The 144,179-nt window shown below is 46.5% G+C and overlaps 1 protein-coding gene across 1 annotated transcript; it reads right to left on the bottom strand.

Annotated features, from left to right (window-relative positions):
• Nucleotides 1-74,043: 74,043 nt before the first annotated feature.
• INA (internexin neuronal intermediate filament protein alpha) lies at nt 74,044-132,498 on the bottom strand. Its single transcript, XM_085606655.1, has 3 exons — nt 130,276-132,498; nt 78,653-78,777; nt 74,044-76,233 (listed from the first exon to the last, which is right to left on the bottom strand). Exons 1-3 carry the CDS (start codon nt 131,326-131,328, stop codon nt 75,960-75,962), a joined length of 1,452 nt encoding a protein of 483 aa, XP_085462781.1. The 5' UTR covers nt 131,329-132,498; the 3' UTR covers nt 74,044-75,959.
• Between the last annotated feature and the right edge of the window lie 11,681 nt (nt 132,499-144,179).

Raw genomic sequence — 144,179 nt, 5'->3', positions numbered from 1 at the left:
ACATGTTGTTAAATTGCTTACTGAAAGTTTGGGCATACGTCAGAAATTTCATGCTGCTAATCATCCACAATCTGTCATGATTCGGGCATCGCGCCTACCCAGCCTACAACCCCCAGACTCCCCGGGACTGGTGTGGGCGGAGCCTCGAACAGAAAAAGGACGAGACGCACGCAGGACGCTGTGCGTAATTCCAAGATGGCGGGTTCGTCATTTGTTTGTTTCCGATTCCCGATTTGAGGTCGTATCCTGGACCTGAGACCCGAGGCAGTGACACGTTCCTGGGTCTCCGGTCGTTTTGCCTAAGCACCAACGGCTGTGCTTCTCTACGTTCCCGACGCCGGCCTGGCTGACACGAGCCGAGGTCGAAGAGCCTTTTTCCACGCTCCGGAGCAGGAGCAAAGACACACAGGTATTGTTGGCCCAAGTCCGGCTCTAGGACAGAAGGGGCCTTCCGATCCCGCACCCAGCCGCTGTCATAGGGTGTGTCGGGTCGCGGTGGTCCGGGCGCTTGGCAGGAGACCCGCGAGGGCATTCGGCTCTCCCGCTTCAGCCTCCGGTGGAGGTGACTGTTTACACACCCCATATCCTTACCACGGGGGTGAGTAAAGCCCGCTGAGCAGGCGGCTTAGGATTACTATCTAGTATTTGGTATGGACGCATGGTAGCTGAGTGCAGCTCCCCCTTCTAGTATACATCGCACCAGAGGGTCACGACTCTCTTATATGAACGGTCTTCATTGCCGCTATAGTATCCAGAGAAAACTTCTACGTGGCCCAAGCGGAACTCTTAGAGTCGAAAGGACAAGGCTCTGAAGGGTTCATTGACTTGCACGTGGTGGTAATACAAAGAGTGGCAAGAAGAAATACAGCTGAGAGTGTTACAGGCCAGAGTCTATAGGCTGCTGTTGTGGGGGTTTGACTGAGGTTATGTTGTTGGTATGTGTATGAGGAAATAGTGCTACCAGCACAGTATATCTTCCTATTTCAGACAACAGCCTGATAAATTGTGGTTGCACTAGCGAGAATTGATGAGTGTAGCTACAGGGTTTAACCTGGCATATTGTTTGTATGTTTCTTTCTTTACAGGTTCTACTCCCCGCTGTTCCCATCCTTCCCTTCCCTCGCTTGATTGCTCCAACCTTCCGTGCCTTTAGTGCAGGAGTTGGGGACGTCGAGAGGTGGACCCCCTATAGCATCGCCTGAATCCTGAGGAGAGTCAAGTCTGAGACGGATTGTCACAGAATTACGCACCCACGTATTGAGACTCCTCCCGGTTCGAGAGGTGCTGTAGGGACGCAGTATGGAAGAGGTCATGCAAGCCCTCGCCGCCGTTCAGCAAGAATTAGCAGCCTCTAGGGCTGACACAGCGGCATTACGAGAAAGGGTAGAACGCATGTCGAGAAATCCTTTTGACGCTAGTACAGGGGCGCTTCCCATCCAGGTCACCGTGCCTCCACCTATTCCGCTAGCCAACCCTGAACGCTATACCAGGGATCCCCAGAAAATACAGGTCTTCCTTACACAAATATTGATGCATTTTTCCTGCAGGCCTTCCTCATTTCCGAATAACCATTCTAGGGTGGCTTTTTAGCGGGAGATGCTGCCAATTGGGCGGTACCGCTGGTAAGAAACAACGACCCGGTGTTATCCGATTGGGATGAGTTTAGGGCCGCTTTGGAAGGGGTATTCGACAGATGAAGCACCACGTTTAGCGCAGACCGAGAGCTTCTAGAGCTCAAACAAGGAAAACACGAGCTGGTGACGTATTTGACCTCTTTTAATCGCTTGGTAGCGGAGGCGGCCTGGCCAGAAGAGAAGAGGATGTCTCTGTTTTACCAGGGCCTCTGCGATGAGTTAAAATATGTCATCGCCCGCATAGACCCACAACCCCGCACTTGCACCGCTCTGGTTAGCCTAGCCTTGCGGTTGGATGGGCGCATCGCCGACAGAGGGGGTGACAGGTTTCGAGGGGAGAGGATCAGGAAAGAAACGACCAGTGGAGAAACAGCACCCGAGCCCATGGAGGTGGGAGCTGTTAGGGCTCCTTTGTCGAGAGCGGAAAGGGAGAGCAGGAGAATACAGGGGATGTGTATGTATTGTGGGAAGAAGTGACACTATGTCCGTGAGTGTCCCGCTCGACCTAAAAGAACTGGGGTGTATAACAGGAATAGAAAGACCATAGCCACAGTGGCCAGCACCGATTCGGACCAGGTGTTGTTGAGTAGTTCCGTAGAGGAGAAGGCTCAACCTTGGAGAATCCCCTCTTTGGCTACGGCTCAACAGCAATACACAGAAAGGCATATCGAGTTGGTTATGTGGATAGAGAATGGGTCGCAATCTTATCAGATTAGAGCCATGTTGGAATCGGGGGCCACAGGTAATTTTATACACCGCGGATTGGTGGAAAGGCTAGCCCTACGGAAGGTGTCGCGGGAAATCCCCGAATAGGTGTTGGCGGTCGATGGCAAACCGCTGACATCAGGGCTCCTCATTGAACAAACAGAGAACCTAAGGTTACAGACCAGAACAGGGGACATGCGAAACATTGACAATCTGGCCTTGAACATCATAGAAGCCCCCCAGTACGAGGCTATCTTGGGCATGCCGTGGTTTAGCCTCCACAATCCCACCATAGATTGGAGGGAAAAATCCGTTCGGTTCTTGTCGGAGGCATGTTAGGAGCACCTTGTTCTAGGGGGGGGGTTCCCGTGTAGAGGCATTGGCATGCTCCTTCGTAGCCGCAACTGCAGCAGAAAAGGAAGTCAGCTTACCCAACCAATACTCCTCTTTTTCTGACGTATTCAGTAAATCCCGGGCAGAGTCGCTTCCTCCTCACAGGTCCTACGACTGCCAGATAGATTTGGTGGAAGGGGCAACCATCCCTATGTGTAGGGTTTACGCGCTCTCCGAGCCTGAGACTAAACACCTCCGGGAATATCTGGACCATTTCTTAGAACTCTGATTTATCCGTCCTTCAAGATCCCCCGCAGCGTCCCCTTTGTTTTTTATAGCAAAGGCCAATGGGGAGCTAAGAGCCTGCTGTGATTACCGTATGCTGAACAAAAACACCGTTCACAACCGGTATCCTTTGCCCCTTATACCAGTCTTGTTGGACCAGGTTAGGGAGGCCAAAGTCTATACGAAGCTAGACCTTAGGGGAGCGTACCACTTGGTACGCATACGCAAAGGGGACGAGTGGAAAACCGCTTTTAAGACCCGCTATGGTCTTTTCGAATATCTGGTAATGCTGTTCGGGTTGTGTAACGCCCCAGCGGCATTCCAGTATTTCTTGAATGACGTACTAAAAGATTATATCGATAGAACAGTGGTCGTGTATATTGACGACATTTTGGTCTATTCGGATTCAGCGAGCAGTCACACAGAACATGTGTTGCAGGTATTGAGAGCATTGCAAAAGCATAGCTTGTATTGTAAATTGAGCAAATGCGAGTTCGGGGTGTCTGAGGTGGAATTCTTGGGTGTGATCCTCCGTCCTGAGGCGTTATGTATGGCAGAGCGTAAGATACAGGCTGTGCTGGAGTGGCCGATCCCCCATAATGTCAGGGAAGTACAATGCTTCCTGGGTTTTGCCAATTATTACAGGCGATTCATGCAAGGGTTCTCACAAAAAGCCATACCAATCACTCGGCTCCTCAGGAAGGGCGTGTCTTTTGAATGGACCCCAGAAGCTGACAGGGCTTTCGGATATTTAAAGAGGGCTTTTACCACGGCACCGGTGTTGCGACACCCACAGCTTGATACACCGTTTATTGTGGAGGCAGACGCCTCTAACGAGGCCATAAGAGCTATATTGTCACAGAGGGATAAAGACACCGGGCAGCTCCGCCCCGTGGCATATTTTTCTAGGAAGCTTCTTCCGGCGGAACGGAACTATAACATTGCGGAGAAAGGACTGCTGTCCATCAAAAAGGCCTTTCAGGAGTGGCGTCCCTACTTGTGGGGCTCTAGATTTCCAGTCACGGTTTACTCTGACCATCGGAACCTGCAGTATCTAAGAACGGCCCGCCGTCTTTCCCCCAGACAAATGAGATGGATGCTCTTCTTCGAGGAGTACAACTTCGTGATTACCTTTAGGCCAGGCGCAGACAACCGCAACGCGGATTCACTGTCCCGGGTGCTGACCACTGAGACGGACGCCGAAGTGGTGGAAGAGGCGATCATACCTTCCTCCAAAGTCATATGTGCGTTACAGGCCGAGGACTATCTGAATAGTATCCGGAAAAACAAGAGCATACAAGCCTGGAGCCGGTGGGCAGAGAAAGAGCCGGAGAGACTAATAAGGCATGGGTTGCCTTTTCGGAATCAGAGATTATATCTGCCTACTCGAACCCTTAGAAAAAAGGCGTTTACTTGGTGTCATGAATCAACGTTAGCAGGACATCCTGGCATACAGAAAACAACACTTTTGGTGTAAAGATATTTTTGGTGGGCCTCCTTAGTCCCGGACTTAAGGAATTGGGTATCCAAATGCGAGGACTGTGCAAGGGGGAAGTCCGACAACTCACTAAAGAGGGGCTTGCTCCTTCCTTTGCCCACACCTGTGGCACGTAACATCAGCTTGGATTTCATAACGGGCCTTCCGATGGATCAGGGGTGTTCAGCCATTCTGGTGGTGATAGACTGCTTAACAAAGATGGGACACTTCATCCCGTGTAAAACACTACCCACTGCTGGCCAGACAGCGCAGCTATTGCTACAACACGTGGTGAGGATACACGGCATCCCGCAAGTCATAGTGTCGGACAGGGGCCCCCAATTCATAGCTCGCTTCTGGAAAGGTTGGTGTAGGTCCCTGCATATCGAGTCGGCGGTGTCGTCAAGTTTTCACCCACAGACCGACAGCCAAACCGAACGGTTAAATCAAACCGTAAAGAAATACCCGAGATGCTATGCGGAAGAGGCTCAAGACTCCTGGGTGGCCATGCTCTGGATGGCTGAATTGGCATACAACAACGCAACTCACAGCTCCATAGGCATCTCTCCATTTTCAGCCAACAATGGGTACGATGTCCGAATTTTGCCTATCCTCCTACCCAGACGAGCCACCGCTCAGCCATCGGTTCAAGCTCACATGCGAGCGTTACACCAAGGCACGCAAAGGTGAGGAGACTGCTGGTCAAGGCGAAACTGACCTACAAACGCTGGGCTGATAGACACCGCATAGAGAGTCCCCAGTACAAGGAAGGGGATAGAGTTTGGCTGTCCACAAAGAACATTCGCTTCAAACTACGCAGCGTGTTCCACCCTCGGTATATAGGCCCCTATCGAGTGGTGAAAAGGATAAATCCAGTGGCCTATAAATTAAAGCTTCCAGGCTCTCTGCGGATCCACCCTGTCTTCCACTGTAGCCTGTTGAAACCTGCAAAAGGAGGGGTGAGGAAGCCTACTCCCGCCTTGGTCACAGAAGAGGGACCGGAGTACGAGGTACGACGAGTGGTAGATGCCAAATATCGAGGGAGGAGATTATGGTATCTGATATCCTGGACGGGGTACACCTCGGAAGAGGATTCCTGGCTGCCATGTGGCAACGGGCACGCCCCGGCTAAGATTAGGGCATTCTATCGCCGACACCCTAACAAACCAGGGTCTTGGAGGTGCCCGGACGGGGACCTACTGTCATGATTCGGGCATCGCGCCTACCCAGCCTACAATCCCCAGACTCCCCGGGACTGGTGTGGGCGGAGCCTTGAACAGAAAAAGGACGAGACGCACGCAGGACGCTGTGCTTAATTCCAAGATGGCGGGTTCGTCATTTGTTTGTTTCCGATTCCCGATTTGAGGCCGTATCCTGAACCTGAGACCCGAGGCAGTGACACGTTCCTGGGTCTCCGGTCATTTTGCCTAAGCACCAACGGCTGTGCTTCTCTACATTCCCGACGCCGGCCTGGCTGACACGAGCCGAGGTCGAAGAGCCTTTTTCCACGCTCCGGAGCAGGAGCAAAGACACACAGGTATTGTTGGCCCAAGTCCCGCTCTAGGACAGGAGGGGCCTTCCGATCCCGCACCCAGCCGCTGTCATAGGGTGTGTCGGGTCGCGGTGGTATGGGCGTTTGGCAGGAGACCCGCGAGGGCATTCGGCTCTCCCGCTTCAGCCTCCGGTGGAGGTGACTGTTTACACACCCCATATCCTTACCACGGGGGTGAGTAAAGCCCGCTGAGCAGGCGGCTTAGGATTACTATCTGGTATTTGGTATGGACGCATGGTAGCTGAGTGCAGCTCCCCCTTCTAGTCTACATCGCACCAGAGGGTCACGACTCTCTTATATGAACGGTCTTCATTGCCGCTATAGTATCCAGAGAAAACTTCTACGTGGCCCAAGCGGAACTCTTAGAGTTGAAAGGACAAGGCTCTGAGGGGTTCATTGACTTGCACGTGGTGGTAATACAAAGAGAGGCAAGAAGTAATACCGCTGGGAGTGTTACAGGCCAGAGTCCATAGGCTGCTGTTGTGGGGGTTTGACTGAGGTTATATTGTTGGTATGTGTATGAGGAAATAGTGCTACCAGCACAGTATACCTTCCTATTTCAGACAACAGCCTGATAAATTGTGGTTGCACTAGCGAGAATTGATGAGTGTAGCTACAGTGTTTAACCTGGCATATTGTTTGTATGTTTCTTTCTTTACAGGTTGATTGCTCCAACCTTCCATGCCTTTAGTGCAGGAGTTGGGGACGTCGAGAGGTGGACCCCCTATAGCATCGCCTGAATCCTGAGGAGAGTCAAGTCTGAGACGGATCGTCACACAATCTGCCGGTTTGGTGGAATGTTATAATGATACTTTGAAACTTAAATTAGCTAAGGTGCAGGTCTCGACGGGGCTTAAGTGGCCTGATGCTTTGCTATTAGCCCCCATGTCCAAACGAGCAGTGGCACATAGCAAGTCCGGCCTTACACCCTATGAGGTGGTATTCTGAAGGACAATGAATGTATGGGGTCCCCCACGTCCTAAGAAAATAAGAGAACTTGAGTATCCTATTTTGTTAGATTACATGAAGGAACTTACAGACAATCTCTCTTTGATTCACCGACAGGTACGAGACTCACTTCCTGACAATTCTGAAGGTCCTGGGCACTCGTTACAACCCAGTGATTGGGTTGTAACAAAGAACTTTCAGCGTTCAAAGAACTTGGAACCTCACTGGGAGGGGCCTGAACAGGTCCTCTTGGCAACACGAACATCAGTCCGAGTTACGAACAGAAGGAGTTGGATCCATGGCTCGCACTGCAAGAAAGTGCCAACCGATCTGACTCAGATTACAGAAACTGAGAACACAGGAATTGCACACAATATTCTCATCAACGAAGAAAAGACGGATCATTATTTTACCACACCTGAAGAATTGCTTTTTACTGATTCAACAATAGCTGGAAGAGAGAGGTACAATCTGAGACCTTGTGTTACCCACTGAAAGAAGAATTTGAGAAGAGGGTGCGGCGAGTCTGGCCCGGTTAGGGGGCCTACTTGGCAGGAGACTCTGTGCTGCAGAAGCGGCGAACTAGGTTTGGTGCGGTTTGTGGCGTGGATATCCTGAATCCGTGAAAGAAACCAAACTTCTGAACTACAAATTGATTTGTGGCAAAATCATCCGCCCCACAGTATTTGAATGGAGAGAATTAGAGGGTTTTTGGTGCAGAAAACCCCTAACACTATTCGAGTGTTTATCAATCTACTTTGCCCAGGACTGAAAGTAGAGTCAGAACTTATCACTTCTTGGCCAAGGAATCCGGTCAGAAGTAAGATAGCTGTGGTTTCCCTTGGTCCAGAGCTTCAGTTCCTTGACTTTTCCCCGACAGGATTTTTTAGGGGACCCGAATTGCATCCTTTGAAAGAGGCAGTATATCTAACGATCCTTGAGGCTATAGGGGATGAACTTGTGGACGATTTTTCTTGAGTACTTGTTATATTGATTTTCTTTTTCATTGCTATTATTGATCTGCAAGCCTTCAATGATTCTTTCTTTATTTTTAGTTTGGAGTTTGTTGAGGTGAACAAGTGTTGTTTGATTCAAATGTTTGCTTTTTCTCTAAAATTCCCCATTGACTGATATATGCATTGGACATAAACTATAGACCCTTTTTGAAAAAGAACATTTTTGTGCAGCATTTTTAAGAGACAATACAGTTAAGAACATTGTTGACTTTTGATTGCTAAATATGGAGGAAGACCACCAGGATATTCAACACCTCACTTCGAGAGAGAAAAAATGAAAACGGATACATTACATTACACTCATAGCATTACTAATATTTCTAATTGTTGGGTTTGCGGATTGTTACCAGGATGCAGGGGGAACTCCTCTCATCCCGCTCCCATTCTCCCACAATGGTTCTTGTCGTGCTTGGTTTGCACTTTTGTTGGCTGCAGAAATTAGGGGCGCTTCTAGTGCTGATGTAGGGGGTCTTAATAAGAAATTGAATACAGTATATTATCCAGACGATGATGGTAATCCGCAAGCAAAGGGATCAGAATGGGAAACTGAGGAATATGCTAGAGGTACCTCTGCCATGAGGTATGTCTTTGCAAGGACACAGACCAAACTAGAGAAAGGATTCCCTATTATAACAGTAACAGACACACAAGCTCCCCTATGTGTCTAATGTTTTGGTCCCATTTTTGTAGGTAATAGTGATTGTAACACTGTATTGACTATAACAGGTCCGACTCTTAGTAATTTTCTAGCATTCCATTATACATATTTTATTTGTGGGAATAAGGGTTATTTCTATCTACCTCCAGGATGGTCAGGGATATGTTACGTATCTTTCCTCCTCCCCTCCGTTTATTTAGCTCCAGCTTCTTATCATAAGACTGAACTATCGCCTCTCAATCTTTTATTAGCTCGGACCAAGAGAAAGATAGATATTAAGGCAGTGGATCAGACTGACACCTCATTGCAAGAAGATGTTGATGTGAACTTGGGTATGTTTTTCTTTGTTGGTCCACCTCTTAACAGTAGGAACATATGAAGACTCACTAGAGTAGTTGAGGCAGTAGTTAATCAGACTACGACAGCTTCAGGTAACATCACTGAGGAACTCCAGGCGGCAAGACTTGTAGTTTTCCAGAACCGTATGGTTCTAGATGTTATTCTTGCAGATCGTGGATGTGCATGCCGAATTATCGGTGCCAGTTGCTGTGTTTATATACCAGACAACACACCTTCCATTAGCAGCCGAGATACACCAAGACACTGGATTATGGACCTGGTCTAGTTGGTTTTGGGGCATTGTTATGTCGTGGGGATGGAAATTACTTGTTATTGCAGCCTGTATAGTAGGCGCTATTCTAGGATTTTGCCTTTGTATTCAATATATGCCTATAATATGCCCCCTCTGTACTTCTTTATGCATGTCCTGTATCCCTAAGAAAGTGGATATTCGTGATGCTAATAAGCAGCTTCTGCTTCAGCAACAAATAGATGAATTTATGAAAATAGATACAGAAAGCTTGAACGATGCAGACAGAGCACCTTCAACTGTTGCAGAATAACGTTGTTGTTTTTTTATTTTTCATGTATTCTGTATTCGCAAAGGTTTTTATATATATATATATGTATTTAAAATATACTCTCGGTTGGACAAAATGTATTTAGCAGAGGCTAAAAGGAGGTACTGTTAAACGGTAAAAAATTGTATTTTGTTAAATTAGCTTCTGATCTCACACATTTTGTCTACCAGCCCCATTTTGTGTTTCTGTGGGGACTCTGGTGAAGTCAAAAGTTACGTGTTCACTGAAAGCTGGTTGTATTGATAAGGCTCGCTTGTCACAGTAAGCAGCCCTGCCCTGCCGAAGGGCCTACGTGCACAGATGTCTAATCTGTTTGCCCGTCAACGCCTGTAACCTCCTTTGCCTATCTACAAAGATGACATGGGTAGGGGTTTATCAGGATTCCACAGTACAGCATGTAGGCGTTGTGTAAGGGGTTGTGTAAGCGTTATGTAAAAATGCCATAAGAGGGTTATGTAAAGTGTGATGTAACCATGACAAAGGGGTTTCTGGTGAATTCCTGTGGTACCCAAAATGTATAAAAGGCAAGTTTGAAACTGTTCTAGTTCGTTCCCTCTCAGGCACTTGTAGTGTCTGTATGACGGAGCCATCTCATGAGATATAATAAACCTGTGTTTTGTTCCACTCCAGTGTCGATCCTCATTTACTGAACCTGTAGACAAAGGGTGTCCCTGCACCAGTGAGATTGGTAGGAATCTCACTTCTACAGGATGTCTTGCTCTACATTTTACCACACCCGGGTGGGATGAGCGTCCACGCAAAGCAATATAACAAAAATATGGTGAAGGAACATAGAAATTATCTGTGCCGGTTTTGGTGTGGGTTCATTGCTAAGAAAAGGGTGGTTAGGAAGTGATAGAGATTCTGTTTCTCCTTATAAAGTGCTTAGAGTGTGAGGTGGAGTATAGATAGTGCCCAGGAATAACAAGGAGTAAACGGGGGGTAGCCGCGTGATAAGAGACTACCTATCCCGCTATCCCCAACCTTCGTCCCTTTGAGCGTCCACGTACCGTGTTTAGCTGCAACTCTCCTGAGTTGCGGCGGCTTTTTGGGCATCCTCCGGTGACCACCACTCCTCACTCCACACGTCGGGGGCTTCCTCCGTTTCAGTTCCCTCTGGGTTGGCATTCTTGGTCACGTCTTCTCCGGTGGGGCTGCCTTTCGTCGCTTCTCCCTCGGTGCTCGCTCTCCTCGCGTCTTCCTCCTTCTTGCAGATGACTTCCTTATTTAAATCCTCTTGTCCTTTATGGCTGCTGATTGGTCCGTTGGTCGTACTGTCGCGATCACGGATTTGTCCGACCAGCGTGAGGTGGGGCTTCGGCCCTGCAGGGACGAAACATAGTCCTTTCTTAGTGTTCCTTCTTCCCTAGCAAGTTCATGTGGACCCGGGAAGAAAAGGGATCGTGGTGTTAAAACAGGGGGTAAGTTGGGTCCTACAAACGGGTCCTGGGGCACTTCCTCACATCCCCCTCCCCTAACTTTCTTGTCTACAAGAAACGGGTCTGAAGGGTATCTAGATAGGAAGTCTACATTAGCCTGATCTTTTCCTTTTCTATGGTGGACTGAAAAACGAAAGGGTTGGAGGGTTAGGAACCACCGCAATATTCTTTGATTGTGTCCTTTGTTTCGAGATAGCCACTCTAGAGGGGCGTGATCCGTGTACAACATGAACTCTCTTCCTTCTAGGTAGTATCGAGGAGCCTTAATGGCCCACTTAATGGCCAGTGCTTCTTTTTCAATTACAGTGTATTTGGTTTCTTGGGGTATAGCTTGCGACTGATGTATATGATTGGTCTTTCTTGGTTTGGTTCATCTAATTGGGATAGCACAGCGCCAAAACCCCTGTCTGACGCATCTGTCTGATGAAAGAAAGGCTTATTGTAGTCGGGACTTAGTAAGAATGGTTTTGAGGTGATTATCTGTTTTAGTTGTTGGAAGGCTCGCACTTCCAACGGGGAGGGTTGTTGAAGTCGTCTCTCTGTCTGTACATGTTTCTGGAGTAAATCCGTCAAGGGGGTGGCTATCTGCAAAAACTGGGGAATGAACCTCCTATAATATCCTAGCAGTTCTAGGAAGGCTCTTAGATCTTTCTTGGTTCTGGGGAAGGGTATTTGTGAGATAGCGTCTACCTTAACCCTTTGGGGTTGTATATAACCGTCTCCCAAAAGGTAACCCAAATACCTTACAGATTTGGCAGCCAAGTGGCTTTTGGCTGGGTTGATAGTTAGCCCACTCTGGCCTAGGGCTTGTATAACCTCGTGTAGATGGTATAGGTGTTTTTCCCAGGAGGAACTATAGAGGATAATATCAACTATATAGGCGGCTGCAAAATCCTGATAGGGCTGTAGTATTATGTTCATAACCCTCTGAAACGTAGCAGGGGCGCCATGTAGTAAGACCTTAAATTGGTACAGACACCCAGGTGTGGAGAAGGTAGTTTTTTCTCGGTCCTGCTCTCTTAATGGCACTTGCCAGTACCCTTTGCATAGGTCCAAGGTGCTTCTATATTGTGCCTTCCCTAGTCGTTCAATCATTTCATCAGCCTGTGTAAGAGATAGGTATCAAAACGAGATATCTTGTTGACTTCGCGGAAGTCAATGCAAAACCGGATCGAACCATCCGGTTTCGGTACCAGCACTATTGGGGAGTTCCATTCACTTGTGGAAGGTTCGATGACCCCAAGTTCTAACATCTGCTGGACTTCTTTCTCTATTGCTCCCCTCCGAGCTTCAGGGATACGGTAAGGGCGTAAGCAAACTATCTTGCCTGGTGTAGTGTGAATCTGGTGTTCTATTATCTTGGTCCTTCCGGGGAATAGAGAAAAGACTCCATGGACCGGCTGTAAGCGTTCTCTTAGGGATTGTCTTTGAGGGTCAGACAACTCGGCATCAACACTCTGCTCTGCTAGGGATAAGGGAGTCCCCATTAGGACATGGGGTGGACCGTCCCATTTTTTAAATAAATTGATATGGTAGATTTGTGTTTCTTTTTTGTTGGAGCCCATCTCCAGCTTGTACGTTACCCTCTCTATAACATTATATGGGCCTTGCCACTGACCCAACAGCTTGTGCTCGGTGGTCGGCATCATAAGAAGAACCAGGTCTCCGATGTTTAGGGACCGCTCTTTGTTTTTTTTGTCATGTTGAGTTTTCTGGTTTGCTTGGGCTTTTTCCATATTGGATTTTACGATTTCCCTCATCTGATGTGAGTTTTTAAGCTGGCAACGTAGTCTAAAAGCAGTTTAGACTCATCCCTTTCTTCCTCCCACTCCTCTCTGGCCATATCTAACAAGGTACGAGGTTTAACAACTTTTTCAAGGTGGTCTTTAGAGTGGCATTGTACCGCTCCACCAAACCATCTGTTTGAGGATGGTAGGCAACGGTGCGGAGTTGCTTGATGTTAAGTTGTTGGCAGACTTATTGCATTAATTTGGAGGTAAAAGAAGTTCTTTGGTCGGTGATGATCTCTTTTGGAAATCCAACTCGGGAAAAGATATTGACCATGGCTTTGGCCACCTGTGTGGTGTTGGGGTGTCTGAGAGCTACTGCTTCAGGAAAACGGGTAGCTTAGTCCAATAGGACTAATACGTAACAACACCCGCTACGGAAGGGAAGAAGAGGACCGAGTATATCCATTCCCACCCTAGTGAAAGGTTCATCAATAATGGTAAGGGGCCTCAAAGGTTCTCGCGCTGTATGTATCGGCTGTTCTTTTTACAGACTGGACATTCCTTTCTATATTTCCTGACTTGCTGGTATATCCCTGGCCAATAGAACCGGTCTAGGATGTCTTTTTCAGTTTTTTTGGCCCCAAAATGTCCCCCTAGAAGGTGGCTATGAGCTAAGAACAGTACCTTACCCGTAAATGGGAAAGGGTATTAACAACTGGGAAGGAGCGCCTTTTGCCCTTTTCGATATAATAAGCCCTGTTGTAAAAAGAAGTGAGGACCTACTTGTTGTGGGTCTTCTTGTTCTGTGGCTGGGTTCCAGGCTTCCTGAAGAGTAGGGTCTTCCCTCTGAGCTGCGTGGAAGTTCCTATCATGACTCCACGGGTTGCTTCCTTCACTAGTGAGAACTTGTTGGACCCAATTCTTTTTCTCTTTTCTTCTCTGTGCTTTGCTTTTTCTGTCCTTCCCTACACTCCACTCAGAATCTGAGACATGGGAGAAAGGGGCTGTTTCTTTCCATTCGGCTCCTTCCTTCCATCTCTCACTTAACAATCCTTCTATGTGAGGGAAATCATTGCCCAGGACTAATGATTCAGGTAGCTTTGGGATTGAGCCTACCCTTAAAGGTGTGTGGGGGAGGTGGAGGGTTGATGTTGAACTGTTATATCTGCCATGGGGTAGGTCTTGTTATGCCCATAGACGCACTGTATTGTAACCATTCCCGTCAGAGGAGGAGACCCTCCGGCGATGACCTGGGGTCTCATGACGCTTTATAAATACCCTGTGTCGATTAGGGCCTCCCTTGGCTCTCTGTTTACCATGACACTTCGATGATAGGGAAGGGTGTTCTTATTGCCGGTACAGTAGAGAGAACGGGTATATCCTACCTCCATAGGTTCATCTCTCTGTGGACATACACGGGCAATATGGCAAAAGTTGCCACAATGAAAGCATTGGGTTCCCGGAGCAAGTACGGGTCGAGGGGGTGCAGGTAAGGGTTTCCGGCAGGTCGGGGCTTGTTTGGGGAATCTGACAGATGTTCCTCCGGGGTGTTTTCGGGATCCTTCTTCCTTTCCTTTCTGCTGTTCGTGGGCTCTGCTAAAGGCTGTGGCTAGTTCCACAGCTTTATCTAAAGTGAGGTGAGCATGTTGACGGACCCATCATTGTATGGGGGATGTAAACAGGTAAGGAATTGTTCTAAATATATTTTTGCTAGTATTTCCTATTTGGAAGAAGACAAGGGTTTGAGCCATCTCTCAGCCATATCCCTTATCCTATAATAAAGTGCTTGGGGAGTCTCCTGTGGACCTTCCTTAACCTAATCCAGTAGGTCTCCTCATCAATCCCCATACGTTCTAATATGCATTTTTCTACATCGTCATATGGGGTTATTCCGAGGGGATTTGCCGCCTGGTAAGCTGACTGAAGGTCTTCTGATTGGTCCGACTAGTGTGAGGCGGTGCTTCGACGCTGCGGGGACATAACATAGTCCTTTCTTAGTGTTCCTTCCTCCCTGGCAAGTTCATGTGAACACACATTTTATCAGCCGTGATAGAAACAAACCAAGACTGCACTTCTGTGTTCATGAACCAAATACATGTCCAGGTGTGAGGTGCAAAGTCACATTTTTGTGAGTGTGAACATGTGCTAGCCACTGCGGACTCATTTGTATTCTGTTGTTTTTGATGTTGGGTGTCCACTAAGGTAAGGTATGCTCTATACTGTAACGGGTACCAAATATTATTGCCTAGACACGCAATAGTTAAGGGCTTGACAACAATTAGGAAACCTATGTGAGGTATGGGACGTGGTTGTGCTGTAGCGCTGTGATGCTGGCTGTGTGCGTTGAGCTGGTCCATCAAGAAAACAATACATGCTCAATGTGCAAGATAATGTGTGGTCGATACATCGTTTGTGTGAGAAGACTTCCAATACCTTATCCAGTCACTTTATAGGTATCGGGGTTCCCCTCTTATTAGTCTGTGCTGGTGTCTAAATTACAGCTGTAATTGGAAAAAATATTGTTGTATGTAAGAAGATAAGAAAGACGGTCCTTATTTCATAACTTGGTAATGAGAGGTCAAAACTGGAAGGTTTGGGCAGCCAATTCAGATCCTACAGGTCACCGCTGAGTGTGGTCCAAGTGTTCTTGTGACCTGTGTGCTAAGCAAATACAACATTCAAGGAGCCATCTAAGAAAGTATGGCCACCATCTTGAGTGACAACTTCGCTGTCCGCTTTTAGCCTTGTATAAATATTATATGCGCCCAGTGCAGCCGGCAAGATGGGGGATAATAAAGAGGTGTATGGTCAAATTCTACATGGTATCAAGTTATCACATTACTTAGTGATATTGGAAGGAGGAAATGGTGATTATCATGAATCACACATATGTGTGAACATGGTTGTCTCATGTGTAGTAGTAGGAAGTTTGTCATTTCCTGGATGGGCATGTAATCAACATTATGGTGTATGAGTACTGTCAGGGATTTGTGTGACCCACTAAAAGCTAATCAGTCTGAATAAGAGAGAGCGTGGACAATCTGAAAGAAAGGGAGATGAATGGTCTCAAGTGTGTACTTAAGTACACTAATACACAATTGTATGTGTCGTGACCGGACCATCAGGAAAATGTAGGTCTCCAAACAGCCATGTGTGGATGTGATGACTTAAAGGGAATCCTGTCAGGCAGAACAGGAAGAAAAACAACTGTAGTACTGGGTGTCTGTGCATCCACAGTTAAAAGCAAATACAGAACATTTCATACAATGTCAGGGTATTAATTGTACCCTGTTTCAAGCCTGGATGATACACAATGTATGCTGAGGTCAAATGGCTGATCTCTGAATAGTTGCGGTCCGCTGAAGCCACTGTAGGCACAGAGGTCAGTTGCTCTAGCCTTTGGCCACACCCTGTATTCAGCAGACACTGACGGATGGGGCATAGGTACGTTTCAGGAAATTGCTAAAGTATACCATTATAAATTCCAAACCATTTACCGAAAGCACTTTTATTTAAATATGCTATGGCTGTCTACTAAGATCACTGAATAATCAATATTGTATAGACATAAAAATGCTCTTAAAAATTGAGATGAAAAAAAGTTATGTGCATTTGTAAAGCACACTATCACCTGCAAGGCTATCCTGACACTGAACAGGTATATGTGCCCAGCCCAGCATATGGTAGGTTGGTTATTTGAAAAGACAGGTCTTCAGCTTCTTGCGGAATTCAAGAAGAAAGGAGGAGGCTTTGATGAGGAGTGGGAGGTTGTTCCATGCTTTAGGAGCGATGTAAAAGAACACTAGTCCTCCTGATCTGGTTCTATGTAAGCGTGGAATGTGTGCGGGTAAGAATTTTGTGGAGTGGAAAAGCCTGGGTGGTTGGTGGAAGGAGATGCAGCTGTCCAGGTAGGCGGGTCTGAGTTGTTTAGTGCCTGGAATGTGTATGTGAGAAGTTTGAATTGAGCACGTTTGAGTATCAGGATCTGGTGTGATGTGGCGTGAGTTCTGTCTAGAGGATTGAGGATGAGTCCGGCTGCAGAGTTCTGGATGGCTTGTAATCTTTTAGTAAGTTACTTAGTGATCCCGGCGTAGAGGGTGTTCTCATAGTCCGATTTGCTGGTGACTAGGGCATGAGTAATAGTTTTCTAGTTTTGCTGCGGATCCATTTGAAGATCTTCCTTAGCATCTTCAGGGTGTGGAAGCAGGATGCAATGACAACATTGACTTATGCGGTCCTGTCCAGTTTGCTGTTGATGATCATGATCTAAAATCTATAAACTATTGTAGTTGCTAGTTATTGTTAACTCTCATCGACAAGGGTATGAAGGTGACCGGCAACTTCTCTGTGTATGAGGCATGAAAGTAATATTTTTAAATGTGAATGACATTCAAATACGATTATTTGTGAGGCTTTGTGCCTTTCATTATATATACATTTTAAAAATACCATTTATATTTTCACATTTCTAATATTTGTAAGCTTTTTTGGAATCCAAAATGGATGTTAAGAAGTCAGTGTCTTTTTAACTCCAAAGATTGAAAATAATAACAGTATCTTTCTAAGATTAGGTCTTCCATAAAATATACCTGACATTTTCGGAATTAAAATTGAGTGTCTTTGGTGATTACATTAGAGAGGGTTGGTCCTGAAGAACGCCCATAGCACCAAGTTGAAGGTTACCAATAGGGCTGAAATATGTCGACCTTCTTAACAAGTGTTGAATTATTCTCCTGACTTTTTTTAATCGTATCCATCGATGGACCATAATAAAACTTTCTGGTCCACCAGGTTTTAACAGCTCTAGTCTCTGCATTCTTCACACATTATCCTCACACCAGATCATCTAGTAGGCTACGTCCACAGGAGCTGACCTTTTCTCCATTTTCAAGAGCCTCCTTTCTCGTTCAGGGTAGTAGCCCACATTGGTGGTTTCATCCACCAATGTAAGGAGTGGCCATATGATAAAGTATGTCACGTCTAGGTGGGTGAGGACTTCAGTCCTAAAACAATTAAATTATTCTCAGAAAACTCCATATGAAGTCAAATGAGAAATGATAAACATTGACAGATACTGAAGAGAAGGGCAATTTTTAAATTGGGAAGCCATGATTCACAGATAGGATCACAAGCCAGGCAGTGATAGTGTGACTGGTTAGCAGGTAAGGGCTCAATAAGGGTGTTGATGGCTGGCCTAGGGTGAAATCACTGCAGACCGCAAAGTGACCAACAGTTCATCAAGGATTTTGATTAAATGTGATTACTAATGGTTCAGCGACTGGTTCATGCAATATTAACTAGGTACATGACCATTCTCACATGGATAACTTTGTTGGAACAGTATTGCAGCAGCTAGACATACCAATAATGTCCTTGATACCACAGAGGACGTAAAGATGCCAGTAAAAAGAAGAAATTTGGAAAGCACCTGGCCATTTAATTGTATAACCACAAATTTAATATCTCTGGTCAAGGCTTGCTAAACATTAATGAAGCAGAGCCAAAGAGAGCAGTGCTCTGCGCCTTTAATGATGGAAGTAGCAATCTTATTTGAGAGTGCAGAAAACACACCACTAGTTGAGTCCTCTCACTTAGCAATCGTATTAAATTGCAGCATTCATATAGCACTTACTACCCATCTGTGAAAGTGCTTGCCTACACGAGTAGGATGCACAGCTTAAAGGTTATGTGGTTTAGAAGTATGTTGTCTTTGTTTTGTTACTAAGTGAGAAGTGTTTCCATGTTGTGCACGATGACTGTGGAGATGTGGTTATCGTGTGATGGGATGCAGCACTTATCAGTGTGATGGATGAAAAGGTTTGAGAGAGAGGCGTTCAGTTTATGGTTTTTAGTAAGCTAGCAGCTTTGAACAGCCCTCATGTTATCTGCTATGGCGGCTGCGGGGAGATTGCCAGATTCTGGTGTTATCTGTTCCTTGGGCAGCTGGGGCACTTCGATGGGCAATTATGTCTGACTGGCCCCGTAAGGGGGGGAGGGCTAGCTGGCGGGAACACTGCTGCTGTGCTGTTACAAGGGGACGATTGTGCAGCCTTGTTGCATAACTGGCCCGAGTAGAAAAAAAAACCAACCCCCACCGATATAAAAACGACCCCACCCTTCCGGCCCACCGGAGAAAAGCCCAGTGCCCGCTACGGCCAGTCTGGCCCTGGTGCTGAGGTGTTCTGAGGGCAGCAGGGCCATTCGCAAATTCAAGATTTTAATCATGTGTTATTTGTTTGTACGAAGTTACAAAGGGCCAGGTATATGTTTTTAAGACCTGTAGTCATCAAATATAACATTAATTCCGCCCAGGAGGCCCGCTCACTTGTCTTGTCCCCTCCAAATGAAATGGTGTGTTTTAGGATATATACATTTAAAAAAACTTTTCTGTTTATTTATTAGATAATTTTTAATGTCATTTTTGTATATTGTAATATTTGATGGTTGAATATGGAAGAACTTTGTACTGTACATAATGTATCTATTAAAAAAATCTATTTGTGTACTTTTGTGGACCTCCGTTGGCGTTCCATATCAAAATAAATAAAAATTGATTGATTGAATTGGGTCTCGTGAGCCAGTATTCTTCTTCCACCAAAAACGTTTTTTAAACCATTGAGCTGTTTCCTCCTTTGACAATAGCAACAATTGCCATAGTCAATCTGTACCGCTCACATGTCTCATTGAAGGAGCAAGGTGCCCACTGGGGGTTGTTGCCTATACCTGGGAGTCTCCAAATCCAAGCTAATCAAGAAGAGTCAGTGTCCAGCCTTTGACACTAGCCCATTACAGTTTAAGGGCACATTAGGATTGTGATTGACACTCTTGAAGTGTTTTATACTCCTAGTAATGTGGATACTTTACTATTCAGTATCATGCAAAATGGCCTCATGGTCCACAATGGCATGTGTTAAAATATTTAAAGCAAGTGGGGAGATTCATCTTCAGTGGTAGAAAGTGGTGGTTGCCCCATGGGGAAGACGGGTGATATGATCCAAAACCCTACTGAGTTTTTAATTCACCTTATAAAGTCTGTGAAGTGTTAATCAGAAGTAAAACATATAAAGAAGGCTTTGACATATCTTCAATAGGAAAGGGATTAGAGTACAGGGTAAAAGGGAAACCTATATCTCTTAATGCTATTTTCTGAAAGCAGTCTTCATCCTTAGATCTACAAAGAGACATAATAGTGACCAATGAGTGTTTAAAAGCTGTCTGTGGTCCCACTGGATAAGGCGTTATAGCTTGCAGCACAACATTCAGAAAACAAAGCAAACTGGATATTAAAGTTCAATTGAATTAAGTATAACAAAGTATATAGCAAATGTTTTGTATATTGATTTCATTCAGGGAATTCCAGAACTCCAAAAGACTGTACTCAGCAGATTTAAAACCCCTCTCTAAAATAAAATTCACCTAAAGAAATGTTTTTTTGTTCACATCTAAAATATTCACTACTTAATAACTCGATTATTTTGCCATTCACCATCATGGGCTTCAGTCTGCAAAAAAAAACACCATCAACTACAACGTCTGGCTGGAGATCAATAAACCTCTCTCGGTGACCGGAAAATATCTTAAATATTTTATTGACCTGTTTGGACAAGCTCAACAATGGTCTGCAACACCTACTCTCGAGTCGTTTCGAAGGGTAACTAGGAAAATGTCAAAACCAATTTCATCCCAAGAGGACAAGGCATCTCTCGAGACGTGTGCCAATGCTTGGATGGTTAAAAATAGCTATCCACATCTAAAACTGCAGCTATATCAGAGCGAAGTGTACAACAGCGGATCAAGGAAACCTTTCTTAAACATCGCCTTGCCGTCCTCCCCAGTAATGCACATGCAGCACCTTGGCTAAGGGCAGTAGGAGAAGCTACCTGCTGGCTGTGCGGCCAACCAAAGGAAGATTCAATCCACACCTTCTGCCGTTGCGGGTTCACCTTAAATCTGTGCCGCCGCTGGCTTAAGCCCATTTGGAATCAGGTCGGAGTGCACTCTTGCAGGAAAGCCATAACAGCATGTTTAAACTCTAGGGATCCTCGAGCAATCTCCAGAACTGTAAAATATCTCAAGGGAGTCGACAAGGCCTTAAAGAAGGCACAACACCAGCATGTATAGCTCACCCAGCCGTGACCTGCGGTCTCACCGGGGAAAAGGGTGACAGGAGCGGCCAATGTAAGGAAAGAGGGGTGGGGTGGGGTGGAGGGGGTAGTCGACAGACGGCGACGAGGGAAAATTAAATGTTAATTTAATTTTCCCTAAATTAAATGTTAATTTAATTTTCCCTTGAAGTCGTCAGTCGACTAACCCCCATCCCGCCGACCGCTTTTACCTGCACAGGCCGCTCCTGAAAGGTGAAGTATCTCCTCTGTCAATCGTAGCACTGGACTAGCATCCCCAGCTCACACATTGTGTTTTAGCTACCATTTGCACAGGGTTTTCCATTTGCACAAAGCACTTTTTTCCACCCGGGCCACATGAACAATACTTTCCTCAGGCGGAATTACCTGCCAAACCATTCACTCATGTTAAGCCACCTCTTGCTCACTTGCACAAAGAGGGTCTTCAACTTATAGCTATGACATTGAACCTTGATTATTGAGATCCCTCCTTTCCTTTTGCGTCAATTAAGTTTTATCATTTTAATGTATTTTATTCATTTACTGCGCGTAATTTATATTGTAATGATTTTAGTCCATCTAACAATAAAACAAAATTGATTTTGACTATTTCTATAGCTTTCTCTTTGATCTCAATCAATTGCCACACTCCTGCATAGGTAAAGGTATGTATGATTGAACAAATATTCATGTTGAGATGATTAAAATACTAGTATCATTGTAACAAGTTCATGCATGTATATATCTGTATTTATCAATGATCTTAAACAGCCTTACTAAACTTTCAGATTTCATTGGTAATAATGAAAAATGGTTATACATGTTAATATGTGCTCAATAATTGAACTTTGTATGCGTGCGATACTTATTTCAAGTTTAGACTATTCATATATGTGAAAGTTTTATCTGATTATTAAGGAGCACTTGGAATGGATTAGAAAATTAATTAGATTAACACATGTTCTTAACCAAATATGTGGGATTTCCTGATTTAATTATTTCATCTGACGGAAGTTTCCTTTTTATTGTATTTTTTAGAATCAATTTTCATTAATGTACATTTATGAAAAGAGAGTTGCCCTGATGAAGTCGGAATTTGATGTGGGGGTTACAAGCTGATGAATTGGGAAAGCTAACATATTTATTACAAAAGATATAACAAAATGGCGGATTACTAAATCTTAAGAAACTGAGTATATGGTTATTGATGGATGCAAGTATATTGAGAAAAAAATATAATTTAGGCATTAAGGTAAAGGAATACTCACAAATGTGTGCCCAAACTCAGTTTTGGAATTTGTCTGAAACTATGTTGACTTTGGCAACACTCTACACCAATTAAGGGCATTATCTAAACCAGGATTGTGCATGGTGCCAATGGTTATGAATGTCAATATTAAAGTTGTTTAGATCTGTAACGGATTTACGCCTATGCCAACGTCACATGTCGTAAGGTCTGCAGCAGGAAACCAACAAGCGCTCATTACCGACCCCCATGCATTCAGAAGTCCATGCCTTCAGCCTTATAATGCAACTCTATGCCTGTTCATTGCTGCATGCTACACTTTTATGAACTCTGTGCTCTTTTGCACATATATGTTTTCCCTGTGATGCTGATGTATACTTGGCACTGTAACTGGTCCTGAAATGTCGACCCCTTAACCATGTTTATGCCTTTAAAAAAATAATAAAACAGATTTGTTTTAAACGTAAGTTGTTTAGATCTGGTAGCACCCATGTGTGCATCAGTGGCAAAGGACAAGGAGAGCTAGTTGTGTGCTGACTTCTGGAAGAGAGTTGAAGGTGTGCATCAAGATCTCTGCAGGGGAACCTAGCATTGGCTTTCAGTTATGGTGATATAAAATCAGGAGAGTCTTTGACGTTTAATACATAGACTACCTCTGATTAACCAATCTTTAACCTGCCAGAGAGACACCTCATTTCTTTTCTATGAACAGGAGGGTCCCCATACTGCCTATTTCTCATTCAGATGGTGCCTCAGCCTATGTATGTGAACAATAGGAAGATGTAGAGTTGGGCTGTGTAGCTTCAAGCATTATGGCATTAAAAAATACAGCCAGGGATTCTGGGAATGGATACAACCACAACTCTTTTATACAACATGCTCAATGACGCCTTGAGTAGAGGTTAGGGTGCATTGTACTTTCAATGTTGCCCCAGTTTTGAACCGCCAGACCCTTTTGTCCTAAGCCATTATCAGCCACAGATCCATACAGAAGCCCCGCGAGGAGCCATGAAAGTCTGTGATTTGAACTAGAAAGAAAGGGTGAGTGCTCATCAGAAGATAATATCCATTTGTAGAATGCAAACAACTCCAAAGATTTTGTTTTTATTGGAATATTTTGAGAAGAAGGTGCAATTACTAAAAGAACCAGAGACACTGGACAAGAGCAATGTGATCAGACTGAGGGCATCTATCCCTGGCTTCCCATGTATATCTTCCATCCAAAAGGGATCTTTCTAATTCTAAGTTCTTCAGTGCAGGGCGGTCCGAGCTTGGTAAACTTATTATTTATTTTATAATGCACACTTGATAAGAGCTAGTTTCTAGTGATGTGGAGGGAGAGCACAGAATCTGGAAAGGTATTTTACTTTGGGCCAAACACTGTGAAAAATAACAGTTATACTCTCAATACTTTAGCCTCCTCGTGCCAATATTGTTTTGTATAATTAAAGTGGCAGTTTACTATCCTGCGGTTGCTTACTGGAGCAGGTCAAATATTTCTTCAGAAAACTGCACTACCCCATAATACTGTTGCCCACTTTCCCAAGGAATTTAGAAGTTTTGGGTAGCATTAAGAGATGTAGTATACTGGTCCCTACCATCCTGTGCCTCTTGTTTTATAGCCACTCGTGCCATCTGACTGCTTCTGCTATGTGTCCCGTGTAGTTGCTGGTGTGATCCAGAACCATTTTCTGGAATGTTGGAGTGGGCTTCAGCTTCCTGAGATGGTCATTTTTTCGCTTTACTGTAGCAGGGAGTGCAGCCGGCACCCATATATCTCCTATCCCAAATAAAATGGTGTTTTGGATTGGATCCTGTAGCTTTGGTCCCGGATGAAGAGGGAATTGTTGTTACCCAGCTCATAGACTGGTAAAATTCTTTGACTTTTGCTGTAGACTATAGTACAGTACATTGGCAACTCTCTGTTCACAAAGCCACACTTTGTATTGTAATCTACTCATGTTTTAATATAAGAGATTGTGGCACTCTAGGTACTATGATAGTGGGGACAGGGAACTATGCCTCTCTGTGGCCTTCCTTCCACAAAGGAGACAAGGAGGTACCATGAAGTGCACCTTTAATAATTGACGGGACCTATTTTACATGAACAGATGTCTATTGTATTATTCAAGTAATTAATTAGCCACTGTACTCATATCCTACCTACTTTCTTATGTATAAATATATTTAAACAATAGAATGATAATAGATTGCGGTAAAAAGCTCATCTTGTATTTCATGATTTTGCATTTTTAATATAATTTGTAAACCTTCATTGTCTAGTATGCACGGCTGTTGTAGGGTCATGTCCCGGACTTAAAAATATTAAAGAAGACAAGCAAATGCTATATGAATGACTTGTTTGATGTTAGCAGTTCGGAGGAGTTCCAAATTCCACTACCAGAATCTTTTGTTGCCTGTGGGGCCGATATGGGTTTGCATTTGAGAAAGCGAACCACATATATGTTTGTGGATGACAACCTTCAGGGTGGCTTCATATTCAATTAAAGTAAAAGAGTAGCGATAAGTCACAATATTACCACCAGCTGTCTACTGCAGAGGTGTATTTATTTGAAAATGACAAATTCTTTGTGCACAAATTGACTGCTTGGACACTATTCATAAAAGGTTCGTCTGGAGACGCATGGGAGACATCTAGATTTACATCAGCCATTCTTATGCCATATTTTCTCCGGTTTAGAGGTGAGAAGCCCCATGTAGGCTCAATAGACAAGATCCCTGCTAGAGTTAGGATATTCTCTATCTATTCAATGAGGTCTACTCAGTCTTGTTGAATGTAGATTATTGCAAAAAGAACAATTGATGGACAGAATGCAGATCAATGTCATACATTCACCCCAGTACAAAGATCTGGGCCTAAATCCATCGTTTTTTTGCTCACCATGCCATTCCAGTTTGGGTCCAGCCATATGCAAATCAGTCTTGACCCTGTGCCTCATGGGAACAGTCCAGCCCGAACTGCCAGGCCAGGTCCTCCCTGGAGTGGAAACAAGCATCCTAGGACCTGTTTCGGGGTTTCACCGCTCATCAGCCAGGATAGCTTGACCCCAGTGGCATGGAGAGCACAAACCCACTTCTGGGCATAGCCTTCCCACTCGGGGCCCAGCATTCTGTCCATCAATTGTTTTTTTTTGCATAAGTCGCCCTAAGTGGGAAGGGTATGCCCAGATGTGGCTCCCGTGCTCACTACACCACTGGATTCAAGCTAGCCTGGCTGATGAAGGGTGATGCCCTGAAACCGGTCCCAGGATGCTTGTTTCTGGTCCAGGAAGGACCTGGCTTGGCAGTTCGGGCTGGACTGTTCCCACAAGGAACAGGGTTAAGACTATTTTGCATATGGCTGGGTCCAAACTGGGGTGGTGGGGTGAGCAAAAGAATGATGGATTTAACCCAGATCCTTGTGACTGGGAGTGAATGTTTGCATTGCCCAGCATTCCGCCCATCAATTGTTACTTTTGCAAATGTAGATTAATGTTATGTTGATATTCTTAAAATCAACCTACATTACTTATATGTAAATCCGGAGATACCTGGAGCACCTTGAAGATGCACTTGAGCAAACCTTTGTAAGTATCCTTGGCATATGATCATCTGAAATGTGCTTCAAGCATCTCTGGACTTCTTCTGGTGCAGGCCTTTGAACACGGTGGCAGGCCGCTGGTGAGATGGAAGGGATCGAGGATGCTCCCAAGCATTGCCTACATTGCTTCAGGGGAACCCTTCATGATACTGACTCACTGCCTTTGAACAGCAGTAGACCAGCTAGCGCCGTCATTTCACAGCCTATAATGTGATGCAAACTGCTTCTTTGTCCCTGTAGCTGCGTGCAATCTTCGGACTGGATTGAAAATAAGGAACTCAGGCGGAAGATCTCATCCATATTTAAACCCCCGGATCCACCAGAGAACCAGAATGAGAGATAAGATAAAAGAGCTGTGGGTGGAGGGAGGGTTTGGGCTCTGCGGAGACAATGAAATAGCATCATCATGTGGGTCCATCAATGTGAAGCGCAGAATGATGAGCTGACACACGAGGGGGATTGGGAGAAATCAATCTTCCGATCAATAGTGTGCTGCACCTCCATGGATTCCAATCAGGAATATTGATGGCCGCCCCAGACACATCTTGGGTACTTTAATGAGAAAGAAGGGGCCCCCAGGGAATGTTCTTATGTGAAACATAAACCAGCTATCTTTAACTTCCTTAAGTGTGTCTTTTATGTTTTTTTAAAGTCCCAAATTAGCAGACATGCACCTCCAGTATGTTCTCATTAACGCTGCCTTGCACCGATTCCTGTGTGAGGGCAGGGACTCTAGAAACGCCTTTAAATGGCGTCTTTCGAGCAGCAGATGACAAGGGGGGGGGGGGGAGGGGGTGTTTCTCACATGTTAACATTTGACGGAGCCTCCTGAGGGTTGGGATGCTTTTCATGAACAAAATGCGATCCTTGCTTTAGTCATATTGGTGCTTAAATGCGGATTTAAATGTTGCGGAGCTGTCAGCGTGGCCCCTTCCTTCCCTCTCTCACCTGTGACAGATGACAAGTGATCAACGCCGACATTAAATCAAGATTCGATGGAGCGAAGTGCAGGGCTGAGCAAAAATCATTCTCGGCAGGCGGTAAAGTGGTTTATCTGGCTGTGTCTACGCTGACTGCTTAGAGGAAACCAAAAACTCACTGAAGGGCCGCAATACCGTATTCAAAGACAGAGAGAGGTGCGATACATCAGGCACACCAGAGCTGCTACAGGCTGCGGGGTTATCTCATCCTAACGCTCTCTCATGCTTCGGCAATGCTTTTAGATGATGTGGCATCAACATAAAAAATAAATAAAAGAAAATGCACAATTACGTGCATATCATCATGCACAAGCGAGTATCGCGATGCAACAGCAGCCCACCATTTTATTTTTAATTGTTGTATTAAACTGGCGGATGCCAATCTTGGAGCGGTAAATGGGAAACGTAATTTAAAGGTGCACAAAAGATAATTTTTAAAAGGTTCAGCCCTGCAGGAAACTGCATCTGCTAGACCCTCCAAAACATTAAGGGGCAGATTTACAAGCCCCTTGCGACACTTTTGCGCCGCTGTTATGTCACTTTTGTGACGCAGCAGCGGCGTAAACAATGCCCCACATTGTGACACATTTACAACGTGACGCATCTAGGGAGATGCATCACGTTGTAATGCAGGGTGGGCGTTCCGACGCAAGAAAGCCTCGTAAAAGTAATGCAGTGAAATCTACAAGATTTCACTGCGCCAATTCTATGACACCACTGCGTCAAAACCTTACGCCTGCTGGAAGCAGGCATAAGGAGTGAGGCAGCACAATAGGATTAGGCATTCCAGAGCATTGCTGGAGTTGCGTTGTGCTTGCGACACGGCTCCAACAATGCATTACCTTTACAGCAACAGATGCGTGAAGCATCTGTCAACCCTTGCGCCATAGTGCGCTGCATTGTAAATGCGATGCATCCATGGTGGTGCAAGTTTTGTTTTGCATGACGCAAGTAAACTGATGCATCTCTGCTATAATGCAAAGATGCATCAGTTTCTTGTAAATCTGCCCCACAGATTTTTTTTAAGAAGCTTATGATGCAAATGGCAGGAGAGCACAATGGAGGAGCAAGTGGGGGGAGAAGAGAACGTGTGAGGAAACAGGAAGTGGAGTAGGGAGGCGGAGGAACAATGTAGGTGCTTGGGGTGGGCAATAAAAAAATAAAGACTGGCAGGGAGTGGTAGTGGAGAAATGGATGAGCTGGGGAGAAGAAGGAAAGAGCACGGAAGTGCAGAGGTGTGTGTATTTGAGAAGAGAAGTGGCACATGAGTGCACAAACAAGAAAACACATGCAGTTCCATGGAATGTTGGAAGAAAAGAAAAGAAGTAGTTCCCTGAATGTAAGCAGTGGAAGGATACGTGTCATCCAATCAAATTGATACTAATGAAGCCATGTTCCAGGGGAAGAACAAACATACCAAGCAGGTCTTGCCTTTTCCAATAGTTTTAGCAATATCTTTCTGTATATGCATGGCATATTTTACGTAAATAAAGCCTTTGAATGTATTAACTTTTGTAAACGCTCTTTGCTTTAGCACACATTTTGTGTTGGAATTAGAATTGACTTTGTATTTGCATTTAGGTGCCCGTGGCAATTTCTGGCTGTGGGAGGATGCTTATAATGAGGCATGAGAGAGAGGTCGACAGCTGAGGCTGAAGGAAGTGTGAGTCAATGGGCTACAACAACATTAACATTACACATTTATCAGATCATTGGCCTCTCTCCACTGTGCACTGATTGATGGCCACATATGTGCCATTTGTAATTACCAATTCTAAATATAGCTCTCATGTTTTAAGCTATGCCATGCCCTTAATGACTTAGGTCATGCCCCTTTTAGAGATCCCCCTCTACCTTTTTAGTTCCACTTAAAGCACTGTGGTCCACAATAGTCTTTTGTCTAGAGACAGCTAAAAGAATTGCAATGTTGTAAAACCCTGAAGTCAAATCTAAAACTTGAGGAGCAGAAAGAAAGAATGAGTGCCTGGCCTCCTTCACTGTGATTGCAGGTCATGGGGCTCTTGGTCTCACCACACCCCTTTAGAAGTGGAACTGCAGTATTTGTTCCCTGGCAAAGTTAATCCAAAAGTAATGCTGGTTATTTGTTCCCTGGCCAAGCAGATCCAAATCTCCTCAGCTTCTCTGGACATCAAGTGGAGGGGGGTTGGCAGAAAAATACTAAGCACACGCTCTCCCACCATGCTACCCGCTCTGTTCTAAGTTCACTCTCTCAAAGGACATCCTCAAAGTAAAACAAATAAATAATGCATGAATTTCTCAGAATGAGAAAGAAATGTGTTATTTAGCAAGTCTGCATGTGTTTTGCAGCTGGGCTAGGAATTTCTCACCGTTGGTTGTGGAGGTGGATGTGAAGTAACATGAGTTAGACAATGTGTACAAAAGGAGAAAAACAGGCAAGAGGCAGCAACATGGAGTACAGGGACAGAAGCAATATGGAGGCAGAATCACAGAGGACAGGGGTGGGGGAAAGCAACGTCGGGCAGGGGAAGCAACACAGGGGTGCAGGTGTGGGGGAAGTAACACAGAGGATGCAAAGAGGGAAGCAAACTATCAAGACTGAGAGAAAAATATAGCTTGTGGGGGAAGAAAAGTAAACGAGCGAAAGAACTACATGGAGTGGGTGGAGGAGAAGCACAAGGGCAAGAGGCAGCACAACATGGAGAGTAAAAGATGAAAGAAAAGCACAATAGAGAGAGATATGGAAAACACATACACTGTCATGGAGTGCTTAAACAAAAATAAAAAAGTAGTATCTGGAAAATGAGCAGTGGAAAGACATAAGTAATATGTCCATGGTCTAGTGGAGGGACAAACACAAGAATTGAATTGAATTGAATTGAAAAGACATTTCTAAAGCGCATGGCTACCTGAGAGCATCCCAGCGCGACAGCAAACCTTTAAGCAGATAGATGACTTAAGGGAACAGAAAAGTCTTTAAAAGCTTACGAAACGAGAGATAGTCTGATTCACAACGGATCAACAGTGGCAAATTATTCCACATTTTGGCAGCATTGTACCCAAAACGTCGTCCTCCGCTGCGCGTTCTCTTTATAATCGGAACTGTGGCTAGTTGCTTTTTATCCGATCTAAGCAACCTGGCCGGGCGATAGGGCTGGATAAGGGACCTGATAATAAGGGGACCTTTATTGGAAAGGGCTTTATGAGTAATACACAATGCCTTAAAATGAACTCTTTGGGAGATCGGCAGCCAATGGAGTGCTGAAAGCGACGGTTTAGCTGACGTACACTTAGAAGAGTTAGTGAGTAACCGTGCCGCACAATTCTGAATGACCTGGAGCCTCTTGATAGCTAACAGGGGAGCTCCTATATAAAGGGCATTTGCATAGTCCAGGCGCGGAAGAATTAGCGCCTGGACTAATACTCTTCTAGCAGTAGGTGGAAGCAAGGGGAGGATCTTCCTAAGCATTCTAAGTACTCCATAGCAGCCAGCGGCTACCTTGCTCGCCTGTTTCTTAAAGTCCAGGTTATGGCCTACCCACACTCCCAGACTCTTAATTTCCCATTTGGGAGTGGGCGGGAGACCAAGACAGTTTGGCCAGGAAGAGGCTATTGTACACGGGGAATGGCTTCCTAGAAACATAAGTTCCCCTTTGAGCTTTAAGTAGGAATTGTCCATCCATCTGGAGACTTCTTGCAGGCATAAAACCAAATTAGGGGCTGAATTGTCCTCTTGACTAAGTGAGACCACTAACTGGGTGTCATCCATGTAAGTTACAATCTGGATGCCATAAGGAATAACAAGTTCCGCCAAGGAGCTCATATACACATTAAAAAGAGTGGGACACAGGGACGAGCCCTGAGGCACCCCACATCCAAGGGGCATTGGCTCCGACGTGAACTTTTCTTTGATGACTACAAAAGAGCGGTCCTCAAGGAAAGATTGCAGCCATTTTAACGCCAAACCAGTAATTCCAGCTTCCTTAAGTCTTTGGATAAGCAGGTGGTGGTTAACCGTGTCAAAGGCTGCACTGAGATCGAGCAGGATCAATGCAGCGCAGCCCCCGCTATCCATGATTTTCCTTAAATTCTCCACCACTACCAAAAGGGCGGTCTCCGTACTCTGTTGAGCTCTGAATCCGGTTTGAGTGGGATGGAAACAGTTACTATTTTCTAAAAATGTAGAGATCGTAGTATTAACATATTTTTCTGCCAGTTTCCCTTTGCCAGGAAGCAACGAGATAGGGCGATAATTGGATAAAATCTCTGGGTCAAGATGGGGTTTCTTTAACAAAGCTCTGACCATAGCCTGTTTCCATAAAGGGGGTACAATACCCTTTCCTAAGGAAGCATTGATTGTTTTAAGAATCACCGGAGTTACAGTCTCGGAGACTCGATTTAAAATGGTAGGGGGGGGCAACATCCAAAGGAGCTCCAGATTTCGTTTGGCTAAGAATCTTCTGAAGGGTGGCCAAATTCAAAGGGGGAATGGATTCTAGCTGATCAACATCAAGGTAAATAGGAGGCCCTGCCTCCTGCCTGCCTGAAGAAGAAGAAAAGCCCATAAATGCTAACATTTAAAAAGCAAGCAAATGATAATAACAACACCAGCCAACTGTAAGCAATAGACGGGCTCTAAGCCCACTCTCACAACAGACAACCCATGCATTGTCTATTAAATGAAGCTTAAAAAGAGGAAGGAACGTCATCTAATAAGAAACAAGCAACTGAAATTGACAAAAAGCCTAACAATGGCAGTTGCACCCAGATCTGCACCAAGCCCTAAGAGAACACAGCCCTAAGGGCTCCCTGTTGCAAGCACGCCTCAAGTGCACCCAGTGCCTGATGCATTGGGTACACCAAACTCCAAAGGCACCTACCCCAAATGAATCCAATAACAAGTGTACCTAAAATCCAGTCCTCTTGACCCTGATTTAGCCAAACCGAAGAGCCCCCAGCCACAAATGCGCCCAACCTAGAGTGCACACAAAGGAAAGTGTACATCATCAAACATGTATAACCCAATTGCACTCAGTCCCAATTGCTCTGAACCCCAACTGTACTCAACCCCAAATGCACCTGACTTAAGGCACAGCCAATCCCAAGTGCATTCAGCCTCAAAGGCACTCAGCCATTAGTGCACATAGCACCATGAGGATACAGCTTCAAGTGCACTCCCAAATCCCATCTGTATCCCACAGTAAGTACACCCAATTCCAAGGACACCTGAAGCCAGGTGCACCCAACTTCAACCGCACCTACCCCAAGGGAACCTAAAGTTAAGTGCACCCAACCACGAGTGCTCTCCATCACAATATAACCAACTCCAATAGTACCCGGCCCCAAGTGTCTCTACTCCTGATTGCACCCAACTGAGACAGCAGACAAATGTTTTTCCACAAAACCAAAATAATTATTTAGCTGAGTGAAAAAAGTCAGAGGAGAGGATTTAAGAGTGCCCCTCTAGATGGCGGTGTGTATCCTGGGCAGGAGGATACCCTGCCTCTCCCCCACCCCTCCAAAGCATTGCCATCCCAGTATATTATTTACAGGTTCTGCTGGGATAAAAGTGGGGAAGCCAGGGTATGCAATACAGAGACAACTCGGACAGCGTCATAAGTGATGCTGCTGGAGTTGCATTAACAGCCTAAAATGTTGTCTTCTAACCTCTTCTCTCTGGCCCTCATCAGAAATGCAGAAGTGCCAGGATACCTTCCGGGTATGCGCTCTAAAAATCTGCATAACATGATTGCGTCTCATTCAATTTAAATACCTTCATCGGGTTTATTACACCAGGCTCAGGCTCTGGAGGGCAGGTCTGGTGGCATCCCCGGTGTGCCTGCGAGAAGAGGGTTCCCTAATGCACCACATGTGGCACTGTACAGCGCTCATGAAATTTTGGAGAGGAGTGCTGGTCTGTTTGGCAGGGGTGTTGAGGTGGGAGCTCCCCGCCTCACCGAGGTTGACAATTCTGCATATCATGGAGGGTATAGAAGGTAACATATATAAGAGGCATTTACTATTACTGGGGCTGACCTTGGCCAAAAGAGACATAGCAAGGCTGTGGAAGGCGACGGCCCCTCCATCTCTCTCGGCATGGAAAAATGGGTTAGACTTTAATATGGGATTAGGGATTCACATATTTAAGGCCAGTGGCTGCCCGCAAAAACACCCCAAAATCTGGAAACGATGGGAAGATTACCAAGGCCTGGAATTGGACCCGGTGGATGCATCCGTATCTGCCTTGATCTGTGGGTCATTGGGATAAGGGACTGGATATATAGTATAGTAATGGATTCACTGGGACGGGTGATGTAGTGACGATCAAAACGCAGCAGTGTGTTAGAATGGGGGGGGTTTAGGGTGTTTATGTTATAATGTGTTTTATGATTTCAATGATAATAATGTATTCACTTACTGTTAAAGACATTGACCTGCAATGCTTGATGTGGCAGATGTTTCCTGGTTTAAGGAGCACTGCACAGTATATGACCATTTGACACAATAAAACTTGTTTTAAAGCTAAAAAAACTGCATAACATAACCTAACAAGGCTGTGGAATCCTTGCTGCATACTCCTATCTGGTCCAACAGTTCGTGATGGAAATCAGACAAGTGGAACTCTTGATCCAGGCTCCGGGTATTGAATTTTCTGCTGAAAGCAGAGAGGACAGGTAGCAAGTGGCCCATGACTGCTGCCCTTAGCTCATGTGATAATGATGCAGAATGCTAGACCTAGTCGAAAAGTAGACCCTCACAAGAAGATTCGCCCCTTCTCCACCTGCATGGATGCCTAGTTTGGTGTGGTAAGGGGGTCTACCACTATACTCTATGTCCTTCAGAGACATTTCTGATCTGTGACAGTGTTAGTGAAGAGAGGATCAAAGGAAAAGTGAACTGCTGTGATCCATGCTGTCCCCAGGCCTGTCTTTTACTCAACTTGTACCAATCAGCTGTTAGGTTTGGAAGAGGAATGATTGCTTGCTTCTTTTTGCTTAAGTATGCTATCATCTCTTCACCCATCACCAGCATGAAAACCAGGGGATTCCTGCTCCACCACCTGCTTTATCAGATGAAACCCGCAGTCGACATACTACCTGAAGCTGCCAAAATATTGTAAGATTGATTTTAGAAGTACCTCTGACACTGGAGCTAGTGCTCAGTCCATGGGGGACTTAGATTGGCGGGCCCAGGACAGTTGACCATAAAGGGGCGGGTTAAGCATTTCCTGGGGTGAGAGAGTTCACAGCGAATGGGCAGGGAGCCTTCTCGAGGAGAAAGGTGCTGCAACCATAAAACTCACCACAATGGGAAAGGGGGCTGTCCTTCAGAGCAAGAAGTTCACACTTCAAGTGGACAGCAGCTCTAAAGCTGAATGTTCTATGCGGCAAGCTCCTTATTTTAAAGACTCACTAGTCCTCTATTGCCTTAGGTTTTTTTCCAAGACATTTGCAGTGCTAAGGACCAGTATCTATGCCTTCACTATGCTTGAAATGGAAGGCTACCCTATTTTGCGTTTATATCATTATCTACTATGTCAAACCATTAAGATTTGCAGGTCGTTTTACTAAGAGGTCCTGTTTGTATGCTTGCAGCCGCACAAAGCTATCCACGTTTTATAGCATCTGAAAGCTGCATTAGGTATAAGTAATCAATGACTTATAGGGTGCATGTTGTGGTGCTTCAATGGAACAGTCTTAGGGAACATATTTGTTCACAGAGTCAGGAGTTTCTAAATATTTTGAATGCTGGTTGGCTATTTCGCTGGTCAGCCTTTCATTATTAGTCAGGGTAAATGCCCCTGTTCTCCATTTATGACACCTTAGAGCTGAATGCACGTAGGGTTGGTGCACCTACGATTGAGCAGGAGAAAGGGGCTCTGATTAAGTTGTTACAGATGAGGGTGTCAGCTATGTCTATGTTGAATTTAAGTTCGTTTCTGATAACCCAGTGAATGACCTCGTAGAGGCAGTTTTAAACGTGGGGAGTGTCAGTGAATAGTATTCCACTTACTATGGTAATGCTGTGAGTGTGGTCAGCATATCTGTTGCATGTTACTATGAAGTAATGGATTGAGGGTGTGGTTAGTGCCCAACCAAAATGGCCACTTCAGGATGCTGCTCCATGCCTCGCACCCAAAGACGGGACACCATCTCAATAAATTTGCTCCTTCGACCTGTTCAAGTATGTGAACACTCACTGCTTAAGTCTGGAAGCTGTCGCTGGCCTTTGAACAGCCAATACAAAGCTAGTCTAGTGATGAGCAAGCACTGAGCCATCCATCCCTCCAACCCAAAATGGCGGCTGCCCTCCTCTCTAACACTTGCGCCTGTTGAACATGCTGTTATTGTAACCAAAAACAGCAAAACAAACAGTTTAAATGACCACCAATATCAGGTAAGAGTGCTACACAACCGACAGTAGCCCAGACTCACGGCATAAATAAACTCTGAAACGCAATGCAAAAGCGCAACCTGCTTGCAACATCACTGTCAGCCTGAGAGATACCAAGTCACTCTCCACCGCTGCAAACGTTCCTTGGACTTTGCATTTCCTGCTTAACAAACAATTTAGTCATGTCATATCACTGTTGAGAGAGAGAGTTTAAAACTCCAGTCATCACTCTCCTAGAGTAGCTAAATGCATGAAGCAGCTAAACAAGAACACCCAGAGATGTCCAGAGATTGCAGCACTGTAAATTACTCACTATAAGGGGATCTGGGAAAGCATAAATATGATATTGTGCAACTGTTCTCCCTGTTGTGTCTTCATCATGATGTCATAAGCCATGCAGCTGTACAAACCCTGGCTTCTGCACGTAGGCCGGACAAAGGTGAAGTCGAAGAACTGTTTGTGTTTGTTAAGCTTCCCCTTTGTTTTTAAGAACTGAAGGAACAGGTAGGTAAGACAGGGCCGACTTTAGCACTGGTGGCGCCCAGTGCGACAATGTTTTTTGGCACCCCCAACGACCACCACAGTCACGGATACCCTCACTACCACCCTTTTAACAGTCTCCATAACCTCTTTCTCAGATGCATTTAATTAATTTTATAGCGTCACACATAAAAGTGAAGGGTGTCAAAGCATTTTAGATAACACACGCATTACACAGAGACAATCAATCGTAGGTCTGTAAATCAGTGTATAGTTAATGTTGCAGAGTACTTGGTCTGGAGAAGCACAAACTCAGAATTTAAGATGTAACACAACGGATTGGGGCTCTCTTTAATAGCAAGAACTGTTTGTACCCAAAATGAACCCTTTTTGCAACATTGCAATAATGAAAGTCTGGGGGGAAAATCCATACGCCTTGAAGTCTGCACGCAGTTATTTGATGACAGTTAATAGCTCACTGTAAACTGAAACTAACAAAAGGAAGTCTCTGACAAAAGCAGTAACCCACTGACCTGTTTACATTATATTCACTTTGTGATCTGCACGGTACATGTTATTTGCAGCAGGCATATTAACCCCCTGCGCTACCTTCAAAACTTCCACGAATCAAAACTTCTACTAAGACAAAAAAACTCTGATCTTGCCTGGAAGAACATTAATCACTGGAGTTTACTTGACATTTTAATTGTTGACTGAAAATTGCTTGAGGCCAGGAACGCAGCAGCAGGTGCTTTTAAGCAAACAGGTGCCCCCATGTGAAGTCAGCACCGGGTGCGGTGGCACCGGTCGCACCGCCCTAAAGCCGGCCCTGAGGTAAGAAGTAGATAAGAAAGGGTGATAACAGCAGATGCCATTACCACACCTGTCCTCACACCCTGAGAATGTATTCATGCTCTGCTAAAGATTCTTGTTTGTGATTGTATAAAGTATATCTTACAAAATCAACTGTCTATACATGCATTTGACTCGATGCATTCAATGTAGTTAAAACAGTATATAAAGACTGCGCGAGCTGGGTCTGGCACTGCACACTTGGAAGCCTACTTCTTTGCATCTCTAATGCTTAAGCTTAAATAAACATACCTCCATGACTGTGTTTCATTGCTATCTTCATTAATAGACAGGTTTACCTTATTTGTGCATTCGCAAACTAGTGACTCGTCCGGGATCCACCAAGTCAATCCAAACAGACCAAAGGAGCTGCGGTGAAGGGGCCATTCAGAGAACTGACTGACTTCGAGGTATGTTTTCCGCGGCCGCAGTCTGAGGGGATAACCAGCACCTTAATACACAAGGTTGACTCGGCTGGATCCAAAGAACTCAGAGGCAACACAGTCGTTGAGACCTAGTAAGAAGTACCATGGATGTGTGCAATGATGTGAAATCATATGGGAGACGCCTCATGATAAATATGGCCGTAGGGACAGTACAGTGCATTGTACTTTGTTATGTGATAGTCCTAAATGTTGTTGCTTTTTAGGGGCTAGTGGTGTGACTGGAAGCATTGTGACCAAGAAGATTCACCATTACAGCACTAAAATAGTTACCTTATAGAAGTAGTGAAAAATGGATATTTGTTGTAGTAAATTGTGTGATGTAAATAAATATGTAGATGAAGTACAGCCATATCCAGCATGGGTTATGATAACTAAACAAGGGAGGAATACGTGAATGCTTTTGCATATATAGCATAAATATACTGAAAATGGTCCCTCATTACAGCTTCCATTGAATGGCACTTTTGATTATGATAAGTTGAATTATCTATAGGAATGGATGTTTGCGGAAGGAAAGAGGAAAGTGAGACTGTTGCAGTTGTGCTGAATAGGTGGGAAAAATACTCCAGGCAAAAACATATGAAGGAAGTAATGAAGATTGAAAGGGAGAAAGCAAGCAAATATAGCAGAAAGAAAAGGGCTAATGAATTTGGTGACGAGATGAGGGAACATCATATGAAGGAGAGTAAGACATAGTGGTTTATGAACCAAAACAGAAGGCCTCGGCTCCTTCCATTTCGGAGGACCCTACTAATGTTGAAGACATTTTCACTAAAAGATCTGCCACCCTGTCAAGTGATCTCTCATCAGTTAAGGCAAACACAGGCCATACCAGAAACCCCCGTTTCGATATGTCTGCATTAGAATTACTAAATTATTAAGAAGCACCATAACACCAGAAATGCGAGATCAAATAAAAATATTTGTTCAGAACTTCATGAAACATGGCTCTAAGCAATATGCAGATAAGGAAGATAGAAATTTAAACACCTGTGAAAAAGCAGTGAAAAGCACTATAACACAAGAAATGAGAAAGGTTATACATCCTTTATGCATTAGTTATTATTCAGCAAGGTTTAAGCGGGATCAGCCGAAGCACCTGATGCTGCCCAATAATTTCACCCATTATGATAGCGAACCTGAGATATTTGGCCTGACGGACGCTGAATGTAACACTGTGTTTGCCCTATGTCTTGAATGAATTGACAAATACCAATTCTTATGTGTCTCTATAATGGCCCCTTTGGGTGAAGTACCAGGTTTTGACGCCAATTACCTGGACTAAGACAGAACTCATTGACTTTTCCAAAGACTACCCTAATATAAGGGAAACCCCTGAATAGAGAAAATACTGGAAATAGAACAGCTAACATTGAATGATATAGACCAAACGATTTCTTGTATTCTTCCACCTGATTTATGGAAAAAGTGTAGGAAGGAGAATTTTGAAGACGTAGATTGGACTACAATTAACAATACCTGATGACCAAGTAACTGATGAAACAGATCATATAGCTTGAATGTACAGAAAACTCTCCTTTTCCCACTAATATGTACTTTCCCTGACCCAAACTACAGTACCTGAATGGTGTTTGACAAAGTAGACAACAATGTTTGGGCCTCTGGTAAGAACGATGCAGGATATATGACAATAGCACCTGTACAAATAGCAGTGAAACAAAATGGTCCTCTCCCTTGAGGGCCACAGTACAAAATATCACCAGAAGGAGCACAGGGAATGGAAATAGTGATACAGGACTTACTTAGGAACAGAGTGATAAGAGAGATACAAGGTTCCTTATGCAATAGCCCGATCCTCCCTGTATTAAAAAATAGTGATGACGCCACTAAGGAAGATGTTTGGCAAGTTCTCCACTGGGCTGTGTTGCACAGCCCAGTGGAGAACATGACCAACCTCCCAGGTACTGCCTGAGCGGCCAAACAGGCTGCTCAGACCAATCACAATGTTGCTCCTGCAGCATCGTCATTGTCTGGGCGAGTTCAGGAGCCTGGGTGCTTCCAGTGGCAGAGAGTGAGGATGGAGGAGAAACATGCTGCAGCGGCGAAGAAGGTAAGTTAATTTTTTTAATGCCTTCTTCCCTACCCTCTCCGCCGAACCACCCCCGTACAGAGGCAGCCGCCACTGCTCATTTTACCATACATCGATGTAACACACTTAATCCAGCAATGCTCTTGCCCCTTCCCCAGATTGATACTGACATGCCCCATGACTGTGTACTGTTCACAGAAGAACAGACCAAAGGGAGAATACATTTACAGAACACACCAGTGGAAGTAAGAGATTTTGACTTATGGGTTGATGGCTCTTGCTTTATTGAAACTTTTAGACTATTAGAATTATCAGCACAAGCAACTGAACTATTAGCATTAACAAGAGCCTTGGAGCTGAGTGCTGGATAAACTGTGAACAGTAGTGCAGGTGCGGCTCCTCCGTTAAGGTGGAGGAGCATCACCCCACATACCAAATTGCTCCCAGATATGGAAAAATAAAATGGTAATAAACTTAATTTATTACCATTTTATTTTTCCAAACTTCGTCCTGAGCCGAACGTCAAGAGAGGGGAGGGGTGGCGGGGAGGGGTGGCAGGGGGCTTTCTGGTTTCTGCTGCTTCCAGTCAGGCAGCAGCAGAAAGCAGTGATAGGTAGGGCACTTAGGTTTAAACTGTGCATGTCTTTTTGGCCAGCCGTCTTGCGACGGCCAGCCAGACATGCGCAGTTTAAACCTCTCTAACCCACCTGTCTTTAGACAGCTGGGCTAGAGACAGCATAGGGCTCCAGTGCCCTCGGGAGCGGTGAGAGAGGCTGCTCCCTCCAAACCTGGCGCTGCTTTCATGCTGCATGAAAGCCATGCTTGGGATTGGTTACTACAGCTTCCTAGTCTTGCCACATTGGAGCCTGCCTGCCTGGACCCGAGTGAGGAGGATGTCAGGTCAGGATCGAGGTAAGTGAATAAAAAAAAATGTATTGATAGGTTTTATTTTTTTCCCTCCTGCCCCACTACCCTCCTTACATGCCAGCCGCCACTGCAGTAGCGGCTGGCAGGGAACAATGGTGGTGAGGCAGGGAGGTGGCACAGTGGGTACAAAAAAATAAATAACAATGTGCCTCCTCGCCGTGACTCTCCGCTCCGGCCGGGACCAAGAAGCAAAACAAGACCAATCACAATGCTGCAATGCAGTGTTGTTCTTGGTCTGACTGCCATGGTTCAGTGCTCAGACAGGCAGTGGGAGCCTGGGCATGCTCCTCACCAGGCTGTGCATTACAGCATGGTGGGGAACATGCAAAGTGTGCATGACTGTTTGGCCGGCCCAAGACGGCCAGCCAAACCATCATGCACACTTGGAGTGTGCAACACACTCCTCCCCCTCTGCCACCAGCCCCGCCACGCGCTAACCCAGTCCCAAACCTACGAAAAATAAGATGATAATAACAACGTTATTATCATTTTATTTTTCCTGCTCTGAGAGCAGTGGGGCGATGTGCCTCCGCCTTAGCAAAGGAGAAAATACAGCATGGCCCACTTGTTAAATTGCTTAAAGCTTTATCGCTGCAAGTTGTTTGAAAGCAACCCTACTAAGCGATGCAATGCTAGGACCACAGATAAATGCTTTATAAAAGAATTATTTCCGCACTTTGGTTTGCCCCTGATGATTTCAACGGACAATGGGGTGCACATTGTCAGCAAAGTAATTGAATTGGTCTGTAGGGAAATGAGAGTACAACAGAAGTTTCATTGTGTATATCACCCTGAAGCAGCCGGTGCCACTGAAAGGAGAAATGGTACCCTGAAGGCCAAGATAGCTCAAATATGCACAAAATCCACATTGACTTGAGTGGATGCCTTGACACTTTCCCTTAAGAGTATGTAAACTACCCCATATACTATAACGTCTCTCAACCCACCTGAAATAGTGACTGGATGCCCCATCACCTGTTGGGAGTCTCAAAAGCATTGCTAACAACACAAATAACCGATACACTGATCCAACAGTATTTTGTTGAATTGACAAAACGTGTTTCTACCATAAATAAACTATTGAAAGACACCTTGCCATTGCCTCTACAGGGGCCTGGACACAATCTTCAACCTGGCGAATGAGTGACGGTCTAGAACTTTCAGAGATCTAATTGCCTACAACCCTGCTGGAAGGGCCCCATACAAGTTCTGCTGGCAAGACAAACAGGCGTGAAATATACTGGATATAAGAATTGGATTCATGCGTCATATGTGAAAAGAGCTCCCTTGCCTCAGATCTTGCCACCGGCTGCAGCACACAGTATTGCCCATCGACTGTGCTACCTCAGCCCATCAATGATGCTGGCCCTTGATACAACCTGTGCCCACGCCTTACAGTAAGTCCATCTTCTTGACTCAACCAACAATAGGTAACCAGCGGTATATAAATACAAACCTTTTTAGGTCCCGCCTGAGCCAGCGCTTTAGCGCTGCTCTGGCGAGAGTTTTAGTAAGCGGGATTTGGAAGTGCAGACTAGTGGCTTTTCAGGCCTCTAGCTACATTACATGTACGCCGGGTGAGCGCACCATTTGTCAGCCTGCGTGATCACTTTCGCGGCCGCTTTGATGTTCTCAGTGAGCCGCGCGGCCACTGAGAACATCAACAGCCTGTGTCCCTCTCTTGCTCTTGGATTAACACAGGTGAATGCAATCCTGTCAACTGGAAACGAGGCTGGAGCTAATTAGTAATGACCTTGAGTGACTGACCGGCCTCTCCCGGAGCCCTCCACTTTACCAAAGGTGGCGCAGGTCATGACTGGTTATTTTTGGAACACTTTGATATAATTGGTGAAGAGTCAGTCGCGGTGTGACAGCAGGTCATGCTTGTCGGCTGTTGGTGGCACTCGGGAAAAGTCCGCCACATGTATGTTCTGCCACATCGCGGCTACCGAAAGATAGGCAGTGGTCCTGGTGTCGTTTCAGAAACTGAGATGTAATTTTTTATTTCTAATGACCTCGATCTGCCAATGGCTTCTTGGTGCTAGAGCTACTAAACACCGTCTATTTCTGTGTTGAGATCGCCTGGGCTGCCCTGTGAAATCTTTTATAAAGAGGTGGGTGAAGTTAAGCAACCTTCTCCCCCTAATCGGCCCTTCTTCGCTATTAATAGTGTAGGTTACTAGGAAGTGAAAATTAGTGATTCCATTGCAGCCAGAACTCCTTCCTCCCTCGGGAATGCTGTCGGCCCACTTGCCACTGGTCTGTGTTGCAGTGGATACAGACAAATCCCCTCGAAGGCTCCCAACCCCCTCCACGTGCCCTTTAGAAAACCATAAACAGAATCAGGATCTTCCATGCGCATAGATCCGGTTTCACACCCTTCAAAGGGCCGGGGGAGCTTTTGATCTCAGCTCAATGCGCCATTCACAGACTTCCACCTCCATGGGGCCATTTCCTCCCTTGCGGTCCTTTAAATACAGCCCAAATATTGTGCCACTTGCAAGTTTCCATTTAATGCAGAAGCCTTAGGCAAAAAATCGATCATGCACATTTTGCACATGCGAAATTTGCACATGTAAATAGCCCGCGCTTCCAGCAGTAGATTACTTTTTGTCATTTTCCCAAACAGTTATGAAGCAGAAGAACTCCATAATAGTCTGCTGGGGTGCAAACGAGGTGGTTGGAATAATGTCCTTCTGAGGTGTACTGCTGGAAGCGCGGGCTATTTACATCTCCTCGGATCTGTTTTCATTTCATCTAACACAATCAGAACAAAGTCCCTCTGTTTTAAAGATGCCTCGTATAAAGGCAGGCAAAGATGATTAGGGCCGGTTCCGTTCTCTCAAGTAACAAGCGGCACTGAAAGCGATCGCAAAAGCGATTGCTATTGGTAAAAAAAACAAGCATTGACATAGCCAACAGATCACGCCTTTGGGACCTTATAAGTATTTAGTTATGCAGCACAATATCCTTGGTGCAATAACATCAACTGTTGCATGGCTAAAAACTTCTAAGGTCCCAAAGGCGAGACCTATTGGCTATGCCAATGCTTGTTTCCTCTTCCTCTGGAGGCCTTCCCCGCGATGGTGTGAAAGTCAGAGGACACCACAGAAGTGACCTAGCGCGTTGGTGAGTGACCCCTCACCCCCAGCTCCCATTATCTGCTGCAGGTCAGTCTCACCCGGCTACCGGGAGTGACTGAAGATAAAACGGTACCCTGCCCCTGACCCGCAGCTTGAGAATTCAAATTGCGCCACACCCGGGGGACAAAGGCCCATGCAGCTGAGTGCCGGGAGCCATATAGTGGGTAGCTGCAGAGAGGAAAATCAGATGCTGATCAGTGGAGAGCTTAACCCCAAGGCATCCAGCGTTAAAGGTGGCCCAATAGTGCAGCTCAGCCGCTCCCCGACTACTGTCTGCCAACAAATACTATATACTGGGCCCAGGTGCAGGACTCTGCAGTGTGCAGCCGGTGGCCCACTACGCACCAGCATGTAGTAGCAAGGGGGAACCCAGAAAGCTCAAAACAGGTGATAAACAGTTGGGAGCGCCATATGGTCGTCTTTGTAAACAGAAAAGTGCTACATAGTTAATGAACTTACAAGCTGATCTCTATAAATCGAGAACCTGCTGGCAGACGCTGAATATAGATGCAGGTCTTGAACATTCAGAACAAGCTAACAGGAGGAGGGAAAATGGGGAAAACAGATAAAACGAGACAAAACTACAATTAGAACAGCATAAATCGATGAGATTAAGGCGAAGATGACACTGAAGAGGGGCAGGAGGAGCGATGTGCCTCTGGGTGAGAACTGGGGTGGACCTGCGGAAAATACTAGAAACAATGCAGCAGAGCCTCTTTACAATAGATGGGAAAATAGACTCACTCTCATATCGTATGGATCGAATGTCAGAGCACCTAGACAAGCACACTGAGAGAATACACATGGTTGAATGTAGTGTGTCGGAAGGGGAAGATCAACAAGAAGAGACTACACAAGCCCATAAACAAATGGGGAAACTATTGGACACACTACAAGCCAAGGCTGTGGAACTCAAAGCGCAATCTAGGCACAATGACATACTCATAGTGGACCTGTCTGAAACAACCGCTACTGGAAATATGGAACTTTTTGTAGAGAACTTACTAACGACAAGTCTGGGTCGGCACACTTTTTCACCAATCTTTGTAGTGGAAAAAGCACATCGGTCGCTTGCACCTAGGCCCCCACCAGGGGCTCCTCCACGCCCACTCATAGCACGTATACTGAACTACAGGGATAGAGATACAGCCCTGCGTAAAGCAAGAGAGATACAGAAACTTCACTATGAGGATGCTGAGCTATCTCTGTACTCTGATTTCACTCCTAAAGTACAAGAGGAATGACAGCGCTTCGCCACTCCGAAGCAGAAACGTAGAGACCTACATATAGAATATGCAATGCTCTATTCGGCGTGTCTGCAAGTCACAATGGATGGCAAGACAAAGTTTTACTCTGATCCGAACGTCCTACAGCAAGCCCTTAAGAACTACACCAAACCCAAGACTAACAGGCAAGAATTGGGAGGCAATGAGGAGGAGGCTGACAGCCTCAGTCCTTTGGACCAGCAGGATTAACGACAAGGCGCTACGCACTGTAGAGTTTGCAATTTGTAGCAAAGACTACTAGCAGGTAGCGGTCAAGGTAAAAGTTTAACAGTGATAAATAATAACTACGACAGTAGCCTAGACTGTTAAAATCAGCAAGATACAGTAGCAGACGTCCTGCATGCAGTTATAAGGTCTACACCGCATAGAAATCTGTATGTATAATATAACATTTTGATGTTTAGCTGTAGCGCAAGAAGAGTACTGAATGTAGATGCACAACTTCATAGTGGTAATTACAAGCAGCGGGTGAGCCTTATAAGATGGCACGACAGCAAAAACTGAAGTACTGTTAGAGAGAGCTGCCAGGCATACATCGCCCTCATGTGTAATAGACAATGTTACTAGGGAAATTGGTGGGATGCTCTTGTTAGGAATGGGGGGGGGGGGTTTGTGAAAGCCATGCCAAAAGTTGGGGGACATGACATAGGTGGGGGAGGGGGGAAGACATACATACAAGTTAGCAGCAAGAGTAGTCAGGCAGATAGTGTGCAGAGCAAGATGAGAAGCAGCATTGACATGACAAGAGCAGATATAATCCATGTGTAGCAGAATAGAATACAGTACCAGAACAAGACAGAGTGATACCCCAATACATTTTTTAACGTGGGACGTTAGGGGCCTAAATTACAAAAGTAAAATCCGTAAAGTAGTACTATATTTACAAAGATACCAAATAGACATAGCAATACTGCAAGAAACGCATTTAGTGCGCCAAACGGGATCACTAACGCAGAGAGGGATGAAAGGATGGTGCGTGGCAGCCGGATTCACATCACATGCACGAGGGGCATAATATGGATCAGACAGGAGGCAAATATTAAAATAAACACACTAGACATTGACCCTGGTGGTAGATATGTCATAGCACACTGACACAAGGACAGTTTTGATGTGCGCATTGTGGGTATATATGGCCCTAATTATGACGACCCCGAATTCTACCATACATTACATGAGAAACTTGTCACTTACACTAATATGTCCACGCTTTGGGGGGGAGATTTTAATTATGTGCAATCCCCAGTACTGGGTAGATCACTTGGTCCAGCTCAAAAGTCCTCCGCAGCTGCCAAAGCTATACTGCTATAGCTCAAACAGAACGGTTAATAGTTGTTTGACGGCACCGTTCGCCACAAGGGAGGGAATACACGCACTACTCAACAGTACATGACATACATACGCGCATAGACTACTGGTTTGCCTCAAGAGATTTACTGCCTTACATAACTGAATGCATACATATGCCGCGTACATATTCAGACCACTCCTCTCTGAAGTTACAGCTTAAAATAGGAAATGCGGCACCTAGGGCAAAAATGTGGCACTTTCCATAGTACTCACTTTTGGATGCAGTGTTCAAAGAGGAACTCTCCCAAGAGATAGATGTAGGAAAGTGGGTTTCTGTTGCAGTAATCCCCCCACTTTTTGCCAGACTACTGATGCACTTTTTATTGGTGTGCCCTGGGTCCCAACCAATCAGGTTCCCAGGGCCTGTGTTCTTTCCCAAAAACTAACCTAATTGGTATCTCTGGCGACAGGTCAGCCCCTTGTAAATGGTACCACAGGTACCCAGGGCACTGTGACCAGGGAAGACCTCTAAGGGCTGCAGCACTTATTGTGCCACCCTTAGAGGCCCTGTACCTTTACACACACACACTGCCTTTGCAGGCTGCGTCTTTTGGTGCTGGACAAAGTGAAGAGTCGACATGGCACACATCCCTGTGTGCCATGCCTACAACCCACTGCCCTGGCATAGATCAGGCACCCCTCTAGCTGGGTGCCCTATGCCAGTGGTGAGGGTACAGGTGCATGAGCCCTGTACGCCTACAGTGTCTAAGTCCATTCTCAGACATTGTAAGTGCAGTGCTGCCATTAAGAGTATATGGTGCTGGGAGCTTGTGATTACGAACTCCACAGCACCATAATGGCTACAATGAAAACTGAGAAGTTTGGTATCAACCTTCTCAGCACATTAAACCCACACTGATGCCAGTGTGGTATTTAAGGAAAAATGCACACAAAGGGCATCTCAGAGATGCCCCCTGAAAACTAACCCATCACTAGTGTCCAGGCTGAGTAGCTGCTTTCAGCTGCCACCACCAGACATGTTTCTAAACCCATGGGTCGAGAGCCTGCTGCTCTCTGGGGCCTGAAACAATGCACATCCTGGGACGAGGTGCCAAGCCTCCTCCCACAGGATGGGCAGGGTTCACGAAGGGGGAGCTTCAAAGCCATGCCTCCTTTGTGAGACTCCACAGACCATTTGCTGCTTTCAGCAACTGGTCCCCACTGGTTCTACCCCCCACTTTGGGTGGGAGAACCGGCAGTAAAAACAAGTGAGGGAGAGAGGTGTGCCCACCTCTGCCAATTCCGCCCCTCCGGTGGAGGAGGCAAGGTGAAGCACAACTCCGAGTCCCTGCCATCTTGACGGGGGGACCCAACCAACCAGGGACGGGCTCCTTCCCCCCTCCCACTGCAGGGTGGCACAATAGGGGGTGTACCCACCCCAGGGAAGAGACCCATTGGTCCCTGCCCTTTGCCTACCTGTAACGCCCCTAAATCTAGTATTTAGGGGGCACCCTGAACCTTGCTTCCTCAGATCCAGAACAGACAAGAAGAAAAGAAGAAGAAGGACTGAACAGCCGTACAGCCAGCTAACAAGAGGAAGGGGCCCACTGACTTGGCCCCAGCCCTACAGGCCTGTCTCTCCTCGAACCTGCTCCTGTGAAATCCCGGTGTGTCTTGCAGCCAGCAACCTCAAAATCCCCGGAGGACCTGCCTTCCTTCACTTCCAAAGACTGCTTCTCCCGTGAACACCGGATTTGTTCAACTGCAACCTTTGGCAGCAGCCGGAGACTGCAAAACCACCCCTCTCTGCACCCGCCGAACCCAGCCCGAGCTCGAGTGGAAAAACACCACGAGGAAGTCACCCCGGCGATCCTGATCTGAGATCCGGCGACCCCTAACCTGCCTCAAGCCTCCAGCCGACGCCTGCATCTGAATCCAGAAGGCCTCCCCTAACCGCGACCCAGAGCTGGTAAGAAGATCCGACCCCAAAAGGCACCCCTGCACCCGATGCCCCACGGCCTTGTGTGCCTAACCGACCCCTAACTTCTCATCTTACCTCTCGAAGTGGTGGTCGCACCCAGAAGTCCTTTGTCTCTCTGCCTGCGGTGCTTTTGCAAACCGGAGGTTCTCCATTGAAAACAACAGGGCACCCGACCTCGAAACAGCACCCTGCACCCGGCCGCCCCAGTGCCGCTGAGGGTGCACCTTTTGTGCTACTTTGTTTCCCCATTTGCCCTGACCTAAACCCTAGGAGCTTTGCTTCGACAACCCAGTGGCCTGCTTGCCAGCCACCACCAACCGGAGGCCCCCTATTCCCGATTGGATAACATTGGGCCTCAATACTCTGCACCCGGCTGCCCTAGTGCTGCTGAGGGTGCAACTATAGTGCATCACTGACCCTGAGGGACCCCTGAGTCTAACGCCTGAACCTTAACTCCCACAGACGATAACTTACCTGTGAACCGATAACCTGTTTTTCCTCCATAGGATAACATTGACAATTTTCTTCCAAAAAGTTTCTAAGTGTGGAGTTTTGAAAACTAAAGATATTCTTTAAAAAATCGCACAGATAACCAAAACGTATTTATTTACCTGTTTGCAGGAAATGTCCCAGTTCTGAATATAGATATCCAGCACTGAGTTAGAAAGGTAACATAAAAAGTAATTTACCCATAATTTACTGAAAAAACCTATTCATTTCAATGTACTGTATTTGCTAAGTATTGCAACCTGCTGCATCCCCTGTAAATCAAACAAAGTACAATTCCTATTGCATTTTCAAATTGTTCTACATTCAGCAACTTATTACTGTAAAGTATTTAATGCTTACCTGTGCCAGGCGTGCTTGGTCTAAAAATAAAACAACAGTATATATTTTTGTACAAAAACAATTGGCCTAGAGTTCAGTTCTTGAGTGTCTGAATTCATTTGCTGACTGAGAGTGTACATCAAATGCTTAACACTGTCCTCTGATACAGCCTTACTGCTCAACCACTCTACCACAAATAGAGAGTAAGGTTCTAGCTAACTTTAACCTCTGCCTACCTTTGTAGTCACCTGGACTCTATACACACGATACCTCATTTTGGTGTACTATATACAGAGCTGGTTTCCTACAATAGATCACTACTTCAATACCAATATAGGGTCTCCAAGATGGCCACTATTTGGGAGGCCTTCAAGGCTTACATTCGGAGAGTAACTATCTCCAAACATGCCGGTGTACTCCGTTCCATTAGGGGCAGGTTGCAAAAACTACTGTTACATTCCATATAGGTACCCTATATAGGCGCAGGTAACACTGCAACCATTCACCTATATCCTTCCCTACATTACATACATAATGGTTCATAGGAACTGACCTTTTACCCAGATACGACACTGCATTCAGAATGCGGGTTTTTCCCTAGTTCGAATCTCATACATTATGCATGAGGCTTCTTGGAACCACAGCAGGACTAACAACAGGACTGACATCTCCTGTATAATATCACTGTATAAAGTTCAGGCCTGACGTCATCCTTTAGGCCGACACAGTAACACAGCAAGGTAGGACCCCTGGGGAGACCTATGGGTATATATACATCATGTCTTGCTTAGACAGGGAGAGGAGACCGAGACTTCCCGGCTGACACACTGACCAGAGACGCTGATGTTCCTGCATGCAGACGCTCCAGCTAGCAGTAGTCTAACATCCCTCGTGGGGTGTCCAGCTCGAGATCAGGACGGGGTCCAATATTCTCTAATTCTCAGGTAATAGGGTGGACTAGATCCTAGAGGAATTCTTGGCATAACACCTGCACAGATGCTAGGTACATTTAGGTACATCTAGTTAGGGAGACACTTTTATCATGTGTTTTATGCACATGTATATATTCATGATTTCTGCAAGATGGTAGAACTATACTATCCTTTTACTTTTGTAATATTGCTAATCATATATCTCTGCTACTGGCTAATGGTTATTTCAGCTCATATATTCTACACTAGAATAACAACTGTTCAATAAATCCTTATTGAAACACCCAGTTTGTTTATTCTGTGTATCTCTGAGACCAACTAAGTGAGCACGAGTGACTGAGCGAAAAGTAGTATATTGTTTCCACGATCCTGGGGGATCTGGGTTGTCATGTTCTGAGGTTGCCAAGAACTATTGTCTCCCTGATAAGAGGAGATTCTAGTGGCAATGTGAGCTAGCAGATACAGACAGGCTAACGTATCCAGTGGGGGTGCACAGAATCAGTTTGCCACCAAACCCACAGTTTATGTTATCCAAACGTGCAGATCCTGTATAGGGTATACAGGAACTACACAACACTAGAAGTCGAGCTGGCATAACTTGAACATACGCCACTACACGGCCACAATTCGGAGGTGTTTGTTAGCTCTGATCAGGTAGAAAATAGATGAATACATCGAAGTAGCACAAACAGAGGTGACATATTTGGAGAAATAGGCTGCAGCTAAGGTGTATGGCAAGGAAGAAAGGCCAAGCACCACGCTAGCAGCGCTTACTAGACCAGGAAGGGGCACGAATGAGGTTCCACAAATACAAGACGACGATGGTGAGATGATTAGGAGCGCAACATTAATAGCGGATAGATTTTCTAAATACTACACAGAACTCTCTACTTCCCGCCCCTCAAATACTGAGGAAATCATAGAGGATTACTTAGCTCACATAAAGATGAGCCGGCTAACCAACTCTCACAGGGAACTGCTCCTGGCGCCCTTCCGCCCCACTGAAATTATCGCCGCACTGAAAGACCTGCTCAGATGGCTTAACAGTAGCCTTCTACAAGGCCTATCAAGACCAATTAACACCGCATTTGGTTAATCTATTCGAAGAAATGGTCAAAGAGGGCATCACGCCCCCCACAATGAGAGATGCTATCCTAATAGGACTTCTAAAGCTGGGAAAACCCACGGAGCTATGCTCCTCATATAGACCTCTGTCCTTGTTCAACACGGACACCAAGCTGTTCGCTAAAATCCTTGCGAATAGGCTAGCTCCTCTGCTCCCGTTGGTGGTGGCCCCAGAACAGTCCGGTTTCGTACCTGGTCAGTCCCTCACTAGTAACTTACGTACATTGTTCTGAAACAATTACACGCTTAGACCCGACTGTACACGCCACTGCAGTGTTTCTAGACGCTGAGAAAGTGTTCGATTTGGTAGAATGACTGTTCATGTAGGCAGTGCTTCACCGAATCGGAGTAGGTGACATGTTTCTCAAACTGGTTGATGCTCTCTATACAGACCCAGTGGCACGCATACGGGTGAATGGAACACTATCTGCCCCCATCAAGATCACCAGAGGCACCAGGCAGGGTTGCACACTCTCTCCATTGCTATATGCCTTAACTGCAGCACCACTAGCCTGCGCACTGAGAGAATACCATAGCCAACGTGTTATACGATTACCGAAGTATAACCTAATAATAACTGCATATGCAGATGACACTTTGCTGTATGTGCGAGACCCACCATAGAACTTGTCTCCCATGTTAAGAGAGGTAGACAGATTTGGGGGCCACTCAGGACTTAGAATTAACTGGAGTAAGTCACTAACGTTCCCACTAACTACTAATACAACCCCGCATCAGATAGACTATCCAATAGCTTGGACCACAGACCCCATACGATACTTAGGCGTACAAATCCATACAAACCTAGATATCGTTGTCAGGGATAATTATGGCCGGGCAATACAGAAACTCACAGAGATGATTGAAAGGTGGATCCGATTACCTTTATCATTGATAGGACGAATATCACTCATGAAGATGATCGTACTTCCACACTTTTTATTTAATTTCGCGAATATCCCCATCCCACTATCAAAGACCTTTTTCCAGTCACTACGCTCCCTCATGATTAGGCTCGCGTGGGCGGGAAAGCAGTTGCTGGTGCAATGGGAGACACTGACCAAACTGTACTCACCAGGTGGACTAAATACTCCAGTCCTCGAAGTATATTATAGCGCAGCACAGCAAATACATGCACTGCACTGGATTCATGGGCCCCAGAATACCCCACATCTTTATTTATAGAGAGATGAGGTTCACCCAGCCTCTCTGTTGCAATATCTACTGAGTAAATCACGGAGGAGATATCATGTCATAGATCCTGTCGGGACAACCAGACATGAATTTCATAAGGCTGCCGAACTGCAAAAGATAACTTTACTTTACTCCCCGAAATTGCCAATAGAATGGTGTGACTGGCTACAGGATCGGCTAGAAGGAGCATTCATACATGCAATGCGTGAGCTTAATATGCGAATGATGGGAGATTTTTTCTCAGAAGGGATAGTCAAGACATGGGAGCAGCTACAAGTAGATGCAGACAAAGTAACACTAGTCACAAGATACCACTGGGCAAGGCAGTCACTACGCGCTGTTCTGGGAGATAATATGATGGAACCGCAGGAATACAAGTCATTAATATACCTAATACAATCTTCAACACCACAACACGCTATCTCAGTACTGTATACACTTATTAGGTCAGGAACTGTCACAGTGCACACGGGGCATTACAGGAGCGGCGAGAGGAACTAGGCACGGAGATAACAGAAGAGCAATAGCTATACTGTTGCTCAAGCACTAAAGGGATTTCGCAGGATGGTAGGCATCGCCTAATCCATTTTAATTTTTTACAAAGAGTTTACTATACACCGGTTAGATTACAGAAATATGGCTTGAGAGAAGACAGCAACTGTGCTAGCTGTGGGGCCAATGATGACACCGTTACACATTTAGCATGGGAATGTCTGGGATTCGTAGATTTTGGCTGGCGGTTCTTGACGCCTTGCAAGATAGGACTGAGACAATAATACCTGCTGCGCCAGTAGTGACCCTCATGGGATACGTTAAAGACCTGCCTAAGGAGTTCTGGAAATTGACAGCGCTTGGCATGCTAATAGCTAAAAGACAATTCGCTATGTGATTAATGAAAAGGCCCACTTCCCACATTCGCTGAGGGGTGTGCCGACATGTCCTTCTGTAATACACACTCAGGTAATTATAATGCCCTTATACCAACACGTTGCAGACCCAAAAATATCTGGGGGGCCATACCAAGCATACCTTCTCCTCAGAGCAGTGGATGAAGAGGAAGCAGAGAGGCATGACAGAACAGGAATAGGTTAGATACATGTGGTATTGCTAGATTATATAGGGGCGAGGACCAGACTCTATAAAGCGGGGGGTAACAAACTTACAATAGGTAGGCGCTCTAACGCAATAATGGAATAATATGTTATGGGAACACTCTAAGGAAGTACTCAAGTGGAACAAATCAAAATTGTACTGTTATGAAGTCACTAAGATCTGCTCTGAGATATAATCATAATGTAAGATACGCAATTCTACAAAATTCAATTTGTAAATGATGGCACATGAGAACGACTACTGTTATATAGGTATGTATATAAAAAAATATGAAAATAAAGTATTAAAGAAAATATATATATATCCTGTACCTTCTTACAGGCAGTCCTTCAAAAAGTATAAACTATGTAAAGACTTTATCCACATGATATTGGCCCTCTACTCTAACCTGGAATGATGCAGGGCACACAACAAGGGTGGCTCCTTTCCTTACTGCTCTTTCTAATGGTCATTGAACCATTGCTACTCTCCTTCGGACTCTGCACTAAAATCAAAGGGATATTATTTCTGTTGAGTAAACATCTGGTCGCGGCCTATGCCAAAGACGTATTCATCTTTACAGAGGACGAGGACAAGGGTATTGCAATCATTATGGAAGGAATAAATGAGTACTCTTTGGTGTCCGGATACTCCCTTTAAAGTGAAAAAAGTGAAGTATTCCCATTAAATGTTCACTGTATCTCTGCAATAATAGGCTCCTCGGGATTAAATATGGCAACAACACTCTCTTAAATACTTAGGGATCTGGTTCAAAAAGTGAGTTAAAAGATTCAATGCCCTTAAATGAAGCAAGGTGCTAGCAAAAATGAAATACTTACGGACCACATGGTTTCTCAAATACATCACATGGTGGGGTAGAACAGAGGCCATTATAATGATGATAGGGCCTCTAGTCAACTTCCTAGTGAGCATGTTCCCACCACCCTCTCTGTCTCCTTTTTTAAAATGGTGGACAACATGCATCTCAGAATTGATTTGGAAAAACATAAAAGTAAAGATATCCTTAGAAAAACTCAGAATGGATAAATCCAAAGAAGGCGTAAACCTCCTATATTTTCATAGATGTCAACTATCCATCTCAGCTGCTCAGGTAGCATGTTGGCTTTCACAAACACTCAGAACTCTTCACTCTGGCTACAGATAGCATCTCAATTAATATATCCTCTGCCCTTGGGTGACAACCTATCAATAAATCACATATCCCATCTCAAAGTGGACCACTCACAGCACATATTCCTAAGTACCATAAACGCACTAAAGCAACTTGACATCTAACTGAGCATCTATTTGGCTGAATAAGAAGCTAAAGGCTAAGAGCAACACCACAAACTGAGAAAAATGGACCATAAAGGGCATTAATCTCATCAAGGACCTAGACTCACAAGAAGATCCCATACCCTTCTCGATACTGAGATCTAACTACAGTCTACATAACATGGCATTTTATAACTTCCTCAAGCTCAAAGGTGCACATAGAAAACTGGGGAAAACAACGCCTGAACGTTCTGCCCTATTACAGTCAGGAAGCTTTGTACCACAGCATTCAGAATACAGAAACTCCTAGAACCACCAAAAACACATTTCAAAGCAAATTAAAAATAATTCAGGATTTAAGAAATAATTGAGGAGAAAAGATTGCAGGGGTAGTGCAGAGTAAGAGACTGCAGAGGAAGGTGGTGGGAAGGATAGTGTCTGAGACACTCCAAATGCCCCTATCCCTTCCACATCCCTTCATAATGTTTAATTCAGTCTCATATTTTCAGAATTTAAACATTTTCAATTGTAATTATTCACAACGAAATCATTGTTGTTACTCATTTATCTAATGCAGCTAACAATCAGTGGTAAAGCCTGTAGGTCTGACTTGTTTTAAGTATATGTGTTAGTTGTTATGTGACATATCCATGAAATAACTAAACACTCACAGGAAGGCGCCCAAATACTCGTCAGGTGTGTGAAGCACATGATTTCAATTTACATGATTCCTGCAGCGGCCTTAATTTCACACGACATGCTTCTTGCCAATGATTCCTAGTTTTGCTTCTTTGATCACGTCCAATTTTAGATACCCCGTTTTTCATCCCTCTTAAAACACTGTATATTAGTGTAAGTTGAGTGATGAGATATTTTGCAGCTCACGGTGACTAACACAGGAGACCTCATTGCGCTCGCGGAGCAGCAGTCTTGATAATGACGCAGCTAGGCGGCGCGTGCCGTTTAGGTGTAGCCGCGAGACAGCACGCTGTAAATGTGTCAGACAGCCGCCAGCAGGTACAGCGCCGTCCTCGCGGCTTGTCTGACTAGAATTACAAATCACGACGTTATACCCAGAGCACAGGGCAACTGCGGCGGCAAGCTGCCGCTCCATTACAAGACGAGCCGTCTCCTCTCCCCGCAAAAATAATTAGGTCGCTGGAGCAAGGTAACACCAGCGTCCGGGAGACAGGAGGCACATAAACAACATATGTTGGACCGAAAACTGCGGGTTATTACTGCTGCTATGATAAACCGTTCCTCTGCAGAGATGAACACAATCGTAGACGCCGTTATCGAACTGCTTTAGCAAGCAATAACTCGTCATTTCATTACACATCATGTTTCGTCCACAGAGAGCTGTGAAGGAAAAATGAGAGAAAAATCTGGAAACTCTTCTCTGCAGACCATGTTCTGGACCAGCAGCTGGTCTTTCCTAAATGCCACTTTCTGTATTTTGTAGGCGTTCCTGTATAGTTACCCTGATAACAGAATATAGTTTCATAACGTATTTGTCAACAGTTTCTTAATGTAATTCATTCTTAAACTTTACAAAACATTTTGTCGAAATCCCTGATATCTGATGGCAAATTATAGACGAGGAATGTTAACAATGGCTTTGTTTTCCACCAAGAAGTTCCAAGTGACATCAAATAGACCAGAAAAAACTTGATTTGTCGAAGATATCTTTTAATAACCTGAGATGGAAAACGTTGTGTTATTGGTTAGTATCGCATCTACAAATTTAAATTGGGTCTCACCACCATATTAACATAATTTTTAAACTGATGTTAAGGAGCAAGAAGATAGGAGTCAGTGAGAACAAACACCACACATACACACCTTTTCCCTCTCACCACACTCCTACTTCCCTCTCACCACACTCCTACTTCCCTCTCACCACACTCCTACTTCCCTCAGTCTCTCTCCCCTCACCTCATTCCTACCCACCTCAGCTCCCACTAAAAAATGCAAAATTGTCAATACCTGGCATGCTATATATATGTATATATATATATATATCTATATCTCAAAGGCTCACTGCCGAAATGCGTCGTTTGTGTGCAGAATAAACTATTGTGCTGTCCGCAGGTGTGCCACATTGTTCTTTCCCATATTTACTGGAAATACTTTTGGATTGTATATTGACAGCAGCTGCCGCCGTTGCAGGCACCGGCACCGTTGGGTTGCGAATTTTGCATATGTGTATATATGCACATAGGCACACACACACAACTCTCGCTCTCTCAAATAGTAAAAACAAAATTACGTGGTATCCTGTCACCATCCGTTACCTAGATATTTGTTTCAAACATACTTGCTATCCGGAAAATATTCTCCCACCGCCTTTGGTAATCAGCTCTACCAGCCTAAGACTATTTTAAAGACCCAATAATGCCACCCTCTTCTACCACCCCCTGAACTGACAGAAGAAACAGCACTTAGTGGTGAAGAGATCAACCCTTATAACCTTACCTCCCCTGGGTCACCAGAGGGAGAGCTGAAAAAGAATACTGCAATTTCCCATTCCGCCTCTTAAAGGAATTCCTTTTGTGGTATCAGTACAGTGAAAAACAACATATGTTCTTCATTCTTGTGTTGTAGTAGTGCTGATAACTGGATTTTGAATCTAGTAGTATTCATACGTAACATAGATGGGTAACACTGAATTGCAAGGATGCTTTTCATTAAGGGGTCTCGCCTTTGGGACCTTATAAGTGTTTAGTTATCCAGCACAATATCCTTGGGGCAACAACATCAAGTGTTGCATGGCTAAACACTTATAAGGTCCCAAAGGCGAGACCTATTGGCTATGCCAATGTTTGTTGAATCTTGGGAGCAGCAACATTGTCGTGGTGTCACCACCAGGGCTTTAAGTGGAAGTGTTTTCAATATTATATACAAGCCATAGTTGCTGCTTATTTATCTTATGCAACTAGCAACCATTGACAAAGCCAATGGTCCTGACTTGTAGGTATGATGTGACTTGTATTATATATCTGGACGCAATGCCAGGAACAGCAAAATACAAGTCGGGCGGCACACTGTGCTAAACACAGATTTTTAGATTACGTGTTTTAGGCCACACCCTTAATTACATTGACCACGCCCCTTTGAAAGACCTCCCCCCCACCCAGTTTTTTCATCCCACTTAAAGCCCTGCCGTAGCTTATTATTCAAAAGGTAAACAGAGTATTTTCTTTGGGAGAGCTCAGCTTTCAAAAAGTCCATTATGATCCTTACTTCCATAGTGTCCAAAGCCTGTATCCCCTTTTTGCGTTCATTCACAGCACAGGCACATGTGAGTTTGTAAGAGCTGGTGGAGTCAAATTACAATTATTATGGCTTGCCCCTGAAGGAGCTAATTGGGCAGTAGGATGTTTATAGGCAGAGGTTTCAGAAGTGCGATAAGCCTCGCTGGCTAGTTGGAAGGAGGGCTGAGCTGCAGGCTGGGAAGAAATGGCATCCAATATTTTCAGTGTCAGAGGAGGGATGACTCATAAAAGGGCTATTACCTTTAGCAGGGGTAGACCTGTCGGGGGCTTGTTTCAATTTGGGGGCTCCCGTTTACAAATGTTTAATTTACTCATAGTTGAAGGATGTTTTTTTCTTTATTTAATATTCCCTCAACTTCCACAATCAGCTCATTGATCTTGTGAAGGGTGCAGTTTCCGTCCGCATGTCTTGCTGCTTGTGGCCCCTTTTTATTAGATACGGGAGTGTCTGTCACTTTTCTTTTCCCCATGGTTTAATAGCTAATAAACTAATCAAGCCTGGAGAAAGCTTCCTACTAAGTGCAAAACAACGTGAGCCAGTGCACCCTTATACTGATTGCCAATGAGTAGGCTTTACCTTGAGTGTGCTAGAGAAGTGTCTGAGGCCAGCGTTCAAATGTCGTCGGTAAAACTAAGGGGGTGGGCGGGCCCTGCCTCTTCCTGGTGCTGACGGGTGCAAGGCAGACCCGCCCTTGGTCCGGCCCGTGCAGCAGGTGTTGAAGAATTGCTAAATATCGCTAAGGGGGTCAAAATCCTCCTCTCTCTCCTCACGTAGCCATTGGCACCACTCAGGCGAAGTGTGTTGTGGGGCTTGGAGTCCCCCACGGAGTCTATAGCGTACCACGCAGCAGGTGTCGTAGTGGCGCTAAATAGCGCGTGGGGGGGTGTCAAGCTACTCCTCTCTCTCCTCTCATAGCAATAGGCTTAGTGTGTTTTGGGGGTTAGATTCCCCCCGCGGAGTTTATGCCGTCCCATGCAACAGGTGTCAAAGGGGCGCTAAATTACGCTAGAGGGGTCAATTCCTCCCTCCTCACATAGGCGTTGCTGCCACTCAGGCACAGTCTACTGTGGGGCTTAGAGCACCCCCACCCCAAGTCTATGGGTCTATAATATGTATTTAAGCACAAGATCTGCATTATCTGTGCCTGAGACTCATCTCTTGCCATCTGGACCAGCTCCTCTCGTCCCTCTTGTCTAATTTTATGTCTGATCTCTCTTGGTTTTGTACATCTTCATTGATGATGTTAACAAGTTACTGCTGGTAATATTGGATGGTTATCCTCATTAGGTTTTGATTTCAAAGAGTAGATACTTTGGGAAAACCATGGGCGGCCTATATAAAAAAGTTAAGAGATTACGAGGTCTTCCTGGCACTGGAAATGGGGCAGCAGAAAGAAGGTAGTAACAAGACCAATGATTATCCGTGAGATACGGGAGACTCAAGGGCCCGCATAACATTTTGTAATGGGGGATGGGAGGAGGGAGGCATCATTTTGCCCTTACCCCTCTAGCCACTGGATTTGAAACACTATAGAGAAAACAAGCGGCAGGGAAAGCGTTCGCTTTCACTTCCGCTTGGAAAACAAAGAAGCTTGCGAGTGGTGCACACGTGCACGCCACTGCGAGACGTGCTTTCAATTATCGCGCCCGTGTCTGGGCACGATAATTGAAACCACATGGCCTATTGGTGTCTATTACGTGCACCAAGCGCATAATAGACACCAATAGGTTATGGGCGGAACAATGCGCCCGTCTTTGGCCAATTGCGTGCAGTCTTTTATAAAAAGACGCATGCAAAGGCCAATGGGGTAGCACTAAAGGAATCGCACACGCACGAGCGTGTGCGATTCCTAGGTCAGTGTTGAATCCCCGTTTTTCACCTACTAAATGTCTTGCGCTGCGCTAGCACTGCTGCGCAGTGCAACGCTAGGCACAAGACCTAAAAATACACCGCTTCCTGTCACCCGCCCCCCCCCCCCCCCCCCACTCTCTGTGCCTTCACTTTCCTCTCCTTCCAGCGCTGCTCTGACAGGCTCTCAGAAGGCAGCCTGGAATTCCTTTATGACGTAGCAACAGTGTTAACTGTAAATAATGGGGTTTTGAAGTAACGTCTAGTAGACAATGAGAGCAAAGCTCGAGTTGTCTATAATGTTGTTAAAAACCCAGAGGTTCCATCTTTCAAATCTGTGGGTTCACTTTATTACGGTTGCCCCTTTTTCAGTAAGAAGTGAACTTAACTTGTGTGAAGAAGACCATAAGCAGCCCATTTTGAAGGCGCTCCTCAAGTTCTCACTGCTTGAACTGTACTCTGCAATGCCTCGCCTAGACCATATGCTGGCCGCTTGGTTGGAGCCCCAGTTGTTTTTTGAAAATCTCTAATGCAGCTCACCAGCCCGCTTATAAAAGCTGTTGTCCTTAGTTTGGGTCTGCCCAGCAGGGCAACATAGTCTTAGTGGCACATGTGCAGCTGGTTTCCTCCATAGACATTCCCTAGACATGGACATTCCCCTGGCAGCTATGTGTTCTTTCAAAGGTTACTTACTTACTGATAAGGTTACAAGTTTGTGGGGCAGGATGGTCTCATTTGTTCATATGATGTAGGGACATGACCCTTCATAAAAAATTAAACACATACCTCTTCTTTGTCTCTACCACGTCTTCGGTGAAGTCAATTTAGAGAGATGAGGGGTAAGGAGAAATGGAAGTTGAGTATAGTTTGTAAACATGGTGTGATGTGAAGGCTGAGAAAGTGCTGGCAAAGAGGCAAACAAAGAGTACAACGTGCAGTGCTGGAATAAAGGGGGATGCAGCAGGATTTCAGATCCGGCAGCTATTATTGGCAAGCATTGGGGAATGCTTGTGCTTGCAAATTGTTGCAAATATCTCTGAGAAAATTGATGAGGCAATCTATTCCTTTATTGTAATCTTTCTGCAAGGTCTCAACACTTAAGTTCCCCTTAAAAATGCACAAGGAAGGGGACGTGGCTTCAGAGCCGACAGTAATGGCGGCGTCCTAGAGGATCTCCAGCTCTCGGGTCCCTAAAACCCGTAAAATCCGCATAGCCAGCAGGCCAGTAGCAACGAAAATGTCTACATGCTACATCGGAGAGCTTGAGCTCGGTGCCGAAATTGGACTAGTGGCAGCGTTGAAAGGGACCCCGGACTGCGAGATAGATCAGAAGCCACTGCGCGGCAAGGAGAGAACTTGGCGAGGCCGGAGCTCAAGAGACGGGCCGGGAGGAGTGGGTGAGATGACGCTGCGCCACTCTGCGGGGCCGGAGGCTAACAAGAGAAAGGCGGGCGATCACCCCGGACGGGGAGGCGCCACACCACAGTGGGAACCCGACGGAAGGAGCGGGGACTAGGAAGGCCCCGTAGCGGTGGACAGGGCCCTGCTCCTCCTCCCGCCCTTCGCCCAGCGGGGCAGACGGACGTTCGGACCGACGGCACAGCGAAAGTGAGCATTGGGAGCCTGCGGCGCCGGTCGGCACTCCATGGTGGTGACTGGTGGCGAACAGTTGTGGCCGGTAAGGGTTCGCATGCTCACTCGAAACGCCTGGAGGAAGGGAGCGCAGTCCCGCACACCAGTAGGACACTGTTTGATCTCCGTGGGCCTTTGGCGAGGGAGACGGAGGCTGCAAGAGGAGCACAAGCGGCGTGTGGCAGCCTTCAGCATAATCCGTAGTTTTGGGATCTGCTCCACCCTGTCGCCATATCTTGACCTGTAGGTGTCGGACCAGTTCAGTAGACCGGGCGGCGAGGTACGTGGGGCCGAGCAGGACCAAGAACTGAGTAAGTGGGAAACGTCTACGCACTGAGTCGGAGGAGTGTACCAGAGGACACCCAGGCTGGCCAGAGAAATACGAGGCAGCGGGAAAGCGGGCACTCCTGACCGGGGGAGGGGGGAGTGCAAATGAAAGAGAGGCGAGGAACAAAAGGATCCTGATGGAATGGAACACATAGTAAGCAGCCCGCCCAAATCACAGGGGATACGACCTGGAATGACAAGCTAGATCCAAGGGGGGAAAAACAAAAAGAAAGGCATCAGGACATCAGTAGACGAGGTACGACCCGCAGTGGGTGATCGCACCTACAGTGTAAGGGTAAATGACGCATGGATCAGGGCGGACAATAAGGGGACAACATGTGTGGAACCCGGACGTGGGTTCCCCAGAGACAGAGTGAACGGGACTGTAGTTCCTACAACGGAGGACGAGACAGGGAGTTGGAGCCCTCAAAACCCCCCATAATGGTGTCACGATACCGAGGTAAACAGCCGAATGAAGCCAAAGGGACAAGCAGGGGCACAGAGAAAACAAAATGGACAAATACGTGGTACCGATCCAGGCTGCGTCCTCCCAGGGCCACCACCCGAAAGAACAGACGGAACCCTCATTGAGCACGATCATGGTGGCAATTGCGGACCTTAAGGGTACGATCAACTCTAAAATAGATGCAGTAATGGTGAATGTTAACCTCCTGAGAGAAGACCTAAGGAAAATGTCGGCTAAAGTAGCTGCCAAGAGGTGACCCAACTACAGACCAGCACAAAGAGTTTGGAGGAACGGGTTCAGGCCCTCACGAAACAGCAGGACGCCATGTCATCTAAGCTGGAGGACCAGGAAGGGCGGGCACGCAGGAACAATGTAAGAGTGGTGGGGGTGCCGAAAGGTATAGAGGGACCCAATGTTGACCTCTTTCAGGAGGACTTGATCCTGAACCATCTAAAACCGAAGCGTCTCTCCAACCATTTTACTATTGAACGCGCACATAGGGCCTAGGCCTAAACCAGGTGCTCTACCAAGGACAATCATCGCTAGAATTCTCAATATCCAGGATAGGGATGCCATCCTACAGACGGCACGTCAACACGGGGACTTGCGCCATGAAAATGCTGTGATTCGATTTTTTCCCGATTTCACACTAAATGTACAACGGCAAAGGCGTGCATTCGAAACTGTGAAAAAGGAACTGCGGGCCAAAGAACTCAGGTATTCTATGATGTATCCAGCTAAATTGAGAGTTGAGGCAGAAGGGAAAACGTGGTTCTTCAGTTCCCCAGAGGAGGCCGGGGAGTGGCTGGAGGGATGGCGCAACGTAGGCTTGAACTCTCAACGAGGGAGATGGTGAGAACAGCACAGGACGACGAGGAAAGACACTGACTGAGAGAAAACGGAACGCTGCTTAGCCTAAGAGGGAAGGAGGGTCTGGAAAATGAGACTTCCGCGATATCTCGTGTCAGGGACTGTGAAGATCAGGTTGTGTTGCATGGGTAGAGGGTGGGGGAGGGGGCAGGAGGTAAGAATACTAACTCCATAATACTGTGACTCTCGGCACAGTTCTAAATCATTAGTGTTGCTACAGGATTAAAACAAACATCCTGTTGCGGGGAGGAGGTGGGATTCTGGGGAGGGGCTACCATAGCTTGGCACCGACCAACCCCATCTTAGTTACTTGTTTCGGGGCGACAGGCACTCTGCGAGTTGGGGTGGTGGGAGTTGCTATTCCCACCAGCAGGGCAGCAGGGCAGCAGGGCAGCAGGGCAGCAGGGCAGCAGGGAGGGGGTTCATTCTATTTGGGAGAATGTTATGTCTAGTAAGTTCTTATTGTTTTATTGTTAGTTCTTTCACATTGCAAAGTCAGTGTAGTAGGTTGGTACAACTTGATAAAAATGTGATGGGAGACTCAACATAGGGATGGCGTCTAAGGGAACGGTAACACCACAGGAAAAAGGACAGAATGATACAGGGAGGCACCGGGAGGGCAACAAGGGGCTAACAGTCTAAAAATCATGTTGTGGAATGTGAATGGTCTGGGGAGTCGTATTAAGCATAGTATAGTGCTACAATATCTACATCGACATTCCCCGGGTGTTGTGTTACTGCAGGAAACACATCTCAAAGGCCATAGATACCGAGCATTAGATAGATATGGATATAAGTGGGTAGCCCATGCTGGCTATACAACAGGCTCACGAGGAATGGTAATACTGGTCAAGACGGGTCTCCCTTTGGTAATAGACAAGATCTGGCATGGTCCCCTGGGAAGGTCGGTGGCTCTTGCAGGGAAATGGGAAGGACAGGCTATCAATATTGTCTCAACCTACATTCCACCGGCGGTGCAGTCCGAGTCGTTCTTCCACCTCAACTACTGGTGCTGGGCGGCAACATGAACTCTACTATTGACCCGGGGCTTGATAGGGAAACTGTATCAACTAGAGAGAGAGGGGTGGAGCCGCTTAGCACATTTGTTGAAGCTGTGGGCCTGACAGATCTCTGGCGATTGCATAACTCAGGTCCTCGCCAGTACACCTTCTACTCAGCAGCCCACTGTAGTTACGGCTAGACCACATACTGACACATAAAGGTGGGGAAGCGTGGTTTTCTAATACACAAATTGGTCCATGAGGTATCTCGGACCATTCTCCAGTGGAGTTAATGGTGAGGGGACCGACACAGATACACACTCTACCACCCAGGCTGAATTCATGTTTTTTTAAGAATAAGGAAAATACTCAAAAAGTCAGAGAATAGGCACAACTCTACTTCCAGGAAAATGAGGGGACGGTCGAGGCGGCCTGTACTCAGTGGGAAGCATTCAAACCGGTTATTGGGGGCATGTCCAGGCCTGCATAGAAGGTAGTAACAAAACAAAAAAGGCTGCAGTGGGACAGACTGGAGGCAACAGTAATGGAGATGGAGGCAAGTTTTCTGGAGGGTGGGAGAACTGACCAGGAATTAGCGCACCGTTTAGAACTCAAGAGGCAGGAATGGCAAGACCTGGCGAATAATGCTGCAAGATCGCCAACGCTGGCCACGCAGCGACGAGTATATGACCTGGGAGATAAAGCCAATAAAATGATTGCCTGGTTAGAAAAGAGAGACAGGGAGAGGAGTTGGGTGGCAGAAATACGTGACAAAAGTGGATATACGTACACTACTGGGGAGGACATGCGCGGGTCTTTGCAGATTACTATGAGGAGATATACGAGTCCAACCCAGTCAGGATGGAGACAGATTGTAGCGAACTGCTAGAGGAAATGAGACTGCCGGTGTTGTCCGAGGAAGACAGAGAAAATATTGAGAAGGACATAACGACTGACGATATAATAGGCACCATACAGGATCTGCAGGCAGGGAAGGCACCGGGACCAGATGGTTTGCCCGTGGAGCTCTTTAAATGCACGGCGAGTAGAGTGGCCCATATATTCTAGGTATGTTTAATGAAGCAAGAGAGAAGGGGTGTCTACCAGAAGATCAGCGAACCGCAACCATCTTTGTTCTCCCCAATGCGGGCAAACCAGCTGATCAGTACGGTTCATAAGGGCCGATATCCTCGTTGAACATGGAGGTCAAAATACTGGCTAAGGTATTGGTGAATCGTCTCCTAGAACCAATCACAACGTTGATACACCTAGACTAATCTGGCTTTATGCCCCGCCGAAGCACTAAACTCAATCTTCGACGGCTATACAGGGTGATGCATTTAGTAAGAACTAATCTAGGAGTAGAGGCGGCACTACTGTCCCTTGACGCCCGCATGGTGTTCAACAGTTTAGAGTGGCACTACCTGTTCGAGGTCCTGAAGCGGTTCCGATTTGGCCCCCTATTTCAATCCTGGATTAAGCTGCTATATAACAATTGTATGGCCAGGGTTCGAGTGAACGGTTCAGTGTCCCGCTCCTTTGCTCTTCATAAGGGAATGAGACAGGGGTGCCCTATTTCTCCAATTTCATTTGCACTAGCGCTCGAACCGCTTGCTGCATGGGTGAGAGGGGACCCGGTGATCTCGAGCATCTACGGGGGGGGGGGAACAATGGGAAGAGAGAATATCGTTATATGCTGACGATGTCCATCTGTACGTGACAAGACCATGTTTCACAGTAAACCGGCTATTACATATTTTTAAGTTATTTGAGGGGTACTCAGGATACCAGATTAACTGGGATAAGACACTCCCGTACATGCTATCAAACGGACCGCCACCTATACTCGGTGCAGAAATTAAACTGCAGGTTAAAGATAGCTTTAAATATCTGGGCATACAGATAGCCAAAACAGATGCGGGATTTCTGATGGGGAATTTACAGCCACAACTAGTACGTCTAAAGAGGGATATTGCCCACTGGAGGACTCTGCCGATATCCCTTGTCGCTACAAAGAATGTTATACATCTTACAGAAAACCCCTTGTCCAATTCCTGACAAATTCTTTAGAGATGTAGACAATGAGGTGAAGACACTACTGTGGGACGTAGGGGGCGCATGGATCGCACTGGCTAAGCTACAGAGAGAAGTGTATGAAGGTGGCTTGGACATTCCGGACCTTCAAAAATACTACTGCTTTTCATACCTAATGGTTATCAACGACTGGGTATTTACAGACAGAAAGCGACCCGGCATACCGGGTGGACCATTGGGCGATGGGGGCCAGAGGATATTTAGGTGCACTGTATGGTCGAGAGGGGATAGAAGGTATGCCACCACATACAGAAATCGTATGGACGAGAGCAAATAGATTTCTGGGCTGGGTTAACAGGCTGACGGAACAGACTCCATCGTGGGATAGTGATATGCTACGAGAGGTAGGCAGACTGCAGGGTTTCGGTAAATGGAAACTGATAGACATAGCACGTCCGGGGTATGTATGGTGGGGACAGGCCATAGTCCCATTTTCATATTTACAAAAAGAGTATCAACTAGCGGACACAGAACAGTATAGGTACCTACTGCTGAGACACGCACTACGCAGGCATCTTAAGGAGGGGGAGCAGATCCCTGAATACAGCCCATTGGAGGACAGATTAGTACTAGATCCAATTCCGGAAAAAGCATTGTCCTCAGTGGCGGCTCCTCCGTTGGGGCATTGCCTCACTGCTTGCTCACAGTGCGAGAAACAGAAACATAAAATGGTAAAACTACCATTTTATGTTTCTGCTTCTCGCACTGTGAGAAAGCAGAAGGGCCTGGTTGAGGGCGGGCGGTCCTGCTCGAGGGCAGGGTGGAGTGGCTTGCACCACTCTGAGTGCCCTGACTGTTTGGTCGGCCCTGTGGCCGATCAAAGCAGTCATGCGCACTCTACAGTTTCTCTATGTAGGCTGCATGCAGCCTACATAGAGTACTGGTCTAACAGCTGGTGGCCTCAGGCATTGGCCCATGCCCATCTCCTAAAGAAGCAGTTCGTAATCTTGGAATAACTATTGACAATAAGCTATCCATGAAAAATCATGTTAATTATGTGGGCACTTGTTATGGGATCTTGCGGCAGCTACGTAAAATGTTTAAATGGCTACCTATCGAAGCCAGGAAACCTCTGGTTCAGGGTCTAATTATAAGTCGATTGGACTATGAGAATGCCTTATTAGCTTCCCTAAATTAAGATCTCTTTTCTAAATTGCAGGTCCTGCAGAACACTGCTCCCAGACTTATCCTAAATTTTCCACCTAGCTCCCCTTCAGCCCCAAGTCTGAGGTCCCTTCACTGGCTTCCAGTAAGAAAGAGAGGCCATTTTAAAATCTTATGCCTCACCCATAAAATTATTTATGGTACTGGGCCCGGTTATCTAGCGAAAAAGCTTAAAAGATACCAGCCAGAAAGAATGTTAAGGTCCAGTTCAAAATCACTTCTTACCCCACTGCGAGTCCGCACTGTATGAAACAGGGGACGATCTTTTTCTTTTCTTGCCCCCACCTCTGGAACAAGCTTCCGTGTCATCTGCTGTCCATCACTGACAACCAGTGCTTTCACAAAGAATTAAAAACGTGGCTGTTTGATCAGAAATAACGCTGTCCGGATATGACCATCAGCCCACTGGAGTCTCCTCAAGCGCCATGAGACCTATCTGATGATATGAGCGCTCAATAAGATTCTCTGACTTGACTTGATGTACAACCCCGCGCATGACGTACCCCCACTCTCTGCACAGGCAGTACTGCACTGCCTGCATAGCCATTCATGGACCAACACAGCCCACACCAGCAGAGCTCTGTGCTGTCTGCAGCCTCCTGAGATTTAGAACTGGCTCCACTATGCACAGTCTCGGCAAAGTCATCCTTGTTCACGCAGGGCTAAACTCACTGCACAGATTCCCTTTCTCTGCACAGCCCTCCGCCCCGGGAACTCTCTCTCTCTTTACACTCTTTTACACTCTCTACCATCTCGCACAGTGCCCCCCTTTCTACAGAGCCATGCTGTGCGCACACCTCTACTCGACTCTCTCAGAACAGCTGGGTATGCCCCCTGCGCTCACCCACAGCACAGCCACTCACGCACAGGGCACCAGCAGTACACGCGTCCACTCTGAGGGCAGCCTGGTGCTTTACAATCGTTCTCTGACTGCACAGTTCCCCGGTGCCTGTGCGCTCCCAGCCCAGCACTACCATCGCCCCACTCTCGGCACAGTAACACGCTCCCAGAACAGCCTCCTTCTCTGCACAGCCGCCACTCTCTGCACATACCTCCGATCCACTTACCCACCCCAGCTTCACCTAGTCACTCTCTGCGCACCGCCACACTCTTCACAGCTCAGCGAAGCCCTCCACCTGCAGCACAACCCAACACCCTCTTCACAGCTCAGAGAAGCCCGCCACCTGCAGCACAACCCTCCAAACTCTTCACAGCTCAGAGAAGCCCCCCACCTGCAGCACAACCCTCCAAACTCTTCACAGCTCCGTGAAACCCTCCACCTGCAGCACAACCCGCCACTCTGCATAGCCATCCACCACCTGCACAGCTTACATCGATGCACAGCACTGAACGCGTCAGATCCCTAATTTCTCTGCTCAGCCCTCTGCGTTCTACCCATCTCGGAACTACCTGCCCAACCCTCTGCTCTCTACCCAACCTTTAACTCTCTGCGCAGCCCTCTGCGTTCTACCCATCTTTCAGCTATGTGTACAGCTCTCTACTCTCTTCTCACTTCTTAGTTCTCGTGAAAATTGGCAGTAATGACAGCAAGTTGTGGTGCGGAGGATGTGGCAGCATATCAAAGAGTGCCATTAGCGAGGGAGTGCCTTTGGCATTCATGAAGTGTGAAGACGAATTTTGCAGCTTTGTCTGGCTACTCTCAGAGATGTGTTCACCAAGCCACCTCTTTCTCAAATTTGCTTGAAAATGCACCATTTGCCCACTCTTTCTTCAAAGTTTTCTCGGGGGAGAGGCCCCCCAAACCCCTCGTAGGTGGTTCGGGCTTGCTCGCTACGCTCGCTTGCCGCAGTGCAGTATTTATGCCCTACCACTTTCAAATGTCACCAGCCGCCACTGATTGTCCTGCACATATAGGGAGATTATCAATAACTCCCCGGATCTCCTCACAAAGCTACGGGAGGCATGGGAGTCTGACGTGGGCTTGCTGGAGGACGATGACTGGGCAGAAGCTGTGCAAACCCTTAGAGAAGTAGCGATTAGGGCGAGATTCCGGCTCGTTCAGCTGAGAATCCTGCATAGGTCTTACTCCACTAGCACGCTCATGTTTAAGTTGGGGCACACACTCACGGAGGATTGTCAAAGGGGATGTAAACAGAGGGGTACCTTCTTAAATAAACTTTGGGAATGCCCGATTATACAGCGGTTTTGGGGGAAGGTGACGCTGTTGATGTCAGAGGTTATTGGACAGGCAGTTCCTGCGGAAGCTAGGTGGCATGTACTATATGTAACTTGGGAACTGGCATGGCCTAAGTATTAAAAGATTTGGCTGCTATGGTGGCCAAGAGGAACATTGCTTGGGATTGGGGGGCTACTCAACCGCCGACAGTGGCACGATGGAAGAGGGACATGGATTGGTGCTGCACAGCTGAGAAGACAATATATGAGAGTAGAGGCTGCCCCAAGAAATGGGGAAAAGTGTGGCACCAATGGGAAGTGTGCAGGGACGTCTGATTGCTAAGACAGGAGTGGGAGGAAGACTAGGGCTATATCGGGTGGGGGTCCTGCTAGAACTGTTGGTTGCTTCACAAATGTCAAAATACCAAAGAGTGTGAAATATGATGACATTTCTGTATTATCAACCATTGCTTTTTGTACTGCTGCATACTACTACTGACGTTTATTTAACAAAAAAGAAGTTAAAAAAATGCACAAGGAAGAGAAGAGCTCCTTCTGTAGCCTGGTTCTCTTCAAGTCTTCAGGCAGAAAAACTAAGATATAAACAGCTTGAAAGAAAATGGAGGTTGAATTATGATATTGATAACAAATTCGCATATTAAGCTGCTCTTATGCAGTTCCGCAAAAATATTAAAAGAGCTCAAATAGACCTTTTTGCCGAATAAGTAGCTGCCTCAGAGAATACTCCAAGAACGGTTTTTAAAATTGTTAAAACATTTCTGAATCCGGAGGCTAATAAACAGATTATTCTTGTCTCTCAAAGGTGGGCTGAAAACCTATCCCTGTTTTTCTATTACAAAGTGAAAAAAATCTATTCTGATTTCCATATATCTGAGGTTAATTTGTCATTAAGATCATATTCTGACCGTAGGCTCATAAAGGAGGATCGCTTGTTTGAGTTCTTTGAAAAGATTACTTCAACTGAATCTGATCGTACTATCCAAAAAGCTAAATCCGGATCACTCCTCGATGGTTGTCCACCTTACATTTTTTCTCAGGCTGCTGCCTCCATTAACCCGCAGATTAACGCCCTTTTCAAACTATCTTTGGAATTGGGTTGTAGGCCAGCAGTTTGGAAAAGATGTTTTTTTAAACACAACTCTGACCCTCTTACCTTGAGTAATTATAGGCCTATTTCACTTCTACCTGTGCTGGGGAAGATGCTGGAAACTCTGGTTACCAGGCACATTGAAAGGAATAACAGCCATCACTCATCTCAATCTAGCTTCCGCTCACGTTTTAGTACTGAGTCTGCCCTATGGGAGGTCACCGAGCATATCAGGTATAATCTAGACCTGGGAAGAAAAGCAGTGGGCATTGGCTCAGATCCTACTTATTGGATAGGCAGCAAGCAGTCCTTCTATCACGTTTACCTCTAGGTATAAAGAGTAACGTTGTGGGGTCCAGTAGGGTTCAGCACTAAGCCCAACTTTGTTTAACATCTAATTCGTACCACTTGTGCCTTTCGCTCAAAGTTGGGGTCTGAACATTGTTTCTTATGCGGACGACACACAGATTATGCTGGCATTCCCAATAGCTTGACAACTCAGTGATTGACAACCTTCAGGGCTGCCTGTTTGCAGCCACGAGTTGGATTCACAGCAGTTGTCTAAAACTTAATAAAAACCAGAAATTCTATTTTTCTGTGTACTTTCCCCCTTTAATTCCACTAGACTTAGGCCTACTGATTTACGGATAGCCCCATTCCAACAGCAGTAGCCAGGAATATCAGGGTCCTAATGGACTCATTATCTTTCAAGGCTCAGGTGCAGGCCATCGCCGCCATCTGTTTTTCATTTTTTAAATCTTTAAGAAAGACCTTGAAATACCTTCTGATAGTCACTCAGAAAGTCATTGTACATGTATTAATCACATCCAGGCTGGACTATGCAAAGATACTCTATCTTGGTGCCCCTAGGAATTGTTTAACTGATTTCAGCGAGTTCAGAATGCAGCAGCTCACATTGTCTTAAACATCCCAAAAAGGCATTCCATTCGGCAAGGTCTGAAACAACTTTATTGGCTGCTGATCAAGTCTAGAATTTAATTTAAAGCACTTATGATTACCCATAGGGCATTTAATTATTATGGACCTAGGAATACACAGGATAAAATAAAAAATATCTTCCTGCAAAGGAATTACGCTTCACTACTCAAAATCTGTTATGCATACCTAAAGTGTGTCAAGCCAGTGGCAGATACTTTGCTATGTTAGATCCCAGCCTCTGGAATGCTTTACCATTCTATCTCTGGTCTGTCTCTAATGAAAGCTCATTCAAAGCCCAATTGAAAACTTTTTTGTTTCAGGAGGTGTGAGCTAGTCCTACTCTCCCCGCCAGCATAGCGCTAGCACACTTCTTCTGAAGCAGCAGTTGCGCACTATAAATATATTGTCATTCATCTGGCCCCAGTGAAATATTTAAATTTGTACCAGACTCACAGTTCAGCAGCGCCGGTACTGTCTTATTTTAGGTTCCAGCTGGGCCCAAAAGAAAGGCTAAATTTAAAGGGCCATCAGCCCTCCTTTGGTTTGATTATAATTCTGACTGGTAGCTATTTGGAGCTTAACACGAAGACATTGATGCAATGACGAGGAAATAAAGGCACATGGACTGTTATTACTTCATAAGTACTTATAAGAAACTAGTTTGGAGGCAAGCTTTTGACTTTGTTCAATCCCTGTATATGAGATGCATGCAGTGTAAGAATGTCAGATGTATTGGTCTGTACGAGTTTAACAATTCGGATAGCACTTACAATTAAAAAAAAAAAATTCTTATATAGTGCTACTCATCCCATTGTAGGACGCCAGAACGCTTTCCATCACACACACACACATTATATACATTGACCATAAATCATACAAGTATGTACGTCAACGTACAGAATGTTACATTAGACAATAAGGGTATCATGGTGTAGGAGTCCCACATCATTTTTACTGGTAGAGATTATAAATTAAGAATGAATGGCCGGGAGAAACACAAAGTCAGGATTTAAAACGTGCTTGGGGTTGCTGTACTAATAAGACTTAATTACTACCCAAAGAAAACCTTTTTAGCAAATTTATAATAAAAACAGACTGAGAGAAATACAATAAGGTCCTAAACCCATGTCTTGCAGTTTGCATGAAGCTATTTTATGTGCCGGTTCATTCGCCAATGTGCTAAACTTTAGGACTGCAATTTATGAAGTACCCACTTTCCGACCTACATAAAATAATAGTCTGTCATCTTCATGTTACACAATGTGCTTTACAGGAGACACATTGACCATCAATGCTACTGTATGAGTTAAAACTCTGACTAGACGAAACACAGATCTCTCCAGTAACCACAATTTATCTCACCATTATCATTATTTCCTGGATCTACTAGGCAATCAAATCTCTCTGCAGCAGGTGCCTTAACCCTATAAGATATTTTAAAATGCAGCCTTTGCAACCATTTAACCAAAACAGATTTACTTTCACTTTCTTCTTGTTGGCAATTTAATTGTGTCAGAGCCTTTTTTTTAAATAGTATAAGCGGTCAGACTGCTTTTGATCGCCCCCCCCCCCCTCACCCCCCTGACCTTACTCCCTTTTTATTGTCACACCTTGAGCCCCAATTGATGGGTTCCCGGAGTGAAATGTTTCTAATGCCAGCACTGACTGTATGGAAACTAGGCTGGACAAAGTAGTGGGACAGAGATCTGATTCCATTCCAATTTTTCCAGGTCAGCATCCTGCTTTGGTCTATGCTGACAACAGTCTCTGCTCACTACATCCCAAGGTCTGAAGCAGCCTTCAGACCTTGATGTGATAGGCCTCCAACTTTGCAGCTGTTGGTACGGGCTGTCTGGGATTTGTATTCCATTTAAAAATATCGTCCAAAAAGTGCAAGAAAACTTAATAAAAGAGAAATTCAAATGTATGTGCCTGACTGGGACACTCAGGGGGCTCTCATGTTACAAGGTGATACAAAGCAAAGTGTCGATTTAATAAACATTAGAAAAGCAAGTGTGCAGCGCCCCGCAAGCACGCGCGCAACCCCAATAAACAATACCCCTATGCTGGGAGTAGATGTATCCTCGTTTTTCAACACTTGGCAACATGATGCGTGACAAATTGACGAAATGTGGCATGGTTTGCTCTTCGTGGTTTAGTGTGATGGCACTTTATAGGGGCGTGACTGCCTGCCGCAGCACTGAGTTTCTGGTCTTCCATCTCTTCCAGTCCAATACGGAGAATCGTTCCCTCTGACTATGTATTCTGCTCCTTGCTCGGCAGAGGCAACAAGCCTTGTCTTCTTCCAAACCACAAATTCCTCACCTTTTCAGTTTTGTGACTCAGTTCCTACACAGGATTTCTTATACAGAAATAACGCCTGACATAAAAATGTTGCCCTTTATATTGTATACAAACATATCCCTTTGAATTAATATTTTATCATATTAACTCCGATGGGGTGATATTTTTTGTAGACTATATTTAGGACACGATATTTATGGCAGACAATATATCGACAATGATATTCTGGCACCACACTGTTCTACACTAAAAATACTCCTTCAACAAGTGCTACATGCAAAACTATACCAAAACATAAGGGCAACCACCATTGGCCTGCTCTCCTGAGAAACCTCATGCAAACCTATACCAAAACATAAGGGCAACCACCATTGGCCGGCTCTCCTGAGAAACCTCATGCAAACCTATACCAAAACATAAGGGCAACCACCATTGGCCGGCTCTCCTGAGAAACCTCATACAAACCTATACCAATACATAAGGGCAACCACCATTGGCCGGCTCTCCTGAGAAACCTCATGCAAACCTATACCAATACATAAGGGCAACCACCATTGGCCGGCTCTCCTGAGAAACCTCTGTCGGATTTCCCAGGCAACCCTTCGTTGCCTTTGAGGGACCATTGGGTGAATGAAGTCAGAACTGGTCCCCAAACCCAAGCAGACACTGAAAAACAACAAACTTTTGGGAAAGCTTACTGATGGCGATTGTTAGCAATGCAGGGCTAGGTAAAGATGTTATTTCTACATTGGACGTCCCCCTTTAACTGTCACCACTATAACTGCGCTCCACTTTCATTTGAAGTGCTTGCAGTCTCTTTGCTTTGTAGGAAAAAATACAAATATCAAACAGGTCCACTTGTGTTACACATTGGCAACTTCAGCCTTCAATCCATGTTCACTCTCAGAAGAATAATTGAGTCGAAGCAAAAAAGGAGAATAGTGACTTTTGGACTTATTCACTTTATTAGTTTGTGCTTTATGTGATAAGGTAACCAGTGACTTGGTTGTGTGATTGTAAAACCTGATTTGATTTCAGGCAAAAGATTCCTTGTGAACATAATCTCAAAGCACAGTATACTCATTCTAACGCACCAGACACTAATCTTAAGTCTCAGATCCTGCAAATCCGTCACTCTCGATAGGGCATTTCAAACCCACTGTGTTCAAAGCCTTGCTTGGTAGTGCTGCCTTGAAGAAGCTCTTGTGTGTGATCCTGGAGGAAACTGAATTCATAAGCCATGGAGTGTAACCCAAGCCCTACCCTGGAACCACAGGATGTGGCCACCAGAGGAATCTCATGGATGGAATCGGTAATGGCTCCCTGAACACAAGAACTCAGAGGAAAGAAATATCTGACTCGACATCTTGCTTCCTTAGTCTCGGTGACGCAATTATCCACACAGAGTGCCAACAATTTCACTCTTTCCCGGCCTGATGTGAGCAAGAGATCCAAAGTGGTGGCACCAGGCGTGATGTCAATTGTATTCTCTCATGGAAGGCTTTGTCACACACAACCATGCTTTTCGGATTACTATTCCTTGTGAAAAAAGAGACACATTTGGTTTTATATACTTACTCATACGTACATGTGAATTTGGGTGCATTTACTATTTTGCTTGTGAATCAATAGATTATGATATCACTCTCTTCCATTAAATCTCCAGATACACTGAAAGACGTATGTGCTTTTAAATACAGTAAAAATCACGCTCTATGTGAAAATCATACACAAACACTCAAATTCTAAGTGCCCAGTGGACACAAGATCCTCTAGTTAAGAAAAGCTATGAGTAAATACCTAATCTTGCATGTGCTCCCCACTGGATATGTGCAATAATAACACTGTCATTTGGTGCCCAAACGCCTCCTCTGCTGCCAGTGAGATGAGATCATCTGACCAGGAGTAAACATTCATAGGACAGGAGTGAGGGAATTAGACTGGCAGACTGGGATTCTGATCCGCTCCATCCCTCGCAGGAATGGAGGCCCGTGTGATAAGAGTAATATTGCTCATACTGTGCTTTTGTGGCATGCAAGAGGTTACACCTTTGTAAATTTGAATCTATGTGCTTTTTAATAGTCTATAATGAACTACAAGAAATGCTTCTGGTGAATACATCTATGAAGAATTCTAAGGAGAGCTGCTGAGAAATGTTAACACATTTAAATTGTCAGAGGGAAAGAACGTACAAAGGAAAGAAACTGTTGTGATGTTTTATGACTTTCATTGGTAAACCCAAACATTCTAAACATTTCACTGGGATGAGCTGGGGGTGACCTTCGATTTGGCTTCGATCCTTCAGACAGATCACATTTGGTGATCCATTTGAAAATATTTCTTTAATCTCTAATGGTTACTTCATTTATTCTCATATTTCATCGTGTTACTACTCTCCTTGTACATTGTTATAATGTTTTAGATTTCATGCCTGATTGCAAAGGTATTGCTTCTGAATAGACCTTGTTCAGTCATGAGTGAAAACAATGCAAGACAAATGGCTATTTCTAGTTTACTAACTTGGAGAGTTAATGGGACAATAGTGCTTCTCGCCTAATGCAAAAGATAAAAGAATGACCCTTAAATATCTGGGATCACGCAAAAAAACCTTGAGAACGGAAAAGGAAACTGGGATTGTGCTACTACTGCTCACACTGACAGCCCAATCTTTAACTCAGGCTGGACGGTAAGTAAGCAGAAGCCAGAATGCTTTTGTCATCACTTAGATTGGCATCAGCATCGCCCTATGACAAGGTCAAGTGACAGTTTGGGAATGTAGTTAAAATGACTTGTCTATATACCCCCCCACCATAATAGTTTGATACTACCTTTCTATAAGGGTTGTTAATGCTAACTGGGCATTTTATTTCTTACTACTCTGGCTTTTCAGGTTTCTTAGTAGAGACTACAGTCTCCTCAATAATTTCCTCAAACGTTTCTCCTATATGAGTAGATGTTTTAGACACCAGTTTAGATGTCTCGTCACGTTCTGCCTTTTTACTAGATACAACAGTGGGTGATAATTTTGAGGCTGAGGAACCATACACCTTAGACTGAAATGAATAACTGGGATTTGTATATGGGTTCTGGGATGAAATGCTAATTCCTCCAGTGCTGAATCGGGTTTCTTCGCCTTCTAGCAATTTCCTGCAAGTACATAAAAAATATATATTAGATTGGAACTGGGAAAAAAACTTACAATACTGAAACACACTAGAACTATCCATTGATGCTTAAGCCATCACCAAAACAATTCAATCCGTCAACAATGCAATTCTTACAATCGATTCTAGAGAAGGTCCTTAAACATGGAAAGACACATGAATATTTACCTTCTCTGAAGGGGGTTTAGCTACAATTGTCAGAATATGGAAGTCTCTGATTTATATGTTGTCCAAACAAGTAACACTCTTAATTCTCCTCCCACCTTTCCATCTGTTACACTAATTTATCTCATCATTTAGACTCTTGGAGACCTATTAGGCACTAAGACTGGTCTCAAGCACAAAGAGTCAAACTCTTGCATGGAATCTTGCTCAGCCTCATGCTTGAAACATTTCCTTCCTTTTCTTGTGACAGATATTACAAACATAACATATTCCTCCCTTGTATCAGAAGAAAAACAAAAAGGAAAACAAGAGAGCAATGGTGGGATGCTTAATTGAATCTCAGCCACTGGTAATTACCCTGGGCCACGTTCCAGTCCATCGTTTCTCTGCCTACAGTGCCACTCTAGACAGAGACCAGCCATATGCAAATCACTCTTGGTCCTGCCCCAGAAGGAACAGCACAACCCAAACTGCCAAGCCAGTCCCCTTCAAGATGGGAACATAAACAACTCTAGACCTGTTTTGGCCTATTTAGCACTCAACCAGTGATGTATAGATTTATTCCTATGAAATAGTGAACAAAGACGCTATGTCTGGGTATACCAGTAGCACCGAGGAAAACAAAACGGCGATGGATGGAATGCTTGAATTAAATTCTGCCACTGGTGTTTATTCGGTCCTCATTCCAGTCCATCTTTTCTTTGTTCACTATGCTATTCCAAGGAGCCGGCCATAGTCTTGTTTCTGGACTCAACACAAGCCCTCTAAAACAATCTACCATCAACCCCCTCTTGAAAAATCATTCCTAGACCAGATGATCTTGGCAAGCTTCAGACCTATCTCCAAAGTTCAAGAAACTTGTCAAATTGGTAAAAGTAAGGTTGTGGAGAAAATGCAGGAATATGTGGAACTAAATAAACCTCTCTATGATCATCCGTCAGGGTCCGTGCCTGCAAGAAGCACTGAATTCACCTCAGCCAACATTAGAAAAAGCTCTAGTTTCCCATTGACAAAATACAGTTTTCATATTCCTTGATTTTTCTGCTACATACAATTCTCATTCAATCATTTTACCATTCACAGTCTATTCGGGACTGGGTCAGTGAATTCGCCTACACACCTTGTGTCATGTAGAATACCATAACAATCTTCACGCTCTTCTACCTACCTTTTAACATATACACCAATCATAGCTTTTTCAGCAGTGTCAGGTGATCTTTCAAAAGTGTAATGCTGATACCTGAATTCACTTCCAAATAAAAAACAGACCACAGAACAAATCTAACATCACCTTCTGCTTGGACCAGGTATTCACATGGACAAAGAATAGGCTCATCTGCATAAATGGAGCCTCTTTCAGATAATAAGAGGAATAATGAACAATTCACTACCCTTCAACTAAGGCCCAGGCTTTGGAACTCCTCCGTCAACTTCACTGAATGAAACTAGGCATACTCAATTCTAAACTCATGTTCACTACCCAAGTCAACATAGTGGTCAAGTGAGTCAATCTGCAGATCTCTCTGCTCTGTAAAATCCTACCACTACTCCAAACCAAACACCTGGGGGAGGTAACTAGATCTCTTGCCAGGGCCCTTCTTGACTACTGCAATGGCTTTTGCCATAAACGGGCAAAAAGTTGTTTCTATGTTGAGATTAATGAAACTCTACCATGGTAGTTTCATGATGTAAATGTGGTAAAGTCATGCAATTTATTGTTAATAAGTAGATTTAGACTAATATTTGGAATGGCATAAGAAATTAGGATCATGTCTAAAAACTAGACCTCCTTCATGTGTATTCTTGACATTACACCTAGTGCATGCTAGCTGTGGTAATGGCAGGGTAAGCATTACACTGCCAACTTGGCATCTAGACAGATATATCCTGTTTTAGACCTATACCACTTCAACGCATCTAATGTAAAAGGGATCATATAAACAGAGGTGCATGTACGGCTCATCAGATTTTTGATGGGATTCTGTCTAGCTGTACCAACTTCATGAAGGATCAGCTCTGCATTCAACAATCTACCTGTTTTCTTATAGGCAAGGCCAGTTTACTAATTTGGAATTTGCATTTGCCCACATTTACACATACTATAAGTAACGGCCTAGAATAAAATCTACTACTGGAATGTCCATTTGAATTTTCTAATGAAATTTAACTGGTTTGCATCAAGCGATGAAAATTTTATTTGGGTCATACAATAAAAAGGTCTGCTACATTAGAATTACCTGTAAGCAGCTATTTCAATATCCAGAGCCATCTTGACATTGAGTAAATCTTGGTATTCTCTCAGATGGCGAGCCATTTCACCCTTTGTGGTCCTTAGGTCAACGTCCAATTGATTGATCGTGTCCTGCAACAAAACACCCAACACAAGAGTCACTAACAGCCTAATTAATGGCAGAGCATTGGCAGAATCATACGTATCGTTTAATCAGGTAGTTGAGTTTAACCAGAGATTACATTATAGAATCATGTGGAATGGGTTTACAATTTAAAAGACATTTTTTGATGGTCTCTGAAAACTAATGAAGAAAACGTTCTTCCTTAGGCAGAGACAACCGAATGACTGATTTGAAGAACATGTATGCCAAGCCCCAGCTTAGAGGAAAGCTTCTGTCAGTACTGAAACCGGGCAGTCTATCCTTAAGTCAGAAACGGGCTTCAGGTTAGTGAATGGCCTCTTCTGCTGTGCAAACAGAGCAATTACTTTTCAAGGCAGCTTACTAGACAGTGCATATGCTGTCTGCTGCGCCACATATTATGGACTACCAAGAGGCTTGGAGTTCACTCATTGCTTACCATTGATTGGCTTTCCTTATCACTCTCATTTACCTGCTCCCAATTAGTTTATCAGCTTGTCAATCTTAAATTTGTCCCTCCAATGGAGCATTTTGCCTCTATACAATCTCTCTGATTGGCTGGCATCACTTCTTCCACTGCTTGCTTTTCAAGCACTACTTTATTCTTTTGTGTGAAGCACTCCATTAGCGTGTGTGTGTGTTTGAGAAATCTCCCTTGTGTACATCTCTCCTCCTACACTCCGTTGTCTGATAGCTTCTTCCTACCCTCCGCCCTCTTGCGCTCACCCGTGTGCTCCTCCCCACTGCTTCCCCCATCAGTGCCCTCCATGTTGCTTTCCCTCTACCCGTGTTGCTTTTACCCTACCCCTCACTGTTGCTTTCGAATCCCCTCTCTAATTGCTTCAACGTTCCTCCCACCCTCCCCTATGTTGCTTCACCATTTACCCCCGTTCACCCTATGTTGCTTCACTATTCCCTCCCACCATCCCCAGTGTTGCTGCCGCATCCCTGACTGCTTAAAAAAAATGCTTTCGCACCATTTAGTTTCTTTTTAGTTACTGATCCAACTCAGATCGGTAACTAAAGATGAAAACAAGCACCAGTGTCATTTTGAAGTTGTGCACATGTGTGGTACAGGTGCCTACAAAATGACATGGGCTGCCGTCCTTAGTTTTTAATTTACTTTAGTCATGTTGGACAGCATCGCGCTAAGGTAACTGTAACTCACGCCCTCCACAGGACAGTTTTTTCATGAATAATTTTACAGCACATGTTGCTGTGATATTAGCAGTGATATCATAGAAGATGTTGAGAGAGATGGTAAGATGTGGGGTAATTAGCAGTGCATGGGGAGAGTGCAATTTATAGTTGCCTTTGTGCACGAGTTATAGTTACTTTAGACAACCCAGATAACTCCAACTATAACTGCTGAATTTCTATGGTTTTGTGTGTGCAAACTCTGAACCTAACTATAAAGTCCCTATAACCTTTGGTTTTTTAGTGAATTTCTAAGGTTTTTTCAACTCTAGTTCCTAATTATAACGTACCTGTAACATTTGTTTTTTTCCGTGAATTTCACAGTTTTTTAATGCTATTTCCTAACTATAATGTCCCTGTAACCTTTGTTTTTTTCAGCGAATTTCTAGTTTTTTTTAACTCAAAGAAATATTTAATAACCATACGCTAATCCAACTGCAGCCTCGCTTGGCCTGACCTGTGGCCATGCCGAGCAGCCAACCCTCGCCCCACCTGCAGCCAACCCCACACTGTGCACGGCCGCAGGGCCTGGCCTGTGGCCAACCCCCCAAAAGGCAGCCAACATGGGAGAGGGGCATGCATCCCCCTCCCCCGAGCTGATTTCTGGCCTTGGGGACCCCATCTACCAGGGTCTGGCCACATTATAAAGGGGGAGGGGAGCATGCAGCCACCTTCCATGGACAATTTGGCCCTGGTCAACCCATCACTCGGGTCACTGCACCTTTTTAAATAGGGATGGAGGCACGGCCCGAGGACCCCATCCCCTGAGACCCAAACAAAAAAGGGTGAGGACCCTGGAGCCCCCATGGCACCCACTACATCCTTGTTGGAAGCTGTAGTGGGAAGCCCCAATGCCCCTACGGCCCCATCTGGCTCCCTGCCTCCAGTGAAAGCTGGCATTGCTCCCACCCGCAGGGAGCAATATGTTCATCTGCTTCCCTGCCCGCTTCAGTGTGGCACCCCACCCCGCACTTTGTTTTTGGCGGCCGGTCCCCTGGAGATTTTGCCCCCGGGGTCAAAAGCAGCCAGGGGAATGGGAGGCCACATGCACCCTCTCCCCATTATATAATAATTCCCCCCAGACCGTGGCCCACCCGGGTTGGGGGGGCTAGTAAAAACAAGTGTGGGAAAACGTGCTTATTTTTTTTAAAATAACTTTTTTGACCTCTGGCAGGGACTCCACCACCAGGCCTACCCTGTCCCCTAGTCTTTTTCCATGCTTTTTTCTTGGGACCTGGAACAGTCCGAGTCCCAAAATGGCCACCACCACTTCCTGGTTGAAGTGGTGGCAGCCAATCAGATCTCATTTTGAGATCGGTCAGATTTGCGGACCCTTCACGTCTCAAGATATACGTAAATCTTTTTCCTTTAATAACTCCAAAACTACTTAACACATTTACACCACATTACAAAAAGGGCTCTTTCTGAACCAAGAGCTAGCTTTCAGCCAAATTTGGAGTAATTCCTTCCAGTGGTTCGTCCTGTAGTCGTGTCAAAAATCCCTATTGAAAATTGCATGAGGAAAATGCGTTTTGAGAACCTCCCTTTTTGCTCAGCCCCCGCTTGACAAATCACCCTAAAACTTTCCAAACAGGCAGCTGAAGTGAGTAACAAACTAGTTTTGAAAAGATTGTAAAAATTTGGTCGAATCGCACCAAAGTTATTAGCAAATTAAAAAAATGTTTTTCCTATGGTAAGTAGGTCCTACCAAGAACTGCCTACTGACTATATATATATATATATATATATACACACACACACATATATATTACCTACTGGCGGTCGCCAGTAGGTAGTTATAGTTAGGACCCTGTTTCCATAGGAAAACCGCAACATTCTATTTTGAATAACTTTGGCGCCGGTCGACGAATCCTCGCGAAATTTTCAAAATAGGTGGGGCGCTGCGCTCCGCTCCTACCCTGAAAGTCTCGGGGGGATTCGTCAAGCGGGGGCTGAGATAAAAGGGGGGTCCCAAAACGCGTTTTTCCCATGCATTTTTCCATAGGACCTTTAGACACAGCTACAGCCCGAACGACTGAACAGAGTTCCTTGAAATTTGGCAGAGAGGTAGTCTACAGGTCAAGGAAGTGCCTTTTGTAGGTTTGGTGTAAATCTGTTCAGTAGATTCTGAGAAAATAGCCTTTAAATCAATATATATATCTGAGCCAGCTTACGGTGCGCTTACGGTGCGCTTACCGTACGCGTACGGTGACGTGCGCGAGCGCGATTCTGATTGGCTGTTAGATCTTAGTAAACATTCGAATCGGTCGAAACCAGGAAGCGGCGGCCGCCATTTTCTCTCTCGCACTCTGAGTGGGGATTAAAAAACAAAGGACCAAAACATGTAAAGGGGCTGTTTAGACAGCTCCTAAGCACCTAGCCATGTTGGGGGAGTCCCCCAAGATCCCCAAGGCCAAAAACGGAATTTTAATTTTTTCGATAATTTTGCCGATTACGCTTACCGTACGCGTACGGTAAAAAAATTAAAAAAAAAAAAATTATCCATACTCTCCCCACCCCATGTGCAAATGCTGCCTGAAGGGCACCATTTGTGCATGGCATATCACAGATGTGAAAAATTAAAATATTACCTTTCACAACGAAGCGCATCATATGTCCTCCATGTGTGCATGGTGCGCGAAGCGCATCGTGCGTACATGGCCCATCTAGCGTAACGTGGGCACGCGGTGCGCGTAGCGCACCGCGTGCCCACCGTGCGTGCACGGCACTAACTGCGTAAAGTGGGCGCGCGGCGCGCCAAGCGCACCGCGTGCTCACTGTGCGCGCACGGTGCGCGAAGCGCATCGTGCGTACATGGCCCATCTAGCGTAACGTGGGCACGGCACTAACTGCGTAAAGTGGGCGCGCGGTGCGCGAAGCGCACCGCGCGCTCACTGTGCGCGCACGGTGCACGCACGGAACGAACTGCGTTAAGTGGGCGCGCACGCCACGAATGGGCGCGCACGCCGCGAAGCGCATCGTGCGTACATGGCCCATCTAGCGTAACGTGGGCACGCGGTGCGCGTAGCGCACCGCGTGCCCTCTGTGCGTGCACGGCACTAACTGCGTAAAGTGGGCGCACGGCGCGCCAAGCGCACCGCGTGCTCACTGTGCGCGCACGGAACGAACTGCGTTAAGTGGGCGCGCACGCCACGAATGGCGTAAAGTAACTTAGCATTTAAAAAACCGTACAAATTCACTGAAAAAACCATAGGTTTCACACACGTTATAGTTAGGAATTAGCATTTAAAAAACCTTGCAAATTCACTGAAAAAACCATAGGTTTCACACATGTTATAGTTAGCGGAAATTTTACTGATAAAAAACCAATGAAATTCCCCTGTTATAGTTAGTGCAGGCAACTATAACTCACGCGACCGCAATCTTCTGCTGATGACATATGTGTCTTTATGAAAAAAAAATATTTGTAATATATGTATAGCTAAAAATGTATGCAAGAAGACATGGGCAAATAAGTGTCTAAATACAGTATTAGCATCAGCAGAGGATTGCGGTCGCGTGAGTTATAGTTGCCTGCACTAACTATAAAAGGGGAATTTCATTGGTTTTTTATCAGTAAAATTTCCGCTAACTATAACATGTGTGAAACCTATGGTTTTTTCAGTGAATATATATATATATATCACTGAAAAAACCATAGGTTTCACACATGTTATAGTTAGCTGGACATTTCACTCATAAAAACCATTGAAATTCCCCCGTTATAGTTAGTTCAGCTAACTATAACTCGCGCGACCGCAATCCACTGCTGATGACGTCACATATTACATCACTGTATTCACTAAGATTTTTTTTTTTTTTTTGAAAAACGTTTTTATTGGCATTTATATGGAAAGACATACACAGGCACAGGTGGTAACGCCATCAGCACAGAGATTTACATAGCAAGCGCGCTCAGTCGTAGCCTTCTGGACCTCACAGTCTTGTGGGCACCCAGGCCACCCAGCCCTATCCTGAGTAGGGCCACCGGTGTGTGTTCCCGGGAGCAGCCATTGTGCGTGTCCTACCGGAGCGCGGCCTGATCTCTGCGCCGCAGGGGCGCCGCGCAGTGTGTTTGGACCCTTGTGCGTAGTGTCGCGAAGGCGAGAGAAATGCAGCCAGTGGATAACTATGAACGAACTGGGGGCAAGGAACCAGGGGGTTGGGAAGGGTGCACTATGTCGGCTATCAGGAATGCTTGTAACTATGCGCTCGAGAGCTGGACCAGCGTGAGAGAGCAAGGACAGAAAAGGGGGGGGGGGGAGCCAGGGGGGCGCGGACGCCGGGAGGGGGGAGCGCGCCGGGGGGGCCGGGGCACCAGCCGCAGCCTATGAGGGGTCCGGTGGCAGAGCATGCGGCACCTGCCACTGCGAGGCCCCGGGCGTTTGGACTGCCCGCGCCGCTCCCCGGGAGGGCTCTGCGGTCGCTGGCGCCCCCAGGGGATCTATCGGTTGAGTACTCGCTGCAGCCGCTGTTTCCTGCGTGAAGGAGTGCAATAACATGGCCCAGGGCATGGAGATCGGGTGTTTGCGCATCCCTCGGGCCTCCTCCGTTCTAAGTGCGGTTTCCTCCGCCTTGCCCCATTTCTTGACCGCCCCCACCCATGCCGCCGCCGGGGGCCCCCCCGGCGACTTCCAGTGCATACCGATGCATCGCTTAGCAAGGAGCAACATTAAGAAAGCGAACCTCCGTTCCACTTTCTGCGACTTGTGACGGTCATGAATCCCCAGCGCACACGCCTCCCATGTGTCAAGGTCTCGGAACCCCGTGACCGCTTGTTGGGCAGTGTGAATTGTGTGCCAGTAACTGTGTAGTGTCGGACAGTCCCAGAACATGTGCTTGAACGAGGCCGCGGGCTCCAGACATCTAGGGCAGCAGAACGCCCCGTCAGGGTAATATTTCTGCAGCTTTTCAGGTGTTAGGTACGCCCGGTGCAGAACATGCAGCTGTATATTTTTAAAACGGTAATTGCGGGACACTTTTTTGGTGTATTCGAGGGCCCTAGCCCAATCCCTGTCGTGTAGGGGCCGCTGGAAATCATCCTCCCAGTGGTCCCGGAGGGTCGCTAACGTAGGACTCCGCAGGGCTCTCACCGCTTTGTATATCCACGTGACGAGATGGCGGCCGGGACCCATCTGCAGTATCGCGTGAATGACCGGGTGTGTGGGGGGCTCCGCCTCCATCCTTCCCCACTGCCTGTGGCAGTCCGTGAGAAGCTGCCGGTGCCGGAGGAACTGTCCCCTGGGCAGCTCGAAGTCTCCCGCCAGCGCCTCGAAGGATTGCAAACTGTCACCGGAGAACAGCATTCCCACCTCCGTTATCCCATGTGCCGTCCACGCCCGCAACATTTGTTCCGTGTAGTATGCCCGGCCCCTAGGGAGCCCCACCAACGGCAGCAGCGGGGAGTACAGGGGGGTGTCCCGGTGAAGGCGATGAACTCGTGCCAAGCAGGCGCGCGCCGTCATGACCTGAAGGGGCCGGGATACTGGCGGTGCTGCACCCGGCAGCAGCATGCGGTGGACGGCCGGGGTCGGGATCCGCCCCGCTTCCGTGATCAACTCCTCCTGAGCTCGGCCCGCCGTCCAACGCGACACCCACTGCAATTGGGCGGCAAGGAAATACGCCTCGAACGAGGGAGCCGCTAACCCGCCCTGATCCAGGGGCAGTTGCAGTTTCGCCAGGGCTATCCGCCGGCGACCGCTGCCCCAAATAAGGGTCCCGAGCAGAGTATCCAGCTCCCGGAACAGGGATCGCGGAGGAACCACCGGAAGATTGGAGAAGAGGTACAGCAGGCGCGGGACCAGGATCATTTTTGCCACGGCTATCCTTCCCGGCACTGCCAGGTGGAGACCCTTCCAGAAATGGACCTGGGAGCGGATGGTGCCCATCAGCGCACGGTAATTCCCCTCATATATATCCTGCGGTGTGTGGTACAGCTTAACTCCGAGGTAGCGGACCGCCTGGGGACTCCACGAGACTTCAACGTCTCCCATTCGTATCGGTCCCTGGGGCACAGCCTGTGTCAAGGGGTAGACAGTGGACTTGGCCCAGTTCACCCTGAGGCCCGTCACCTCTGCAAAGTCATGCAGGATACGCGATATCGGGGTCAAATCAATCGTGATGTCCCGGACGTATATGAGTACGTCATCGGCGTACATCGATACTGCATGGGTAGAATTGCCGATCGGGATGCCCTATTCCCCGCTCTCCTCGCGCAGCATGATCGCCAGCGGCTCCATCGCCAAGGCGAAGAGGAGGGGAGAGAGGGGACACCCCTGTCTGGTCCCGCGCTGGATCGGGAAGGAGGCCGAAATGAGAGGGCCTATGCGCGCTCTGGAGCTGGGCAAGGAGTAACTGAGCCGGGTGTAAGCTAACAGTTTGGGTCCAACGCCCATGCGCAGGAGGACCTGAAACAGGTAGGCCCAGGAAAGCGTGTCAAACGCTTTTTCAAGGTCAAGCACCAGACACGCCGCCCGGGGGAATCGCTCCCGCACCTGGTCCTGCACATGGAACAACCGCCGTATGTTAGAAGAGGTGTGTCTGCCGGGCACGAATCCACACTGATCCGGGTGTACCAGCCGTGGGAGGACCGTGGCGTACCTGTCAGCCAGGGCCTTCCCAAAGATTTTGTAATCCGCCGACAACAGAGTGATAGGTCGGTAGGAGCCTAGCTGGTGCGGGTCCCTATCTGGCTTAAGGAGGGACACTATGACGGACTCGCGCATGGAACGAGGCAGGACTCCCGCGTCTACAGCCGCTCGGAGCTGCAACTCAAGTTGCGGGACCAACTGTGTCGCGAACGTCTGGTAAAAGTCTAGGGGGAAGCCATCGAGGCCGGGGGCCTTATGGGTGGCTAATGCCTTCATGGCGTGGCGAAGTTCGGCCGCCCTGATAGGGCGATCGAGGTCCTGGCGCGTATCGCGATCAATGCGGGGGAGCCGAATACGGTCCAGGAAGGCCGCCGGGGTCGCAGCCGACGCCACGAGACAGGGGCTTGTGTATAAGCGCATGTAGTGCTCTTGGAAGGCCTGAAGTATCTGCCCCTGCGAATGCACCAGGGTGCCCCGGACGTCATGGATGGCCGTGATGGTCGGGAGGCGCGCGTCCTGTCTTATGAGCCACGCCAGCAGGGCACCCGCCCTGTCGCCCTCTGTGTGGGCCCTAGCAGCGTAGGCCGCGAAATTAAACCGGCGCATGCTTGCCAACGCCTCGGCGTATGCAGTCTCGGCGCTAGCCTGCGCGGCCGGCGTGAACCTGGCCGGATCCGTCTCTTTAGTGAGTGCGGCCAGTGCCTCCTCTGTCCGCAGAATGTCGCCCTCGAGGACCCGCCGGACCCCTGTAATATGTCGGATGCAATTGCCACGCATCACAACCTTAAAAGCATCCCACTCCGACGCTCGGGTACTAGCTGTGCCGGCGTTCTCCCAGAAATAATGACCGATGTGGTCCGCCAAGGTCTGGCGGAAGACCGGGTCTTCAAGGCTGTCCCGAGGTAAGCGCCACGTGGGGACAGGGGGATGTGGCGGGCGCCACTGCAGCGTGATTGTGTGGGCGTCATGGTCCGATATAGTTCTACCCAGGTAGTCAGCGTCCAGAACGGTGGAAAGGACGGCGGGGGAACAGAGGAAACAGTCCAAGCGCACTCTGAGGTTGTGCGGACGGGAGTAAAAGGAGTATGGCTTAGTGGTGGGGTTCCGAGCCCGCCAAGCATCCGCCAAGGACCAATGGTGCAGCCAGGCCGTGAACCGTTTGGCTTGTGTGACGATGGGGGAAGCGGGGGGGGGGCGGATGGGAGCGATCCAAGGTGGTGTCTTGCACGCAATTATAATCGCCCCCCAGGATCCACGGCACCTGCGCGTATGCGCTTAAGGGGGTGGATAGCGCGTCCCAAAATTTGGACTGGTCCACGTTCGGCCCATAAATGCTTCCCAGTAAGAGCGTCTGGCCGTCTAATCGACCAAGTAAGAGGACATAACGACCCTCCGGATCTATTACGTGCGATATCTCCTGAAAAGGAACCCCCGGTCGCACCCATATGAGGGCACCGCGGGCGAATGCAGAGTAAGTCGTAGCATACAAAGTCCCACGCCAACGCCTGCGCAGTTTCGCCACCTCCCCCGCCGCAAGGTGTGTCTCCTGCAGGAGCGCAATGTGTGCCTGGTGCCGCTTGATGTATGCGTATGCAGAGTATCGCTTGCGCGCCGTGTGCATGCCTCGCACGTTCAGTGTGAGGAGTGTGATTTTACCGGCTTGTGCCATCAGTGCATGTGGCTAACGCGCTTCGCAGGGCCGGTCAGCTGGGACCCCCAGAGGCCCCCCGGCGCCCATCCCCGTGCCCCCCCCCGTGGGTCCCGCCCTGCATCGTGGGAGCGCAGCAGTGCATGGGAATGGACATAGTGCAAAAGGTGTACGTGAGGAGGGAGAGGTAAACTATGGTGAGGCGAACGGAACTTGCCCCAACTTGGAGGACCTATCGCCAAGCGCGGTACGTCCAAACTGACTCCCGGGTTGTATGGGAGCATGAACCTAGTAGGAAGGGGGGAGTTCGGCGGCGCCTGCAGCGGGCTCTACGGGTGGGCTGTGTACGATATCTAGGATGAGCCACTTGGGGAATATGGGCGCTGCTGAGGAGGGATAGTGCCCAGGGCGGCGGGGAGAGCGCTACTAGCGCCGGGCCAATAGTAACAGGAAGCAGGGGAAACGGTGGCCCAGGTTGCGAATGTGTGTCCCCTTGTCCATAGTCACTCATATCAGATCGTCGGCCGTTTGCGGGGTGACTGAAGGCAGGGCCCCCGAGTCAATCCCAGACTGTGTCGCCTCACTGTCCTCTTCCTCCTCTGATGTGAAGACATGGGGGGCCCACTCCAGGTCCGTCGCCGGGGAGGCCGGACGTAGGCCCTCCACCGCTTTGATGGCCTGTCGCCTTTCCAGGACGATCTGCTCCAAGTCCGGTGACCCCAAGGTGCGCGACGGCCCCCCGGGGGTACCCTGGCGGCCCCGTCTACGAGAGCGCTGCCTCCTCCGGCCCCCCGCAGGCGCTCGCTGTTCATTAGGGCGCCCGTTCCTCCGGGCCCCCGTACAGTTCTGGTCCGCCCAGTCGTGTGCCTCCTCCGGCGTTGTGAAAAAGTGAGTGACCCCGCCATGGATGATCTTCAGCCGGGCTGGGAATAGTAGAGAGTACTGTATGTTTTCTGCTCTAAGGCGCCGTTTCACCTCCAGGAAGGACGCCCGCTGGCGCTGGACTGCCCGTGAGTAGTCGGGGAAGATCATAACCGTGTTGTTTTCAATGCGTAAGGGGCCCGCCTGTCGGGCTGCTCGCAGTACGGCATCCCGGTCCCTGAAGTGGAGGAATTTGGCCAGCAGCGGGCGAGGTGGGGCTCCCGGCTGCGGCCTGCGAGCTGGCACGCGGTGTGCCCGCTCGACAGAGAAGTAGGCCGTTCGGTCCTCGCCCGAGGTGAACGACTTAGTCCAAGCTTCCACGTACTCCACCGCATCTGCCCGTTCAATTCCCTCCGGCAGCCCAATGACGCGGATGTTGCAGCGTCGAGACCGCCCCTCCAGGTCGTCAACACGCTCCTCCATGGCGGACATGCGACTCAACAAGGTACGCATCGAGTCCTGGTGGGTGTCCACCATAGGCTGGAGGTCGGCGACCGCTTTGGCGTTGTCCATGACTTTATCCGCCAGCTTACGGTGATCGTCGCGGAGAAGATTGACGTCCGTAGTGAGGGTGCCCAGCTGCTGCTCCAGCGAGAGTCGCGACTGTTCGATCGCCGCCAGGACCTGATCCAACTTGATCGACAAGGACGGGTCCGCGACCAATCCTGCGGCCGCCGGGGCCCCTCCCCGAGTACCGGACGGGCCCCCCGACGCCGCTCCGGATGCTGGCACCACCGCCCTGGACTTGCCCATGATGGCGACTGGCGAGGCTATCATCACTGTATTCACTAAGATACTGTTAATAAGTCAGTTATACAATTAATTTTACAAAAAAAACCATCCATTTAGACACTTATTTACCCATTTATTCTTCCATTAACCTTTAGATATACATATATAAAAAATATTTATTTTTCAGAAAGACACATATTCACTGGATGATGTCATCAGTGATGTCATCAGTAATGTCATTTGAGATGTCATCAGCAGTGGATTGCGGTCGCGCGAGTTATAGTTGAACTAACTATAACGGGGGAATTTCAATGGTTTTTTACGAGTGAAATGTCCAGCTAACTATAACATGTGTGAAACTATGGTTTTTTTAAGGGAATTTGCAAGGTTTTTTAAATGCTAATTTCTAACTATAGCGTGTGTGAAACCTATGTTTTTTTTAGTGAATTTGTAAGGTTTGTTAAATGTTAATTTATGTATGTATTATTATATTTTTTATATATTTATTTTACAATAAACTACCTATGTATATAGTTATAGATTGACTGTATCCTGTAATATGGAATGGCTCAGCTCTTTTTTTTTTAATTTGAAGTTGAATAGCATAGTTAATATCTTCTATAAACTTATAAACAGTTTTTTTTAAGGGTTTTTCACCGTGCGTGCACCCCTTGATTTTTTGAAAAAAAGAAAAATGTTTTTTTCACCCTTCGGGGTCCTTCAGGGACCCCCTGACAAAGGCTAGGGGGTCAGGAACTCTCTACCCTGTCCCCTTTTCACATTCTCGACCTTTCTTTTTCACTGTCACACACAAAATGGCGTCCGCACCGTGCGCGCACTGTGCGCGCACCCCGCGATTTTTTGAAAAAAAATAAAATGTTTTTTTCACCCTTCGGGGTCCTTCAGGGATCCCCTGACAAAGGCTAGGGGGTCAGGAACTCTCTACCCCTGCCCCCTTTTCACGTTCTCGACCTTTCTTTTTCACTGTCACACACAAAATGGCGTCCGACACTTCCTGATTTCGACCGATTGGAATGTTGACTGACATCTAACCACCAATCAGAATTACGCTTGCGGACATTTGGTGCGCGCACGGTGCGCGCATATAGATATTTATGTACTTTTAACTGCAATTTTCTCAGGAACTACTGAACAGATTGACACCATATATGCAAAAGGCACATGCCTGACCTCAGGAATACCTCTTTGCCAAATTTCAAGTAATTCTGTTCAGCCGTTCGGGCTGTACCTTCGACTAAAGGTCCTATGGGAAATTGCATGGGAAAAGCGCGTTTTGGGACCCCCCTTTTTTCTCAGCCCCCGCTTGACGAATCACCCCGAGACTTTCAGGGTAGGAGCTGAGAGGAGCGCCCCATTAGTTTTGAAAATTTCACGAAGATAACTCAACCGGAGCCAAAGTTATTCAAAATAGAATTTTCAGATTTCCTATGGGAACTCGGTCCTAACTATAACTATCTACTGGCGACCAGTAGATAATATATATATATATATATATATATATATATATATATATATATATATATATATATATATATATATATATATATATATATATATATATATATATATATATATCGAAAAAGAGAAACTGTGAAACAGGAACTCCTGGTGGCATTAAACCTGAGTTTGGCAACCCCAGCATGTGTCAGACCCGTTTTTAATTAAGCGGGCTTGGAGGAGTATGTGATAGCGGAGGTCGGCTCCGCTTTCTGGCACGCCCCTCGTTCAGGAGCTCCGCGTATGCCGGCAAATCTTTTGGTCTATGGTGCATGGAAAGCACAACGCGGCGCCCCCCCAACCTGGACTGTTTATAGGTATTGGGGAGAGGGAGCAGATTGTCTGCTGAGAGGGTTGCCTGGCAACGATGAAATCCACCATGCAGATCCCGCAGAATAAAGGGAACAGGCGAGTCAAAAAATGGCATTATCATGTGCTAGGGCGGGTCACTGTACCTTGCTCTGTATTTTAGACTGTCTTGTTCCTGACAGCGGGAGCCTCAGCACAGCAACACGAGGATCGTTGGGCAGGAAAGCGGCAAGTACTATCTGGAAGAACCTTCTCTGTCCGCTTTCTACTGCCATAACCCTCAGCCAATGAGAATCCTCGGCAGGATTTTTAACAAAAGCCCCGCGAAAACTTACAGCTTGGAGCACACAGCAAACACCCGGCATTGAGGAAGGCAACCGCCGAAACGCGTCTGCCAGGGGCTGATAGTGTGGACATCGCGAAGATTGCTTTGTGTATCCTGGTGGCATTAAACCTGAGTTTGGCAACCCCAGCATGTGTCAGACCCGTTTTTAATTAAGCGGGCTTGGAGGAGTATGTGATAGCGGAGGTCGGCTCCGCTTTCTGGCACGCCCCTCGTTCAGGAGCTCCGCGTATGCCGGCAAATCTTTTGGTCTATGGTGCATGGAAAGCACAACGCGGCGCCCCCCCAACCTGGACTGTTTATAGGTATTGGGGAGAGGGAGCAGATTGTCTGCTGAGAGGGTTGCCTGGCAACGATGAAATCCACCATGCAGATCCCGCAGAATAAAGGGAACAGGCGAGTCAAAAAATGGCATTATCATGTGCTAGGGCGGGTCACTGTACCTTGCTCTGTATTTTAGACTGTCTTGTTCCTGACAGCGGGAGCCTCAGCACAGCAACACGAGGATCGTTGGGCAGGAAAGCGGCAAGTACTATCTGGAAGAACCTTCTCTGTCCGCTTTCTACTGCCATAACCCTCAGCCAATGAGAATCCTCGGCAGGATTTTTAACAAAAGCCCCGCGAAAACTTACAGCTTGGAGCACACAGCAAACACCCGGCATTGAGGAAGGCAACCGCCGAAACGCGTCTGCCAGGGGCTGATAGTGTGGACATCGCGAAGATTGCTTTGTGTATCCTGGTGGCATTAAACCTGAGTTTGGCAACCCCAGCATGTGTCAGACCCGTTTTTAATTAAGCGGGCTTGGAGGAGTATGTGATAGCGGAGGTCGGCTCCGCTTTCTGGCACGCCCCTCGTTCAGGAGCTCCGCGTATGCCGGCAAATCTTTTGGTCTATGGTGCATGGAAAGCACAACGCGGCGCCCCCCCAACCTGGACTGTTTATAGGTATTGGGGAGAGGGAGCAGATTGTCTGCTGAGAGGGTTGCCTGGCAACGATGAAATCCACCATGCAGATCCCGCAGAATAAAGGGAACAGGCGAGTCAAAAAATGGCATTATCATGTGCTAGGGCGGGTCACTGTACCTTGCTCTGTATTTTAGACTGTCTTGTTCCTGACAGCGGGAGCCTCAGCACAGCAACACGAGGATCGTTGGGCAGGAAAGCGGCAAGTACTATCTGGAAGAACCTTCTCTGTCCGCTTTCTACTGCCATAACCCTCAGCCAATGAGAATCCTCGGCAGGATTTTTAACAAAAGCCCCGCGAAAACTTACAGCTTGGAGCACACAGCAAACACCCGGCATTGAGGAAGGCAACCGCCGAAACGCGTCTGCCAGGGGCTGATAGTGTGGACATCGCGAAGATTGCTTTGTGTATCCTGGTGGCATTAAACCTGAGTTTGGCAACCCCAGCATGTGTCAGACCCGTTTTTAATTAAGCGGGCTTGGAGGAGTATGTGATAGCGGAGGTCGGCTCCGCTTTCTGGCACGCCCCTCGTTCAGGAGCTCCGCGTATGCCGGCAAATCTTTTGGTCTATGGTGCATGGAAAGCACAACGCGGCGCCCCCCCAACCTGGACTGTTTATAGGTATTGGGGAGAGGGAGCAGATTGTCTGCTGAGAGGGTTGCCTGGCAACGATGAAATCCACCATGCAGATCCCGCAGAATAAAGGGAACAGGCGAGTCAAAAAATGGCATTATCATGTGCTAGGGCGGGTCACTGTACCTTGCTCTGTATTTTAGACTGTCTTGTTCCTGACAGCGGGAGCCTCAGCACAGCAACACGAGGATCGTTGGGCAGGAAAGCGGCAAGTACTATCTGGAAGAACCTTCTCTGTCCGCTTTCTACTGCCATAACCCTCAGCCAATGAGAATCCTCGGCAGGATTTTTAACAAAAGCCCCGCGAAAACTTACAGCTTGGAGCACACAGCAAACACCCGGCATTGAGGAAGGCAACCGCCGAAACGCGTCTGCCAGGGGCTGATAGTGTGGACATCGCGAAGATTGCTTTGTGTATCCTGGTGGCATTAAACCTGAGTTTGGCAACCCCAGCATGTGTCAGACCCGTTTTTAATTAAGCGGGCTTGGAGGAATATATATATATATATATATATATCCACGAACTCCTCGTAAGCTTTTTCGATCCTTCCAACAAAAAGGAGCGTAGACCACATCAAATCAGCGATAAAGTGCGTTTATTTTCTCCTCAGTGCAGCGATGTAACAGCCATTACGCGTTTCAGCCCCGGAGGGCCTTGATCACATGACGCACTCGTCATCAGTCACATGATTTTTAAACCATTTTTTTCCTGTTGCTTTTTTTGTAATTTAAAGTGCAAGTGTGTTTTCAAAAGTGACAGTGCTTTAAACCACGTTATTACATGATCAACAATACACTAGCCTTCTAACATCCCCCCAGAAATCAGTATTTAAAAGACTCACATGATGATATCACGGGTTTAAATGTCTTTTTAGGGACAAAGAATGCCAATTAAGTGCAAAGATCGCAAATCAGTGTAAACAGAATGAAAACATAGTGCAAATAACATTCGGTTGAACTGTGCAAAACAATGCAAATTAAAAACAAATTGCCCACAAATAGTTTCTTCACTTACAATCATAGCTTAAATGCCACGTAAAGTAACTAGATGGAAACCCAGATTAATTTAATGTTACATGTCACACATGGATAGTCCTTTAATTGCTAAAAGGGAGGTTAAAACACAAGCTTTTATAAATAATTAAAAGAGATGTTTCTTTGTGCCTAAACCATTTAGCTTTATGGAAATGGTGACGGGATATAGACTAAAATAGTCATCCCTCTGGTGGTTAGTCTCGGTGGATGTCGACTTACCAAGGCATTGCTGATCACCCAATAAACAGTGTTAAGAAATGTGTTTTTTTATTATTATTATTTTTTAAAAATTTGGTTTTATTATTTGTAAACATATTAAATAACGTGTAAGTGCAAAGCAGCTATTTATTAAAATAAATAAATAGTTTGCTAAAAGAAATGGATTTACTTTAAAAACATGTCATGATAAAATATCTACCATAATGGTTTAATTAATCTGAGATCCTGGAGTACAGCTGTCAAGAAGGCCTGTTAACTTGATAAAATATTTGGTTAATAGACATAAAATATATCTTTTGTAGTTAAGTTAACCAGGCCATTGTTGAAACTAGAGAAATGTGTGGAGGTCTTCAGTCATGTTCAGACCTCCCGGATGTTTGGAATCTAGTTCCAAAATGTATCTGGTTTCAAGTCTGCGCAGAGATTTTTCCCTGTCACCACCTCTTTTGGAAATGGGAATGGCATCAATTATAAAAAAAGTTAAAAACTTAGAGTCTGATTGATGCTTTTCCTTGAAGTGGCGGGCCACTGGATATGATTGATCAGCGTTTTTGATTGCCCGGATATGCTGTAAAATTCTTTTGTGTCCCTGAAGTTTTGTGCTGCCCACATATTTTAAACCACAGGGACACAGAAGAACATACACCACATGGTCTGTTTTACATGTGAGGGCTTTATCAATTTTGATTTCCTGTGTCTTAAAGGGTGTGGTGTAAGATGTAGTATTAACACCATTCTGATATGCCTTACAGGTTTTGCATTTAGTGAAACCTAATCTGCTAGAGAGCCAGTTAGATGATGGTTTGTCAATTGGGTTATTCTGAACTAGTATGTCTTTCATTGAAGGGGCTTTACTGTACGTAATAGATGGTTTGATGGGCAACAAATGGCCTATCACTGGATCATTTAGTAAGATAGGCCAATTCCTTTTAATAATCTGGTAGATCTCTTTTTCCTGATTATTGTAGCCCAAAATCATCCTAAAGTTGCCCCTTATGGAAGTGGCGTTAGGAAGTGGGTGGTCTAATTCAGTAAGCAGCGATTTGGTCTGGAGCAAGTGTTCCCTAGTGTGTTTCATGCTTTTTTGAATAGCTTTTTCAATGCATTTGTGAGAGTAGCCTCTCTCTAGGAATCTGTTTTTACTGGCTTGTTGAGCTGCTGACAAGTCAATTGGATTGCTACAGATTCGCCGCAACCTAACCATCTCACCATAAGGGATACTTTGAATTAGATGTTGGGGGTAGGCACTGGACGCGTGTAATACAGAATTCCCTGCTGTCGGTTTTCTATGTATTCTAGTTGCCAGTGACACTTCTTTGATGTAGATTTCCACACCAAGAAAAATGACTTTGTCAGAGTTTATATCAGCCATAAATTCAAGATTAAGATCGTTAGTGTTCAAACTCTTAATGAATTCCTCAGCTTCAGTTACTGTGCCATCCCACACAACAAAAAGATCATCTATATATCTCAGCCAGAGTTTTACCTTACTACGGAGAATGAACTCATGTTGGCTCTTGAGGACCAGCTCCTCCCACCAGCCCATGTGTAGACAGGCATAGCTGGGGGAAAAGCTGGCCCCCATAGCCACTCCGCGAATCTGTTGGAGCAAGGAACTCTGAAAGAGAAAGATATTGTTGTGCAGACAGTATTCAATCATTTGAACAAGCATTTTGTTGTGTCGATCTTGTTCTGGGGGTCTTTTGTTGAGATAGAATTGGACAGCCCTTAACCCATCTTGGTGATTGATGCTGGTGTATAGTGACGTAATGTCCATTGTCATAAGTATAAATTGTTCTTGCCATACAAAGTCATTGATTTTTAAGAGAAAGTCACTGGTATCTCTAAGATAGGAAGGTAAACCCTGAACAAATTCCTGCAAAAAATAGTCTATGTACTGAGATGTATTTTCCATAAGACTATTGCGTGCGGAGATTATAGGTCTCCCTGGAGGTCGAACTGGGTCTTTGTGTAGTTTGGGTAGAAAGTATATGACTGGCGTCGTAGGTGTATCATTTTTGAGATATTTGTATTCATCAGCTGAAATGAGTCCAGCACTTTTCCATGATAGAAGTTTTGTGTAGTAGAGATTGTATGTTGTTTTTAGACTCAAGTTATCGCTACGACCATAGCATCTGCGATCTGAGAGTTGTCTCATGGCCTCCTCGATGTATTGTGTTTTCTCCCAAATTACCTCCTTTATCAGCATTTCGAATTATCAAATCAGACTTGGATTTAAGTTTTTTCATTAGTTGATGGTATTGAATATCAGATTTGCTCATTTTGTATTTCGATGTTTTCTGTATTTTGACATTCAAGGATTTAATGCCCACTGTGATCTGTTCATTAAAGATATCAATTGCATCTCTCATGGCTATTGGGGTGAAAGTAGATTTCGGTTTGAATGGTGATATTGACTTAGGCTGATTACAGGCAGTGTTGGCAATGTCACTTCTAATCGGAATCATGTCTGGTTGAGAGATCGTTTGAGCTAGCTCCTCCATAACTTTAAGGATGGGTATGTCAGATCCTGTAAGGTTAAAGGGAGGTGAAATAGGTTGATCTTGTGTCATGCTCTCACTTAGTGGTGGTGTATCAGGTTTCTTATTTACCAGATGGAATTTTTTGAGTTTTAATTTCCGTATACCTTTAAAGATATCTATTCTGGTGGAGGCATAATTAAATTGATTTTTGGGACAATATGACAGCCCCAAAGATAAGATCTTTTTTTCTGATTCATTTAAATGGATATTAGAAAGATTTACAACGGTATTGTTGTGCGCACTTAGTTCTTTTGCGGTTTGCGCTTCCATTTCCTTTGATTTTGTTTTCTTTGATTTATATATATACCCTTTTTTTCTTTTTAGGGGGTTGCCCCTAAATCACCTATATATGCTACTTTTTATTTTTTGGGCGGATAACCCCCAAAACCCCCAATTTTTGTAAAAACACCTTACTCACTTTTACCTCTGCCCACGCCTAAATCCTGAAATTACCCTTACCTCTTTAGCTCTACCGACCCATTAACCCTAAAAATCACTTACCTGCAAAGTGAAGGTATGCCGAGTAAAGCACATGTCAAGTAAAGGCTCAGGAGTAAAGGCTATGTGGGCTAAAAACTGCGGACAAAAGGTTACATACTGGAAAAAACACGTCATCAGCAAAAAACAAAATCTAAACGGGAAAAGGACATCACATAGAAATAAATAGAAAATGCTGTCGAATTCGGCAAAATATACAACTCCACGAGAAATAAATTTGCAATTAATGACCCAAGACTAATACATCCAAAAATAATAAGACCGAATTCTTAGAATGTGTACAATGCGTTTCTATAATCACATTTCAAATTATTTTTGTTGGTAGGTTCTCCTTACGATTAACAGATGTAGGGAACAATGGGAACAAAAATAATATAAAATGTGTAATTTGATTAATGTCTTTTCTCTCCCAGTGGGAGATTCAGTATCTCTATTTCTGGCAATCTTACACTAGCCAGATATAAAATACTCCTGTGTGTGCAATGATTTTGTTGCATATGCTTCACTCTGCATCTCACCTCTGTGGAAAGCAGACAGTCTGACACTGCATGCTATCATGCAACCCGACTACACTGGAAAATGCCGACTGCAATCTGTATGCATAGATAATCATTCCTGACAAACTGAAACAACACATTCAGATTTGGAAGGAACATGGGAAAGTAGGGAGGAAGCTGTAATCGGATAACTGTGCGAGTGTACCTACAAATTCACCCATCAGGACAGCGTAGACTATGAGAAACAACTTTAACGCTATGGTGCCCAGCAAAGATTTGTTCCTGTTTTGCATCAACTGATGATCACTGGATCCATATTGAATTCTAGGACTAATTATGAGAACAATCTATAATTAAGGTGGCCAAGGCATTTTAGAATGCTATAATCAGCCTAGAATACTATAGTGTGCAGCGTCACCAGCCAGCGCAGATGTGACCACGCAACCCCCCTCCCCAGGCTGAACCAATTGAGGGAAGGATTCATTTTTAGTGTTCGTGTCTCATTCATAGATATCTGGCCAATACAACACCATCAGATCTTACAAAGAGGACGGCCTGCTATCACCCAGCTATCTACCATTAAATCCTAACCTGTTTCTTTTCTGATTCGTTTATTCACCATGGGAGGCCATCGCCTTGAGACTTCCTAAAACCTTTCACTTATTATGTGACTTTTGCTCCATTTTTACAGGTACCAACATTTCAGCGCCTAAAGCACTGCCAACTATAATGGCAAAAGATGGCAGCTAGCAGACGATCCCAGTATTTTCTTTATGAATTAAATCAGAGATACAATGCAGGGCCTCTCCAGCACAGATTAATGAAAGCCCTGAAGAAACGAACAGCAATTTGCCCTGAGCTCTCAACTCCCCGAACCCTCTCTTCACTTTAGATTCTCCTGCCATGCCAGACTTCTCCTATGTCGTCAAATGTGCCCCATTTCAAGCCACAGTCAGGGTCTCATTACCAAAGTTAAGCCTAGGAACTAATGTCCAGGGACTTCTCAGGCCCAACCTGTAGCTCAAATGACTTAAGTCAATGTTTTTTTCTGATAACCAATTTTTATTGATTTTCGGTTGCAACAAAGAACACAGCACCATTTAGGAATACATCTTAAAAGGGAAGACCCTGACACAAACATATCACATTGGCATAAAAGATAGACGTACTGCAGCCATATTTTAATGCATAATTTAGTCAACACTGCGGCATAATTGTGTCCTCCTTTGCTGCCTAATTAATTCCAGTGGCCCCACAGCAAGCAGCACATGTTAAAAGTGCTTGTGAATGAAGCAGAGAGACTGTGAAGTTTGTGAACTTAGTTTGGTGTGCTTGCAAATTCTGCATTGCCAATCCCTGGTGAGCTGCAGCTACTACTTCTGAAACAAGGCAAATGGAGGTACCTATGGGTGAGGCAGACTGGCCTCAAGGGCAGGGCTGGCCTTAGCACTGGTGGTGCCCTGTGCATTAATGTTTGTTATTGCCCCCCAATGACCACCTCTGCCATGGATTCCATCACTACCACCCTTTAACAGTGCTCCTCAAGTCTCCATAGCCACACTCTCAGATGCATTTAATTTGATTTACAGCGTCACTCATACCAGTGTGGGGTGTCAGAGCACTTTTTTGTTGTTGTTTATTTTGTAACTGAAAGCACATGTTGACATACACGGCAGTACGCCTACAACCCTGAGGCCGGCTGCATTCACTCTGAAAGGCACGTCCCATCACAGCTTATCCCACATCCCGGGAGCTGGGCATCGCTGTGTCCAACAGTTGTAGTGCCATACATTTTGCAAATAATACGTTATTGTATGTCAAATCCCGTATTCGTTTCCCATATGGGAATGCAAAGTTTTCTCTTTAGTACTAAAAATTAAATAAACGCCCTCCCCTCCCCTACCCACAAACTTTGAGGCGTCCAGCCAGTCGCTGTCCTGAAAGATATACTCTTACACACTACCCAGTTGTTAAGTCCCAATTCAGAAGGTACTACACTCCGTCTTTCCCATATAAGACAGGTGGCTGTCAGTTAATAGCCATTATGTCCCCCCTTTTCCAGTCCCACTCTCATCCTGTATCCCTCCTACCCCTTTGTCTATGAAGCCCATCCATCTCCTAAAGACTGTCCCCCAATCTCCTCAGGGAGCAGCAGTGCCAGGATCCGTCCCGTCATTTGTCCCCGTCCCTGTCCCCACAGCCTCACCACCCCTTCTAAGATAAGCAGTGTATAGTCCCCAGAAGTTCTTTGGCCTACTCTGCAGTGGGAGAAGATCACTAAAATTCTCAGATTGCGTGCAGCAGTAGAGCACGTCGCGTGTCCATTGCGCCACTGTGGGTAAGAGCCCCCGCATCCAGCACATTGCTACCCTACGCTTTGCCATCAACAATCCCATGTCCACCAGCTTACGCGCTGCCTTGGGTAGTTTTCTAGAGTAGCCCAGCAGCGCAACTACTGGGTCTGGAGAAAGATCCAGCTCCTCCATCGCTCCTATCTTCCGAAAGATGGCGTCCCAGAATTTGTAAACACCAGGGCAATCCCACGCTAAGTGGATAAAATCTGCAGTCGGGTAGCCGCATCTATCACAAGTCGACCCTTCCCGTAAGCCATACCTGTGCAATCTTTCTGACGTATAATAGACTCTATTGATATATTTAAAATGGATCAGTCTATGTTTGCCATGCAGTGATATTCGACATGTGCCAGCACAGCAATACGCCCACATGGCATCGTCTATCACAGTGTCCAGGTCCCTCTGCCAGGCCAGTCTGGCCTTGGTGTACTGGTGAGCTCTCTGTGACATTGCTATGTTATATAATTTGGAAATTAACTTACGGGGACATTTAGTTTTGATGAGATACGACAATTCCAAAACCTCAGGGGGTTCGGCAATGCCCCCTCACCCTGTGAAATTGAAAACGCTGCAGCAGAGTGGGAACTTCCACCGTGGCCAAAACTTCATCCCATGTTTTAGCGATACCGTCTGCAAACAGTTCCCCCACCGTGTGAATTCCCAATGCTCGGAGGGCCTGCACCACCCCCGATCTCTGCAAGGGGACAGCCAGAACGCCCAATCTAAGGGCATTGCCGGAGAGTATAATAAGGCCCCCGCCGTTTGCTGCAATATGTTATTCCATGCGTGCCTAGTTGAGTTGAGGGAGTCCAAAAATCCCGTTCTACAGTCGACCGGCTCGAAGATGGCGGCCGGGAGTGGGAGAGGATCGGCAAACAATCTCTCTAGCTTAAGATATGGAACTGATTCCGCACCATGAATCCAACTATGCGCCTGAGCTCCCTGTGCCACCTTATAATACAGCTCCAAATCAGGCGCTCCCAGGCCTCCCATATGATAAGGCAATGTCAACACTCGCCAGCTGACACGAGCCTGCTTGCCCGCCCATGCCAGCCGCAACAGAGATTTATTGAGCCTAGCAAAAAAGGCGCGCGGCAACACCATAGGGACATTAGTAAACAAGAATAGAAACCTAGGTAGCACTACCATCTTCATAAGTGATATCCTACCAACCAGTGACAGAGGCAGCCCGATCCAAGTTTCCACGTCATCTTCTAGTTTATCAACCGCCCTGCCATAGTTCTCTCTGAGAACTATTTCAGAGTCCATATGCAACCTTATCCCAAGGTATCTGACCGAGTCATCCGACCACTGCAGCGGATATTCCATCTCGAATGGGGTAGTGGACGGGGTTAGCGGAAAGGCGATGGACTTAGACCAATTGACCTTCAGTCCAGAAAGCGCCCCAAAGTGCACCACTTACCCCAATACCGGTGACAAGTTGTTCTCAGTGTCTCGGACGTAGAGCAGGGTGTCATCTGCGTACGTGTAGACCACTATCTTGTAAGCAGGAAAACTCACTCCCCTAAGGCTATGATATTCCCGGAGAGCACACGCCAAAGGCTCTGCAATCAGGGCATACAGTATTGATGATAAGGGGCAGCCCTGACGCGTTCCCCTGGAGATAGGAATAGAGTCTGTGATCAGGTCACCCAGCCGTATCCTCGCAGTAGGTGCATTGTATAGCACCCCAATCATTTGCAAAAAGACCGGACCCAGTCCCATTCTAGTTAAAACCTGTCGCATGAAAGACCATTCCACGAGTCGAACGCCTTCTCCATGTCTAGGAAGACAGCGAGCGCCTTAGAATCCCGCCGGACATGTTGCATTGTGCCAAACACCGTACGCAAATTATAAGTGAGGTTTCTACCGGGTACAAACCCTGCCTGCTCCGGAGCGAGTAGAGCCAGGCGTGTGGCCAAGACTTTCACGAATAGCTTAGTGTCCACGTTGAGCAAGGAGAGCGGACGGTAAGAGCTGCACTCCTCCGGGGTCTTACCTGGTTTGGGGATAGTCACCAGAATGGCCTCACGCATTGACTGTGGCATTTGGCCCGTTACACACATATCATCAAAGAACTCCGACATATGTGGGAGCAAGAGGTCTATGAAGGTTTTGTAGAAAGTTACAGTGAGGCCATCCGCACCCGGGGTACTATTCACCTTCATACCAGCCAGTGCCTCCAAGATTTCGTCCTTTTCTATGGGAAGGGCCAGGAATTCCCTATGCGAATTAGTTAGGAAGGGCAACTGAATGTGCTCCAAGTAGTCCAGTATTTCCCCGTCCATATCGTTCTGACGTGAAGCGTACAGGGTTGAATAATACAACTTGAAGCAATTAGCGATGTCTGCCTCCTCCGTAAGCAGCTCCCCCCCTTCCGATCTGATCTTGGTGATGGAGGTTTTACCCCGCCGGGCTTTAAGTATATTTGCTAGCACCGAACCAGGACTGTAGCCCTCACCATACACTCTGGCTGTGGCGTATTTCCCTAAATGTTGCACTTCGTTGTCTGCTGCCTCATGATATTCTTCTAACAGTTTCTTTTACTCTTCTGTAGTGCCCTCTTCCATACCTGACTGCTGCCTGGTTTCCAATTCCCCCAATTTGCGCTCCAGATTCGACAGTCTCAGCACCCCAGAGTGCTTGGTAATGGCCACCCCTCTGACATACACCTTAAACGCTTCCCAAACCGTTTGGAAACTATCCACTGAACCAATATTGGTGTCAAAAAACGTTGTTATCGCTTCCGCCATCTCTTCTTTAAAGAGGGGATCCATTAGAGAGTATGGGGAAACCGCCATGTAAATGGAGGTATGGTCCTCTTAGGTGTGGACAAAACCAGCAATATAGGAGAATGATATGATAGGGTACGCGGCTGAACCTGACACAAACGCACCTGTGACATAAGGGACATAAGGGACGTTGATACGAGCCAGTAATCGATACGCGTGTGTAGGTTATAGTAAGCGGAGTAGTGCGTAAAACCCCCCTCCGTTGGGTTGAGCGTTCTCCACACATCCGTAAGTGCCATACTGATCATTGCCCTATCTAGTTTTTAACCGCCGCCGCCAGCTTTCTGGTGGGACCCCCCGATCTGTCTAGGCTCGGGTTCCTAACCATATTGAAATCCCCTCCTTAGAGAATTTGAGACATCCCACTATCGCTTACTATGTTGGCTAGCGTGGTGAAGAACTCCGGGCAATCATAGTTTGGGCCCTAAACATTAACCAACAGTAAGTCGAGACCACTACCCTGACAGCGCGAGATCATGAACCTACCACTGCAGTCAGCCGACAACAATTGTAACTTGTAGTCCGACCTGGGATTAATCCAAGTCATTACCCCCCGGCGCGTGTTGTGAAGCCGGCCGCATTAACATTTCCCACCAAACCCCTAGTACGCATCATGGGGCTCTGATTCGGGAGGTGCGTCTCCTGTAGAAAGGCAATGTCAATGTTGTGCCTAGTGAGGTAGTGTAATACTTTACGTAGTTTCCGGTGAACATTCAGGCCTCTCACGTTCCAGGTCACCACTCTTATGGAGTCCACCGGTCTCTGGAAAGTGGCTTCACTAGTCATTACCATCCTGTCTGTTACGCATTACATATCGTTCTGAGTCTTGCAGATGACATATGTAGTGGGAAATTTGCAACAATTTGTCCTGCCAGACTAACCTCTGAATAAAGAACTGTGACCCACCCCTCCCCCCCCCACCCACAGCAGACCACCCACAACTCGGCCATGCTGCATCCCGTTTAGGGACTTCCCACACCTCCCAAAAGTGATGTTTTAAACTCGTGGGCGGAGGTCGCTCCGTACTCAACCTATAAAGAGATGTCACTTTGTACTTAATCTCGACCTCCGATCGCAGAATTCAAGTCTATGCCCCACCGCTAAGCCAGAAGAGAACACTACGTGTATCAGTGTGTGACCCGCATTACCGTGTTGTGTGCCCTCCTAGAGTGCACGCTGTGCCGATTGCGTCCTGTGGCCTCCGCTAAGGCCGAAACCAGTTTGTCTGCCTATGCTCTTTTGACCACCACCCATATGGTAGCTTGCAATCTGTATATCAATATATCAATAAGTGCCCACTTCATAACAGCATTATACACCATACCTTCGTACTCCCCTCCTACCCCCACTCCCAGTGCCCCAGAGAAAATGGAAAACTTCAACACATGCTTGCCGTCTAACCAGACTCAGTCTTGTTCCTCCATCGATCCCCCAGCGGCTTCTTCCTGTAACTGTCTCTCTGGACTCCGCTTCTGCTCTTTGTTCCAGTCTTTCAGCGCCTTCTGCAGTGCCTTTGGATCAATGAAGATGTGGGATCTCCCCTGCCTATTCACTCGCAACTTGGCCGGGTACAGCATCGCGTAATCAAGTCCCAACTCCCGCAACTGCTTCTTTAGTGGGATAAACTGCCGACGGGCCTCCTGCACTCGGGCAGTGAAATCCGGATAGAGTGAAATGTTCGACCCTTCATAGGTCAGCGTCTGTTTGTCCCTCGCCGCCCGAAGAGCCGCATCCCTGTCCCGGTAGTTCAATAGTTTCGCTATGATTGGTAGCGGCGGTGCACCCGGTGGGGGCCGAGGGCCCAAGGATCTGTGCGCTCTATCCACCACAAACATATTTGGGAACACTTCCGCACCGAGTAGCTCGACCAGCAGCTTCTCCACGAAGCGCTCCATGTTCCCGGTTGGCGTCGTCTCCGGCAGGCCAGTGATCCGCAAGTTGCAGCGTTGTGAACGGGCCTCAAGGTCCTCAGTTTTATCCTGTAGCACCTGCATGATACGTCCAAGCTTTTTGTGGTCTGTATCCAGAGTAGTCTGCGCTTCCTCGACTTCTGTAAGCCGTTGCTCAGACATGTCCAGTCTCTCTGCATGTTTGTCTAACCGCTCCCCCATCCGATCCATCCTATATGAAAGGGCATCAATCTTTGTGCCCAAGGAGGTGATGCCACTCTGCAATCCCTTCTCCATGGAGAGCAGCAAACTCCGGATATCCTGTCCTTCATCCAGCGGGGGGGTTGATCTACTTTCTGCACCCTCAGCAGGGTCCTGAGTTTTAGAGCGCTTCTGCTCGAATGTTAGTTTCGACTGGGTCCTGTCCGATTTGCCCATCGTATATACTACTGCAGCTTGGCGACACACACAGCGGCGCCAACTGCCCCCAAAGGAGCTAAATAATACTGGTTTATGAGAAGACTCCTCACCGGAAACAGACTTCCCAGGACGTCGGTCCCAAGCCGCTGCGTGGCGTGTGTTTGTGGCGCTGTAGACTGGTCTCTTCCTATGGGGCTTTGCCTGTTACTGCCCGCCGCACATCCAGACCTCGCACCTCTTCAACCCAGGTTCCATCAGTGTCCAATACTCCACGTGCGGTTGTGCATCTAGGCTAGTAGAGTTGCACCATAGGGAGCCTCCCGCCACGACGGCCCCCAGCCCACAACTCTGCTGGGACTCGGAGCAGGGACACCGCCGCAGCCAGGCACCCCTCAGACGTAGCGATAATCCGGCTTCTGCAATGCGACTCACCACGCCTCAACCTCGATCCAGCTCAGCTCTGTCCTTCACGCCTCCTATAAGGATCGTCTTATCCAAGCACGCACTTCTTGGATAAGCCTCCCGCCTTCTCTCCGTCTGCGGTAGCCTTGTGTTGAGCGTCTTTTCGCCGTGACTGCAGCCACACCACTTTTCCAGTGCCCAGTGCTGAGCAGTGCTCTGTACCCCTTCACAAGTGCACCAGCCAGTCACTGCAATCGGTGTCCTCCTACTTTACCGTGTCATTATGCCCCAAACCCTGCAGCAGAGGTCTCCGCCTCAATATCTCTGTCGGCGCCGCACCTTCAATATGCAGCAAACCGGTCAGGTCTGCCAGGCTCCTGCTCAATTATTTACCGCCCAATCCCACATACATCTCTGGTGCCACGCATGCCGCTCCTGCTATGGGCCCTCCTATCTTCAGGCAACTTGGCAGCTTCAAGCACTGCCCCAGCTCGCCAAGTGTTATCGCCATGCCGCAGCGTCTTACTGATCCCTATCGCGCTCCGCCAGTGCACCCGTTATTCTGCCTCACGGCGCTCTTCCGCGCTGAACCTGGCCCCGGCTGCCATACGCGCGCCTGGTGGGTGAAGCGGGAGCGATCGTGCCGGTGAGCCCTCCGCGCCAGTCAAGGGACTCAGTAAATGTGCACAGCTCCCTCGAGGGCAGTCTCCCCTGATCACTGCCGATCCGCAGCGGTGCCCTTGTTGCCCCCGCCGTCACGGTTACTGATCTGCTCCAGTCTGGGCCGTTACAGTGGGAAGGACCGTCCAATCCTCGTCTGCTGTGCCGCACGCACGGCGACGTCGCTCCGCCTCAGCCCCTACTGGCGCTCGGGGATCAGCGGCCTCTCGCTCCCCCGTCCTCCACTGCAAATTTCTCGGCACCAACAGTGTCCCCAGGCTCCGGACCTTCAGCGTCGGGTTGTTTACTGATTCCGGTCCTCGGGTCACCACCCCCGGTCGGGTTACAAGTGATGTGTGGCAGGATTATTGCAGGATAATTATTCTTTGCTCTGGAGCCCGAGGCTCAAGCAGCCATCGTCGCCGCGAGCCAAGCTCCGCCCCCGACTTAAGTCAATGTTATCAAAAGATATGTTCCTTCACAGGAGGCACAGGGAAGGCTGCCTCAATGCTATCAGGACAGCCAAGAAGCCTACTTTGCAAAAAGCGTCTACAAGACCTTTACCGAAACATGGGAGCTTTTTAGTATCTCTCATCAACGGTCTAACCCAGACACCCTGAAGAATAGCCCCTGCACATCGCACTGCTATGACCTGCTGGATTTTATTCGAGTCCAAATTAAGAAACATCCATAACGCCATCTGCAAACAACCATGACCTTCAATCTGCTGTAGACTGAAGAGGTACTGAAATTAGCTGCTAAGACAAAAGCATCTAAACACCCACTGAACCAAGCACTGCCACATTGATAAATAATTCCTCTGATCACTCACTGGAAATATAATATGATAGGGCCTCACTCTTTCAGAGAGGCATTACAAACCGTCTAAAACTTACCATCACTAGACCATTCCTTCAAAAACATCAGCGGACATGAAGACTCTGGCAAACTAGCTATTAACTACTGGAATCCTCTTGACAATTGGTGCAATGCGGTGCAGCCATCGGACCAACACTTTAAAGAGTATTATCCAAAACACAAATATGCGCTCTGTCACAGCTCCTCAAGGAAGATCAGGTGATTTTCCAAATATACGCCAATGAGGCCAATCCACTTCAGACTGAAGAACAACTTAGAAAAAAAGGGCTGCATCAGCTTACATGAGAATGATGATTTCCACTGCACAAAAGAGGGGTTCCTCTGCATTAATGGAACTAAAACCGTAATCCAGGTGCTAGTAGGGACAGAACCTGATATTTTGCTGCCAGGCCTCAGAACACTCTCAATAACTTAACCAAAGTAAGGAATCTCAGGGTTCTCTTCAATAATAAATTCTCTTTCGTGGGTTAAATCAACACTGTGGAGAAAGAGGCTAAAATGCAGCTTTACTGTCTCTGAAAACTCTTCCAGTTCTCCAAAACCACCACCAGATGGATCTCCTAAAGAGTATTGGCCATGGAACCCTGTGACTACTTTAATGCGGTCGATTCAGGGCGCACTAGGAAACTCATTCAGAGACAACAAAAGCTGTAAAAGCAAGCCGCTAGAATGTCCCGGTGCTTTGCAAAGGTGACCACGTCAAACCAGCACTGAAATCTCTTCACTCGCTCCTGGCAGAAGCAAGGATTCAGTTTAACATCTTCTGCATTAACCACAAAGCCTACTGAGGGATTGCCTCAAAGGATCTTTAGTCATTGTCTCTCCACTGCTCGCTAACAGGGAGCCTTCGCTTGGCAGCAAACCTTGTTACCCAATGATCCTTTAAATGATTTAAGCATTGAGGCGAATCCTTGTAAGTCCAGAGCGATAGGCTATGGGATACCCAGAACCCACACCTGAGAGCCAATCAAACAGTGTGACGCTCCGACAACAGGTGAAAACATAACTATTCAAACTTGGCTATAATGGAGTTTCAGCCACCTGAACAGGTTCTGATCGCCAAACAAAATTTAATTACCACAAAAGCTGCCAAAACTGGGGGTTTTCTCATCAAGACTTTTAGCTCTCTGAAGTAAATGAGATGAGACATGTAGCGCTATCTATTCAAATGAACAAATACATTGCATTAATACATTTGGGCTAAAATGCTCCAAACCAATACAGACTACTCAAAGGTATCAAAAAATATGTCCCCAAACAAGCTTTCAAGTTGGCTGTCCCTTTCCTACGTCTTCTTAGACTGGATTGTGCAAACTCTCTTCTAATAGGTCTTGCGCAAATTTGACTAGTACCTTACAAGAAGGTACTCCATACTTTAGCAAGCCTTGTCAGTGACACAGTACTTAAATCACATCTCTCCAATTGTGATTGCTCTAAATTGGCCGCCTATTGACGTGTGATGTCTCTATCAAACTGTATGTCTGAGGTACACAATTCTCCAGAAAGGATCACCACAAAATTTAGGTCACATATTGATTAGGTCTGGAGGACATCACTCATTCCAAAATGCTAAATACTGCGTTTGGTTACACCTGTTTTTAAGAACAATTCACACTCTCACAACACTTATCAAGAATGTTTAGCCTCTGAGCTACAACTGACCGTTTTGGTACATGTCTCTACAAACTATTTATTTTTTATTTTGCTAAAAAGTGATTAGATCCTGCAAACTCACTTGCATTTCATTTCAGCTCAACCGAGTACAGCACTCTGGTATACCCGGAGGTGTGATCTGAAAAACCCCAAACCCTAAAACAAATATCTTACAATGAAAGGAATTTTAGTAAACTTAAAATGTCTCCTTCTCGAGAATGAAATAGAATACAGAATTTTTAGAGTGCATTTCAGTGGCCCGGGGTATCTCACGAGTCACAATTCTAAATAGATACATAATGGTATACCTAGAAAATGCTTATTAAATAACTATGAACCCTCTTCAGTTGAAATGTTTTCGTTGAATTTTTAAGGTGGCCTTGTACAGTGATCATTAACCATCATAGAAGACAGTACTAACTTCCGGTAACAGTAGTCTTTCAGTGAATATTTTAGATTCTGTAATTATACGCTTAAATAACAGTCTTAAGTTTGCCTGTGCCATCACTCCGAATACCAAGTGGATAAAGCTGGGACAATGCCCAGTTAGCACTTGGCACAGGGGGTGCTCTAAGATCGCTTCCTATGCACCCTATGGCAGCGCTATACACACTGGAAACAGTGGATCACCTTTGGTCACTCTGTAATGAGTACTTCTGTCAACCAACCGCGTCTACTAAGTATGGCCCGTGGATGACCCAGTGGCACTATCCATAGAGGCCTTAGCCCATGCTCCCTGCACAGTCTACCAGCCCCAGACCCCAAGGTCCGAGAGATATTGCCTCTGGAAAAATACCCAGCAGGTACTGGGCACACAGTACTTCTTCAGCCACAGGCTATCCCTAGTCCCCTTGCTGTCAGTGTCTGCAATGCATTCCATTGCACTGCAGTTGTATTTATTTAGCACCTTGTGTCCCTAACAAGGCATTAGTCACAGAGCGGCTTGTTGTGTTTTCGCTTTACAGGAATTCCCTATAGCAATTTCTGTTACTAAACCGAGGTGAGCATGTTTTGTTCTGGAAAGTTTCCTGCAGATTCATTATGCAAAGCCTACATCTAAAGCAAAAAAGTAAAAATGTTTCTCTACAGTTGCAAGCAGTACTATTAAGTACCAGAAACAAATAGTGATGGGGCACGGTTTGATGCAATCCTTTAAATGGACAGACATTTCTCATGGGGAAGTTCCAAAAGCTCAAAGTTATGCAGAGGCTTGGTGGCTCTGACACTGACTCCGTCTGTCAAGAGGGGGCTTGGGGGGGGAGGGTCAATGCTAGAAGTAGCTCTTTAAGGCTTCACCGAAGGTGTTTGACATTCTGTTCTAAGAAGGAATAATTCTGGAGCATTCCAGCAAGAGGAAACAACCATGCAGAAGGTACGCCCCCAACGAGGTTATCCTTAAGTGGAAGAGTGAAAACAAAGGTAATATTTTTGCCAATAAATCCTGGTGTTGGGTATTTCTTTCTCTGAAGAAGGGCCACAGAGAAGGATGGGCATGAGGTGTAGAAGACTTTATGTGCCAAAGGGACTTTAATTTGATCTGCCTGGACAGAGCCAACCAACCCGTGTGAGACCCCGTCGAACTTCCTAAGGCAAGGAAGCAACTAGAATGCCGTATCCTGAACGCACTGCAGTTGATGGAATGTGCAGGGAGGCAGTCCCAAAGAGCAAGCATGGCATACTCAAGTGTGGTCATGATTAGAACACTGACAGCAGAAGCTCATTTGACTTTTTGGCTGATGCAAGTCGACTCCACATTTGTGAGCCCACTAGAGGGGGCGATCCATGAATTTTGGTTCGCTTCACTAGCAGAGCTATGGGCTCTACTGGATGAGGATCAAACAAGACCCGAAGTAGATGAGGTCTACTGTCTTTTACAAGGCAAAAAACTGAGTGTTGTTGTTATTAGAGAGGATACTGAGGGACACAGGATTTTTTACAGGTATTTCAAAAGTCATATGTATAATCTATCACTGGTCACCCTATATTTTTTTGTATGCTGTTGTTTTGTATTCGCTACTATTTTATGTAATTGTATCTACACATATGTAACTTGTGCAACTGTTACGCTCCCAACTATGTAAAGCGCTCCAATACCTTCAGGTCATGTTCACGCTATATAAAACTCTACAAATAAATAAATAAATCCCTGTAAAAGGAGCACATGGTGCCTCGCCTTGTAAGGTGAAAAACATTCCGTCTTTTTCAAACCTGGCATCCTTCATTTGGCTCATGGGGAAATGTGGCATCATTTGTAGTACATGTGTGTTTTTATTTTACATAGCAGGTTCATATATGAGAATAGTTTCCTCTACGAGGACATGGTCCACCATGTTGCTTTTGTGAAGGCGACCTTCCCTGTGTAGCTTTCCCCTTGAAAGTCATAGCTGATCTGGGAAGGATGGGGGAATGCATATTTTATCTCTTGCCAGACCTGGGATACCCCAGAGTATAAATGAATGACCTGGATGAATATCAACCATGTCTCCACTGTCTTCTACTCAATATAAATCATGTGGCTGTGTGTGGCATCCCACTTTGGCTTTGTTTAGGAGCTGAATGGAAACTGCAGACTTCACTTGGAAGGTCAACAGGGCATCTCCCTTAAAACACCTTCCATTGGCCATGTGGTGCATGTCTTTTTCCCCTTGCCCCCTTCCTACGTGGAAATGTCTAGAAATATGTGCCAAACTCAGAAAGGACAGGTTAATGGATTTTTAATGTGCCTTATTAAATTCTTTGGCCTTCTATTCTTCTGAACATTGGAAAAAGCTCTATAGCGCTAGTTGAGAGAGACGTAGAACCAGGACACCCTTTGTGGCTATTTCTTAACAAGGATAAGACCAAGCCTGTAACATCAGAGATGTGCTGCTACTGTGTCCTACTGGAAAGATTGGTGCTATACTCCCCTGGAGAGAAGAGAAGCGACCTAATCCTGTGAGCCAAGAGCACGGCTCAAGTCTCCTGACACAGCACGGAGGGTGACGTGAGGTACTGAGCTTGCCCTGGGGCTATGAGAGTCTGAAGGTAAGTGCCTGTGACCTGGCCTAACAGATTAGCTTCAACTGCCAGCCAATCAGCTGCTCGAATGAAACAAGAACTGTGACTATTGGTTAACCTGCCTTCCATTTGAATCTCCTTAATTTGTGAGAGTTAGTAATGTTGATGTTTCCAGAACAAGAAAGGCATAAGTGTTTTCCCGTTTACCATATGTCTCAGAGTAGTGTATCAAGGCTGGTGTTCGTTGACTTCTCTGCCTCATCTCAGTCTAATGTATAAGCTTTTTTGTGACACTTCATCAGTCGAGTCATATGGAATGGTTTTATCCTGCCATTTTTTGATTGGGTCAATCGGCTCTTGTCAAAACATTTGGCATCCTGATAGTGAATATATCTGGGTTCCAGGGTTGGTGGAATGATAGGGCATGCTCTCAGCCTAGCTCTTCTCTGTCATCAGATGGTAAACAATGGCATCCATGAACAATTACGTTTTCTATGGTTTCCTGAATGATTCAAGGCATGTACATGTGGTGACGTTAATACTGCAACTTACTTGCAGCAACTAGATGTTATCTCCTGTTTTAGCTCACAACTCCAAATGAGGGCATTAGCAATGTATCCTTGTTTCCTGATCAGTTTTTAGGAGAAGGCAGAGTTGAGGGTTATTGGTTCACATGTGAAACTGGAACTGAAGCTCAATTACCTACAGGCCACATGTTCCAGATGAAGTAGTAAAAAGGTTGATACCAGTGGCACACCACGAGTTCTTGTGTCCGGTTGGCTGGGCTTTGCCATTCTGATGTGATGGCTGCGGTCTTACAGGAATAAGTGGACAAACGCTAGAGCTGTTCATCACATTCTCAACCATTAGTTCAGTGTTTTTAGCAGTATTCGATGGTTAGCAATGCTATAGGTTGGTTAAGCGGCCCTGCCTTATTTTAGCCAATGGAGGTCCTATTGTACTTTAGGTAGTTCCATGTCCTCCTGTGGTTATGTAGTCAGATCAATTTTCAATACTGTTCTTAAGGCCTGAAGTTTTGATGCAGGTCAGGTATTGGTTACCACCTCTAGGACTTCTGTGTAGTAGGGATAGAAGTGAAAATGGGAGGTTTCATGGGAATATGCTTTTCATAATGGATGTGCTCACTAAGTCTTAAGTATTGGGAACGAGTGAGGGCAACAATTTCACTATGTAGGTGGTGGGGAAGGTCTTGCCATTAAGTTGGAAGCTGTAATCTTTTGAGCCAGTCTGGTGATCTCTGACTCTTCCCATGACTCTGGCAAATTCAGGGTGGACTGTGAGGTCGGATAGGGTTATAGCGGGGTTGAGGCAATGTTCTAGGAATAGTTCTTAATGGCTTCTTTAACTTTATCTATTCTTGAATCAAATACTACAGGCAGACCCGCAATACTACTGACAGGTAACATGCACCTCAGGAATGTTTTAGTGACTCCTGATCGGTCAGTTTGAAAAGAATATTGGAGACGCGCTAATCTTTGAATTCTCTACGCCGTGAGGGGAACGCCTAAGCTTCACTCACTGCACCTGCTGCATCCATCTTCCCCCTACCTTGCTCCATTCCTTCATTCCACCGCCACCGACGCTGCCATTGCCGAGAGGAGAGCGGCAGGGTGATTTACGGCTAAACCGCCGTGAGGGGAACGGCTGGTCAAAGAAGACTTCCTCTCCCAGGGGGCAGTGCGCGGCACCAGTGGAGGGTGTCATTAGAGGGCGCCAGAGGCCCTTAAAAGCAGCCAGGCGCTCCCGCAGCGCGGGACGCGCGAGGGCTTGCCCGGGCGAAGCACGGGACAAGGGCGGGACCGTCTTAGGCCGTCAGAGGCCAGAGGAGGCTGGGCTGGGCTGGGCAACATCCCTAACATCTACAGATATTGATTGGACTATGAGGTACTGCTGATTTAATACAAAAAATGGTCATTGTACAGACATTGAATCAGAATTTTGTGACAATGCTAGTGATATAAATGTGTTTATAGTTTAATTATTTAGTGATCCTGTTGTACCCTGGGATTGTAACAGCATACTATAGGCTCCTTTTTATCCCTCGCTCCTCAGTAAACAAGTGCATAATTAAGATGGGGAAGCGGTCTTGTAGTGTGAAGCAACAAAATGTTGCTCCCTTAAAAAGTAATTCTAAACCTACATCTATGGATAGATTGCTAGAGAAAGCATTGGGAGCAGTGGCAACAGAAATAGAACGTACAGAGAGGCGCCTATCGATTACTCCAATATTAGAGCTGAGCCCGCGAGTTTGCGACTCGTCAATTGACATAAGGGCAACAGGCTTAGAGTCCACCAAAGACCAATCTATAACCGAGGAGCCACAGACCCTGGAACCCTCTAGGGAGGTTACCCCCAGTGACCTGGTAGAAAATGCAAAGAAAAAATAAAACACAACGTTAAACCACCTATAAGAAGGAAAAAGGGGCAGGAAGTGGACATGGAAAAGGGCAACCAGGGTGGAAATCACACTGAGGCTAGGTCAGAATCCATTAATGACCAGCTCATGTGGGTTTCTCTGCTGGTGACGAATCTCCAGCAGCAAATAAAGAACTATCGTTAAAGAAGAATTAATTCCTGTATTGGCAATGCTAGATGGGTTGACAGCAAAGTTGAACGGATGGACAAAAAATAAAGAGACGTCTAAAGATATAACTAATATAGTCAGGATGCCGGGTGCTCAGGCCTCCATGAGCAATGTGCAAATTGGGCCCCCCATAATTACAAATGAATCTTGCAACCCGATAACGCAAGAAAAATCCTTGCACGATAGGGGGAAAAATGATATCTCTGTGGGGCAATCCCTAGTGACTACAAACTTGGTGCATCAGGCTTGCCCTCGGTTGGCAGAGAGAGGGGCACTAGAGAACATCCCCAGGCAGGGGGCGACTGATATGCCCCCAAATCAGGACTGTAGCGATTTAGATCGTAAAAATCAAACACATTGTGCCCCAATTATCAATCTACCGCCGGAGTCTGCCCCATACATATTGGTACTTGCAGGGACCCCAGAATTAAGAAAGGGATTAATAGAAACACATCAGGAGCTAAAACACAAAACTATTCATTGGTTGGCAAATCATAGTGATTTTGGGTATGAGAACACCCACGAGATATTAACTACAAGAAGGGTAGGATGGATAGGCGAGTACCACAAGGATATTTATGGAGATTGCGTAGTAATTAATTTTAGAAACCCAAGTATTATTGAACAAATTTTAGCAACAGAATATGGGAGGAACAGGGGGAGTATTATTTTACTCCCTTTAGGATATTTCTATCCCCCAACAAGGCCTTACCAGCAAGATTATTCCCATCAGTTGAGAAGGAGATTTCCCCCTAAAAGAGCGGTATCTCCAAACCCAGGCCAGCTGCTGCATAATCTCCCAATTTTTCATATTTCAACTGGTAATAGGTTCAGTCCCCTTGAGGGAGTGTACTGACTGAAGGGACCCAATACAACTAATAGTGAGGGAATAGCCTCAATAACACTAGACCTAGAGAGTCAGGGCAGCCCTATATGGCCAAATCTTGAGTTTGAGGACGGATTGGCTAGAGGGAGCATGAGAGGCTCCCGAAATCTAAGCCGCCCTCTCTCTGGGTTTAACCATTCCGAAAACTCTGAACAAATATTGGATCTAGAGCCAAAGCCTCCCGACGCTGCTGGTTTAATAAATGTCTCCACAAATCAGCCAATATTGGTGCCCTCAAACAAGAACCTATTGAACACCCAGGCAACAAGGGTTTTGTCTTGGAATATTGCAGGTTTAAATAGTAAACTAGATGACCCCGAATGGGGAACTTTTATTGATTATTTTGAAATCTGCATGTTTCAAGAAACCTGGGCAAGAAGAGAAGTTTCCAAATTAGGCTATGCTAGTTTTAGCATTCCAGCAACCTCGGGGGGAATAGGGAGACCATCCGGGGGCCTTATAATCTGGGTGGGATCACATCTGGGGTGTACAGCGGTTCAAATTGACACAGGGTCAAGTGACATTTTAAGCGTCTTCCTGCGGTTTCCTTCAAAGCCCCCTGTTGTCTTAATAAATGTATATTCACGACCCACTCTTAATGGCAATGAATCCAATGCAGTGGAAGAGTTAACTACTTTCCAAGGTTCTATTAATACTAATCAGATGATTATAGTAGGTGGGGACTTCAATTGTCAGTTTGAGCCGCTAGAGGGCTTACCTCCTGATAGCTTATTTGATGAGGACCACTTTTTAAAAATCCCGGAGTCAGGATGTCCAAAAGTCAAAAAATGGTCCCCACTGGCGATTCAGATGAGTTGTCTCACTCTGAGACACTCCCTTCGAGCTTGTATTGGGAGATCCCTATCCGAATCATCGAATGGTTATACGTTCCACAGAAAAAATCGTGGGTTTATATTAGATTATATTTTTATTAATTCAAACTTCTGGGATAGGATGATGGATTTTAAAATAATCCCACATCTAGATAGCGATCATTCTGCACTAGTTGTGGAACTTAAACCATTGAATACGGGTAGTCTGTCAGTTACAGATAACCCTTTTGATTCCAGGGTGGTGGTTTCGAACTGCAGGAAGAGAGTGAAATGGTCAAATTTTAGCCAATCCGAAGACAGATTGGCCAGCTTATATGACGCCCTGTTACCGGTTCTTACAGATGCGTCCAATTTATGTAGCCTGAGTAAGGAGGGTATAGATTTACAGCAGGCCCAATCGAATCATGTCAAACTAGGAAAAGTCACTTTTGAATTTTTTTATCCAAATAAAATCTTGAAACAAGACAAGTTGCCCCCTCACCCTTGGTACAATACTTCTTGCCGTAAGGCTAAAAAGGCACTAGTAATATCTATTAAAGCCAAAGATCGCCTTTCAATACGGTCGGCAAGAGCAAACTATAAAGCAGTTACACAAGAAGCTAAGGAAAGGTGGGAAGAAGAAAAGTGGACCACAATGAAAACTGCTTTAGGGGACAGAGACATGATGATATTTTGGGGACTTGCTTATTCTGGTACAACCACCCCCCGAAGTGCGGTTGAACCAAACCTAGATGAACAGGTTTTGCGGGAGCACTTCGAAACCCTGTATGCTAAGGACTGATTGCCCGGCGATTATTCTGTTTATGGCTGTGACCCATCAGTCGTTTGTCCTGCCGTTAATCGGGATTCAGTCCCCTTGACTGATGGAGATGGGGGCCTGAGTATAAGCATAAAAGAAATAAAGGTCACATTAGCAAGAATAGCCCCGGGCAAAGCTCCAGGTCTGAACAAGATACCTGGAGACCTCTTTAAGAGTGAACCTGCTATTTGGGCTCCATATCTTTGGATGCTTTTTAATTCAATTATGCAAGGTATGAAGATTCCCCTAAGCTGGCTTGGTGTGGAAATAATTCCGATTTTTAAAAAGGGCTCCCCACTCCTCCCAACTAACTATAGACCCATAAGTTTAATAGACATTTCCCAGAAAGTTTTTGCGCGAGTCCTTAGATTGCAGTCGTGGATGGAAGAGAGGAAGGTTCTGTCCGCCCTCCAGGCCGGGTTAAGGGAAAAGTTGTCCACCCTGGACCAAGTACTAAGACTACAATTATTGTACTGGAAGACTGTTAGCGTGCAGGGGGGTAATCTCTTCCTAATTTTTGTAGATTTGAGATCTGCATTCGATTTAGTACCTAGGGAGAAATTATGGTTAGTTTTGGGTGAGATGGGGGTCCCCGAATATTTAATTCGACTTTTTAAACGTTTACATGAATGCAATTATGCGCAAATTAGGTACGGTAAGGACTGTAATCTCACAGCCCCTATATCCATTAACCGTGGCGTATGCCCGGGGTGCGTGCTTGCGCCAACCTTATTTAGCCTCTATATTAATGGCCTGATTGACGTCTTGCTTGCAGAAAAAGACCTTGATGCCCCCAAGTTAGCCTCCCGTAGAATCTCGGCAATGATGTTTGCCGACGACACCCTATTGGTAGCCAAATCGCCTATGGGGATACAAAGGGTTTTGGATAAATTTGAGATGTTCTGTAGAGATAGAGGCCTAGAAATAAACCTACAGAAAACCAAATTTATGGCATTCAATTGCCCAAAAAGTACACGGCCTAACCCGTCCTTAAATGGTAAACCCCTTGAGAGAGTGTCATCCTTTGTGTATTTAGGCATTACAATCACCGAGTCTATGGAATGGGGGGCGCACATCACAAAATCTACGCTAAAATTAGCACAATCTTCAGGTGGCATCATGAAGGTCTTTAATAAGTCTAGCAAAAGAATTGTCAGCCCAGCAATAGAAATCTATAGGGCTCAGGCGAGAGGGGGGGCTCTTTATGGCGCAGAGCTATGGGGCCACCTAAATTTGAAGAAACTAACACAGGTGGAGAACCAATACTTAAGACAGTTATTTAGATTACCACGTAGAACCCCGTTGGTCCCGCTACGTCTTGATACTGGTATAATTCCAATAGCTGAAGTAGCGAGTCTCAAACCTACAATGTACTGGCGTCGCATGTGGACCTCCCCCGAACTTATATCCTATAGGGAGGAATTACTAGAGGTATTGAGGGTACGGGGTGCTGTAAAGATACTGTGGTTTGACCACATAAAATCTCTGCTAACTAGTATGGGTTTAGGGGAATGTTGGTCTGAACCTGAGTCATCCTGTTTGCTAACATCTAAGGATTACATGAAGGCATGTTATAAAGAGTACAGACTGACTCAACTTCATACCTTTTCCAGAACTGGGAAACTCACTAGTGGTTTTCTAGAAATAAAAGATTTTCCTTGCTTTGAGCAATAAATCTCATAATCCCACCAGCGGCTAGGAAGCTCTATTTACAATATAGATATGGGGTGCTTCCACTTCGCTGCTTTACATCTAAGTGGAGAGACCATCAAATGATTCAGTGCCCAGCATGTGACCATCCTGAGGAAACTGAGCTCCGTGTTTTTTTTAGCTGTCTAGGCTATCAGAAGGCAAGGAGACGTTGGTTGGCCCAGATTTGTAGGAATCTAGGCAACAGGCGCTGCCTCGAAGTATTCAGGATATTGAAATCTGATTCTAGCATCCCAATAGTATATTCGGTTGCAGGTTTCCTGTTTTCAATGTGGTGCACTAGAAGGGTTTACCTGAGAGTTTGAAATGTTGCATCGATTGCCCTGCCCTGTGGTGTAGCAATAGTGGTAGTATAGTAAACTCCCTAATTATTTTGTATTTCATGTATAGTCTTAAATTCAAGAGTTTTTGCTTTTTTTATACATGTTTTTTCTAACTAATTTATGTATTTATTGCACTATGCACTTTTCGAAATTAATTGTGTAATCTTTGCCTAATCTTATATCCCAAAATCCAATGTATTCTAAATATGAAAATGTGTGTACAATTACCATTGTTTTTATTTTTTTTAATCATGACTGACAGCATGATGCAATTTTAGACGTAAATGTTTGCTGTGTGTTGTACTTTTTAGGTCATTTTGACCGAAATAAAGTCTTTTGAATTTGAAATTTGAATTTGATGTTGGAGAGTGCCTTTGAAAATCTAGTAGCCCTGCTCATAAATTCTAAATGTGGTATATTTTCAACCTCTTGACAGCTTTGTATCCTTTTCTGTGTATTTTCCATCAGGCCAAATCTTCCTTAGAAACTGATCATTACCATTGGCGTTCTAGCTTCCTAAAAACTAATTAGATTGGTGAGTGTTGTACCACTCATTGGATGCTGTATTCTACGGTTTCTCTTTAATCGTCTTGAAGGAAGCAGTTTAGTTGAGTGTTATAAATGTCTTGCACTAGAGGGTATCTAAGTTTTCCTCGCATTTTTGTTGCATGACATGTTATTTCTGGCATGAGGTTTGAAACACTGACTTGTCTTCTTTCTTGGGTAGTTTGATTTGCCTGAAAACTGGTGGCTTGCTGTTTGTATTGTATTTCATGTACAGAGATTAAATAACCCAGTTAGTGGTCTGCCCACAGGTGAAGCTGTACAAGTTAGATTATAGACAGTACATCAGATTAAGCGTAAAGCCATCTTCGTGTATTAGGCCACGAAGCCCACAACATTGACGTAACCCCCTAATTCACTCACTGCCTTATGTACAACTCCATCATACCCACATGTTGAATGTGCCTATTATAGGTATTTTCTATGTAAGGAATTGTAGATGTAAAGCTAGTTCAAGGATGTTGTCAAGGCAGGACTTGGCAAGTGTGTGTGTGTGTGTGGGGTGGGGCGTAATATCATAACTATTAGGATAAGTGTCCTTTTTCTTTCATATTTTGGGTGTTATAAATCTTATGCCTAGTTGTGATTGGGTCTAGTGGCTGAATTGTGAACTGCAGAACCACAGCTCCCGAGTTTTATTATTTTATTTTATTTTAGCTGCCCACTCGACCATGTTGTATTATCCTCCGTGACATTTTGTCTCTGAGTCACCATATTTGCCAAAGCGGGGAGTGTGTAGAAACCGGAAAATGCCGGAACAACATTATGCACCATATAAATAATAGACATTAAGATGCATTAAAATCCTTCGGTGAACACATATGCATAGGCATGGTCTTAAAATCATCTCTTACGACTGCCAGCAGGCTGTTAGATAAATCGAGAAGGAACTGTAACACCCATTAGAAAAACAGATGGATTTCCAGAATGGCTGGCTCACAGCTGTGAAATGCACCAAAGGCAAGAAATTACAACCGTGTTTACAGTTCGCACGAGTTTGCAGAGTGATGGGGGATGTGGGGGAGGAGAAGGAGGGCCCTGGGTGATTGCTTTGCTGGAGCACCAGGTAATGTATCCAATGCTACGTTTCACGCCGCCCTGCTCTCCATTAGGGGTGGGCGGAATTTGCGAAATTCACTTTCGCAAATTATCGCGAAAATGTTAAAAATCTGTGCAAACACGCGGAAATATCGCGAAGATGCGGAAGTTTTTTTCCCGCCCGTTCGCGGTATTTTCTGCGTGGTCGCGGCTCGCCAACTTACCCATGCGGTTGCTCGCGGGCGCGGCCATCTTGTTTTCACTTGTCTCGCGGTGCATGATCGCGAGAAGAAAGACGTGATCGCGCGACGAATGACGTTACTGCGGGCGCGAACTGTCGCGAGACAGCGCAAATGGCTACCAACAATCCAACATCTCTTGGAGAACGCGACCGGATCGGGAAAACTTGTCGGCGAACACGGGGATTCAGGTAAGGCGATCGCGCACACGCGAGAATGTATTATTTTACAGCCCGAGCAAGCAAAAAATTTCCAGTAAAATGCGGATTGCGGAAATTTTGACATTTTCGCGCTCTCCGCGGAACGCGAAAATGTCAAATTATCGCAATTTCCGCGAGCGGAACGGAATTTTAGCCCAGGCCTACTCTCCATTCTGGGCTGATGAAGGGGGTGGAGTCTACAAGGAGCGGGCTCCTGTGCTTCGCTATGTGATGTGTGCAAGGGGCACCATCATGGCCGTTTCAAGGGGAAGGGACAGGGGATGTTATTCCTGAGGCCCCGCTCTTTTCTGGGCCCCCAGTTCTGCTGCATATGGATTTATGGAATTAGAAACATGCTTTTGTTAATGATGAGGTCGCTAACAGGGCAATACTACTAGATGGCGGCAGATGCGGAGCTGTTACGTTTTCTATTTCGCTCGAAGACATGTTGTAATACTTCTGCAAGTCTGGCTCTTGTACCTGCTGGCATAAATGAAGAGTGCCCAGTGAGGCACCGCTTGCCGTTCTTGACCCAGGCCACATAAATACTTCTGCAAGTCTGGCTCTTGTACCTGCTGGCATAAATGAAGAGTGCCCAGTGAGGCACCGCTTGCCGTTCTTGACCCAGGCCACATAAATACTTCTGCAAGTCTGGCTCTTGTACCTGCTGGCATAAATGAAGAGTGCCCAGTGAGGCACCGCTTGCCGTTCTTGACCCAGGCCACATAAATACTTCTGCAAGTCTGGCTCTTGGACCTGCTGGCATAAATGAAGAGTGCCCAGTGAGGCACCGCTTGCCGTTCTTGACCCAGGCCACATAAATACTTCTGCAAGTCTGGCTCTTGGACCTGCTGGCATAAATGAAGAGTGCCCAGTGAGGCACCGCTTGCCGTTCTTGACCCAGGCCACATAAATACTTCTGCAAGTCTGGCTCTTGGACCTGCTGGCATAAATGAAGAGTGCCCAGTGAGGCACCGCTTGCCGTTCTTGACCCAGGCCACATAAATACTTCTGCAAGTCTGGCTCTTGGACCTGCTGGCATAAATGAAGAGTGCCCAGTGAGGCACCGCTTGCCGTTCTTGACCCAGGCCACATAAATACTTCTGCAAGTCTGGCTCTTGGACCTGCTGGCATAAATGAAGAGTGCCCAGTGAGGCACCGCTTGCCGTTCTTGACCCAGGCCACATAAATACTTCTGCAAGTCTGGCTCTTGTACCTGCTGGCATAAATGAAGAGTGCCCAGTGAGGCACCGCTTGCCGTTCTTGACCCAGGCCACATAAATACTTCTGCAAGTCTGGCTCTTGTACCTGCTGGCATAAATGAAGAGTGCCCAGTGAGGCACCGCTTGCCGTTCTTGACCCAGGCCACATAAATACTTCTGCAAGTCTGGCTCTTGTACCTGCTGGCATAAATGAAGAGTGCCCAGTGAGGCACCGCTTGCCGTTCTTGACCCAGGCCACATAAATACTTCTGCAAGTCTGGCTCTTGTACCTGCTGGCATAAATGAAGAGTGCCCAGTGAGGCACCGCTTGCCGTTCTTGACCCAGGCCACATAAATACTTCTGCAAGTCTGGCTCTTGGACCTGCTGGCATAAATGAAGAGTGCCCAGTGAGGCACCGCTTGCCGTTCTTGACCCAGGCCACATAAATACTTCTGCAAGTCTGGCTCTTGTACCTGCTGGCATAAATGAAGAGTGCCCAGTGAGGCACCGCTTGCCGTTCTTGACCCAGGCCACATAAATACTTCTGCAAGTCTGGCTCTTGTACCTGCTGGCATAAATGAAGAGTGCCCAGTGAGGCACCGCTTGCCGTTCTTGACCCAGGCCACATAAATACTTCTGCAAGTCTGGCTCTTGTACCTGCTGGCATAAATGAAGAGTGCCCAGTGAGGCACCGCTTGCCGTTCTTGACCCAGGACACATAAATACTTCTGCAAGTCTGGCTCTTGGACCTGCTGGCATAAATGAAGAGTGCCCAGTGAGGCACCGCTTGCCGTTCTTGACCTAGGCCACATAAATACTTCTGCAAGTCTGGCTCTTGTACCTGCTGGCATAAATGAAGAGTGCCCAGTGAGGCACCGCTTGCCGTTCTTTAACCAGGCCACATAAATACTTCTGCAAGTCTGGCTCTTGTACCTGCTGGCATAAATGAAGAGTGCCCAGTGAGGCACCGCTTGCCGTTCTTGACCCAGGCCACATAAATACTTCTGACGAGCCTGAGATTATCTCCTCCTCTTCAATGTATTACTATGTGCATGCACGGCGTGGGTTTTGTTGTTGTTGCTGAAGTATTCGTTTATTCCATGCTTCCAAACAACATTTGTGTATTTTTGGAATTGTTAAGCATACAGAAGTACAGTACGTACAAAGAGAAATGAAGGTAGCCATTTAGAAGATCGTCTACAACGAGGTGCGGATATAACACCTGCGTTGGATAGCAGTCTTGTTTTCACCCACTATAAATCTGGGTGTAAAATAAATTGAAATAATACACACACAAGTGGTATTTGTGCCCCTTCGCATGTGATATTTACCTCTTGCACATAGGTTTGCCAGGAACTCTCCTACAAGTAGAACCTTGCAGTGACGGCACATGAAAAGACCGCAGTGCAATTTGCACTCAACTACTAATGTTAATTATGCCAATGCAATTTGAATCATTGTAGCACTAACTCATGGGTCAAAATATAGACAGAGTGGATACACAGAGCATGTATAGAATGTGAAGGAAACGATATTTTAGAGCACAGAAAGAGACAAAGACGAATAGTGAGAAAGAGGTGTGTTGACTGATTGATTTACAAACAGATTATACAAACAGGGGTGGGTTCTGCATTGAGTCACAATAGAGTGACCGAGACAGTTGCGACAGACAAACAAAATATAAAAAGACAGGTATAGTACATTCAGGCATAGAGAGACCGAGGCAGACAGACATCTGCAGAGTGACTGAGAAATAGAGACTGCTTGATAGACAGACAGGTTATGCGTTAAGACATAGGGTTGTGGGACAGTGGTATGACATTGACCGAGACACGGAGACGGCTTGATAGACAATAGCATCAAAGAAAAATCGGTTAATATTTCATTAAGGTATAGAGAGAGAGACTGAAACAGACCGCAAAAGAGAGTGATGGAGACGAAATTACTCAAAGAACGGGCCGATTATATGAATAAGGAAAATACTGCATTAAAGCATGGACAGAGACTGACACAGAGATTGGGGTGAAATCCAAGAGTAAGAGACTGTTCAAAAGACAGAAAGAAAGGCCAAAAAAGGCAGTAGCGTGGAAACTGAGACATACAGACTGCTCAAAAGACAGGGAGTCATAGAAAGACAGTGGCATGGAAACTGAGAGACAGTGTTCGCTCAATAAACAGAAAGAGGGGTGAGAGAGGCAAAGGCATAGAAACAGAGATACAAATGTTGTTCAATAGACAGAATGAAAGAAAGACGGAGGCAAGTAGTGGCATGGAAAATGAGACACGGACTAATCAATAGACAGAGAGGCCGAGTTAGACAGTTGTAGGAAAATTGAGACATAGAGACTACTCAGTAAACAGGCACGCAGGCTAACGGGTATAGTGGTGGACTGGCCTTTTGCGCAGTCTGACACTAACACATGGGCCAGTGTGCAAGGACCAGTGTGTTGCCTTTTTTGGTCAAGTGGGCCATGTGTGGATCAAAAATCAAGCATTGGCAAAGCCTATAGAGCCAAACTTTGATCCCACTAGCTTTGCCAATGGTTTAGCCAATGGTTTAGCCAAGCTGCACACCATCCAGGAATGCAGCATGGCTAAAGCAGCCAACTGTGTGGTTTTGTATATGCACCTATAAAATGACACAGCTGCTTTGATTTCTATTTAGTTATCCATCAGAGTTGGATTGGTAACTAAAAAGGAACAAAAACTGCATGAAAACGTTTTGTGCTTCTAAAGTGTTGGGGAAACAATGTGGGAGGTCAGAAGCAACACAGGAGTGTGGGTGGGACGTGGAAGCAACACAGAGGAATCAGATAGAGGAAAGCAACACAGGGGATATGGGGCAGATGCAACCAGGTTAGGGCGGTAACAACACCGAGAGCACAGGTGATAATAAGCAACACAGAGGGTGGGGGGCAGAAGCAACATGGAGTGCACGGGTGGGGTGGCGGAAGCAACATGGATGGGAGAAAAGTAAATGGGTGAGAGAGAGCAACGTGGGGAAACACAAGGGCTAAAGAAAGGAACATGAAGCGCTGTAAAGAAGGGAAGAGAAGTATATGAGGGAAACAGCTGGAAAACAGGCACACTTTTGAAGTGCTTAAACAAAAGAAAATAGTGATAGAACAGTGAGCAGTGGAAGGACCCAAGTAATACGCCCATGCTCCAGGAGAAGAACAAACAAAAGAAGAGGAAGGAAAACTCACATAGCTGATAAATAAGCAAGCAAAAGAGAGTGACAATAAAGCCAACCGATGGTAAGCAATGGGTGGGCTCTAAGCCCACTGTTTACTAACACATCTCGCAACTGACTAATGAGCTGTCTAGTAGGTGAGACCTAAAGAGCCCACTGAATGGCCCTTTCAAGCTGCCCTTCTGGTAGAGCCAGACTGCCTATAATGCCAGTCTATCACTAGATGGGAAGACGTGTTACAGCAACTCTGCTAATGTATTCAAATATGGACCAAAGTTACTTTTATTCTCCGCTTTGGGTGACCATGGCATGCCTGAGGACCACAACCCATGATGCCCACTGAACTAAAGCTTCCTACAGACATATCTTCGTCTTTGGAAGCGGACATCGATAGTCGCCTTACCACTACAAATGTCTTCCAACACTTCTGCTCTCTTACTAGATGGGGCCAGATTCACAAAATATTTCCACTGAAGATGCCTGTGGATATTTAATATTTGCAGCAGACGCCTCACAGCCTTCGAAAAGACATGCATTGGAGCATCTGGAGATCCATACAGAAGTCTGAGCCATGCATGTCCCGATCTGCCCCAGCGAGAACCCTCTGAATAGGTGGAAATTGCGGGTGTTAACCGGAGGGGCTATGGGTGTCTAAGATTCTGCCCCATAGGAACGATGGGAGCATTGAGCCCACTGCCCCAATAAACAAGATTCCATTAACATCAAATGTGATTTTCCAGTTTACTCTTTAGATAAATGTTCCTCTCACAGAAACCACTGTCCCTTCATATCGTGGGCTCCCGTCGTTGCAGACGTAAGAACAGAACCTCTACAACGTCTATAATTAAATCTAACCTAAAATCGTTTTGGACAGATGTAAGGCTCGGTTTAATCCCAGAAAGGTACATTATGCAATGTAAACTGTGCCCGGTTGTTGGAAATATTTCGTGAAAACATGTATAAGATAAAATCATAGCGAAAGGATTTTCCCGCGATTCTCACGGAAGAGAAAGCTGCTGGTTGTAGGAAACACCTACAAGGCTTTACGGAAGATTTCTGATAAGGTCCGGTGAGAAGATTACTTTTTTGCTCGTGGATTTCGGGCATTAAATCAGCGCGGTGGTAATCATATTAAAAGCACAAATCCACCGTAGATTATGCGGCCACGTCTACATCTGTAAGACTTGGAGTTCCTGTGAGGCACCCGTCGAACGGCGAGTCCTGTAATACTCAAAAACCCTTTACAAACGCCGCCGTCGCCCCTTCAAGGGCATTACTGGGGCGGCGGTAAGAAGATTACAGGAATAATAAGGCAGCCGAGTCTTCTAGAGCGGGATAAGGCGCTGCGCCATCTCTGCATCGGGTGGCAGACCCGTGCCCGTGCCTCCTGGCCGGGGCACACAATCTAGGTACATCGGCTTGGGTCGCTAATCCGGATATTTCAGGCGTTTATCTTTTTTTACACAGATCAAGCCTGGGGCCTTTATATGAATAAAAGCCAAATTTAGTTCCTGAAGAAAATCACTATCAGATAACGGGGATAGATTTGCGTCCATCGCACGCACCGGGCTTCCAAAACAAGCAGGTATGGGGACTCAGGTCCAGGTAAATAAAGTAACCTGGCAAGAATGGCAGCTGGAGCCTGGATCTGAACTCGGGTCTTCTTGTGCCTAAATCTGCATTGCTCCTGTTGTGGCGTGAGTCAGGCACCGAGGACCAGCAGGGGCTTTGGGGAGAACACATACCCTGAGTGTTGGCTCTATGGGGTGCACGGTCTACTTGAGAGCAGAATAAGACTAGAATACAATGGAAGGGATATGTAACTGGGGCGGCAGCGCGTACACTTATTATTATTTCACCTTACACGTTTTACGGTGTTCATGGATGTGGACTTGAAGAGATTACCACGGAGTTTTGGGAAAGTTCTGAAACCGGGTTCCAACGCCAGTAATTCCGCCACTAGACTCCATTTCCTTCCACTTTGTGACCAAAGGTTGTCTTCGTTTCAGACTAGAAAACTGGAAACGGTAACATGAACCATTTGTGACTGCTTAAAATTATGTTTTTTTTGTACATGTCATGACGGGTGCTGCGCGGAAATTGTTACTTTTCTGGCAGTTCGGCTCTCAGTTGCGAGCTGACATTCAGCACCTTGGAGAGAGACCGGGCTCCCCATGCATCACCAGTACATAGCCGTGCCCGTCCGCCCTATGGCTTCCTTACCGAACGAGTATTAATTTGTCAGGGCGCTGGGCTCACCAAGGGCGTGTGCCCTGATTGCCTTTAAATAATAAGTGATGCCGCAGTGGAGAGGAGCAACAGTTCCGCACTGCTGACATCAGCCGCACAAAGAACCATGCTTGCAGGCAATGGTCAGGGGCATCTGAAGAATTAAAAGCAAGGCCATTGGGCGGACCAGATAAGGGACTGGATCTACCGTACGTAAGCAGCAGCACAGGCAGGTATGGCTGAGAGGCCGAATCAGCTGACTTCAGCCTGTGCCGGAATTCCAGGGGCCCAATTGTTTGGGTCTGTTTAATAGTTTAGATGCACTGACTCGGATGCATTTGTTATCCCTCTGAGATACCGGAACTTAGTCGGTCAAACGGATTTGGGTCATTTAGGCATTTTATTTTTCCGAGGTCGGGAAGAAGTGATGCAGCTGTGGTTGTGTAATAACATATGTAAAGATGTTCTGTGTAAAGTGCTTCGGGTATGTATTGCAATTCAAGAAAGAATACAATTGTAACGCTTTGTCATTCCGACAGTACCAAAGCCCAAGTAAAAGATGTGGGTTAGATGAAATGATGAACAAAGATGGACTTGGCTCATTTTCTGAAGGGATTATATATACACCTCAATTTGGTGTTTTAGCTCCTATTTCTCTCTCCGAACTCAAGTAGACCCTTGGGTGGGAATGCGTATTTCAAGTCTGAAAGGGAGCCCACAGTTACCTCAGACGGAATTGGAGGTATGCCATCACCTGTATTCCTCATTTTCAATCACTCCAGACTACAACCAACTGCATATACTGAATTCCAGTCCTGGAATCCTGTGCATCAGACCATCAACACCCCCTGTTCCCAATCCTTCTGAATGTGAACTGCCCAACACCAGCAGCTTCTGCCACGACTGCCTCCTCAAAAGCCCTCATTCTAGTTATTACAACTTGGAGAGTGCACCTCAAAGGCAGCCCTCAGGACTGAGTGCAGTCACCTAAACCTCTCATACCCTCCCTCTCAGCACTGCTCACCACTTTCTCCTCAGCAGTGGGTACATTACCCTTATTGTGAACTACAGACTCCCTTCAAACCCTTCATTACAGTCCTCTATATGACCCACGCATACAAATACAAAGCTTCAGGCATCCATATTTGGAGCACCCTTATCACCAGTGACAAAACTTCCATTGTTGGCCCCACGAACTGTTGACCCCCCAGAGCCCACTATCCTTACTAGACGCTATCTATCAGTAGATGTGTCACCAACTATCCGCTCAATAGTTCCTTGCTGGTCCATATAAAATAATATGAAAGCTATGCAAAGCATGAATCATAATTACAGCTCTGTTACAACAGCTGCACAAGTAGATGTCCACAATGCGCAGGAACTAAGCTAGAAATTTACTGTAGGGCGCACACCTGTCTAAATGGCACCATGACTCGGTTACAGTGGTGTAAAATTCCCATTATTCGACTTCTGGTACTGTGCCACTCCTGTGTCCCAAGGATGCCATATAGAGAGGGGCTCTTCCCTGTACACGCCTGAACGCCCCTGATTCTAGTACCCTGCCTAAGCATCAGTAACTTCAATCCCCTCATAACCATACCGATAAGAATTCTATCACTTACTGTGTCACTGAATATCTTATAATCAGTTCTTTGCTTTTTCCTGAAGAAGGGTAGTTATACAAAAATACTGAGATCTGGCAGATGGCTAATGAGAAGTTGCACAAGCATAAAAGGGGGTACGGCACATGCACCTCCTTAATAGTATCCCTAGATCAGGGATTCAATAGAACAAAAATTCAAGTGATGCCACTGAGCTCAAACTACCTAGTCCATCAATTTCACTCTACCTCTGTCCAGAGACACTAGAGAGATGGCTCTCCTGAAAGATGTGTTTCAGGGGTCACACACATCATAAAAGGGGTCACATGTATGACCCACTGAACGCCACCTAACTCCCAAAGTCCCCTTTACCTGCAGCCCGGCAACGTCGGCTCCATGGCGCTCCTCCATCTCCCGCATCTGCCTCTCCAGGGACTCATTGGTGCCCCGCAGGCTCTCGATTTCGATGGTGCGGGCCTGCAGCTGGCGCCGGTACTCGTTGAGCTCCTCGCGGCTGGCGCGGATGGCCTCGCTGCTGCGGGAGGCCTGCTCGCTCAGGTTCACGTACTTGGACTTGTACCACTCCTCGGCCGACTGCAGGTTCTTGGCGGCCAGAGACTCGTACTGACAGCGGATGTCCTTGAGCGCCGAGGTCAGGTCGGGCTTGGCCACCTCCATCTCCACCGAGACCTGGGCGGCCTGCAGCGCGGCCAGCAGCTCGGACACCTCCTCCTCGTGCGTCCGCCGCAGGAACGAGATCTCATCGAGCAGCGACTCCACCCTCTTCTCGAGGTCCAGGCGGACCAGCGTGGCGTCGTCCACGTCCTTGCGGTGGGCCTTCAGGGCCTGCTCGGTCTCCTCGCGCGCGCGGGCCTCGTCGTCGCACTTCTCGCGCAGCCGCTGCAGCTCGTCCTCCATGTTGTCGCGCTCCAGCAGCGCGCGGGCCCTGTCCGAGGACAGCTCCTCCAGCTGGGCCCGCAGCTCCTTCAGCTCCTGGGCGTAGAGCTGGCCCAGACGCGAGGGCTCGGCCTGCCGCTGACGCAGGGCGCCCAGCTCGGCCTCCAGCAGCTGGTTCTGCTGCTCCAGGCTGTGCACCTTCTCGATGAACACGGCGAAGCGGTCGTTCAGGCCCTGCAGCTGCTCCTTCTCGTTGGTGCGGATGATCTTGAACTCGTTGTTGGCCGTCGAGGCCTGCGAGAGGTCGACGGTGTCGGCGCCGCTGCCCAGGCCCCGGCTGGAGCCCGAGCGCCGGTAGGAGGCCAGCGAGGAGACATTGCTGCGCGGCTGCGCGGGCCGGAAGCTGCCCGAGGAGACAGTGGTGGTCCGGACGGCGCTACCCCCGTAGCGGGAGGCGGAGATGCGGGTGGAGTCCCCGAAGACCTTCCTGTAGGAGGAGGAGAGGTAGTGTTCGGAGCCGAAACTCATCGTGAAGACAGACGTGGGGGCACCAGCAGCCTGCACCTGCCTCTTATACACGGCGAGGAGACCTGTAGGTGGAGGCGTAGCCAGAGGCCTGCGAGACAGTCTGTTAGGAGGTGTCTAATCCGCTTTCACAACTCAGTGTCTTTAGTCACTCTCTTCCAGGTAGGCCCACGTTGCTACTCTCTCAGCCAGTTGTCCAGGATGCTCTCTCTAAGGAGGTATCTGCACCACTCTCTCAAGGCAGTGTCTTCAGTCACTCTCTTACAGGTGGGTCCCTGTTTCTACTCCCTCCACCAGGTGTCTATAGTAATTTCGCTAATGAGGTATGTGCATCCACCCTCTAACGCAGTGTCTTCATCCACTCCAGTCTAGTCAAAAATCTGAAGCCAATCTCTCAAGGCAATGCCTGCAGTTGCTGCACTCCCTCAGTCTGGTGTCTGCAAGACTCTCTCTAAAGAGGTGTCTGCATCTGTTCTCTAAAGCCAGCGTCTTCGGTTACTCTCTTCCAAGCAGGTATCGGCAGCCACTTTTCCAAGGAAGGCTCTTCCGCCAGTCTCTTCCAGGAATGGACGTGCAGCTACGGTCTCTCAGTCAGATGTTTGCAGCCACTCTCTTCTAGGCAGATCTCTAAAGCTGCTCCCTCCAGAGAGAGGTCAGCAGCAACCCTGTTTCACGCAGGTCTCTGCAGCTCTCCTCAAGGCAGGTGTCTAACCACTCTCTCCCAGGCAGGTCTCTGCAGCCACTCTCTTTATTTTAGGTCTCTGCAGGCACACTCTTTCAATCAGGTGTCTGCTACTACTTTTAATCAAGGCAGGTCTGGCATCCGCTCTCCAAAGTAGGTCTCTGTGATCACTCTCATTCAAGGCAGGTCTGCATCCACTCTCCAAGGTAGGTCTCTGTGATCACTCTCCTTCAAGGCAGGCCTGCATCCACTTTCCAAGGTAGGTCTCTGTGATCACTCTCTTTAAGGCCGGTCTGCATCCACTCTCCAAGGTAGGTCTCTGCGATCGCTCTCTCCAAGGTAGCACACTGCACCCACAGCTTCCCTACCAGGTTTCTGCTCTTGTGTTTCCCAGCCCGGGTTACGCAGACACTCTCCCCCTCCTCTTCCGCAGCTCCAATCTCCGGCTCTGCCCAGCCCTTGCGAGCGCTTTTTGTGCGGCTGTGTGGGGGGCTCGAAGGGAGGTGCTGCCGCTGCACTCTTTGCCGCAGTGCTGATGTCAGAACGCCTCTTTATTCCAACCCCTTTTTCATCCCAGACAGATCTGGGGAAGCCTTTCCAACCTGCCTCCTTTCTTTTTCCAGGCGGCAACAGAGGGCTGACCCGCTGCCGCACACAGGCTGTTCCTTGGGCACTGCACGGATTCCCGAGACCACTTTTCGGTCCCAGCGTGTTACAAACCTGGATCATAAAGGGCCAGAGAACTAAGCTATAAAGAGAGATCTCGCCCGCGTGCCCTAAATACCCTTTGTAAATTGCGCCAGTACATCGGATCATGAAATTTGCGTTGTATACATTACATATAATTAGTGTTTTCACTTATTATACATTTTTACTTCGTACTCTTACTTTAGCGGCAGCAATTCACCGTGGCCTGAAAAACTAATGTTCTGCCTACACGTGCACATTAAAAGCAATTTTGCTCCAGGCGGAAACATCCTTTTACAAAATTAAAACTGCTAATGCAGTGGTCCCACTCACCAGACTATTTTATGTAGAATCCAATTGTTCACCAGTTTGCATTTTTCCAAATCCCTCATTACCTCTAAAACTGATTTATCTGGTGCGTTGTTTAGTTTTAGGTTCTTTGTTCTCCTAGCGCCGAGTTTCTTTGGGGATATTTATGACAGCTGCGTACAGTTTATTTGATACGGGCAAATTAGGCACATTTTCCCTGGATGCGAACCACATTTCCATGCTAATTAAATCTGCTATGCAATATAAGGAATGGATTTGGGAGATTATGTATTCCGGCTAGTGTCATTGTTTTCAATAAAAGCCAGGATGCCGAGGCATGGCTGTCGCTGCGTATGGGTTTTTTATTACGGAAGGAAGTGTGTTTTCACAGCACAGCTTTCATGGTGGGTGTTGGCGCATTACACTGTCCACTGATGTTTTTTTATTTTAGGTCAGATTTGGGACAGGTAGAAATGCAAGTCCGGTTTAGTCCAACACGATGTCCCAAGGCCCCACCGGTGTACTAGCCTATGTGTATATAAATATAATTGGTTTGAATTGAGTTGGCTTTGCTTAGAAAAACTAGGTAAGATGGGCGTGGGTTTCCCAGTGAGTGCGCACAGTGTGTGAGTGCGCGTGTGTCTGTGTGTGTGCGCGCGCGCAAGGGGCGGGAGTGACATCAGTGAAAGATTTCGCCTTTTGTTTCTTTGAATTATCTACTCAAAGAATATTGCTTAACTACCAGTAAGACCAAATTGTAAAAAAAAGACAACTGGGGGCGTGCTGGACAAAGGTTGAAAGCCATAGGACTAGGAGGCATATCTCTTTCTATGGCCAAAGCGCTGACTTTCCTGCAGCCAACATGAATGCAGTGTCACAGACAGAGAGTAACCCCTGCGAACAACAGCGGGAACGCCCCGACCCTCACAAACCCCCAAAACAGGCCGACTAGGTATTCTTCTCAAGATTGTGAATCTCCGATCCCGACCCGGGGATTCACAGAGCGGACATTCTCGTCAAGGTAGGACGCGCAGTATGGGCTTCAAGATGTTGGACCCCCCTGAGAACTCCTAAAGACTGGGCGCTGTCCTCAAGATGTGGCACAAAGACGAGACAGTCTCGCCGAGATGTGGCTCGCATGCCATTCAGTCTCGTCAAGAAGTGACACACAGACGAGACAGTCTTGTCAAGATGTGGCACACAGACCGGGCAGTCTCGTCAAGAAGTGACACACAGACGAGACAGTCTTGTCAAGATGTGGCACACAGACTGGGCAGTCTCGTCAAGAAGTGACACACAAACGAGACAGTCTTGTCAACAGTCTTGTCAAGATGTGGCACGCAGACCGGGCAGTCTCGTCAAGATATGGCACACAGACAAGTCAGTCTTGTCAAGATGTTGCACGCAGACCGGGCAGTCTCGTCAAGAAGTGACACACAGACGAGACGGTCTTGTCAAGATGTGGCACGCAGACCGGGCAGTCTCGTCAAGTTGTGGCACACAGACGAGACAGTCTTGTCAAGATGTGGCACGCAGACCGGTCAGTCTCGTCAAGAAGTGACACACAGACGAGACAGTCTTGTCAAGATGTGGCACACGGACCCTCGGGCAGTCTCGTCACGATATGCCTCACAGGCCAGGCAGTCTCCTCCAGATGTGGCGCACAGACCAAGCAGTCTGAAAACATGTGCCACACAGAATGGGCATTCTCCTCAAGATGTGGCACGCGGACCCTCAGGCAGTTTCTTCAAAATCTGGCACTCAGACCGGGCAGTCACCTCTAGATGTGGCACATAGACCAGGCGGTCACGTCCAGATGTGGCACACACCCCAGGCGGTATCGCCCAAATGTTGAAGTCCTGGCAGGGTGCAGATTTTTGAAGCAGGTGCCATCTCGCCCCCGGAGAAGCACCAAGGAACGAGAGCTGGAGGAAGCGCGCAGCGGCTGTGCTGTCCTGCACGGGGGAGCCTCGATTACAACTGTGAAATGAATGACAGACTAACGAGGAACGGCCACTTTCATTTCAAATTGTTATAGGTGTATCAGAGCCCTGAATCTACAGGAAGAGATGATCTAAGAGAAGAATGAAGGAACGGGCTACCAACTAGCATGCATCCATTATCTTTGAGGGTTTCTTTGTAGTTCTTTCTTGAAAGACTGGTCCAGCGCTGCACGAACAGTGGAGTTTTCTAGAAACGTCTCATTGTGTAACTGCGCACTTCATGGGGGCTCTTTGTTTATTCGTAGGAAGGGCTACTCGAGGGGGGGGGGGGGCTCTTGCAGTGCGCCAGCCTCCCCTCGGCTGCAGCAGTGCCCAAGAACCACACCTAGATTGGTGAGCTTTTTTCATTATTCAGGGGGAACCGGCACTTATGACTGCTTACTTTTTAAGACATAAGTATGAATTGGTATATATGAAAATATTGTTCTAATGGACTTTTTAGGCAGCGCCGCAGAATTATTCAGCAGCGGGTATGGGGGTTGGCCCCGAAGGGCAATTGTAATGCAAGATACGTCCGATTGTGTCGCACCTCTTTCCATTAAAAGACAGCTCCGAGGAACAGCATACTACCTTTCATATTTTTCAGGTATGTTCCTCCTAGGAGGTGGTACTTTGTTGTTCAAGACACGAGACCTTAAAAAGATATGCAACATATTTGTAATTACATGTAAGTGTTTAAGGTTTTTGTTTCCTGTTGAAGACAAAAGCTATTTACATGACCATCAAATGGGTATGTTTATATTATCTACACAACTTAGTCACCTCTTTGGATAATTAAAATAATCCACACCTGCAGGTGCTGAGGTTACTTTCAAAGTGTCTCGTGACACATCAGCCTTCGAAGCTAGATGTACATTTTTTGTTAAAACTGCAAATTATGGTATCTCTGTCGGTTATTTCAGACAGGGATAGGGGCTAGGGGATGATGGGCTGTAGTTTGGGGATCCATTGGTGGGTGAGGGGTGGTACTTCCTGTTGGGGTCTGCCTGCCGCGACAGGTACTTCACTGTTTTGAGGTATAGGGTGGGGGCAGGGGGTTGGTTAGGGTGTTCAGGGGAATTGTTGTTCTTCTTTCATCGCACTGTTCAATTGCAGGTCGGGCCGGGCTATGTTGCTTGTCAGAGGCCACCAGGGCCCATCCTGTTTCTGATGTTTTTGCATGGCCGCCATTGCGGGTAGTCCATTAGACTCCTCGGGGTCCCTCCGCATTTTGAGCTGGAATGTCAGAGGGGGCGATAGATAAGATTAAGCGTGGAGCCATCCCTAAACAGGCAAAGCGCGCTGGCGCCGACGTCCTGATGCTGCAAGAGACACACCTTCTGGGGACTAAAGCACTCTGTTTTCAGCGTTTCGGATATATACAAGTGTTTCATACAGGCTTTGTGCGAGGATCCAGGGGGGTGGCTGTCTTGATCCACAGACGAGTCCCTTATATCCACATTAGAACGTGGGGTGATGCACAAGGCAGATATCTTTTTCTCCAGGGTACGTTGAGGGGTGAGTCCACGATATTGTGTAGCGTCTATGCCCCACCGCCGCTGTCCTGGGGTTTTGTAGAGAAGGCTTTGTGCGAGGATCCAGGGGGGTGGCAGTCTTGATCCACAGACGAGTCCCTTATATCTACATTAGAACGTGGGGTGATGCACAGGGCAGATATCTTTTTCTCCAGGGTACGTTGAGGGGTGAGTCCACGATATTGGGTAGCGTCTATGCCCCACCGCCGCTGTCCTGGGGTTTTGTAGAGAAACTTGTGACCGTGTGGTCAGAGATCCCGGAGGGCCTGGCAGTGGTGGGCGGGGACTGGAACGATGTGTTAGATTTGGTTTTTGACAGGTGGAGGCCCGCTGGGGCCCCGACGGTTCATAACCCCACCAAGCTTCATTCCCTCGTAGTGGGACAGGATTGGGATGACAATGGGGTGGAGATACGCGCTACAACCTTAGTTCATAGATGTTTTCCTGAGTTTGTAGATATTTGTGTGTGCTCCAGGGGTGGCGTCTTCATTCGGACGTCAATATGACTAATTTGTAATAAAGCACTTCCCTCATGGGTTGTGTCCCCCTTGGGCACTACTTTGCGGTACTTTTTATCAATTTGTATTGTCGAAATAAACAAACTTAAATATCAGTTTCTGGTTTTTATTCTTCGTACTTCATTGTGAAGTTCATTCATTAGTTTGGTAACTCATGATGTACGGACTATTAATTATCCAATGCATTTCGGGTTATTCAAAAATAACCCATCATCAGGGATTAGTCCTAGGATAAATATTAAATAATAACATGAGGAACTGTCATTCATTCTGTGTTAACGAAACTAGATTTTGGCTATTATACATTGGCTATTATACATTCGGTTACGGTCATTTCGTGTGTCGCTTTGTCCTGGGTGGAGGGGCGGACCCTGGTGCCTGGGCCTCCGGAGTTCAGGTGGTACGTGGGGGTCTGACATTTTTGGGTGTGTTTCTCTCAGATGCGCGGTCGACTGCCTGGGAAGTGAACGTGGTGCCGGTGTGGAACAGGGTGCCATAAGATCATAAAGTTTGGTCCCACATGCCCCTATCTATATATGGTCGCTCGGCCATCTTCAAAATGGTTTCTCTTCCTCGCCTGCTTTATCAGTTGCAAAATCATCCATATCCTATTTCTCCGGGTTGGTTCTGCCAGGTTAATGTGGTCTTGGGCCAGTTTCTATGGGGCGGGGGTGTTGTCAGGGTTGCTCTTCATACTTGCTTTAAATCCACGTATTGTGGGGGACTCGCTACCTCGGACATTCTATCGTACTATATGGCCTCACACCTGTTGGTTCTCAATGAATGGTGGTATGGCGATTGGTCAGACCCGGCTTATGCCTTGTAGCGATATTTGATGGGTGATCACTCGCTACATACGCTACTCTATTCCGCGCCCTTGCGGCGCTCTCTGCCGAGTGTGACACAGCTGGTGTTTCGGGTTTGGCGGCAGGCATTGCGGAGGATGGGCTTGTGGAATCGCCTAACTCGAGAGACGCCGTTATGGCGCAATGGACGTCTGCTGCAGTTGGCGGCCTTGCCTGGCTTCCAAGATTGGGATGCGATCGGGATCTCCACCCTGGGGGATATTATGAGGGGGCCCGTCCTGAAATCGTTTCAGGGCCTGCAAAAGGATTTTCAAATGCCGCGTACTCAATTTTTTAAATATTTGCAATTTCGGCATGCTCTCTCCCCTAGCTTGGTGGGCCTGGAGGAGTTGGCCGACTTTATTCCGGTAGAGGTGAAAGTTTTCATGGGGGACCTGCATGACCATAACATTTCTAGGATTTACCAGTCCCTGGTTACACACTGCTCTCCTTCTTTGCAGCGTCTCCGCGGGGCTTGGGAGGAGGATGTGGGCTCACTCGAGGAGGAGGACTGGACGGAGGCCCTGGCCTCCCCGCGCGGGGCGGCTATTGCTATGAGACTCCGACTTATTCAGTTTAAATATCTCCATAGGGTCTATTTTACCAGAGTCAGACTGTACAGGGCTGGTTTAGTGGAATCCCCGGAATGTCTCCGCTGCCTGCATGAAGAGGGTACTCTGCTGCATACTATATGGGATTGTTCCGCGCTACTAGGTTTTGGAGGGGTGAACTGGCATGCCTCTCAGAGGTCCTGGGTTGGGATCTCCCCCGTTCCCCTAAATTAGTACTCCTGCATGTTATGGATGATATAGGGGGTAACATCTACAAGCGCCATCTGATGCTCCTGGGTTTCACCCTTGCCAAGCGCGACATTGCTAAGGCCTGGAAGGCGACTGCCACACCATCCATCTCGGTATGGAAGGCAGGACTGGATTTCTGTATGGGCCTCGAGGCACCCTTTTTTCTAGCACGGGGATGCCTGCGTAAACATTATAAAATCTGGAAGCGCTGGGCGGACTACAGGGGCTTTGAATTGGAACCCATTCCAGAGCAGGGATTGTGTGGGCTGTAGTCTTCTCCTCCCTTGTCTTGGGGGGGCCTGTATTATACGTGTATTGGGCGGCGGGGTGTCTCTTGGGCATTTTTCATAGCAATTGTAGAACTGGTGCTCCGATCATACTTGCTAATTTTGCTGGGTTGACTGTGCGATGGGGAGTGGTGTGGAGGGTGTTATTTGTTTTGTTGTTTCATTGTGTTGTATTTCATATGCACGTCCCTTCAAACTGTCAAAGTCAGGATATTGTTCATTGATGTTTTGGAAGACTCTGGGACACAGAGCTCAGCTGTATGTGCATTTGACAAATAAAATTTGTTTCCACAAAAAAACCCTGCAAATTATGAAGCATAGGAGGGTTTATGTGGCCAGTGGGGCAAATTCTTATTTACTCAGGTGGGGAATATGGCGGCCATGCACTGAGTAGCTGCGAGCTCCCTGGAAGAGGAATGCTTCGCGCCGCAGTGTGCCCCTGCCACCCACGACCTGATTGCATACCTGGCAAAAAGTTGATGTGCCCCTCACCCCCCCCCCCCCCTCCCCGGACCTGGATTTTGATACCATCGGGCTAGATGTCCTTCATGCCAACTACAGAAGAATCTTCTCCCGATGCGGCGGGCAGGTCAGGGATCTAGCCGGAAAAGCTCTGTGTCTACCATAGAGGCACACAGTAGCTTATGGGGAGTAGCAGGTTGAGGCAGAGGGATTGGGAGGCTGCAGAGGAAGACCAGAGGGCTCAATGCCCCATCCATATGGATAAAAGCAGTCAGACTGTCGGTAAGGCTGGCGGTAAGACTACTAGATACACTGCGCACCTGTGCTATGTTGTCTGTTAGGGTAAGTCTTGTGCTGGAATTTACTCCTACTATTTCGAAAGATGCAGTGAAGGGGAAACGGTGCATGTCTGGTGAGGTTGCTGGAGCCTCTGGCACTAAATCAGGGACAGTCCGCAACCTCTTCCAGTAAGAGTTCCAGAGGAAGGTGTAGTAAGGTGCCGGCCCCTCAGATTAAGATAATGCCCTCTCTCAAATGTTTTGTTAAAGTCCTGACCTCAGCAGCCCTGCGGAGCGTTGAGGGGGGCTCTGAAGAGGATACTGGTAGGCAGGGCTTAAGAATGGATATACCCACTGTTACTGTTGTTCCTGATGCCTCTGTCAGTGATACGAGGTCCCCTGAAGGGGTAAGAAGGCCAGAGGAGGATGAACATCTTCGCAATACACCCCAGATTGTTATCTGCAACAGGTTTGAAGCTGTTGTCTCAGTAGAAGAGCCTGGACAGGTTGATGAGAATTGTCAGGGAGGACAGCGAGATAAGGTTGGAGGTCAAGTAAGTAGGTCGGAGGCAGAGGAATCCCTACTAGCATTCTATTGGGATATTTAGTGAATAGCTCAAGTTGAAGGTAATGTGATAGAATGTAGCAGATTGGACTGGGGAGGCACGGGCAAAGACCAAGTACCTGGGCATTGCTATTGTCAACCCCCTGGAGGCAATTCCGCTGCATAATCTAAGCAGGGTGGCGAAGGAGGTGGACGTATGACTTGCTATATGGAAGAATTTGCCATTAACAATCTACGGGTAAGTGAACTTGATTAAAATGTCCATCCTCTCCAAGCCGATATATCTTTTTAAATGCCTCCCGCTAACATTTCCAAGACCAGCTATGGACAAGATTCAGGGGGAAATAACAAGCTTTATTTGGGCCTCAGGTGGTGCAAGGTTAGAGTGGAAAAAAGTGAGGCGCAGGCTTGTGAAGGGTGACCTGGCTCTGCTGGACCTGAATCTGTATTGTATCGCCTTTCAGTTTAAAAACGGTAGGATGCTTTTGGGTACGCCGGACAGTTCAACACGGGGGACGATTCTATCAGTGATGATTAGGGAATCAGGATCCACAGGGTTCCTATATAAGTTTGGTGCCCCGATTTTTTTTTTAAAGTACGGTTAAAGGTTTTAAAGGCTGCACTGAGCTTATGGTTCAGAGTCTGAGAGATCTTGGAATTGGTTGTTAATCAGACTTTGCACCTAGTTGGGATTCCCCAGGTACCTCAGAGTTAATGTAAGTCTGCTTTATAACTGACAAACCTCTTAGCAAATGACTGAAACAAAATTCCTCCCATGTGGGAATGTTTGTTATACCTATGTAGCTCAGAACTATCAAAATAATTTGTGAAGCACCACCATGATCTTTTGTTTGGGTCACGGTATAAAAATCTCTCAAACTACTACAAATAATTAAGGCTAGAGGAGGAGAACAGTAATGCTTGTCAGTGTAAAGCAGCCATTCCTAACCTGGAGTCTGTGGACCCTGGTGGTCAGCTGCACCTACTCAGGGGATCTCTTTTGAATTTAAATACATTTAGCAGATTAATAAAGTATATATACTTAGAAAATCAAACTTGAAAACGGTAACATTTAAAAAGCTCTGTAAATATGAAGGAATTTGAAACTGAAAGCTAAATATTAAGTTGGTATGGGAGCATCACAAGTAAAGAAAACAGAATCTAATATGGATAGTTGGTGGCCTCAAGTGAAAAACTGGCATACGCAGACAAAAGAAGAGCATGCATTTAAGACAAAGTGATGTGCCAGAGTCCAGTATATTGCTTTGCATTTTAGAAATAAAAGTACATTTTGAAAAGTTCCAACATTCCAATTAAAATTTAGATATTATATTTTGTTTGGGATTTAAATAAAATATTTGATCAATTGTGTAATGAATACTCGTTCTATATTTTTGTGTATTGTTTTGAGGTTCAAATGGTAGAGATAACTTAGACAGGGGTCTCTGGCTTACAATAGTGATTCAATGGGGATTCACAGAAGCCTCAAGGTTAAGAAGCTCTGATGTAAAGAATTCCACTTGCGTTTTGTTTTTACCCTTATTTTTAGGTGTGGTCTGTCCCAGACCTTATGTGATCAGCATAAAATAAATGTAAGATGCAATACCAAGAGAGGGGCTTTGGCTTCACCCACATGTTGATTGCCGTGAGCACAGCATTTGAGTGGGCATAAGTGGGATTTAGCAAAAGAGTGCTTGGATTGCCCTCTTATTAGCACATGAAGGGTTTCCCCTCACCTAATATGGCTGCTGCGTTAAAACCTATTGAAGTGACGTCATGCAATGGGAAACCCTCCGTGATGCTTTAAATCTGTTTGCTGAGGAGACAGTTTAACCTTCACCCTGCTACTTGACACAGCAGCAATATGGCCGGATTAACACAGCATTATTTTTCCTAGTTCTTTTTCTTTTTTTTAGAGTCATGGAATAGTGTCGGGATTCTACCAGATGATGCTTTTCTTTTATCTAATTAAATACGCATCACACTCTCCCGACGAGCACTGTAGGAACTTCAGGTTTCATCATACCCATTCCTGCTGTCATCATCTACCCAGCCGTGTTTGCTACTATATTGAATGAGTGGTGGCACATTTGTTGACTCCGTCTCAATTTGCTAATGCAAGGGTCCGAGAGCCCAATAGGAGGCGCACAGAGTGTTTGTCAGAATTATTGCTTAGTCTGTCATAGCTGAGAGCAGTGCATATGCAGCTGTAAGTCTCCACTAAGCATTCATGGCAGTGCTGCAAAAAGGAGATCCAGCTGGATCCCGGATCCAACAGCTATTATGATCCAGATCGGGGATCTGTCCGACTTTGTCCTGGTGTAATGTTTGAGCAACGGGACACAATTCAGCAGGCCCCGCACATTGTATGCATTCTGTTCTCAGCCGCAATGTGCAGGTGGTAAGGAGCCTTACTAATTTTCAATTGCAGTGGGGTCCAAAACAAAGGACAAATTTAGGCGTCTTCATCCCTCGTTTTGTTTGAGTATAATTCTGGCTGGGAGCTATCTGCAACCTAACACCTAGATAGCAATGCACTGGAGAGAAACAAAGGCATACAGCTTATCACTTCAGAAGTACTTAAGATTATATGCGATTTGGAGGTAAGCTTTTTTTTTTTTTTAAAAGGTTTTTATTAAACAGAAAAAAGGATACAAGCATGGGCCTACAACCACCAGGGCCGGCCGCTAGAATCAAAACGGATCACACAGTGTTAAAGTCATCAACCGACCCATGGTCCCCAGCCCATTACAGAAGCTCCGGATACTCCTAAGGGAATCAGGATACATACATTTACCATAAATAACAACTAAAAACAAAAGGCGAGGCGTGGTGACATGAAGTGGGCGTCAGACTACAGCAGGGGGACCCTACATCCGACCACCAGATGGCGGTCAAGGGAAAGGAGGACTAAGAGGTCAGGGGGGGTCACGGGAGAGCCAGGTCTACACTCGGATATTCCAAATACGCAAGGAACCATCAAGGGTCAGGGGGACAAGGCAACCTCGGAAGTGTCCACCAGGGGGGGGGGCACAGATATTTCCCCGATACTGATTCCATTGCCCCCAGATTCTACCCCATGCCCCCGGTTTACCACGAGCCACATACACAGTCTTCTCCCTGAACATGCACCAGTCCATGTTCTCCTTCCATACAGACACGGTGGGCGGCCGCTGGGAACCCCAAAGCTGCGCTATATCTCTCTTGGCAATCATGTTCCCCAGGGCCGCCCACCGAGTCTGGGCCGCGTTATAATCATTGGGCTCCCACACATTCAGAACACAGCGACGCACCTCCGGCAACAGAGCGACCCCGGTGACTTGTCCCATTACCACATGCACCCGGCGCCAGTATTCCGCCACCTCGCGGCACTCCCAAAGGATGTGGAGAAAGGTAGCACTAAGTCCACAGCCCCGCTTACAGAGCCCGTCGTCAGAAAATCCCATCGAAACCAAACGGGGACCCGTCACGTAAACCCGGTGGAGAATCTTAAGCTGGACCAGACGGAGACGGGCCGGGATGGCCACCTCCTTAGGGGACGACAGTGCGGACTGCCAGTCCTCATCGTCCAGCTCCACCCCATCTCCCGTCCATGCCTTCCGAAGACGCACCAAGAGGTCAGCCCGATTATTAATAAGTTTTTTATAAATTAGAGAGATAGTGCTGTCAGGCACGTGACCATCGAGTATGCGGTCCTCGAGGGGCGAAGAAGCCGGGACCTTGGTCCCTACCCCAAAGACCGAGAGCAGGGCATGCCGAACCTGGGCGTAACGGAAGAACTCCCTTTCAGTAAGCTCGTATTCACTCTGGAGCGCCGCGAAGGTTTTAACCGCGCCCTTGATCCATAGGTCTCCCACTCTGCTAATACCGATCGTGTCCCAACGCTCAAAGCCTTTCGTTTTCC

This window comes from Triturus cristatus, chromosome 1_2 (assembly GCF_964204655.1).
Source record: "Triturus cristatus chromosome 1_2, aTriCri1.1, whole genome shotgun sequence".
NCBI classification, from domain to species: Eukaryota; Metazoa; Chordata; class Amphibia; order Caudata; family Salamandridae; genus Triturus; species Triturus cristatus.
This window is presented reverse-complemented; position numbering and strand designations above follow the sequence as displayed.

Coding starts and splice junctions, on each gene's coding strand:
- INA (XM_085606655.1), bottom strand. CDS start 131,328: ATGAGTTTCGGCTCCGAACACTACCTCTCCTCCTCCTACAGGAAGGTC. Junction 78,778..130,275: donor CCGACGTTGCCGGGCTGCAG/GTAAAGGGGACT, acceptor GTTTTGTTGCAG/GACACGATCAATCAATTGGA. Junction 76,234..78,652: donor ATTGAAATAGCTGCTTACAG/GTAATTCTAATG, acceptor ATGTACTTGCAG/GAAATTGCTAGAAGGCGAAG.